The sequence below is a fragment of the Podarcis tiliguerta genome (assembly GCF_965153285.1).
Source record: "Podarcis tiliguerta genome assembly, chromosome: 2".
Taxonomy (NCBI): Eukaryota; Metazoa; Chordata; class Lepidosauria; order Squamata; family Lacertidae; genus Podarcis; species Podarcis tiliguerta.
In genome coordinates this window covers 118,687,076-118,829,787 of record NC_139535.1, presented here as the reverse complement: position 1 = coordinate 118,829,787, position 142,712 = coordinate 118,687,076, and the positions used below count along the sequence as shown (strand labels likewise).

Here is a 142,712-nt window from a genome sequence, read left to right as displayed (position 1 = left end):
CTTCCAAAAGTCAGTGGATTATTAGACTGGCCACCTGGCTAGGGAATTTGTTATTGCTGCTGCTGCTGCTGCCTTCAGGAGGTACTATAAGTGTTCACAGTGCACAGTATTTACTGGGGCTAGATGTGGAGGAATGGACTGAGGAAGCTGCTTTTCAGGTCAGACCATTGGTCCATCTTGCCCAGGATTGTCTACACTCATGGGCAGAGGCTCTCTAGGGTTAAACACAGTGGTCTTGCCCAACCCTACCTGAAGGTGCAGGAGATTGAAACTGGGACCTTCTTCATTTTTTTTTTTTAAATAATATTTTATTTTCCACATTCAATAAACAACCAGAAAACAAATCGACAAACACATCAAAAAGAAAATAGCAAAAACAAAACAATACATACATTATACAGAAAGAAAAAAAAATGAAAAAGATAAGAATAAAAAAAAAATTAAAAACAAATATTATGTCATTGTATTCTTCAGCATTAACTTAAGTCTGCGACTTCCCCATGCCTTCCCACTCTGTATTCTAGATCTTATATTCTGGTAGTAAACTCTTTCCCTCTGGCGTATCTTTGGTTCAGATTAATGTTATTGTCTTATTTATCCTTACATTTCCCTATGTCTTACTAAATATACTTTCTGTAACATTGTCATTTTTATAATAACATTCTTGTACCTTCAATCTGATACCTCAAACGTTCGTAATTTTATAATGTTTCTGTAAATAATCTTTAAATTTCCTCCAGTCTTCCTTCACCATCTCTTCTCCCTGGTCTCTGATTCTGCCAGTCATTTCTGCAAGTTCCATATAGTCAATGAGCTTCATTTGCCATTCTTCCAGCGTGGGTAAATCCTGCGTCTTCCAGTATTGCACGATGAGTATTCTTGCTGCTGTTGTAGCATACATAAAAAGAGTTCTATCCTTCACTTGAACCTGTTGGTTTACCATACCCAGGAGAAAGGCTTCTGGGGTCTTTCTAAATGTATATTTAAATATATTTTTTCAATTCATTATAAATCATTTCCCAGAAAACCTTGATCCTTGGGCACGTCCACCAAAGGTGAAAGAAGGTACCTTCTGCTTCTTTACATTTCCAGCATTTATTATCAGGCATATAATACATTTTTGCAAGCTTGACTGGTGTCATTTACCACCTATATATCATTTTCATTATATTCTCTCTTAAGGCATTACATGCCGTAAACTTTATTCCAGTGGTCCACAACCTTTCCCAGTCAGCAAACATTATGTTATGACCGACGTCTTGAGCCCATTTAATCATAGCCGATTTCACTTCCTCATCCTGTGTGTTCCATTTCAGCAGCAAATTATACATTCTAGACAATATTTTTGTTTTAGGTTCTAATAGTTCTGTTTCCAATTTTGATTTTTCCACCTGGAAGCCAATTTTTCTGTCCATTTTAAATACCTCCATTATTTGATAATAATGAAGCCAGTCTCGGACTTTACTTTTTAGTTTGTCAAAACTCTGCAATTTCAGTTTGTCACCATCCTGTTCTAAGATCTCCCAATACTTCGGCCAATTTGCCTCCATATTGAGTCTCTTTACTGCCTTAGCTTCCATTGGAGACAACCACCTTGGGGTTTTGTTTTCCAAAAGATCTTTGTATCTGATCCAGACATTGAACAGTGCTTTTCTAACAATGTGAATTTTGAACATTCTATGCACTTTAACTTTATCATACCATAGATATGCATGCCAGCCAAATGCATTATTAAACCCTTCTAAGTCCAGTATGTCTGTGTTTTCAAGAAGTAGCCATTCCTTCAACCAGCAGAAAGCTGCTGCTTCATAATAGAGTTTTAGGTCTGGCAGGGCAAAGCCCCCTCTTTCTTTAACGTCTGTTAATATTTTAAATTTTATCCTTGGCTTTTTGCCCTGCCAGACAAATTTAGATAGATCTTTTTGCCACTTCTTGAAACAATCAGTTTTATCAATAATCTGCAGTGTCTGAAACAAAAATAGCATTCTTGGCAATACATTCATCTTAATTACAGCAATACGCCCAAGTAGTGAGAGTTTCAAGCTAGACCACGTATCTAGATCCTTTTTTATCTCCGTCCAGCATTTCTCATAGTTGTCTTTAAATAAGTTCCCATTTTTTGCTGTCATAGTTATTCCCAAATATTTAACTTTCTTCACTACTGTTAAACCTGTTTCTTTCTGAAACCTTTCATTTTCAATTTCTGTCAGATTTTTTGTCAAAACCTTAGTTTTTGTTTTATTTAATTTAAAACCTGCCAATTGGCCAAATTCTTGAATCAGTTCTAAAACTTTTTTTCCACTAGATTCTGGCTCCTGCAACGTCAAAACCAGGTCGTCTGCAAAGGCTCTTAATTTATATTGTTTGGCTCCGACCTGTATCCCTTTAACCAATTGGTCCTTTCTGATCATATTCAGCAACACCTCCAGGACCGATATAAAAAGTAGTGGGGAAATTGGGCACCCTTGTCGTGTTCCTTTTTCTGTTCTGAACTCTTCTGTCAAAACATTATTTACAATTAATTTAGCTTTTTGTTCAGAATAGATTGCCCCTATACCATTTTCAAATTCTTGGCCTACCCCCATGCCTTGGAGATTCTTCTTCATAAAACTCCAAGAGATATTGTCAAAGGCTTTCTCCGCATCCACAAATATCAACGCCGCTTTTGTGTTTATATTTTCCTGTAAAAGTTCCAAAATGTCAATTATATTTCTTACGTTCTCTGATAGATGTCTTCCTGGGAGAAAGCCTGCTTGATCTTTATGAATCTCCTCTATTAATACCTTCTTCAATCTTCTCGCCAAGATATCTGCAAATATTTTGTAATCCACATTTAACAATGATATAGGCCGGTAATTCCTAAGTTGATGTTTTTCAACGTCTGTCTTTGGTATAAGAGTCACAAAAGCTTCTTTCCACGATTCTGGAGCCTTTTCCCCCTGAAATATTTCATTACATATTTCTTTTAAGGGTTGAGTTAGCCAGTCTTTCAATGATTTATAGTATCTTGCAGTCAGCCCATCAGGTCCCGGAGCTTTGCCTAGTTGCATATTTTGGATGGCACTCTCTACCTCTTGTTCTGTTATCCTGCTGCTCAGTTTAAGTTTGTTTTCTTGCGATATTTTTGGTAGCCCATTCACTTTCAAAAATTCTTCTATCTCTGTTTCTTTCTGTGGTTGTTGAGAGTAGAGCTTTTTAAAATATTTTTGAAAAGCACTCCTGATCTCGTTGGGATATTGCAACATTCTTCCTTCAACTTCCAAATTTGTAATAGTGTTCATTTTTTGTCTCTTCTTTATTTGCCATGCCAATAACTTTCCACACTTATTTGCCGAATCAAATGTTCTTTGTCTCATCTGTTTGATTTTCCATTCAATCTCTTGGTTTATTAGTTGCATGTACTGTACTTGATACAACTTTATCTCTCTTAATATTTCCTGTGATTTTGGGTTTGTTCTCAATCTCTTTTCACCTTCCTTGATCTTGTCCAAAATCTTTTCTCTTTTTTCCTGTTGTAATCTTCTCTTGAGTGCATTTTGTTGGATCAAAAAGCCTCTCATAACCGCCTTACTTGCGTCCCATATAATTCTTTTCTCCACCGTAGTGTTCAAATTTATTTCAAAATAATCTTTCAGAGTTTTCTGGGCTTTCTTTACAAATTCCGCATCTCTAAAAAGAGAGTCATTCATCCTCCATCTGAAGGATCCAGTTGGTTGTAAGTTCATTACCATCTTAACAGCGTTATGGTCGGAGCAAGTCTTTGGGCAGATTTCCACCTTATGGGAAATCTTTGGGGCCAGTTCTCTAGTGGTCCAAATTTGGTCAATTCTAGTCCAAGTCTTTTGGGCTTCAGAAAAGAAGGTTCCCTCTCTTTCCAAGGGATGTTTCGTTCTCCAAATGTCAATCAAGTCCAGGTTATCAGTCATTTCCAAAAAGGTTTTCGGTAGTCTCCCATCTTTGGTAACTACCTGTCTTTGTGCCTTATCCATATTCGTTGAGACTACTCCGTTCAAATCTCCCATTAGAATCACATTGTACTCCATATAATCCAACAATGTCTCATGCAATCTTTTAAAGAATTCTGATTTTCCTTCATTGGGCGCATATACGCCCACCATCAAATATTTCTGTCCATGATACTGTATTTCAATAGCCAAATATCTTCCTTGCTCATCTTTAAAAACAAATTTTGGTGCCAGGCCTTCTTTAACATAAATTACAACTCCTCTTTTTTTGACTTTGTCCGATGAGATAAATTCTTGTCCCAACTTTTTGTTAATTAAAATTTTTCTGTGAAGCCTGGTCACATGTGTTTCTTGCAAGCAAATCAAGTCCACATGTTCTTTTTTTAATATGTGAAAAATGGATTTCCTCCTCTGAGGAATGTTCAAACCATTACAATTCCAACTCAAAAGCTGCAGAGACATGTTGTATTATTGTTATTCTGTTCCTCCCGTTGCTTCTGGTAACTTGTCTTCTTCTGCTCCTGGTGGAGTCTTTCCATCCAAATTTAGATTCAATATTGCCTCTGCTGTCTTCTTTCTTCTTTCCTCTAGTAGGTCTACTGTCCCTTTCTGTAGGTCCTCCCCGCAGGCCTCCAAAAAACTGTCTCTGTCTTCCACTGACTTTATTTTAATCTTTCGTCCTTTGAAACTAAAGGAGAGTCCTTCTGGGAATTCCCACCTGAAGATGATACTATTTCTTCTCAGCAAGGTCACCAAGTCTTTATATCTGGCTCTGAGATCGAGCAAAAGTTTGGGGATGTCTTTAAAAATTTCAGCTCTCGATTGAGAAATTTCCAAAGGTTTGTGAAAATGCAGTCCTAGGATCTTATCCCTCTCCTCCTTGGATCTTAATATGATCAGACAATCTCTGGTTTTGATCTTTTTACTTGCTCTTCCCAGTCGGAAGGCACTCAAAATTTTTATTTCTTCCTTTTCCGGATCTAATTCCCAAAATTTCACAAACTCTTGTGACAGGTAGTCCCGCAGGCTCTCCTTCTCAATTTCAGGCAAGCCTCTAATCCTAAGATTTGCCTCTCGTTCTTTCAAGTCAATTAGAGAAAACTTAACCTTATAGTCCTCCAACTGTCTGGTCATCGATGGTAATTTCTCCTCCGTAGCTGCTGCAACCTGTCGAGCTTCTTGAAACTGGGACCTTCTTCATGCCAAGCAGATGACGTACCTCTGAGCTATGAACGCTCCTTTTGTTCTGAAGCTGTAGACTGGAGACAAGCAATAGGTGTCTGTCTGGAGGCATTTTGAAAGACAGAGCGGTTTATGCTATCTATTTTATTTAGCTGTATTGATTTATTTCAGCATTTATATACACACAATTAAGCCTATCCCCTGGACAGCTCACCAAGTGAAAACAATAAAATACAAATACGATCAATTAACAGCGAAAACAATCAAAGCAAAAGCAGCACCAGCACAAAATTAGCACAACGCCAATATAAAAACAATATTAAGCAGTAGAACACCAATAGAAATAACACCAATCCAACAAGAGGGAAACCAAAACAAATATAAGAAGGTGGAGGTTATACACATTTTAAAATTAAAAACACAAAATTTCAGAAGCCTAGAATGTCTTCCCCCTGGCACCAAAAAACTCCCAATCTGAGTGCCAGTTGGGCCTGTCTGGTGAGAGAATACCAGAGCTGGGTGTCCATAGTGACAAAATTTGGGGCAGGTTCAACTTACTCCAACTCGGGCATCATTCTTGGGAACTGTTGGAGTCTGGCACATGGAGACAATGCATTCCTTTCCCCAACACACATACTATACCCCCCCGCCAATCAGCCTAAATCCATCCCCCAGAGGGTGGCAAATTGGGAGAGGGCATTTCTGCTCAGCTCCAAATTGGCTACATGAGATGTCATGGAGGGTCCAGGGTTTAAAGCTGGCACTCTTCTGCATGCCAGGTCTCCCACCAATCTCCCACCCTTCTAGTGCTGCGCATTGTACAGGAACAGGATAACTGATTGTGGTGTGTATATTCATCCCACAATTGCCTCTGGACCGTAAACAGGTTCTGCAGGTTTCTGTGTTGCTTCAAAAAAACTTACCAATCCTGCTAATCCAGAGGCAACAAGGGGGCAAAAGAATAATAATTGCTGGTTCTTTGTACATCATAGGAAGTGGAGTCTCTCTCAAACCACTTTCAACTCTCTTAAAAACTACTGCTGGTTTCCAGGCACAAAGCAGCAACTCTGCTTTGATTCTGTTTTCTAGAATGGATGCCAACCCTACCTGTTGAACAAAGCAGTAAATAGGGAGAGCAAGTGTGGAGCAAGAAGACTCTTACCTTGAACTAATTCCAGGAAAATGATTCCACTTACCCTTACTATGTCATCATGCCCTAAATATAGGGCAGTCAGCACAAGCATGGGGGCACTCCATATATGGCAGTTAACTACTAACCCGTGTGTGTGTGTGTGCGTGCGTGTGCACATGCATATAACAATTTAATTCAAGATTCCTAACCTTCAGAAACAGGCATCATAAAATCGTATTTTTAAAAGTGTACATATCACACCATTCTGTCTCCTGGGGGCACTTGAGATAGCCCAGAACAGCAATAAAAATCATAAATAAAATCAAGTCAAGAACTGGCACACTAATAACCTAATAAAAACGGAGTGGATGCTGGTGGACTCCAGCCCCCACCAGCCCCATGGCTGGGAATTTTAAGAGGTGAAGTGCAACAACGTTGGCCATCCCTGCATTAGCTGGTAATGCTCAGCGCTATGTTGCTGCAACAAACTTCACCCATTGATTCTAGTTTCTTTTCTTTTAAAAAATATTTTTTATTAATTTTCCAATATTAACACAGTTTCGCCAGTTATACAGATTCCAATTAATATCAAAATAATTCCAATTAATTCCAAAGTCATACAATTTAATCAAAGTGGTTTCCCACGCTCGTTGATCAATGTTTTTTGTCCAGTTCTTATATTGCTGTGGTTTATTAACATCTAATTACATTTTAGTTGGTATTTTAATCATTAAGATAATAGCTGCATTTTTAGCGATTACTATTTGTATCTTATCTAACTCTCCATAGGATTTCAAATGAGGTGCTCTAATTATTTTCCTTTTCTCTGCGTGTGCCAGTCTGATTATGCCCAGATATAAAGTCCTCGGCCTTTGTCTGCTGTCCAGTTCTTGAAATTCCTCCAATTGCTGTTGTCTCTCAGTGCAACTGGGATGGGGCTATAATCCTGGAGAATTCTCAAAATATCTCATCAATTCCCTCCCATCGTGCTCTCATCTTGCTCGGTGTTTCCAGACAACTTCATACTCCAACATCCCACTCTTTCTCACTACTCATTCAACATCTAGAAATTTCCACTGTCCAAGAAAGAGGGATCCAGCTTCTGCCACAGGAGGTCTTGGAGTATTTCATTTTCATTAATCAGCATCGACGTCTCCATGCCTCCCTGGTCCATGGCTCCAAATTCCTTTCATCTTTACAACTGCATTTTGGCCAAAGTCCACTTAATTTGTATCTCTTCTCTGTTGTTTTTAAGGGGGGTAGAGATGGTACCTGCTCTAATTTTCCAAGATAATCCATTCCAGCATTAGGGCTCTCCCCCCATCTCTTTAAACCACACGCAGCTAACTGTTCTTTTATTCTCAAGTTATATTCCATACTGAAAGCCAACCTCATTTTGTATCTTGGAAATTTTGCATCTGGAGAGGGTTGCCAAATCATTAATAAAGAAACTCAAAGTAAACAGGAAACCGGAGGTTCCCCTCTCCGCCATCCGCCGCCCACACCAAATAAAATATTTTCTCAGTTCGAAACCTCAGATCAATGCAGCTGGGCAATTCCGCAGTTCTGATCACAACATCTTCTCTCAGAGAATGCCTGACTTTAAAGCCAATTAAAAATCCAATTAACAGGAGAACCTCTGCTTCTTAATAGCGGCATAGGAGGGTTTTTGCTAGGCAAAGTGCTTTTACACTCAGCACGTCCCTGCCCCCCACATTCCATGCTGAAGTGACAGCCAGGTACCGAGACGGACTGTGTGTGAAGCCAGTTCAGCCCTTCTGTGGTAGGAATTTCCAAGAATGATTTACCCTCTATTATTCTTGTTTTTCTTTGCCTTTGATCCCCGTGGTGTCGTGGGGGCTGCCTCCATTAAGGCAGATAGGAACCGGAAACCCCATTGATTCTAGTTTCTGCAGACCAGGTTGATATTAATGGAAGAGGAACAAACTAGGGCTGTTCACCAGCCCTAAAAAGGTAAAGGTAAAGGTACCCCTGCCTGTACGGCCCAGTCTTGCCAGACTCTAGGGTTGTGCGCTCATCTCACTCTATAGGCCGGGAGCCAGCGCTGTCCGAAGACACTTCCGGGTCACGTGGCCAGCATGACAAGCTGCATCTGGCGAGCCAGCGCAGCACACGGAACGCCGTTCACCTTCCCGCTGGTAAGCGGTCCCTATTTATCTACTTGCACCCGGGGGTGCTTTCGAACTGCTAGGTTGGCAGGCGGTGGGACCGAACGACGGGAGCGCACCCCGCCGCCGGGATTCAAACTGCTGACCATGCGATCGGCAAGTCCTAGGCACTGAGTTTTTACCCACAGCGCCACCCGCGTCCCTTTGTTCAACAGCCCTACAGTAAGCCAAATGCTTGTTCAGTCATACCGCTTTTCTCAGACCTCAGGTGGGCTGCCAACCTCCCTTTGGCACTTGAGAGATTTGGGTGGGAGATGTCAGCCAGATGCCATCACATTCGAAAAGGTTCCCTCCCACCTCCCTGTAACTTGTGCTTTTTGGAAAGCAGACTCTATAAATACAACACCTGAAATCAATCAATCAGTTCCTCTATTTCTGCCATTCAGGGAGTACTACTGCTTCTGTAAACAAACAAAAAGAAACAAACAAACAGGATCACACATGTGCAAGAGGGAGGGAGCAGCTGTCTTGGGGAGCCCTGAGGTTTGCAGAAGCACAAAACGACACTAGAAAGGAAAACCTGCTCCTGACCAAAGCCTCACGGAGAGCATGCAGAGACAGTCAACCTGGAAGCAAAATACAGTACCTCTTTCTTCAGGAAACAGCTACACATGATGATTCCCACCCCCCCCACTCCCCCCACCAAAATCAACATATGTAGGCTCATCTCAGGAGCAGCTGAACCCAGGTAAAGACAACTTATACACAAGTACAAGCAAATGTGTGAGCACCCCTTAAAAAAACAACCTCTGAAGGGGGAAACCTCCACACTGCCCAATGAGGAGAATGCTCAGATGACAAGGGATGCTGACTGACTGGGGAAGAAGACTGGAAACTTCACACTGCAACATTTTGTTGCAGGTTCCATTTGGATTCAGTAAATTGGTGCACAACTAGCTTTTCCATATTAAAAATGAAACACTTTTAAAAGCTGCCGAATGTTCTCCCTCTCCCACCCCACCACATTCAGAGCTCAACCCAGATTTTTTTTTTTTGGGGGGGGGTTACCATTAGCAGTGAGGTTGCTGCCAAACTGACCCCCCCCCCCAAATGGTACATTTGTCTTCACCCTAACAGACAAAGCACTTACTCTTTCATTGTGTGTACAGTTTGTACCTAATACTGGGGTTTACTTGGCAAACTGAGCTTACTTTGGCAGGCAAGTGCTCCTTGACTGGAAGGAGCAGGGCGGGGGTTTGTACAATCTGGCTAAAGCTGAAATTTGGAAGTGTTTAATATTTTGGGACGGAGATGTGTCATGTGACTGTAAAAACTTACAAATTGATTATATTGAAATGCAGGATGGTGCATTTAGAGTTGAAGGAGCATGTGCATTTCAACGTTACTATTTCATCAGAAAAGAAAAACCACCCCACAAAGCCTTTGGCAGGACAGACTCCGCAGAAGTCTAGGTTCACTCATTTGGCTCTCTCACCGTCACACTGTGAATCGCTTGTTCGCTTAATGCAAAACAAGTGTTATTTTCCACTATAAAGTATCAACGGAGGAAGAGTGGCTCAGGGTAGCAGGGAGAGTGTAGAGGGCAGCTGGATTGTGAACTCGAAAGTCAAGAGTTAAAACTCATTCAGCAGGAAGCCTTTCAGTGACCTGAGGCAAGACACTTTCTCCAGTCCTCAATCTCCTTTCCTCTGCCTAAAGCCCGGCTAGGAAACCTGTGACTCTTCAGGTGTTGCTGGACTCCAGCATAATGTTTTATATTACAAATGTTTGAGTTAACTCATGATCCATTTTTGTTACACTACAGCCCCCTCCAGACAGCAATAATGTGGTAGCAATGGGGCAGCATCACAGAACAAATGAAAGCAGAATCAGTCCACCCCAATAGCACTTTTATTGCATCAAGAACATGTTGCAGAATACACCCTTCAGTTATTATTTCTTTTCAGTGCTTGGAAAGGGCCACATCAAATAAAGGAGGCAGGCTGTGTGTGTATGAGGGGTGGGGTGGGGGGTGGGGTGGAGCTTTCAGGGCAGAGGCAGAAGAAGGGAGGAAGCAGGCAATCAGGTTCACTGAGGCGAACTGGCCATCGCCCTGCCATCCTCCTCTGCCTGCCTTCTTGCTTATAACCAAACTGGGGCGGCTTTGCCAGTCCTTTGCTCAGGCTCCACCTACTGTTGGCTTTCCTGCCTCTTGCCCTACCAGTCCCAGTGCTGAGCATCTTGGGATGAAGCACATCTCACTGAGAATCTGATGCGAGGGTGCAGATCTGCTGCCCGGCAGGAATGCACATGCTGCTTATCTCCACAGATACTCCGCTTGCATATTTGTAAATGAACCCCAACTTACACAAACTCTGCACGTCTCAAAAGAAGCCAAACCCTTGCGGCACTGCCCCTCAAAGCTCCCCGAAAAAAGTGGAGATCTTGTAGCAGTGTTCTCAGTCCATCATTAGATACCGTGAGATGAGAACTTTGCCCTTTCCTTACTCTAACTCCAAATGTGTGGGACTAGTTCTGAATGGCATTCCGTATGTTTTCAAAGGGGCTTGTTGTTGTTGTTGTTGTTGTTGTTGTTGTTATTGCATGATTTGTAAAACTGAAAGAAGTTCCTGGGACTTCCAGAAGGAGCTTGATTTCAAGGCCTGGTAAGCCCTTCCTGCTCTGGGCATTTTATGCACATTCAGAGCCCATTAAAGCATGTTGCTTCCTGCAAAGCACCCTGGGAGCCATAATTTGTTAAGGAAGCTGGAAACTGCTACTCTGTCAGGGGGAACTACAATTCCCAGTCTTCTTTGGGGAAGCTGTGTGCTTTAATGTGCCTTGAATCTACGATGTAGATCTTTCCACTAGAAAAAAGTCTGATCTGATGGCATAGTCCTCAAAAGTGCGAAAGGATAATTCTAAGGAGTTCTACTGAGCATATGCCGAGTGTTTTCCCTCTCATAGTCACAACAAACTTCCACATACTTCTTGGGATCTGGGGGAAACTCTTTCCATACCAGGTTTGATTTCCAGGCAGGCTTGAGCCCAGGGCCTTGTAAAGAAGTTACAAATTGCAATAAAGCCTAAGGTTTGTTTTCACAAGTGATGCTTAAATCAGTGTTCCGCAGTCCTTGCATCTGTAATTCAAACATTAAGCTTAAATTGGCTAGAGTGTACATCCAGTTTAAACATGGCCCTCTTCCAGTGTCTATAATTCATTACCAACAATTCCCCAAGTAAATTCTTGATGAGGCCTTTGTGCTTGTTCCAGAGCAATGCTAACTGTGTGCCGGTGATGGTTAAACACACCAGCCCTGATCTCTGCAAAGCCTTGGCAATCCTTACACACAGGATAGTGCCCAGGAGTTTCCACCCACCAATATCCTCCCTATTGCTCATTCCTGAGGATCTGTGCTGATGCTAGCAGGAAGCTCGTATCTGGTCCTGCTTTCAGTACTGTTTGTGCGTACAGAAGTTTTGGGGTGGTGACATTGCTTCCTTTCCAGCCGGTGCAAATTCCACATCTTTCCAACAAGAAAGAAAAGTGGGAGGCATCTAAGGAAACCGGTGTGGCAGCATAAGGAGCTTACAGACGAACTGAGAGTTAAGAAGGACATGTATAAGAAATGGAAGAAAGGGGGAATCACAAAGGAGGAGCAGACACAAATAGCTAACAGTTGCAGGGGGGGAAGTCAGGCTGCCTAAAGCTCAGAATGAGCCCAGGCTTGCAAGGGAGGTTAGAAATAATAAATGTTTCTTTGGCTATGTCTGAAGTAAGAGGAAGAACAAGCAAGCAGTAGGTCCTCTGTGTGGAGAAGGTGGAGAAATGCTATTGGGTGACAGAGAAAAGGTGGAACTACTCAAGAGTAGGTGGAGCCAAAGCCAATTACAACTGGAGGCAACAAATTCTCCTTTGGCCTCTCCCTCCTCCTTGCTGAGTTCTGTAACAGCTAACTTGTGCAAGACCCAAAAGTGGGACATTTCGGTATCCAATCAGAAGTTGGGGTGGCTTCTGTAATTCCTGGATGTCCCACTCAAATTGGGAGTGTTGCTGGCATGCCACCCCCTGGATTGGCTGTAAGCAAGAAGGGAGGTGGCTTGGCAGAATCAAGATTGTGGCTGGGGGGGGGGCACGGCCCCCTTTCTCCTAATGGACCAGCCTCCACTGAATGGCCACACTGAGGTCTCACGTAAGGGTGGTGGGTGGAGCCAGGAGTTTCCTATTGCCCATTCTGCCCTTTCAAGCACAGTCAAGTTCTTGCACAGCTTCCTAAGCAGTGTGTCCTCAGGCAGTGTTCTTCAACCTTGAGCTCCCAGATGTTCTTGGACTACAACTCAGGGTTGCTGAGTATTGTAAACCAACAACATCTGGGAGCCCAAGGATGAAGTGCACTGCTATGAGCCTTCCATGACAATCTTACCCCAATAACATATTAGTCCCCTCCTCCCGTGGATGAAGTGGAATAATCCTGTGACTTAATGCTGGGAAGTTGGGTGGTGGGGACCTAGTGCATTCCCAGGGGCTTGTGATCTCCCACCTTTGTCTTAATTAGAGATGGGGCAACCCCAAAGGCTGACCTTCTCTTGACTTTATCTTCAGTTCCATAAATTTCCAGTTATCTTTTGTACAAATGAAACCAAAACCAAGAACCTTCTCCTGGGAACTTCTCCCCTCTTGGGGATGTGGAAATCCCATAACAAAAAGTTTGAGCATGCTCAAAGAGTGGTCTCTGAATATTTATCGTTCACTGGAACTTGAGTATTCTCTGAATAATTACCCTTCACAGGAAGGAAATGGTTTGCAGGGTCAGGAATTGCATTTGCTAGTGTCGCGAAATGGCTAAACTATGGCTCCATCTGCATATTTGAGCCCTTAGTACACCCATTTAAATAGCCATGGAGAATCCTGGGAAGCGTAGTTTTTTAAGGATAGAGAGTTGTTAGGAGGTCCCTGTTCCCGACAGAGCTACAATTTCCAGAGTTCCCTGGGAAGAATGAGTGACAGAGTTAAACCACTCTATGAATTGCAGCTCTAGGAGGAAAATAGGGATCTCCTAACACCTCTCAGCACCCTTATCAAGCCATACTTCCCAGGATTTTTGGAGTGACTGTTTACAGCGGCATGATACTGTCTTCAGTGTATGGCATGGGTGGGTGTGACCACCCAAGTGTGCTCTGTGACTCCTTGGGTGCCAGGATGGAGTGAAGATGACCTCACGCTAGGAACAGTCCCGAACTCTTTGCACGGTGATAAGGGGCCAGAACAACAAATCCCTCATGAGAAATGCCAGCATCTGCACAGCCTTCCTCATCCTTGCCTTGTTTAGCAAGGGAAACCCTAGATCTCCCCTGCCTGAGCAAGAACAGCACAGGGAAATGGCATTTCCACGCACACACACTATTTGCCCTTTCAGAGGAACAGGCAGCGTTGCAGCCACAAGACTTTGAGTAATAAATTCCCTTCTTGGAAACAGGGCCGTTGAAGGCTCCAGTTTTCTGTCTGTCTCTCTGACTAAGGAGCGATGGGGGAGCTTCACATTCCTTTACTTGTATGGTAAACGGCTGCCTGGATCCCCAGGGCTGGGGGAGCCGCCACCACCCACTCCTGGGATTCTGAACAACAAATGATGTGTCGTGCCAAAGGGCTCAGCAGGCCAACAGAAATGCCCCAGGATGCGCCAGAGCCTTGAGTGTCATGCTGTGGAAAGTGTGTGCCGGGACTTTGGAGATGGGGGCAGGCACCTACATGTTTCCCCGACATGTGTTAGCCCGTGCTTCTCCCGCATGCCATGAGCACCCCAGTGATCGGAGCTGATTCTCACTTCTTCTTTTCTAAGCAGTGAGATGTGATGCTGCGTCACACAGCTCACAGAAACCCCAAGAAAGGCTGACTCAGGGAAATCAGTTGTGCTGCCCCCCACCAAAGCATCAGACACACTGACTCATATGACCTTGATTACCTACTGAACCTCAGTCTTTAAGCTATGCATCACCGGTGGCAGCCTGGGACAAGCCAGGATTCATCCTCCCACAGGAATAGACTTTCAGATTCACAGGTCAGCTGGGGGTGGTTCCATGGGGGGCGTTTACTCCAGAACTGACAGCCTTTCTTTAGGGGTCACCTGGGTGACATGGTCATCATCTTGGTTTTTGCCAGCATTTCCCCTCTGCCACTTCTTTTCCTTTAAGAAGCAACCAAAATCCAACTTTTTAAAAGGACCCTTTCATTTGAAACAATTATTTTTACCGTAGGGGTGGGGATTCTCAGGCTAAGGTAGCGAATGTGGCCCTTTGGGCCTTTCCACCTGGCCCTTGGGACTCTCTCTAATCCATGTCCACTTTGAGTGCCTTTGCCTGCCTGACTTGCAAAGATGCCTCTTACTTGCCTGGAGGCGGGGGGGGGGGGGGTCTGTAGAAATCTCTGTTTGTGTGGCTTAAGTTCTAGTCTAGTCTACTACAGTAGACTAGAAGGTCAGAGTCACACCCGTTGCTCTACTCATTTCCTCTGTTGTCCTTGCTCACCATTGGTGCCACCCCCCAGGTGCCCACAAGGGAATGCAGGCCTTGGCCAGCAGGAAATGGTTCCCCATTCCTGATTTTCACAATTGATCAATGATAACAAAACAAAAAAAGGATTAGTGCAAATGTTAAAACTATTTTTTAATAAAATAAAATAAAAACCCAGTGCTAGAGTAGTGTGCTTTAAGCACATTGTTCCTCCCCTGCCCACATGGCTGGGTTACAGCCTCTAGTGCGTGGGTAGGCAAACTGAGGCCCGGGGGCCGAATGCGGCCCAATCGCCTTCTCAATCCGGCCCGTGGACACTCCGGGAATCAGCATGTTTTTACATGAGTAGAATGTGTCTTTTTGTTTGAAATGCATCTCCGGGTTATTTGTGGGGCATAGGAATTCGTTCATTTCCCCCAAAAAAATATAGTCCGGCCCCACAAAAGGTCTGAGGGACAGTGGACCGGCCCCTTGCTGAAAAAGTTTGCTGACCCTGCTTTAGTCTAGTGCAAGTGGAATATAGTGAGCTGTACTGGCACAAACACAGCACTCTACCTCTCTACCTGTGAAAATTTAGCTTCTGTTTTACAGCACTAGTGCATGATTCTGCTTTTGTTTCTGCAGATACTTCCCCCTTGGTCATGGGAACCATAACCATCTGTGCAAGATAGCTTTTTTGCTTTTAGGAGCCCCTAGTCTGGAAACACCCCAAGGCTGATCCCTCCCCAATCAAAGTATTTCTTTATTTCTCAGCACAGCAGTTATCTGGGAACTGGGTGGGATCAAAGTGATCTGGTTGGGAACTGGATGAAGCCGGACACTCACTAACAGAGCATGGAGGGCTGCTCCACTTATTGTGCAGCAGCAAAGCCAGGCTTGCCATAAAATGTCTGCTTCCCAGGGAGTCATCTCTAATGCCAGTTTTCTGGAGACTGTCCCAAAATGATATACCTGCTTCCAGGCACCTGCTTGTTGCATTCACATGTAGATCAATAAAATATATGAGATGTACACACACCCTCCCTTTTAAATCAAGTCATGTCAGAAGCAGAGAGAATTGGGGTAAGGATAAGATTATGATGAAAGCAACGTGAAGCCTGTTGTGACGTGGGGTTTGTGATTTCAGCTCTCTTGACATAATCTGCTGGAGACAGTTCTCTAGTAACACTTCTTTATTACAGCAAACAAGACTGAAGACTGAGGAGGGGAAAGCTACATTTATAGGGACAGGGGACTAGCTAGAAAGGATACATTTTGGAGGGAACAATATCAGGCAATCACAGTCCTGCCTTTTGGAGGAAACCAATAAGACAGAGGATCCAAATACAGCAGTTTAAATGAACCAATAGTAGCTGTACCCCCTGAAACCAAAAGGCAGTTACTTTACCCTAATGCAAATATAGACAATAATAATACAGATATAAAATCCTTTGACTCAATACACAACACCCCTCCCCCCCTAGTGAGCACAGCAGACGTAATCTCTCAGGTACTGTGGGGTCCTACAACTTCTACTTGATCTCCTGACAACAGGCGTTGCCGGTTCTGGATTGGGTGTTACCTGTGGTAGAGGGGCTGCTATAGGGGTTTCCTCAGGAACAGATGGAGTCCCAGACATCTCAGGGTTCCCTACCTGTACCTCGTCATCATGAGGACTAGCAGACCCTGGTTCATTTGCTGAAGCCCCTGGTGACTGCACCTCTGGGCCATTTTCACTCTGGTCTTGCAGCTCTGCGTCGTTAGCCAGGGATGAATTATCTGACTCCTCCCTGCTGAGCGCCCGGCGCCTCAGCTGATCTATATGTCTCTTCCAAACTTGCCCATTTTCCAAGGTTACATAATAGGACACAGGTCCACTAGCCCGGGTGACCACACCAGCCACCCACCGCGAACCTCGTGAATAGTTCCTCACCCAGACCAGATCTTCAGGGGCGAGATACCTTGTTGTGTCAGTCTCAGCCTGGGGGGTTGCTCTTGAATTATGGTTTGGCATTTTATCCGGGTGGACATAATCCAGCACCGTTACCAGTCTTCTACCCAAGAGCAGCTCAGCTGGCGACTTGCCCGTCGCAGTACACGGCGTCGCATGCTGCAAAAATAACATTCGCGCGATGCGAGCTGACCAGTTACCCTCCATTAAGCGCGCAATGGATTCTTTGGCTGTTCTTACCATGCGCTCAGCCTGCCCATTGGAGGATGGGTGAAAGGGCGCGGATGTGACCCCTCTTATGAAGTTATCAGCCAAGAATGCCCTGAATTCTTGGGATACAAAAGCTGCCCCATTATCTGATACAATGGTCTCAGGTAACCCGTGGGTTGCAAACAGCTGCCTCAACACCTTGATTACGGCAGCTGATGCCATGCTAGGGACCATCGCCACTTCTAACCATTTGGAATATGCATCGACGACAACCAAAAAGACCTTCCCCTGGAATGGCCCAGCAAAATCTAAGTGCAGCCGGCTCCAGGGAGATCTGGACTGCTCCCACCAGTGAACTGGTGCTCTGGCCACTTCTGGCCGCACCTCTTGGCATGCCTTACATGTTCGTACCCATTGTTCTATGTTCTGGTCCATTCCAGGCCACCACACATAACATCGGGCTAGCGACTTCATCCTGACCATTCCCGGGTGTCCCATGTGAAGCGTCTCAAGCACCCTGTTTCTCAGTGGTGCTGGGATGATCACCCTATCTCCCCACAGGAGACAACCCTTATGCATGGACAACTCGTGCTGCCTTGTCGCATAAGGCCTGAATTTGTCTTCATGCGGACCACCTGGCCACCCCCTCCCCACCCAAGTGAGCACACGGGAGAGAACAGCATCTTTCCTCGTTTTCTCAGCTATATCAGTAGCCGTTACAGGAGCCCCCGGAAGTGTTTCCAGCATCATTATGTGCTCCGCTGGAGCGGGATCCTCATTGCTCCCGCCAGGAAGGGGCAATCGACTCAGCGCATCAGCGTGGCACAACCGTTTCCCCGGCACATGGGTCAAGGTGTACTGGAACCCGTTCAGGAATATAGACCAACGCAACATTCTGGGGGAGAGAATTTGTGGCGTTTGTTTGTTCGGGTTGAACAACCCTAACAGTGGTTTGTGGTCCGTTTCAATGGAGAAATGGCGACCGTACACATAATCATGGAACTTTTTGATTCCTGCCACAATTGCAAGCGCCTCTTTGTCAATTTGAGCATAGTTGCGCTCCGTGGGCGACAACGTACGGGAATAGAAAGAGATGGGCTTTTCCGACCCATCCAGTTCCCTATGACTCAGCACCGCCCCCAGGCCGTATTGAGAGGCATCACATGCCAGGACCAGCGGCTTTGACTCATCATAATGAGCAAGGACGCTCCCGCTACTCAGCATTCTTCGCAAGGAGTCAAAAGCCTTCTGCTGCCCCTGCCCCCATCGCCACACATTCTTTTTCTGCAACAGTCTATGTAATGGTTCAGCTACCGAAGCTTTATGGGGTAAGAACGAATGATAAAAGTTAATAAGTCCCAGGAATGACTGCAACTCCGTCTTGTTCTGTGGTCGTGGTGCCTCGATGATGGCCTTAATCTTAGCATCTGTGGGGTGGATGCCTGATGCATCAATTTTAAACCCCAAGAAATCCACAGCTGGCACCCCAAAACTGCATTTTTCCTTTTTCAGTTGCAACCCCACCTCCTTGAACTTGAGCAACACTGCACGGACACGCGCAACCAGTTCCTGTGGGTCTTTTCCAGCAATCAAAACGTCATCAAAAAATGGCAAGACCCCCGGCAGACCTCTTAACAGGCGTTCCATGAGCCCTTGAAAAATCCCTGGGGCCACACAAACTCCAAATTGTAATCTGTTAACTCTGAACGCCCCTTTATGTGTGACAATAGTCTGTGCTTCCGCTGATTGTGGGGTTACTGGCAGCTGTTGGTAGGCTTGTGCCAGGTCAATTTTGGCAAACACCTTGCCCCCAGCCAGTTTAGCCAACAGATGTGATACGACTGGAATGGGGTATGAGTTTCCCCTGAGTGCCTTATTGATAGTACATTTGTAATCTGCACAGATCCTGACTTCCCCATTTGCTTTAAGGGGCGTGACGATTGGAGTCTCCCACTTAGCAGAGTCCACGGGTGAGAGAACTCCCTGCTTGACCAATTTATCCAGCTCTGCTTCGATCTTGGGTTGCAGTGCAAATGGCACTCGCCTTGGTTTGAGTCGGATTGGGGCCACCCCAGGGTCCAACTCGAAGTCAACTGGGGGCCCTTTATAACAACCCAGTTTTCCATTAAAGAGACCAGCAAACTCTTTGCATAATGCCTCGCTCATCTCAGGGCAGGTTTGGATTGAATTAAGCCCTGATATACTCAGTCCCAGGGCGGGGAACCAGTCAGTGCCCAGGAGACTGGGGCGACTGCCCTTCGCAATCACCAGTTTGAGTACAGCCTGTTTGTCCCGGAACTGAACTCTCACGGCACACATTCCCATAACATGGATGCGGCCCGCTGAGTATGACTGCAAGGTTGCCGGGAAGGGCTCCAGAGGGGGCAACTTACCCCTGGGGAAGAATGTCCTCGCGGTCTGGTCCGACACGATAGTGAATCCAGATCCGGAGTCCACCTCCATGTCGCACTGCTGACCCTCAATCTTCACCTTGACGTGTGCCTTGCCTTGCGCTGGGAACTGCACGACCCTCCCGTTGATCTCCGTTACATAGTGGCAGTCCTTTAGAAAATGGGTTGCTGTGGGCGGTCTGCGATGCTCCAGTCTAGGTGTTCCTGTCGCTCCCAACGCCGCCGATCTACAGACCCTGGCGATGTGACCTGTCTTTCCGCACGTCCGGCACATAGCATCCCGGAAACGACAACTCTTCCGCTCATGGTTTCCGCCACAACCTGGACACCTGCCTCGGTGATCTTTGTGCACTGTGCAGGCCTGACGCACTGACTCGACCCCACGGACTGGGCTCTGGCTCGGAGTAGCCTCTAGCTCGTCCATGGCATGCGCAACTTCTATCTGTGGCTTAGGGGCCTTGCGACTGGCATCAAGCTCCTCTCTTTCATAATTCTCCGTGGCGGTGGCCTCCTTCAAGGCTGAAGCAAGGGTAACCTCTTCTTTAGCCACGATGCGTCTTCTGGCTTTCTTGCTGCTCAGACCACCGATAAACCGATCCAGGAGAGTCTCTTCCAGATTTTGGAAGTCGCAGTGCTGAGCGAGCTTCCGCAGTTCAGCTAGAAATGCAGATACAGACTCCCCAGCACGCTGCTGCCTCTCATGAAACTCCATCCGCCGGGCCATCTTGGTCTCAGTAGGCGCCAAATGGCTTGTTAGGCAGGCAAGAATATCTTTGAGAGATGTCTCACTTAGCTTCGCTGGAGCAAGCAATGCCTTGGCCAGCTTGAAGGTCTCAGGCCCACAGTAGCTCAGGAATGTGGCCCTTCTTTTGCTGGCATCGGTGATCCCTTGAGCCACTGCGAAGAACTCGAAGCGTTCGACGTAGTCTTCCCACGTGTGGGGCTCTGATGGCTGGAAGGGCTCCAATACCCTTGGACTCTCCATTGTCCTGTGGCAGGGTCGTCTTCTCAGCTGGCCAGTGAGTCTTGTTCTTAGCTGCAATCCGGACTCTGAGGCAGGGCTGCGTTTAACCGCTCCTCAGCATTCCGGATCCCACCTTCGTCGCCAGTTGTTGTGACGTGGGGTTTGTGATTTCAGCTCTCTTGACATAATCTGCTGGAGACAGTTCTCTAGTAACACTTCTTTATTACAGCAAACAAGACTGAAGACTGAGGAGGGGAAAGCTACATTTATAGGGACAGGGGACTAGCTAGAAAGGATACATTTTGGAGGGAACAATATCAGGCAATCACAGTCCTGCCTTTTGGAGGAAACCAATAAGACAGAGGATCCAAATACAGCAGTTTAAATGAACCAATAGTAGCTGTACCCCCCTGAAACCAAAAGGCAGTTACTTTACCCTAATGCAAATATAGACAATAATAATACAGATATAAAATCCTTTGACTCAATACACAACAAAGCCCAGCGAGCCTGGTATCGCCCCATGTGAACTGAGGATGCACCCTTGAATCTGGCATCCCAGAATCCTCTGCAACACACACAGATATTCCATGGCAGACAAGTGGAAAGAATTGTCTGAAGACTGTGATTTATTGACATGCCAGCGTATTCAGGTTGTTTAATGAACCCCCAACTTGAAAAGAATGTGCTTTCTGCACTAAGTAAAGTGATAGAGAAATGCCCTGGAAAGCACGAGATAAGTACTTGCTTTTACACCAGATTGCCCACCCTCCCCACAAACAAATGAGAATCAACATCCTCTAATCACCCAGCAAACATACCAGGATAAAGGCTCAATTCACTGGCCACCTGGAAGCACCCCCAGTCCACCAGGTGAGCTTGGTGAAAGTGCAAACTAGATTTAACCCTACTGCTGGGCCAGAATTTAGGCACCATAAAATTATATAGGACAGCTACGTGAGAGCTGCTGTGATATAGCACTGAGTGTTGGACAGTCCCCCCCGCAGCCCCAGCCATAAAGCTCACTCAGTGGACTTGGGCCAGCTATTCTCTCTCTCCGCCCAGCCTACATCACAGCCTCTCTACCACCAGTAGGGATGCTGGTAGTGGCAGTAGCTGCTTGGGCAGGCACAGTGGTATACTCCTCATGGGGGGGGGGGAACTGGACTTCCCCACCACTGGATCTCCCCCAGCAGAGGAGGATGACAGAGGCTACATTCTCACTACACATTTACAGCACTATGACCCCGCTTTAAGCAGCTGTGGTTTCTCCCAAAGAATTCTGGGAGCTGTAGTTTGTTAAAGGTGCTGAGAGTTGTTAGGAGGCCCCCACCCCCCTCACGGAGCTACAGTTCTCACAGTGGCTCAGCAGTCAACTCATCTTCACAGGGAATTCTGGGAACTGTAGTTCTGTGAGGGAAATAAGGCTCCCCTGACAACTCTCAGTACCCTTAACAAACTGCAGCTCCCAGCATTCTTTGGGGGAAGGCACGGCTGCTTAAAGTGACATGGCGCTGCTTTAAATGATGGTGTGAACATGGCCAGAGCCGGACTGGGCTGGGCAGATGCTCCCTATCAACCAGTGCTAAACAGATTTCCTGCCTGGGACTTCCCTAGGGGCCCCAAGGTCAGCCACTGTGAGGCCAGGATGCTGTACTAGAGAAGGAAGTGACCACTCAGATGAGCCTGGCCTGTAGTTCAGTCTTAGGATTGCCCACTTCCTTCTTCCAGTGCAATCCTGTGCATGGATACCTGGAAGTAAGTTCCATTGCTTCCCAAGGGACGTATTCCCTGGGAACTGTGCACAGGATTGCGCACTCCTCCCTGGCAGTGCTGAGCAGGGAGCAGGCTTGGCTCCACTCTCTGCATCTGGCCAATATCAGAAATCAGCCACCTGACCTAACCCCCCTGATCTCTGGCTTCCACCCTGCTCAGGAGCATCCTGCTGCCTCCCGGACACCGTGCGGCTGAGGGAGAGGGCGGCCAGAGGACTCACATCCCACTTTGCGGGCAAGCCGGGCTCCGCTCTGCCTGCCATGGCTATATAGGGTCTGCACGTGGCGTGATCTGCTGCCTGGAGAAAGACTGCATCAGGCCTGGCTCCCTGCAGCTCAGAGCTGACAAGTAACGACTCAGAGGAAACTCGCTGTAAACACAGGCCCCAGGATGACTATCACCATAATTAGCCAGGTGGTGGGAACAGTTTGACATCCCCCCCCCAAAAGCGCACACACACCACAGAACGAGACCTTTTCAAGGGCCCCTTTCCTTGGCTTCATGCTTTATCACTCTCTGCACTTCCACTGCAGCCTCACGTCACTCACAGTCACAGCTCAGCCTCACGCTCTCCATTAGATTATGGCTTATCTGAGTCGTGCTGTGCAGAGAGCTCCAAGCCTAATGATTAAGACGCTCCACCATTTTCACAAATGGAAAGCGAGGATACATTTGTGTACCTACGACCGCAATCCTGCAAGCACTTGATTTTGTTCTAAGCAAACACGCGCTGGATCAGAGGGCAAATTTCGGGTGTCTGGGTTTTTCTCTTTAACACTCTGGTCAGTTTTACTAGTTACACACCCTGCTTCTGAAGCCAGTGTGAAACCAGGGCTCCGGCTGAGTAAACTAACAGAGCTGGCAGAGTAATGCCTACAGCTGCACGCAAATAAATTGGGAGAAGTTGCAGGAACTAGTACTCAATGTGTTTAGGATTAGGGATGTTGCAAGAACACAGCCAGGTTGCTGGCTTTGCCCGTGAACTATTGGAGGGCCTGAATTTGTTCAGAATACACGGGAATGACACCCTTGACCTGTGCTGCAGCAGAGACTCCTTCTTGCAGGTTTATTTGGCAGCATGTTCTTGTGTAATAAACAAAAATCTGCCCTTATTCCCTTAAGGGGAACACAAGAGCCCTTATAGAGTCCTTTGCAGGTTCTCCATCGGTCAGAGAAAATAACAGAGGCCAACCAGAGAATATTGAGAAGCAAAGCAGCTCATAAGCCTGATCTTTATTGAACTGTTGCAACAGGGTGCTCCCCTCACACGCAGGAAAGGAGGAGGACCCAGGACAAAGGTGTGCCCGCCCTTATATAGACATTTTAAATTGCCCTCCCTGGAGTTCAAGACCACCCCCCAGAAACATCATACATACATCACAGAAGGGGTGTAGCTCAATGCCGCCGCCCCCCCATACATTATACCTACATCACAGAAAGAGCTGTCTACAACAGAAATCTGAATGCGTTGTTTATCCCATCAGAAGGCGGAACAGGGAGCTCCATGCCAGAGAAGTGATCCTGGTGTCACTCCATGAGCAAAGGGCAGAAGAGCTGTTTGGCTGGTCAGAGGGAGACCTCCATCCCATCCAGCCCCCTCCTCCCTGCCCAGTGGGGTGGATCTAGGATGGCAGCCTTCGTAAGGTAGATGAGTATTTGCCTCTCTTACCCAGTATTGTTTGCCATAATTCTCCAGATCTCAGCCAGTGGTTTTTTCACATCATCTTTCTTTTAACTGGAGATCCCAGAGATTGAATCTGGGATCTTCTTCTACATCCAAAGGCATGTGTTCCCCCACATTTGTGTGCCTCCCTGTGTTGGAAGGGTCGGCTTTCACTGAAGGCTGATGTGCGTGCATGGGAAAGAGTAGACAAAGAGAGGAACCTCCAGGCTTCCTAGAGGGTCCTCCTGATTTAACCTGTGCTGACCTTCACTCAGATGTTAGACTGATAGGGTTGCTGACCTCATTTCCTACTTCCTTCTTCAGCCTGACCTTGCGAGAGGAGACTCTCCTGCTGCGATGCAAGAGCATGCATTTCCTGTTATAACCAGGGCTGTTTTCCGGGGGGGGGGGAGGACACACAATGAATTTCAATTTTTGTAGGGGTGCAGCTTGATTCTCAAGAGGAAACAGCTGCAGCTCCAATACTGGGGGGTCCTCCCTCCCCAAAGTGGCAGCACCAGGCGGCTGCCTCTCTGGTCACTGTTAGAATGCTGCCATTCCAAGTTTCCCACAATGCTTTGGAGCACCTGACAATGCACTGCTGAGATGGCACTGAGGAATTGTGGGAAATTCAAATGGGAGCTGCCATTTTATGCCCACGAATGATACATATGACAGGCATTCCAGAACCTTGTGACGATGTTTTAGGGGTGGCTCGTAGCCAATGGCCCTCTTAGGGCAGGAGAACCCAGCAGCTGCCCATGGATCCTGGATGCAGACCTCAGCTTTGCACAGGACCAGCACTCTCCAAGGCTGGCAGTGTGTTGGGTTGCCTAAACTGTGCTGTAAAGAAATAATTCTCCTTTTCATCCTCAGGAGAAGCAGATCAGCTCCTTCTAACGCTCCCTAATTCTTCCAATTTTGATCTGGCAACCTCAGCCACAGAGGATCAAACATGCTTATTGGATCAGGCCTTAAATTGAGAGCATGTGTTCATAAACAGCTTGGACTTGGGAAGGGAGGAGGAGGAGGGGTTTGGGGTGGGAGGGAAGGTGATTGGCAGCAGTTCCTGAGCTGTGTGGCCACCTGCCATGCCCAGAGGGCTGCACTCCACACGTAAGGGTGGCCAGCTCCTGGGAAGGAGCCAGAAGGAGAGAGAAGAGGGCTTTGCGGGAAGAGACTGGGGTCGGTGGAAGTCTTCAGAAGACCTGGGAGGAGCTGTGGGTTGGGATGAAGGGAGTGGAGGGTTGTGTGGGCAGGAGATAGAGAAGGGCCTCTGCAGAGCTGAGTGAGTTGCAAGGGAAGCGCCGTCTCCAGAGGTTTCTTCAAGCAAACATGTCCTCTCATCTGGTTCCACGATTCATAACCACATGCAAAGGCTGTAAGCTGTTGGCATTGGCAGCCTTATGATGTGTCCCCATCCCACCCTTTTATTATCTTCCCCCCAAAATGTCCTCCACCCCTCTCCATCCCCCATGGTCACTGAGAGCAAACTACAAGTCCTAGCTGCTGCCTGCTTAACAGAATTAAGGTATTAGGTAGAGCAAGATGTCTACTGTGCTGATTTTGCAGGGAGTGTCTGAATCCAATGGGAGAATGAGAACAGAACCTCTTTCTCAATGATGGACTGACCACAGAAAACCAAAAGCTCAAGCAATTGTCTCCCATTATCCTCTTCCCCATGCAGTTGCTTTTCTCTAACACATTAGTGAGCACCAGCAAAACTGACACTCTTTGAAATGTATTTGTATCGCTTGTTGCCAACTGATGACTATTTACGTTTTTTTTTAAAAAAAATCACACCTGTTATGCATTTCAGTTCACTTTAGGGATGTTCATTTAACACTCATAGACTCCAATCATTCAGTGGTGTTTGGCTAATGTTCATGGCTCTTCAAAAGACAGGCAAGATCACAGATGCATAGAGATGCAAAGGGCCTTATAAGCCATCTAGTCCTAGCCTTTGCTCAGGGCTGGGAATCCTAGAGCCAGCACGCCTTCAGCAGACAGTCCCCAGCCTCTGCCTGAAGACGCCCCTGATGAAAATCTAGAGGGCAGACTGATGAGATAAGTGGGAGATGGGTAGTTGCAGACAGACAGGGAAGCATGTTGTCATTTTGCCTCTTCTGTATGTATGGTTTCAAAAGGAAGAAGGAATAAGATCAGATGTTTAAACATTTCCTCCCCATAGTTTCAACTGCCATCAGTGGGAGAAAGTCACTGCAGCTGGAAGCATGGGTCACACAAATGTGAAGCTTGGCAACATTTCAGAAGTCAAATTTGCCATGTCAAAATGTTTTGAGACGCTTTTAAAAACTAAGCAAAACGCGTAAATATTGTTTATTCATCCGAGGCAATCCTGCTAAGCACCACCTGCCAAATTCAGTAGTGCAATTCCATTTTCCCAGTGTGTCTTTGCAAAAACACAATAGGCTGCAAACCTATGAACAGGGTCGCCAGCTGACCAGAACAAAACGAAACCAGGCCTGATCTTGTGCCTTTAACAGATGCAGTGGCGTAGCGTGGGGGGTGCAGGGGGGGCCGGCTGCACCGGGCGCAACATCTGGGGGTTAGGGTTAGGGGGCGCAAATCCACGGGTTAGGGGGCGCAAATCCAAGGGTTAGGGGGTGCAAATTACTTGCCTTGCCCTGGGTGCTGACAACCCACGCTACGCCACTGAACAGATGGCATAGAAGTAAGGGTTATCATCTGCTAATGTCTGCTGTTTAAAGTACAAGAACATGGATTGATTAAAAAAAAAACCCAATGGCAAACCAGGATTCACTGAGGACAACAGACAACTGAGAGTATCCAGGGAAGGTTCTAGGCGTGGTCCCCCCTCAGCAGCTGAGTGAGCCATCCACACAAACACACCGCTCACTTTCACATCCCCTTTTTCATGGTGGTTGGTTGGTTGCTGGGGAATTTGTTTGCAAACATGTTTGCCTGCTGTTTCCTGCCAGGCCCAAGATTTGCCATGGCTGCCACCAGCACAAATAGTCCCAACACTTTTGCTCGTAGGAGATACCCAGCATGCTGGTGGCAATGAGGGTGTGGCAGGGTAGCTCAGAGAGGGACTGACGGAATCCTGACAATAGCAAAGAACCAGACACACCGAGAACACTGGAGTAGAAACATAGGTGAGGATGACCACCAGCTTAGGCCGCTTTAAACAGGGTGGCCAGACGCAAAAGGCAAGAGGGCTCCCGGAATGGCATCTTCCACCTGCTGAAAGTCTCTTCTATGCAACGATCGCAGGTGCCGGAGCCCCCTGCCCTCTTGTGCATTGAGCTACCTCAGCTTTCAAAGGGGGACTAGGCAGTGATTTAAAGCAAGGGCAGGGAACCTTTTTAGGTCAAGGGCCAGAAACGCATTGTCTGGGGGCCACATGCTGGCAGAGGAAAAAGTGGACAGAGCACCAAATGTGGATTTTACCTTCTGTTTCTTCACACTCACCCCACTGCCCCCCCGGCTACGACCATGCCCCCTGATGTTGATGAAGGACAGTTTGCACAATGGCGGAGCATATGCTACCTTTCGGGGGGGGGGTGCGCAGGGGGCAGGGAGTGGAAGTAGCCCACTGCACCAGCCCTCACCACTGCTTCATGGGCACCCGAACACCTCGCTGGCAGCCCTGTGTGGCTGAGGTTGCAGTGTCCAATCCACTGACCACTGTGGTCCATGCACCGGTCATATTGAGGCTGGATTACTGCAGTGTGGTCCATGTGGGGCTGCCCTTGGACCTGGTTCAGAAGCTCCAACTGGTGCTTCAACTGGTGCTGATGGTGGCATCTGGATGAGAACGTGGGACGCCATTGTTAAAACCACCGTACTGGAAGCTCCAACTACTACAGAGTCAGGTTCAATGTCCTTGTATTAATTTACAAAGCCCTGGTCTGCCCTGTGAACTTCGGGTGAAAGGTCATATGGTCTTTCTTCTATCGTTTTATGCAGTGCCTTTTCTTCTAAAAAAAATGTTTAGGGGTATTCTCATTTTGACTCAAGAAAATCACCATTTTATAGTTCAAATCGGGAAAATAAATACAGTAAATGGACAAAAGTACAAAGATTCACAAAATGTTTAGGGGTTGAGCCCCAACCCCAGAGTCGTCCGCGACTGGACCTAGTGGTCAGGGATGCCTTTACCTTTACCTTTTATGTGTCCCCCCGGAAAAAAGCACTGGTTTTATGAATGGTGGTTTTAAATCGCTATGATATTTGTTATGAAAAGAGGGATATAAATGTTTTCATAAATGAATGTCAGGATCCATGGGCTGGAAATGATCTTCTCTGCCTCATTTCCCCCTGGGGGTCCTGGTCTGTACCCAGCCATCAACACCCCCACAGAGCCCTAATCATATATTTTTGTGAGCTTAATTGTGAGCACTTTCAGGAGTCAATCTTGACAGAAGAGTGGTGTATGAATAAAATAAAGATGCTCCCTCCCTCCACAAGAGAATGCTCCTTGTGGTCTTCCATCTTTAAAGAACAGCCAGCCTCTGCCCTCTCAATACTTCTATGGGAGACTCTCTGCAAACACCTGTAAGACCCTAAAAGGAGCCCTGCCAGGTCAGGCCAATGGCCCATCCAGCCCAGCATCCTGTCCTCCCAGGGGCCAAGCAGGAGAGGCAAACCTGGAGCGTGTCTGGCCACAGGGGCCATGTGAGCTCAGGGTTTGTAGCAGGAAGGTCAGTGAGCCAGCTGCTCGGACAAGAGGGGGGAACCATTGGCTCCCCAAATGCTGTGGAACTACGACTCCCGCCATCCCAAGCTATTTGCCATCCTTGCTAGGACTGAAGGGAGTTATACAAGTATTGTTATGGCTTCAGCTACACAAATAAATAACAACAACAACAACAACAGCAACAACAGCAACAACAACAACAACGATGGGAGTTGTAGTGCAGCAACATCCGAAGGACATCTCCTTCTCCTGGGCTGTGGCATCAAAATCAGGGCTCCAATCTTGCTCCCTCTCAGCTGCCGAGAGATAACATTGCAAACGGCACCCGGCAGACGTTTTGTGCCCTGAAGTTACATTATCTCATACTTTGGACTTGGCTGGGGGTTCCCTTGCCAAAAAAGCTGGCCATTTATTGCCATATAAGCTGCTGTGAACTTCCTGAAGGAAGAGGCGATATATGTGTGATAAATAAATAAGTCATAACTTCCTGGCAGGCTCCAGGCCTGGCTTGTCTTTTGCATTCTGTAAACTTTGGAGCCTGCATCTGTCTGGTACAGAAGCCTCATCCCAAGGGCACTGAAGCTCTTTGAAGCAACCATGGTGGGCATCCCACTGCAGAGGTGTGAGAAATGGCCGCTGTATGTGAGACAAGAGTTGAAGTATAATTGGGAGGGGCTATATTTGGCCTTGTTCCAGAATGGAGAACTTGTGGCCCTCCAGATATGGTTGGACTGCAACTCCCATCACTCCCCTGACCATTGGCCATGTTCACTGGGGCTGATGGGAGTTGGAGTCCTTCAACATCTGGAAGGCCACAGATTCCCCACTGCAGGCCTACTTCTTTCTGAGTTGGTAAAAATGTTTTCTGGGGGGGGGGGGCGTGTACCACTTCTGACTACCACTGAGGGCTCACATGCTTGATCCTCCTTGCAAAAAAACCTTCCTGTTGACCATGGTCACATCCACACTATCCATTTAAAGCACATTTAAACTACTTCAGCAGTCACGGCTTCCTGTAAAGCAGATGTGGGGAATCTTTGGCCCTCCAGATGTTGCTGGACTACCACTCCCATGAGCCTCAGCAAGTATAGATATTGGTCAGGGATGACAGGAGTTATAGTTCAGTTGCATCTGGAGAGCCAAGGCACCTGCCCTAAAGGGGACTGTAGTTTACCCCTGACAGAGCTACAATTCCCAGTACCCTTAGCAAACTGCAGTTCCCAGGATTCCTTGGGAGAAGCCATGGGCTTCAATTGGGCAGTGGCAATGTGATCCTGGAATAAACAGAAATTCAGCAGCAGAGGGGGTGGCACTTGTAAAGTCTGGCAACTGGGGAGTGGCGTCTAACACCTTTGCTGCTCCCTCTCTCCACTTTCCACAGAGCCAGAGGTTGTGAGAGGCAGGAGCTGTGGCCCTCGAGGGACTTACTTCTTCTGCAGCCGTGGCCAGGCCAGGAAACTTAGCTGCAGAGTGACAGGCAAATGCATCCGAACTCAGAGCATTGGGAAACTGCATCAGTCGCGGCATGTCAAATGGCTCACTGCTCCTGCGCCACCTCCTGCCTGTGGGGGCATTGACATGCACTAGGTCTGGAATGGGGCAGGACAGGGCGGTGGGGTTATACAAAAATTGGGGGTTGGCTTTTACAGCCCAGCTCCCCCAAGGGACACATTATCCCCTAAGTCCATTATTGGTAAGAGAAGAATGGGTGGAGGCAGGAATCAGCAGAAGAAAAGCAAAGAAGATCCTTATTTCCCATTGCAACAGAGTTCCCGCCCCCCAGTAGTGGTGAGGGCATGTGAGCATCAGATCCACGGCAGTATCTGCCCCCCCCCCCCCACTGCTGGGAAGGGCTGTGGCTCAGGGGCAGAACATCATCTTTCATGCAGAAGTCGCAGGTTCAATCCCTGGCATCTCCAGGCTGCGGTGGGACAGAAACCCTGGAGAGCCGCTGCCAGTCAGAGTGGTACCTCGGGTTAAGTACTTAATTCGTTCCGGAGCTCCATACTTAACCTGAAACTGTTCTTAACCTGAAGCACCACTTTAGCTAATGGGGCCTCCCGCTGCCACCGTGCTGCTGGAGCTCAATTTCTGTTCTCATCCTGAAGCAAAATTCTTAACCTGAAGCACTATTTCTGGGTTAGCGGAGTCTGTAACCTGAAGCGTATGTAACCTGAAGCATAGGTAACCCAAGGTACCACTGTACTTAGCCAGATGGACCAATGGTCTGACTCAAGCTGTGTCTGCATGGCATTTTATTCTAGAATCAATGGGGACTGAATGCTTTCTTATCTACTGTTGTAAACAAAATATGCCCAAATTCCCTTATGGGGGACACAAGAGCCCTTATAGAGTCCTTTGTAGGTTCTCCATCGGTCAGAGAAAATAACAGAGGCCAACCAGAGAATATTGAGAAGCAAAGCAGCTCGTAAGCCTGATCTTTATTAAAGCTGTTGCAACTGGGTGCTCCCCTGACACGCAGGAAAGGAGGAGGACCCTGAACAAAGGTGTGCCTGCCCTTATATGGACTTTTTAAATTGCCCGCCCTCAAACTACAGACCGCTCCCAGAAACATCATACATACATCACAGAAGGGCTGTAGCCCAGGACCACCTCCCCAATACATCATACATACATCACAGGGGGTGGACTACAACAGAATCCTGAGTGTGTTGTTTATCTCCTGTCTGGCAAGTTACCTGATTGCATTATCTGGGTTTGGGCCACTATTTATCTTTTTAATTTTTCATCATTTTAATAAATAACATTATGTTTCACAGTGGAATGAATGAGCATGTAAGTTAAGTGAGTTAGTTCTTGCGGACACAAGAGTCCTGAAAGCACTGCAGTTCTGGTAAGCATGCTGGGAGAAGGCTGTCTTCAGCTCTTCACAGGAGTAGGAGTTGGTTTCATGGCTTTTTAAAGATGGTGATGGTTTGGCAGGATTTCCATTAGGAAGTCCAGCTGCAATGTTTGTGGCTGAGGCCGCTCAGTCTGCACTCGCCGAAGACAGTCAGCTCCATAGATGACCATGTTTTCAGGGATGACTTTGTAGGTGTTGACATTGCAGCAGACTCCAGTGATGCAGCTGCTCATCAAAATCACGTTCCTACCCACAAATGCTTTGGACTCAGTTACATTGTTGTCACCTATTTTAATTGCTTGTGAATAGCAGCCAACTTCAAAGACATTGTTGGTGCCAATGATCATTGGTTTGGCTCCAACCTCCTCTGTATCAAGAGTAATGTTTTCAGGATAGTCATTTATGATCATTGCCTGTTCTTCTATGAGGTTGCCTTCCCCAATTACTTATTGATCCAGCTTCTGCAATGATCCGTGCTTTGGGGTGAATCACGGTCCTAGGCCCAATTGTCACATCACCCTTGATTTCACTTTCGACACAGACAGCAGCTCCAGCAGCAATCTTTACACTCTTCTGCGCCTTCTCTGCCATCTTGTCCGCCCTCTCCTTTTGGCCACTCTTTTGTTACTATAACTACTTAATTCCTTAATCTAGGTCACAGTTCACAGGCTCACCCTATTCACACCTTAAATGTGCCCTTAAGGCAGGATTTGTGGGCACAGAGACAATGGGGAGGGTTTTTTTAATTTCTTCCCTCCTTGCATTTGGTCAGTTTGGGAGAGTCAAAATGGTTTCAGGACTGTACTGTTTCAGATATGTGGTTTATGGATTTATGTACATGTTTGCCTTGTACATTTAATTTATATATTTGAGACCTTAAATTCTTATAACACTACACAGGCAACACACAGGCAAGTCCTACTGCATATTTCCGCCTGCCCTGAAAAGCGCTTCTTGAGAAAGCAGCTTTCTTCCAAAAATAAAAGCTCATCGCAGATTGATTCTGCACTCCCGCCCCCCCAGCACGTTCATTTGGAAACAGACGTAGGCACCTGTGGTGACTGTGGGTGCATCTGCGCTGGTCCAATGATCTTGTGGGCGTGTGAGCGCCTTGTATTCAAGTAACAGCAATTGTACCAGCTTTCCAAAGCAAATGAATCCTAACTCAGATTCTGGTTCATAGATAAAGACGTCTGTTTGCAGCTTACAGCTTCTTTCTCTTTGGTTTCCCAGGATGCCAGAGCAAGATTAGGTCTTCATGCTGCCTCTGAGTAGCTCAGTGAAATGCCATCTACCACACCCTGAGCCCCCAAAGGAAATGGGGGGTGAGGTGTGAAAGTCAACACGCTTGCAGCGCCAAGTGAAGCTGACCCCTAGTGGCCACGTTTGGAATGACGCGTGTTTATTGCAGCCGCCCAGAACCATTCTAGAGAGGACACTCAGCGATGGGAGGAGAAGACAGTTGGAGTAACAAAAACCAGAACCTTTGGACTCAATTAAGGAGGGCTGGCGAGATGGAAAATGAAGCCATCCACAGCCGAAGCGGATGTGAGGGGACGTTAAGCAGTGTGCGCAGCTGAAGAGAGAGAGGGTTTGCTGCTACTGTGTGCCTCCAGAGGAATGGCTTCCGAGTACAAAGCCTGGTGGGGAGTGGTCCATCTTCCAGAATGAGGGGGGAATTGCGCCTATGATGGGAAACTCACAAAATAGCTAAAATGCTGCCCTGTGGTTGTGTGTGGGAGCCAGCTTCATTTAATGTAGGGGTATACATACAAGCTTTTGAGTTACCTGTCGTTCTTTATTAGTAAGCATGGAAATGCAGTAGCGAGAGCAAGAGGCCAAGGGCTGCATTAGTTGCAACTATGTTTAGTCACTTCAGTTGACTAAACATAGATAGCAAGTTTAACACATACTCTCTCACATGGTATACAATAATAATAATCATAATCATAATCATAATAATTTTGCTATATGTTACAACCGAGCAGCTGCCCTCAGCCCACATTCTGTAGCACCAAGATATTGAATGGTGCATGTCTGGTGATGAGATTGTAATGCAGGAAGCCTCTTCTGTTTTGTTTTTTTGGAGTCCAAGGTAGGCATGGGGTGGGGTCGCTGAGCCCCCGCCTGAAGGACGCAGCTGGTGTCCCGCTTGGCAGGTCAGAAATTGTGCTGACTAGTGTGTTCATGGTCGGACTCTGGTTCACCTCCCTGGGACAAACACCTTGCAGCGGGATGATCAGGCACCTCACTTATCAATGAAACATGCATGCGTCTTGCAAAGAAAAGTGCCAGGGATGTTGATGGCTCAGTATCAATAAATAATAAGACAAATGAAATCACTTCTCCTAAATGTCAACAGACACACTCCAAGTGGGCTGCCAGAGCATTTTTCAGAGCTATGGAGGCCATTCCAGTAACAATCAGAGGCAGGGCAGAGACTTGGAGCCAGAATTCCCGGCTTTGGTATTAGTATCTGGAAAGGGAATGGGGAGGGTGGAGTTTCTGCCTGATTCAAAAGGTGGTGTGGGGTGTTTGTTTCTCTTGTTTCAGCAGCCCCCTCTTTGTGCTCTTCACTTTAAATTAACATTATTAACCACTGAAGGGGACTGCAGATTAATCTGTAGTTCCAAGGGGAGGGAGAGCAAGCTGCTGTCACTTCTTTTACCAGACAAGGGCTCTTTGCAGCAGTTGAAAATTCAACAGGTGAAGCACTCTTCTCCATGACAGGAAATGGAAAGAAGCAGAAGTCCTAGAAAAGGAAGAATGGATACAAAAACTTATGGAAGATGCAGAAATGGCGAAACTTACCAGAAGAATAAGAAATCAAAATAACAAACTCTTTATAAAAGAATGGAAACAGATAAATTGTAAACACATAAAAACATGAGCAGGATTATTGTAATAACCTGCAGTTTTATAAGAGTATATATTTACAGTAGATAATTAAACGAGTAAATTGAATGAATTTGGATATGCAGAAGATATGAAAAGAATTAAGGAACTACAGAAAGGGGGAAGGAAGTCAGATTTTGAAATGTTAAACGGATTGTAAAATTAATGAAATGTATAAATTTGAAAAGTATAAATAAAAAAGGGAAAAAGGAAAAGATTTTCTGTTGTATTTTGCCTACCACCCAGATACTATAGGATCCATGATAGGAAAATATGAGTAATGACCCCAATTGTTTAGATTTTCAGTAGAGAAAGGAGCGCCCTGTGTTTAGTTTTGAAAAAGTTTTCCTTAAAACCACACAGGGCAGCCTCGACGCAACCCTAGGTCCAGAAGTGAGGAGATTGCCACGGGTCACTTCGTACTGGGAGAAAGAGTGTCGTGCTCACATGGGGGCATTTTCTTTATTATTATTTCTCATGGAGGACTAAAAAAAGAGAAGAAAACTTGGCAGAATGCTGCAGAAATGGATGGTTGCCCAGATCTCCCCAAACGGGGACTGAGCTAGTGCTATAAAAGTAAAGGTGAGAAAGTCGCCAGCCCAGCAGGCCGGGATGCTCCTCTCAAGTTCTCCAAGCTCCAGCAGGCGAGGCTTGGTCTGCTTGTCCATCCTTTCCCAGTCAAGCCCCAGGGCGGGGTGTCAGCAGGCAGGATTCTGCATTTGACTCTGGCTAACTGAGATCATGGAAAATAATAACAGCAACACACCCACCCTTCCAAATGTTGCAAAACATTTGCTTAGGCAAAAGCCTCGGGGAACATTGTGAGGCTGCCTGGTGGGTATGAGAATCTATTCCCAGAGCCTGCAGATTGTGTGGCCCAAACACAGGTGCCATGGATCCCCACCCCAGACTCAGATGCAAAGCAGCATGGGAAAACATTGCTGCCTTCTGATGCCCTATCACCCCACATCCTGTCTTAGATCAGATCAGACTATTCAGGCACCTACCTCAGAATGGTCTGCACTGGCTGTGAATGTCTCTGCAGGGTTTGAGGCAAGGGACATTCCCAGCCCTGCCAGGAGACGGCAGGGACCGAACCCGAGAGCTTCTGCATGCGAAGCAGAATCTCTACCGCTGAGCTATGGCTCTTCTTCTGCTTTGAATGCCTGTGCACAGCGTCATTCAGGAAGGAAGGAAGGAAGGAAGGAAGGAAGGAAGGAAGGGGCATACTCCTGCATGCGTGCAGAGTGCCTTTCTCAAAAACTTGGAATACACTGGGTTTTCAGTCATAACGTTTGGCATTGAGATAGTTCATTCCAAAAGTGCTGAAGACTCAGCAGAACATGATTCCAGCAGAGTAGCCTCACCAGAACAGTCCTGTAGGGCAGAGCATTATTATCCCCATATTTCAGGTACAAGGTCAGGAGAACGGGGGTTAGTTGCCTCCGGGCTCCCTCACACTTCCTTTCGTGCTGTCTTTCTAGACACGGTTCTGGGTTTAAAAGCTCCATTCTATGATTCTGTGCCCAAGTGGTGTGTGTTTTTTGTCCTGACACTTTCCCTGGGAAAACCTGCATTTTACCGCTCAGTGTAGCCGATTGTCTCATGCAGTGGTAAAATGTGGGTGTTCCTGGGGAAACAAAAGCAAAACAAGTCAGAGAGCTTTAAAATGCAGACCTGTGCCTGGAAAGCATAGTTAAAAGGATGTGGGAAGGAGCCTTTCATCTACCTAATGCTACCTAGTGGCTCACCTGTGGCTCACTGGATGTTGCTGACTCCAGCTCCCATCATCCCTGATCATTGGCCATGCTAGTTGGGGCTAATGGGAGCTGGAGTCCAACGACACCTTGGGAGTCACAGGTTCCTCACTCACTGAGCAGTGGCGTGCGGTCAGTGGACTAGGGGGACTAGGCTACTCCTCTAAATGTTCCTGGTAAATTAGAATATTAAAGTATTAAAGCCTGACACCTCCTTCCCAAAGCCCAGGAAGCTTCTGCCCAGCTTAGGGAGGGAGGTGCAGTGGTCATGTGCACGACATCGCCCCCATTGCCCCTACAAGCCTCTGGCCCTAACTGTTCCTCTATGAAAAATGTCACTGCATGCCACTGCCACTGAGCTAGTGAGGTCATAGGTATAAACACTGTCTAAAAACAGGAGCTGGGGATGTTCAGTGCACTAGACAAGGGGCTGCACATCCTCTGCCTCTCCTCTGTAATTCAAGCAGTACCCTTCATCGCTGACCTCACCTTACTTAAACAGGGCACCTGCACCTCTTCAGGACTATACAGAACTTGCACCCTGCCAACCCAGCTGCCTAGATGTAGAATTGAGAAGCAGGAGAAGAGATGTCTCATTAGTTACTGGTTTAACCAACTCCAATTCTGCCTAGATAAGAGGTAAATTCCTGAATCCGAAGGTAAACAAGGGTTTTCCAACCTGACCAAACTTCCTTCCTTATGCTGAATACAGTAAAACTTAATTGGAACAAAGGGACTCAGTCCTGGAGTATGCAAAACTGAGTGCCCCAAAGCATGTCCAGAGTACCATTGTCACTTCCCTCATAACAAGGCTATAGATGTAATGATGTGTGTGATGAAGCATAAGAAAAAGCCTCACTTCTTTTTTAAAGTTTTAAACCAAGGAGACCTCTTAGGAAGCTAGTGTGTTGCTTTTATTTTATTGTTCTTTTTTATAAATAAATAATATTCCCAAATCTCAATTTTAAACAGATCACAATCTGACAGCACTATATGTCTACTCAGAACCTCATTCAAGAGAGATCATACCCAGAAAAAGTGTGCATAGGATTTTAACCTGGGAGCTGTTAACCATCTCTGCCTCTCAGATGTGGTTGGGACTCCCATTCCCACGAGCCCCACTTGCTGCTGCTGTTGTTGTTTAGTCGTTTAGTCGTGTCCGACTCTTCGTGACACCATGGACCAGAGCACTCCAGGCACTCCTGTCTTCCACTGCCTCCCGCAGTTTGGTCAAACTCATGCTGGTAGCTTCCAGAACACTGTCTAACCATCTCATCCTCACGAGCCCCACTAGGCATGGCCAAAGGTCAGAGATGATGGGAACTGTAGTCCAATGACATCTGAAGGGCTATGCAGGTTTCGTATCCTTGCACTGATTAAAGGAGAGGGGACCTAGCTCAGTGAGCTATGGCTTCTCCAAATAGAAGGGTTTGGATGCCTTGGGCTGTGTGCACACTGTACTTTTAAAGCACACATGTTCACTCAGAGAATCCTGGGCACTGTAGTTTGTGAAGGTCTGGTGGGGATTGTAACTCTGCAAGGGATAATCTCAGGGCTTTATATCAGCTGGAACTCACCGGACTCAGTTCTGGCCCCTCTCAGGTGGGCGCCATTGTTGTTATAAGAGAACAAGGGAGGCATTCGTGGTGATAAAATACAGTGGTACCTCGGGTTACCTACGCTTCAGGTTACATATGCTTCAGGTTACAGACTCCACTAACCCAGAAATATTACCTTGGGTTAAGAACTTTGCTTCAGGATGAGAACAGAAATTGGGCTCCGGCGGTGCGGCAGCAGCAGGAGGACCAATTAGCTAAAGTGGAGCTTCAGGTTAAGAACAGTTTCAGGTTAAGAATGGACCTCCGGAACGAATTAAGTACTTAACCCGAGTTACCACTGTACTGGATAAACTACAGTGCCCAGAATTCTTTGGGGGGGGTGCTTCACGTGCTCTTTCAAGCTGAGCACAGTGTGAATGCAGCCTTGCCTCCGGAATCCAGCAACACTTGAAGGGTATCAGGAAGTGAGATGACCTGTGAACAGAGCCACTGGGGGCTGACTGATCATTCAAATGCGTTTAAGTCAGCGAATGTATCATTGGGAGGGGAAACTTGGTGCACACGGAGTGGGCAGGGTTGTCCAAATCTGGTTATTAGACACATGCGTTTAATACAGTGATCAGATTGTCTAGAACCCCATCGTCATGCAAATGGCACTCTCCTCTATGCGAGCTCCTGGTTATCCGAACACTTTAGGATTTGGGGGCATCCCCCTGCTCCATCAACATACCCCCCCCCTAAAAAAAACCCCTGTCCAATTCAAACACAGCCCTCTAGATTTTTATTTGAGGGGCGGGGAGTTAAAACCTGACTCGGTTTATTAAATTTCGTTTCACTCGGTTGACTCTTAACTGCGTTTTCATGGTAACGCAGGGCAACCAATCACAACCAAACCCTTTCGACCCAAAAAAATTGGCACAGAGTGCTCGCTTTCCTTCAAGCAAGGAAAACCCCAATGTGACATCATCAATTCTTGCAAAACTGGAGAACTTTACCACCGCATGCAAAACGGAGCAGTTAATTTTTTGGGGGGAGAACTCGCTTTGTGTGCGCGCGCGCGTGGCTGTTGTTGTGTGTGTTTTTAGGTGTGCGTGGGAGTTTAAAGCCAAATCTAGAACTCAAAACTTTTTCCAAATATTCATCAGAGCTGTTCCTGGCTCCCCTCCCAAATTCGCAGCGCTGGCAGTTTAATGAGATCCATCCTGCCCACCCCCTGTCCCGTCGAGGTGGGGGCGGGCGGGAGGGAGGGAGGGAGACTCCTCCTTTTTGTGAGTCATTCTCGGGCAAGGGAGGGAGGGAGGGGAGGCGGCGAGCCTCCGGAGCACTCACGTTCCGGGCGGGTTGGAGAAAGAAGACTTGGGCGAGCGACCATCCCGAGCGCCGGCTGGGATTTTGCTCCGGCCTCTCAGCCCATCCACCGAGACCCCTTCTCTCCACCCGGCACCCCCAGGCCCAGCTATGTTGCCCCGGGCCCTGCTCTTCCTCTTCGGCGTGCCCTGCGCTTGGGGCTTCAACCTGGACGCCGAGGCGCCGGCGCTTTTCCGCGGCCCCCCCGGCAGCTCCTTCGGCTTCTCGGTGGACTTTTACCTCCCGGACGCGCAGAGGTAAGGCGAGGCGAGGGCCGGGGGGCACACTTGGCGTGTGCATATTTTTTGCGGAGGGGCAGAGTGGGACAACTTCCACTCTCTTCACATACACCCCCGCATTAATCCGGGTCTCGGATTGTCTGTGAAAATGGGAGTGGAGGTGGGGATACTTGATCGAGGGACGTGCGCGCACACCATCCAAGGTGCAGGAGATTTAGCAACGCTTGGATAACAAGTTAGAAGGGGAAACGAAATGGAATTGGCTCCGATTGAATTGGCTTCGGAAAGTGTATTCTCTCTCTCCACTCCCCCCCCCCGCCCCGCACGACTCCACAAATCACGCCCCCCTCCCCTCGGCTGGCCCGCCGCCCGTTCCCTCTTCCCAGCCCCACTAAGTGGTTGCAGACCCACCGTGCCCCGCCTGGTGCGTTTCCTCCCAGCCCGCTCCCGTTACTCGGGATCTCCGCCCCGCGCACTCCCCTTGCTGCTGTTCCGCGGGAGAGACGCGCGCTGGCCCAGCCCGCCGCAGGCGAGACGGGAGGATTTTCCGTGCGCGCCCCCCTCGCCTCGCCGCTCTCCGCGCGCCCCCAACAGGCTCCCAACGAAGCATTTCCTGTAATCGGAGCTCCGTCCCGCCGCTCTTGTTCCAGAGATTGGGGGGGGGGGGAGAAAAGAAGAGGGGGGTCGGCTTGGGGTTGAATGAGCTGGAGTTGGGGGTGGAGAGAGAGACAGAGAGAGACGCACAGTCGGTACCAAACCTTTTGTCGGGACCAGGACTAGGGCAGTGGGTCTCTAGCCTGGGACAAAGCGGAGAAGGAGGGTGGGAGTCTGATTGTTTCTCTTCTCTCTCTCCCTCTCTCTCACTCACACGCACACACACACAAAGGTGTGCTTAGTGAAGTAGCAAAGTTACTGTACTTACTTTCCTCGCTCCACTCAGTCTTTTCCTGTGGTGTTTTGGGGAAATGGGCAGGTGGGTGGGGAGGAATTTGGCAAGGCAAAATGCTGAAGACCTTGCTCTGGATCTCCTCTCCCACATTTGAGAGAGGGGCCTTATTTGCATCTGCTTTGGACGCAGCAGGTCCCAGGTGTTCGTTCTTTAGCATCCTCAGTGGGGCTGGGAAAGACTGCTTCTCTGAAAACCCCAGGGGAGCTGCTGCCGGTCAGTGTAGACAGTACTGAGCTAGATGGATAGATGGACCAGTGGTCCGACTCAGTATAAAGCAGTTTATGTGGTGGATGATGAGCAGAGCATCCAGCTAATCCACCCTGGACTTTACGGCCAGACTTGCCCGTGCTGATGGCGTCTAGCAGAAGAAAGCATGCTCAGACCTCCTTCCTCTCTGGCCAGGATGTTCAAGGCATCTGGAGGGTCGGGTGTCGAGGACACATCCGCATCCTGGTATGGTAATCGGAAAAGCAAGGATGCTGCTTGAGACAGTGGGAATATTGTGACTGAATATCTCTCCGTCTGTGACAAGGAGAGGCAAGCTGAGTAGGGCAGCTCCTCCTGCTTCTGCACACACCAGAAGTCTGAAAGTCTTGCGCAAGTCAGAGGTGGGGTGGGTCATGTGGCACAAAGGGGAGTACAGGTGGGGGCACATGTGCACCTAAGAGACTCCTTCCACCTCCCAACTGAGCTGCTGCTGCTGGGCAAGTGGGTGGGATGTTCCAGTGGTGCCATTAGACAGAGGTGTCAAGCCCCCCCCCCAAAAAAAATTCAATGAAAGGGCCAGCCCCCCCCCCCCCGTTGGTGGGCATTGCCATTCCAATGTTGTGTGTGTGCCATGACATGTGATTGATGATGTGGGACCAGGGCCGGCTTACCCATAGGCACTAGGGGTGCGGGGCACCCGGGCGTCGGGCTCTTAGGGGCGCCAGGCCCAGAGTCTGGGTCTGAGATTTGGAGTCCGGGGATTGAAGAGCCAGGCCAGCCGACAGCCGCTGCCAAGCAGAGCAGAGCCCGTTGGAGTGCTGCAGGCTTTTCTGCTGTGGGTGCTGAGGCAGCCGGCTGGCTCTGTCCTCCTGCTCACGAGGCGTGCAGCTTCCCTCCCAAGCCTCTGTGGGAAATGCTCTGTGAGAAGTGCCCCCCAACTCAACAACTTTGGCCTGCCCCCCCAAAAAGAATTTGGGGTGCTGGGCAGTTTTTTGCACCCGGCGCCGCATGTGCTTAAGACAGCCCTGTGTGGGACAGGGCTTACCTGCCCCGCCAATATTTTTTTCAAGTTGGCACCCCTGCCATTAGATAATTGAAATGTTTAATTAAGGGCTTCCCCATTACAACTAATAAATCTGTGGTCTAAAATTACTGTATTTTTCCATGTATAACTCGACCCCATGTATAAGATGACCCCTATTTTTGGGAGCCCTCAACAGTTGTTGAGCTTCTTTTGTAAGTTCACTGAGCTGTTGAGCAGCTTTTCAATGAGCCCCCAGTAATACACCGCATAGTGGCACTCACCAAATACTCTTTCTAAGCCGGGAAGAGCGGGTAAGCAGCCTCCTCTCTACATTTCCCTGCTACCGCCTCAGCACTGGCCCTCGCTTACTTAACATATTAACCCGTGTATAAGAGGGCCCTCAATTCATCACAAAAAAATTCAGAAAAAAGGTCGTCTTATACATGGAAAAATATGGTACCTAACTTCACTTAGGTGTTCAACTAGTGCCACCAACAGTACACATTCAAATATATCATTTCTTAAATTTTATATACTGTCCTTCCACCCAAAGGAGCCCACTAGCTATGTAGTGGGTTTAGTCCCAAATATCTCCTTTTGGCCCAGCTTTCCAGAAGGACCTTTAAATGCTGGTGCAATACAGTGTGCAGTGGCTTGGAATAAGTTCCATTTAATTCACTGGGACATCCTCCCAAGTAAACATGCATACAATCAGCTTGAAAATCTCTGAACTTGTATACATGCCTAGGTTTGCACTCTCTTCTAATTGACACACAGAATATATGCTGTATACCCTGAAATGAGAGCTGCCACTCGCTCACAAAACTGCACCAGAGGAGAGTTGGGAAGGAAAAACTCCACCCTTCCAAGTTTCTTTCAACATCCCCTGATTGTGTAGACGAAAGAATGGTTTCTGAGTATTAAAAGAAAGAAAGAAAGCGGTAACTAATCTGCCATGAGCGGTACTTGGGACACGCCCTTATAATGTGGCAAATGGTGCTGATGCTTCAGAAGAGCCAGCGTAGTTCAGTGATGAGAGTGTTGGCTTTAAGAGAGCTAAGAAACCCAGGCTCAAAGTCCCCACCCTATAAAGCTTGCAAGCCCAGGTTCCACCTAATGTAGTGAGCCAGAAGGTCACTGGAGGAAAGGAGGCCCTTGCACAATTCTGTGTAGTTTGTGCTGGAAATTGTATAAAGAATGGCCTCCCTCTGAGGTCAGGGATAGGGAACCTGTAGCCCTCCAGATGTTGGGCTTCAGCTCCCATCAGCCCTAGCCAGCATGGCCAGTGGTTAGAGAGGTGGTGGTAGGTATAGTCGAGCAACATCTGGAAGGGTCATTCCTGTTCCAGGTGCACCAGTCACTGCTTTTGGCCTGGCTGAGATTGCCTTGGTGATCCATCCCACATCTTTTGCTGAGTGCTGCAATCTTTGCTATATATTTATTCTGCTTTTCCAAGAAACTTGGGGCACCGTGCATGGTCCCATCCCCGAAGATTATCCTCACAACAACACTTTGAGGCAGGTTTGCCTAAGAGAAGGGGACCACACCCGAGATAACCAAGTGAGCATTTGTAAAAATTAAGCCCACGTTTTCCCCAGTGTAAGCCCATCACTCTACCCACCTCATTACATCGCACAAGGTGGTGGGGGTGGGCCTCTCACTTACTGGCATCTGGTTCCATACAGCCAGAGCTGGCTCCAGGTTTGAAAGGGCTCTGAGAATGCCAAGCAGTGCTGAGCAGCCTGGGTGTGGACGCTCTTTTCATTTCCCACAATGCTCCGCAGCCAACACTATCCTCCAGATGTCGGACTCTGCGGCTCCTCTTATTGCTGATGATTGGCCACTCTGGTTGCTGTTGATGGAAGGAGGAGTCCAGCAACATCTGGAAGGTAGCAGTTTGGTTACCCAGAGTGATGCTAGGTTGGGGACTTTGCAGGAAATTGGCCTGGTGACTAGATCCAGCTGATGGGTGTGCTGATACAGAAAAATAACAAGTAAGGGAGGCATCACTTTGGGCCCTGCCAAGGTTTTTTGGGCCCTGGCAGCTGCCCCAGCATGCCAGGTGCTGACACCAATCCCATCATTCCCTCAGGACTTGCCTATCTGCATTCTCTTTGTCAATGAGTTGTTGTTTTTTGTGGGAAGGGGAAATTAGCTCCACCCAGACTGGTAAAACTCCCCATGCCCTCCCATTTCCCCCATTTAATCCATACCATCCCAGTAGCACTGTCACACAAGCAGAAGCAAATGAGGCACCCGCAGCCGAGGGGCAGAAATGGAACTTAATGTGACATCATGCAGATTCCAGATATGAATTGGTGGCTGTTCCTTTTCAGGCAGTTCCCAGTAGTGCTTGCACTTGTCTGGAGAAGTTCTCATTGGGCTCTGCCCTCTGTGAGCTTGCAAGAAGCAAATGCAGCATCCTTCCCAACATTACGCTGCTCAGAAAGAACCCAGTCGTCCTGGGCATCTGGCAGGCTGCCTTGCTTGGTGTCGAGCCCTGGCTCTGAGCCAGACACTGAAACCGCCAGGCCCTCTCCTCTCCCCAAGAGACAGAGATAGATCCCAGGAGTCCTGGCCCTTCGTGCCTCAGCAGGGATGGGCTGGCATGTGCAGCAACTTGATTCTTCGGGCTCCCACTTTCTAGGAAGGCTGCCTGAATGCCAAAGCACGGTGCTGTGTGTGATGTGTTTTCTCCGCCACCGCCACTGTGGCCTGGTGCAGGCTTCTCCATAGGAAACAAGATTGTCATTGGAGTACTAGCAGGGTGTTTTGAGATCCAAAGCAGACTTTGGAGTGAGGATCTTACATCTGTGCTTAGCAAGCACAGTGGCTGGCTCAAATGCGATAACATTCCTATATACGGGATGCATTTGCATGCAGGAAATAAGATGCAGCCCTGCTTGTGGATCTTTATGTGTGATGTTTGCACATAGGCTGCAATGTGCATGCAGACTGGAAAGCCACAGGCTGCTTACAGGGGTGGGTGGGACAGCCTCCAGTAGCACATTGCACATATACCAGCCATAATGTGTGCACTGGTTGCATGTTATTTACCCCACACGTGGGGTTCTCTTTTTGTCACATTTGTAGTGACTCTTGATAATGAGTGGATAGGACAGTTCTGTGGTCCAGTTTGCTTTATCTTTCATCAGGATGCTTGTTTGGTTCTCTTCATGCCAGTAGTCAAGAAGAGAGTGCAATGAGTTCTCTCGCTCACACCTCCTTGAGGATGCTGGTGTTACCAAGATACCAAGCAGCTTCTCTATGAAGGAATAGAGTAGGGATACGGAACATGTGATTCTCCAGAAGTTGTTAGACTTCATCTCCCCCCCCCCCCCCCCGGTGACTGGCCATGCTGGATGGGGCTGATGGGAGTTAGATTACAAAAATATCCAAAGAGCCGTAAGTTTCCCACCCCGAGATATATTTGTATGGTGATAGTGGTGCTGTTGTGATCCACCTTAGATCAGGCCAGGACTGCATCTGAACTGCCACAAGTTCCCCAGCTCTGGAATAGAATAGGGATCTGAGTTAATAATATCTGTCTGTCAGGTGTGGAATGGGGACAGTCTGACAGTAGCTTAGGATCAGGCCTGTGAAGATAAAATGAGGCCGTGGCAGAGAGAGCATGGGTGCTATTTTGAGGCCCCTGGAGTTGTTGGCATCCATCTGTCTTGAGAGACAATGGAGGGAGGGAGCTTCCAGGGATGAAATTAAACTGCTGTGTTAGCAGCACTGAAGTGCCCCCCCCCCCAGGGTGCAAGCCTGGACAGTGTGTGTGGAGGTCCTGGCCTGCCCAGATGATGTTCCCCCTTTCGGCCTTGCTGATGTGGTTCAAAGGAAAGCAGTACAATTGGCACCAGCTGGGCTGCAGGAGTTGCTGGAAGGAGGTGTGCAAGGCACCATCCAATCGCCTTAGGGATTCCAATCTGGAAAACCTAGCCTTTTATTCTGAAGATATCCCACAAGGCAGCAGAGGTTTAGGATCAGCATTTCTTTCTGCTTGGTGAGCCAGATTCCCAGGCTGACAAGCCCCACCTGCCCCTCACTTTGCATGCAGGGCAAATTCCTAACTCACTGAGGGTTTGAGACCCATCAGCTACCCTCACCTGGCTTAGCCGGCCAGTCGAAGCCATTCCTGGGGTGTGGCTGCTGTCGCATCCTGGCAGCTTCTAGGAGCCACAGGGGAGCTGAGTGCAGGGTGGGGACCAAAAGTGGGCAGACCACCCCAGAAGGAGTACAATGTGCCCCCCACCAGAAACCCTATACACCCCTGTCCCTGGGAAAACCTGGTGCCCTCCAGACTATTGTTGGACTACAACTCCCATGATCCCCTGCCATTGGCCATGTTGGCTTGGGCTGATGGGAATTGACTCCAGCAGGTTCTGTGTCTCTGAGCAATCACTTGGTCTTGCACTGACACCACACATTTGAGCTTCCAGACAGCCTTTGCTCCTTGATTGCTTCCAGGGCTCTTAGGCAAGGACCTGCAAATTCAACTGCAATGCCCAACAGCCCTCTCTTTTCTGCTGATCTTTCCCTTCCCCTCTTCTCTGTTTCCATACTGCACTTGAGGGGCCCGAAGCTGCAGAAAATCAAGGCTGAGACAAAGAAGTGTCTGCCTAAGCAGCTGGAGCAGGTGTGCAGTGACCACAAACCCACCATGGTTGGCTCCCTAGAAACAATCCAACCAGCAAGATGGTCCTAACTGCTGCATATTGCAGAGCTCAGTGGGGGTCTCCTGGTCAGGCAGCCCATTTCATAGCATTTTATAATTCTGAGCACAAGACACAAGGTTTGAACAGATCAACATTGGGCCATGAAGATGATTCCTCTGCTAAGTCATTGCTAAGAAGTGGCAACCTTTCCAGGTACTGCACAAGTTCACAATGGCTGGCTTGGCATCTGAGTAGCAGTCACTAATTAATTACGTAAAGTGAAAGGGACAAAGAACATTCCATGCATGTCTTTGTCCAGGCTGTTGCTTGAAATTCTTGGCAAAAGATTTTGGTCTAGGATCTAGATTTGGACAGGAGACAGGAGGGACGTGCATTGAACCCTAAAGAGTTGGCAGTTGGCCCACTAGGATCCCTCAGAGATGTTTAATATCTCTGGTTCAGGGTATTAGTAAAGATGTAGTTATGCTCATTCCGTCTGGGTCAAGGGCAGTTCAGAATTAGCAGAGGATTGTCCCCTCAAAAGGCCCCTCCAAATGTTATTTTCCTCATGGTGATTATCGGGGAGGTTTTAGGCAATTCCTCCTTCAATACTGTTTCAAGGTGGAGAAACTGCTTCATTTTCAATCAGTGCGTGATCCTGTAAGTTTCTGCTGGCCTAATGTAAATGTACTAGAAATTTTGCTGGTGGTGATGTTCTGTGTTGCTTTAGTGCAGGAGTACTTTTCCTGACAGCCATAATGTGCATTGTTGCACCAAAAGATGTTGCAGAATATGCCTCAAAAAGCCCACCTACAGCAGCCTGCAGAGGCTCAAAATCACTCTTCTCAAGCTCCCACTCTACATGTGTGTCGTGGTCTCAGCTGTGTACAGTTGTAGGGAAACAAATTCAGCCTCTTAGATGTAGGCTTTCTTAACAGCTTAAGAGGCAAGCCCTAAAAAGTAATTTGTTTGCTCCCCCCAACCCCTGCTTCTTTCAAAATATTTGTTTTTCAGTTTGTGTGTTCTAAATGGATGAGTCCTTTGTAATGTCCTGATGTTGTGGTTATGGTGATCTTTCCATGCTTTGAGTGGGGTCTCATTGGCTGTCCTGAATGGCATGGCTTGATTTCCTTGAAATGCAGTAATGTCAGGCATTGCTACATAATGGCAACCCATTTTCTCAATGGTACTAGATCTTCTGTGTAGACACACACGATGCTCTCCACAGAGGTTGTCCCCTTGCTACAGAAGTCCTCTATAGAAAAAAGAGGACCAAGCCCATGATTCTCCCCCAGCTCAGTGAAAAGGGTACTTTTCCAGTAAAAGGTCCAAATGTTTCTTGTGCTCCCCCCACCCCCACTCCCTGCAAACACTGGTGGATCTTTGTTCACAACCATTGTAACATAGGATGAAATGTCGGAATGAAACAGAGACTCAGGGCAAGATGTGATAAGCCCTCCAAGACTCTGGAGACAATTGGGAATAGGTTCTTATCAACTACAGACAACAAACATAAATACATATAAAAAGCTGCTTTACAGGGTCTAGCCCAGTGTTATTTACTCTTGACTGGCAGCATCTCTCCCAATATCTCCAGCAGAGGTGTTTGCTCAGCTCTGCTCCCTGAGGTCTCTTAAACTGCAGGGGTCTGGATCTGGGACTTATACCTGGCAAGCATATATTCTTCCACTGAGCCATAGCTTAAAAAAAAAGAAAAAAGTGCAGAATTCTCTGCAGCTCTTGCAAATGTGACCTTTTTATGGATTGCCAAAACAAAGTTCCTTGCCGAGATTCCAGGGCGGAAAGTGACAGCATTAGCTTTTTTATTGCAGGAAGGGTTGGTTGGTGCAAGGGGTGAGTTCTGTACAGAGCATTCACTTCCTGGCAGGCTAAGCAAGCCTGGTGCTTCAGCGCCAACTGTCCCTGTTTTATGGTTCCTGTCCCTGCTAAATCACTGTCCTCCTTTTGTCTCTCGGAAAAACACCGAGTATACATTGCAATACACACACAATAGATCTTGCCCCGCCCAGGGGAAGTTAAGTCTCTGCTTTTGGGAGGAGGATGTGTGCATGTTGAAGTTGGTGCGCGTGCATGTAAATGTATGTGCATGGACACACAAATCTAGTTTATTGCTTCCTTTCCTTCCTTCTCCTCTTCTGTGCCTATCCAGATAGTAAATGTGTCTGAATGTGGCAGCTATTCCAATAATAAGTACAACCAGATCCACTGAAAGACGTTGTATTAAGTTTTTATTTAAGCTGGGGGTGGGGGAACTATGGCAATTTTACAAAGAAACTGCTTCCAAACCAGAGCAAGGCAGCTGCTGCTGAGTATACAAATGCACTGTATAGCTTCAGGCTCCACTGGGTCTGGTAGTTCAGTGGGTAGGGTAGGGGCATGTTGCTGTTAAAACCACAAGGCTGTGGGTTCTAGGCCCATGGGGTAGAGGGACGGCTGTAGCTCAGTAGTAGAGCAATTGTTTTGCCAGCAGAAGGTGCCAGGTTAGGGTGGCAAGACATAAAAGTGAACAGGGCTCCTGCATTTTTGTGGAAGGAGGAATTTCAGAGGCTTTAGTTTGCCCGGGAAGCTCCAACTTTTGAAATTCCCTCTTCTGGGCAACAGCTGAAGGTGCGGGAGCTGCTGTCTTTTGTATTTGAATATTCAGTTCTAAGTTTGATCTCTGGCACCTCCAGGTAGAGCCTGAAAAGACTCCTGGTCTGAAACCCCGCAGAGCTGCTGCGAATCGATGTAGACAATCCTGAGGTATTTTATGGTAGGTGCAGTGTTAGAAACTCAGATATATAAGCTAGGCACCCAATGGCACCTTCAACCAAGGTTATGTTCACCAAAACGGAACATCTAGTTGCCATTTTGGGGCAAGAGGGCTATAAAGTTTTATTTTTCAAAGGGTGGAGTGATGGTGATTGATTATCAGTAAACATCTGGCTTGTTCAGATGACAACCTTGAGCTCAGTTAAGAGCTTTGAGAACTTAAAGAAGAAAAATCACTTGATCCAGGGGCCGTCCACGTATATATTGTTCTATTCCTAGTTTTTATAAAAAAAAAAAATTGTGTTACAAAACAAACAGAAAAGAGAAGGTACAACAGTTGTCTCCACTTTCGATTTGTGGTTTTTTCAGAGTTGGTTCACACTTTTGCCATAGACATCTTGCATTTGGGGGAAGGAGACATGGGGTATTGTTCTTTTGTTCTATTGCATATTATTAGTGTAGGGCGGTTGTGTCAGCTAAACATTGGTAGGTCCTTTATGTATTTATTTATTTGTATTGATAATGCGAGAGGTTAGGGGGCCCTGAGCTTGGCTGGCTACGTTCAGTTGATTGCAGTGTGTCTTGTTTGCAGGGGGAAGGTTGTTGCCGACCTCTTTTTCTTAAAGGCGACTGCTCCTGATCAGGCTGCACAGAAAAAGCATTTTGGTTCCAGAAATTCATTCCAATTGTGCAGATAAAATATAACTGATAGAGTTCTACAGGGTGGGGCATTAGTGTGTGAAAACAGTGCAGATCCAATGATCCCCAGATAGTGGAGATGTCAGGTGCCATCCTGGCACCCAGGCATCTTCACTTGGTCGCAAGTGGTCAAAAGCCAGGTGCAAAATGCTTGGCTAATATCAAACACTGGCCAGGGTTAGAAACTGGGATACAAAAGCTAGGAGCCATATGGCTCCTGGGACCTGGATTGCGGGTGCTAAAACAGAATGTTTAGTTACCGTTTATGTTTGTATTTCTTTTTTAAAGACAGATAGCAGTATTTTTATTTATTTTTTGCTGCTGGATGATTCAGGGGGTCTGCAGGGTAGCACAGCAGCAAAAGATTCATCTTTTACTACTGCGCTACCCCCCAAAACAGCTGATTTGAGTGGCAGTGCAGCAGCAGCAAAAAACAAAGACTTGTCTTTTGCTGCTGCGCTACGGGTGAATCAGCTGTTTTGTGGGGTAGCACAGTAGCAAAAGATGTGTCTTGAATCACCTGCCCAGGCAGGTGGAGATGCTAGGTGCCAGCCAGTCGCAAAATGCAACTACCGCTCGGCTAATTTTGAATGCTGATTATTGCCACCCAGAGGGGCTACAGTGCATCAACTTAAAACCCAGACCATTTGTTATATGAAAATTCAGCAGTAGGGTGCACAGATTGGAAATTAAATGTGTCCTGAAACCTTTGCAAGCACAGTATTGAAAGCAGGTCCGTGTGGTCAACCCAATATAGCACTGTGGACACAAAGCATCATGAATGTGCAATAAAAAGGATTTCCAGAGGAGACCTTTGTCCTGCACAATTACGGTTAAGTTATTGAGTGTCAAAAGCCCTTAGCAACTTGGGACCACTTTACCTACGGGATCGCCTTGCCTTACATGGACCCATTTGACCACTTCTGGCACTATGACAGGTGCTACATAATCCCCATTCCACATTTGTAAGAACTCAATTCTTTACCGTGGCAGCGCCTGCATTTTGGAGCTCCCTGTCTATTGAGACCAAGCAAGCGCCTTCAGTGTCCTCTGTTTGGCACCTATGCTTAGGAAATTGGGGCAATTTTAATTTGTTGTAGTATTTTAACTTTTGTATGTTTTAAAGTGTGGTTGTACATTTTCCTTGATTTTACTATTTTACCTTTTGTAAAATGTTTTGAGGGGGTTTTCTTTGCAATCAAGCAGTGTATTTATGAAATAAATTAATTGCAAAGCACTGTGCACGACATTGATGAGACTTGTTTCTGAGATACTATACTCCATCTTAAGAAGAGCAAGACACGGATGGGGTTGTTTGGAGTAGATTTTGGGGGTTGCCCAAGAGCAGATGGGATGGGACTAGGGAAGTCCAGTGGTACCAAAGGTGCAGTAAAGAGCGGTGGCTGAAGCAGAGGGGTCTTTTGCAGGGCAGTTTAAAGTAACAGAGAGGAGACGTGACTGTCCCATTGGTGTTGGTGGCATCCAGCCCCACTGCAGAAAGTCTGGCTAATGTGGTTGAGTGACTCCTTCCCTCTGATTCAAGGGGGAGAACCCTTCAGAGTTGGCAGGGGGTGGAGAGAAGAGAGCTTTGATGGCTTTCTGTCTGCTCCTGGTTTAGTCTAGAGCCAGCTTTCCTCTTTGCTCATCAGCCAGGGGTGTGCCCCTCCCTCCCTTGCTCAGCTGGCAGGACCCCAGACGGCACCAGGCCAGAGGCAGCTCTGAGCCCCCCCCCCTCTCTCATGTGTTGAGAGACCAGGAAGGGTAGTGACACTTACAGTAAGGTTTTTAAGTCCTGTGCAGATCACCTTTACTAAGTGTGGGTGGGTGTTATTGAAAGTTTCATGGACATTTTGGAAGAGGTACAGCAGCTCGGATGAAACAGTTCTCACTGACTCTGCTTCTTCAACACATTGCTGGAAAGGAAATAAGGAGAAGGTTTATAGTTTTAGATGTTGCCATCAAAGCAGGGACATTAATCAGTGTCCATTTCCAGGAAAGGCTGCCGTAATGGAATGAAAATGGTCTAGGCTGCTGCTCCAATTCTATCACAGAAATGTAGGAAGCTTCCTTGTACTGTCCCATCTCGCTCAATACTGTTTACTCTGACTGGCAGTGGCTCTCCACACTTTCAGGTATGGGGCATTCCCAGTGCTGACCGGCGTTGCTGGGGATCCATCCTGGGACCTTCGGCATGCTAAGCAGATACTGTACTGCAGAACTATGGCCCGATGTATCCTTGATGCTTCTTGCCTGCCTGCCACGTGCTCACACTCTGGCAGGACTTGTGCAGAGGCAGTATCTCTTCTGCCTCTCAAGAGACTCCTCAGCTGTGGCCGAAGGTCAGCCTGCATGGGAGGTCAGGAAAGGACCTCTTCCTGACCCCTCTCCATTGGCTGACCTCTCCCACTTCAGCCCCTGACCTCTGCCACCCATTCTCATCTTCTTGGTTGAAATGCAAGCCCTCTGGCTCGGCCCTGTGACAGCTTCTGTATTTTTTCCGGTGCCAAATGTCTGTGGCTGTTTGCTTCATCTAGGCTCACCAGCCCCAACTGACTTCTTTGGATGACTTGGCAATGGCTGGGCTCACAATGCTAATCATGCCAGTGAGATTTCAGTTGTTCTGGAATCAGACCCCTTCTGTTGTCTCTTACAAGGGTTCTCCATGGCAAACCCAGCTTGACTTGCTCAGTGTCTGGATTGGCTGCAAGGGGTTTAGGTCCATGCTTGGATGCCATCGTCTCTGGGGTCCATGCGGACAGCAGCACCCCATATCTATTTATTTATTTATTTATTTATTTATTTATTTATTTACTTACTTACCCAGCGCTTGACAAACTCAAGCAAAAAGGCAGATCTCTTCCCCTTAAGGAGCTTACATTCTGATTCATAGGATTGTCAAGTTGGAGGGGATCCCAAGGGCCAACCCCCTGCAATGCAGGAATCTCAGCTAAAGCAACCATGGCATATGGCCATCCAATCTCGGCTTAAAAACCTCCCAATGACGGGGAGTCCACCACCTTCCGAGGAAGACTTTTCCATTCTTGAAAAAGTTCTTACTGTCAGACAGTTCTTTCCAATGATTAGTCGGAAGCTCCTTTCTTTCAACTTGAAGCCACTGGTGCAAGTCCTACCCTCCAGGGAAGGAGAAAACAAGCTTGCTCCATCTTCCATGGAACAGCCATTGAGATATTTGAAGATGGCAATCATCTCTCCTCTCAATCTCCCCTTTTCCAGCTCCCTCACCATTCTTCACCCTTGATCATCTTGGCTGCCCTCCTGCACACAGTTCAGCTTGTCAATATCCTTCTTAAATTGCGGCACCCACAACTGGACACAGCATTCCAGATGTGGTTGACCAAAGCAGAACAGAGCAGGGCAAGGGTGAGGAAGTTGGGGCCCTCCAGACTACAGCTCCCATCACCCACGACCACTGGCTTGCTTGCTGGGGCTGATGGGTGTTGGAAGCTGGGCAGCCCTTTCCGTTACAGTGAACAAGTTCTTCCTTGGGTGACGGATGCTGGTTTCCTCCATTCCTCTGTAACTGCCTGCACAGGCTCTGTTGAACAGTGGCAAGCAGGGCAGACCAAGATCAGGAGGAAAAGGAGGTGGTGGGCAGCAGAGCTGTGGAGAGATGCACATCTGTGAAAGACCCAACTTTGTGGCCACAGGGTAATAATATATGTGCCAGTACAAGCTGACCCTTATTAGCTTCATCTCCTCAGATTTGTGCATATACACAGGCCAGCTCACTGAGGAATTCTCCTTTAGGAACAGACGATGCCAGTCTTCTACAAAATCAGACCATTGGCCACCCTGATTCCTGCCAAGCTGTGCATAGGATTCCATGGGTCATGGCTCTCAACCAGGGCCTGCGCTCCTTTGGAAAATTGAAGATGTGATGAAGACTGTCATAGCTCTAAGCTATATCTAGCACAGTACTGTCTACAACAGCCTTTCCCAACCCTACCAGGAGATGCTGGGGATAAAATTTGCCGATGAATCAAACCTTTGCACTCTTCCCACTGAGCGGTGTCCCTGCATCTTCCTTTTTACAGCTCCAGCCTAGCATAATCCACATTCCTTTTCCCAGGGAGACGGATGTGGAATACCAGCTTGGGTTGCTGCCTCCATTATCATCATCAAAGGCCTCAGAGCGGGACCAGCTGCCTCTCCAGCAGGTTGCAGATTAACCAGCCCTGCTTATTGTTGGCTATTGATTCACCCACCTGAAAATAGAGGCTGCCTTCAGAGGTCTAGGGAATGGCCATGGCCTGAGGGCTGGTGCAGCCCCAGACTGTCAGATTTGTTTGGACTCCTGGCATTTGACCAAATGGTCCCCAGCAGGAACATGCAGCAGGAAAGGAAGGCAGAGCCGCTGTCAGATTTATTTCCCTCTTCAGCTGGCTGCCTACTTATGCTTCTTGACCCTCCTTTAATAGTGAATCCTGCATATAGGAAGCCACTAGAATCCTATCTACCTGCACAAACCTGGCAGCGTGTGTTGCGTACGTTGCTAGAAGGTTGTCTTTTTGCCTTCTGGTTTATTAAGAGGCAGGAGCAAAGGACTCTGTGCCTTTAATGACCAAGGCCAGTGTGGTTCTTTCTCCAGCAGCTGGCCCATGGGTCATTGCCCCTGCACCCCATTGTCTCTGCAGCCAGGCTGCAGCCGGCCCACCTGTGGCTCACTGCACCTGTAGCTCTGAGACGAGATCTCCAGATATGCAGTCCTTATCTAGGTTTGAGCCCTTCAGCCATCATGCCTCACCTGTGCAGTAGCCTTGAAAGCATGTTGCAACAAAACTCACCCACAGCACTGAGTCAGCAGGGTGAGGAACAGATTCATTGTTTTTCCTCTGTTGACAGCAATCTGTGTGTTGCACAGGGATAGAGGGGAAATGGGGGTGGGTGGGATGGGAAAATGTTGCAATGCAAGGGGTGCAATCTCTCTCTCACACACACACCACTCTATATTTCAGAAACTTGTTTGTTTGCAGTGCGTTTGGATACCACTTGAGCTACTGTAACCAACTTTTGCATTGCAGTTCCCAAGAGCAAGAAACAGGTTGTCAACTGCATCTGGATACAGCTGGACACCATTTTGAATGAAGATAAGGGACTGAACCTTTAGAAGATGCCACTGATTTAAAAACTGGCCTGACTTCTTTGGTTTCTTAGAATTCTTAGACCATGCTGGGCACAAGGTGCTACATTTGTGTGGTGGAGAGAGTGAGAGAGATTTCTATGCCAAGCTCAGATGCTTACATGTTGAGCACAGTGGTAATCCACCACAGCAGTAGTCAGCTAGGAAGGTTTCTGCTATTGCCAATTCTGCTTTTGTGTGTTGCTGCTGGACATTTCAGACAATGTGTCTTGCATTTCATGGCCTTTTGGCTTCACCATTTATCAGTTTTGCTCTCTTCCATTCTCACACATATATGTCCCTGCCAGTTGAGAGTAATACCTTATGCATTTAATGACACATGGTCCACAAAAGCTCATGCCACAGTCAATCTGTTAAGTCTTTGAAGGTTGCTGCAAGATGGCTTTGCATGTTGGCTGGGGCTGATGAAAGTTGGGAGTCCGACAATATGTGGAGAGCCACAGGTTTCATATCCCAGAAGCCTCTGCAATGTGCAGAAGATCCTTGATAGATGTTCAGAGGTTTCATGCCCCATGTGTTTCCTCTTGAGGCTGTGTTGTTGTTGTTGTTGTTGTTGTTGTTGTTGTTGTTGTTGTTAACACCTGCAACATCACAGTTTCCTCTTCCTCTTGAATCAAGATATTTTGACTGAGCTGGAAGTTTGAAGGCAAAGAGAATGAGGGACTTGATTTGGGCCTGAAAAAAGTTAAATCTACCAGGACAGTGGTGAAGCTAGGATGCCGGCGGGGGGGGGGGCTGTATTGCTTCCTGGAGGGCAGAAGGTTACCCCATCAGGCCAGAAATGGTTAGCCACCCCAGCTCTGGGTCTTGCTCCTCTAGGTTATGTCTGAGCCACAAGGCACTTTGCTTGCTTCCTGTTGACTGTAGCTGCGTGCCTCTCTAGATGTTGCTGGACTACAACTCCCATCTGCCCTGGCTATTGGTCATGCTTTCTGGGACTGCTGGGAGTTGTACTTCAGCAACACCTGGAAGGCCAAAGGTTCTCCACACTTGGTAGAAAGGCTTTGTAAGTAGAGCTCACTGGGGAAAAGAGACAGTTTCAGCTGAAAGTCTCAAATGTTCTGCCTGGGACCTGGCATGTCTGCAGTGGAAGGAAATTCCATAGCAAGGGGGCTGCCAGTGAGTGTGATGCTCATGCAAGCTGTTTTGGGCCCAGGTGTGGTACAAAATGCATGTGCTAAAGGTCATTGTTGCAAGTGTGTGTGTGTGTTGATTCAGCCAACACCAATCTTGTTTGAGCTATTCTTCAAGTGTGTGTGTCTGTACATGCACACACATACACACCCCTTAGACTGGATTATGTGGTCAGAAAGGCGGCATTGCTCTGCAACATATAAGGGAGAGAGTAGTCTCTCAGGAATGTGAGACCTGAGCCTTTCAGTGGCTTTATAAATCTACAAACAGCACCTTGAATTGTGTCAAGAAGGCAGTCTGGGAACTTATGTGGATGTTGCAGCAGTGTTGCCAGTGCGTTGCCGGATCTCTTTGTAAGCAAACTGCTTTTCCGTGGGTGGCTCCTTGTGCCCTGCTAACACGCAATATGAAATGTCCTGCTTCTGAATACCAGTTGCTGAAAACTGCAGGATGGAACCTTTCGCCCCCCCCCCCTGCAGATTGCCACATAGATCAGGTAACACAGAGAGCAGGGGTAGCCCATATTCTGGCCATTCAGATGTTGTTGGACAACAGTTCCCCCAACCCTGGCTGGGGCTTAAGGAAGTTTGAGCACAACATGTTGGCTATTCCAGATGTAGTCCATCCATTACCTGCCCAGCCTGTCTGGAGGGCCACAGATTCCCAATCCCTAAAGAAAGAAGTACCTGATCACTCAATGCAGCCTGATATTCCCAGCACTGCAAAATATTTACAGGCAGCTGCAGGGCCTGTGAGATCGGAGAGCAGGTGGCTTGTGAGCAGTAGAGTGCTGAGGGAAACAAACAGGGCTATGTCTTATGCCCCCCCCCCACTCTCTGGCTTCCTGAGGATGTGACAGGGTGACAGCCCCCAAAGGGTATTGTTGTGTCATTTGTTGGGAGGGCATGTTTTGTGTTTGTGTGTAGCAGACCAAACTGGTTCACACATGCAGCTACTTTGTTATCTTACCACTTGACAACACAATGACTTGCAACTGATGGGAATAAACAATGCTGTGCCTTTTGAAATCTCTCTTTCCACCTGCTAAGAAGCTAAGAACTCAAGAAAAGCCCAGCTGGATCAAGCCCAGTGCCCATCTGGTCCAGTGTCTTGCTCCCGCGATGGCCAACTAGATGCCTATGAGAAGCCTACAAGTTGGGACTGTTCAGTGCAACAGTCCTCTCCTCCCTTGTGATTCCCAGCTTCAAATAATGAAGGCAGGAGGTAGCTAAACCCGTCCTCGGAGCTGTCCTGGATGTTTGCCCTCTGCCAGCTGAGGAGTAGCTTACTCCCAATGCCTGTGACACCTCTGGACCCTGTTTTGTATGATCGATTCCCCACTCCCAGAGAAAGGATGGACTAACACAGGGGTCAGCAAACTTTTTCAGGAGGGGGGCGGTCCACTGTCCCTCAGACCTTGTGGGGGGCTGAACCCACCGCCTCCCGAAAGGCCCCCCCCCCGCCTATGCCACTCATGCTGCAGCCACCGACGCTGCCTTGTTTTTGGCAGCTTTGGCGTCCACACCACTGGCCTGGACGGCCGAGGCAGCCTCCACGCTTGACCACCTTAGCGGGAAGGAAGGGGCAGCACCCAGAGGCATCCACAGCTTCTGATTGATTGGCTGCAGTAGCTTCCTGCAGCCAATCAGAAGCCATGCCGCGTCATGGAAGTCGGTATCCGCGCGGTGAGGCCTCTGCGCTGTGCCTGATAGGTGCGGGGACTGACCAAGGGGGCAGCAGGGTCCGCAAGGTTTGCGGGCCGGATTAACGAGCCTGGTGGGCTGTATCCGGCCTGTGGGCCTTAGATTGACGACCTCTGGACTAACATATCCCATTGCTTATTTTGTTGCTGAGAGGATAAAAAGGAGCAGGTTCTGCAAACAGAGATTAGATAAAGGCCTTCCTACCTACCTGTGAAAATATCATCAGAGAGACTAGTTGAGGAAGGGAAGAATCAAGTGTGTCCCTAGCCATTATCCTCTGGTTCCCTGCTGCTTATGGGACTGCAACTTCATGTCAGGGGCAGATATTTCAAAAGGCATGTTTGTGTTGTAAATGCAGCCCCCTTTAAAGGCCATCCTGCTCCAAAAGAATCCTGGCGACTATGTAAACTAGTGATCTGCAATACTTATCAACAGGATTATGGGTCATTACTCCCAGATGAATTAATCTGAAATAGCTAATACTCCTGGGGTCTGTACTCACAGACCCTACAGGCAAATCCCTGATAGAATTTGGGGTGAAATTATTGGATTTTGTGGGGCGTGGTTGAACAAATATGCAAATGAACCAAGATAGACTTGAGAGAAAAAGTTCTGGAGTTGTTGGGACTGAAGCAGTTTTATTACCCAGAGAAACTAAGTTGACAGTTGAAGACTGTGAAGCTCCTCAGTCATGATCTTTTTCCATATTTTTTTTGTAATTTCCCTCCTCCAAAATCCACAGGAATTAGGGCCCATGACTACACCCTCCTGATGTAATGAGCTCCAGTCTCTTTCTTATGCATTCCATGAAAAAAAATACCTTCCTTAGTTTGACTTACCATTAGCTTTCTTTTGCTGATGTGTTGGGAGATTGAATTTTGACGTTCTTTATATTTTTCCTGCAAAAATTGCCCTCACTGAAAACATATCCCTGGATGCAGAACACAGGTGGCTTGTTCAAATGTTACACTGAATGCAGGTACAAGCTGTCTCTGCACAAGTGTTTGTGTGGAAGGGCGCACACTTCCTGATTTGTACAGCTCAGCTATTTGTGTAAATAGCACACTTGTTGAATGTTACATGTGAATAACTACAGCCATACAACTCAACTATTGTGCACATAGATTGTACACTCGTTGAATGCAATGTGAGAATAGCCCTAGTTTTTGGTGCCTTTCAGTAGAGGTCTTCGCTCCCAGTGGGGTTGGTTTTCCTTTAGTAAAGAGAAGCCCCACACAGTGCATTCGTGTTTTCATCAAAACTCTGCAGACGTTCCCATTCAGTTTATCATCTCCAGGTCTCACGAGCTTATTGGCCAAGCCCCAACAACAGGGCAAACCCACACTCCATGTTAGAAATCAGGGGTAGGCAACCTAAGGCTCGTGTGCCGGATGCTGCCCAATTGCCTTCTCAATCCGGCCCGCAGACAGTCCAGGAATCAGTGTGTTTTTACATGAGTAGAATGTGTCCTTTTATTTAAAATGCCTCTCTGGGTTATTTGTGGGTCCTGCCTGGTGTTTTTACATGAGTAGAATATGTCCTTTTATTTAAAATGCATCTCTGGGTTATTTGTGGGGCATAGGAATTCATTCATTTTTTTCCTCCAAAATATAGTCCAGTCCACCACGTGGTCTGAGGGCCGGTGGGCCGGCCCATGGCTGGAAAAGGTTGCTGACCCCTATTAGAAATCTCTATTAGAATTAGAGATGCCTTCCCACCCAAGTTTCTTTGGGTTTCCCCTCTTTCACAGCCATGGTGGAACTTGAGCTGGGCAGATTCTCTTGTTAGGTTTCTCCATGGACATTTGGTTTGTCCTGTGGCGGCAGTTTGGCTTCTCCCTGCATGGACGCCTGCCAGGGAGAATGCTCAGCTGATTTTGTGGGGGTGGTTTGGGGGTAGATGTGCCCCCGCCGTCTCTCCTTCCCTTTCATTCCACCTTTGGTTCTCGAGGCAGAAGTGGGTGTGTTTTTTTAAAATCATTCTGCTGGTTCTCACTGGTGTGAGTTTCTCCAACAGACTTTGAAGTTGGGCTGGGAATCCTGGCAGGCTTCTCTTTATCCCAGTTACTTTGGTCTGGGCTACGAATCAGCAGTCGGCTCCCTGCAGAGATTTGAAAGGGGGGAGGTGGTTTTGGGTTCCCACCGCTTCCCTCCTAGCAGTCGGATGAGTCTGGCAGGTTTGCAGCGCTGCGGATGTTCTCCTTGCTCTGTGCCACCCGCCCCCTCTGTTCCGATATTGTGGGGCTCTTGCTGCCACTGCTGGGTATCTTAAGCTCTTTCCCAGGCCTCTTTCTGGGCCTCAGGAGGGGTTGCTTCACTGCCTGCTTGCAGCTGCTGAATTGTACACCTGGCTGCCTACACAAGGGCCCTTTGTCCTGCACCAGGGAGCTCTGAAGAGTGGGTGGGGGGTGGGGTAGGGGAAAGGGAGACTAGGGAGGCTGCCAGGAGTTGGGGAACAGAATGGGAGAGAGGAACCTGGCATGGATATCGTTCCAGGCTAAACAAGCCGGAAGCAATAATTTGAACCTGCAGGTAAAACTAACAGACCTGCTAGTGGGCTGGGGGCTCTCAGGAAGACCACTGAGATGCATCATTACAGAACACAAGGGGAAAAGCTACTAAGGAGTGGATTTCTCCTATCAGAACTGCCAGCAGATCACAGTATTTCTTTACTGCAAGCCCACATTGTTCTGGACTCCAAAAACTTATCATTCCATCTATTCCCAGTGCTCATGTTGAGGTGTGAGTGCCAGGTGTGAGTGTAGCCAAAATGACACTGTCCTCCCAGGAGAGTGTTACAGGAATTTATGTAAAGGTTGCGGGGGGGGTTGCCCCTCCAGCAGACATCATACACACACACCCCATCTACCAAACTCAACACAACCACTCCTGCAAATGTCCTCGCAAAACACTTCATCACAGTTTTTTCCTATCTCTATTCAAAGGGTCTCTGCTGCACATTAGCAAATCCAACAATTCACTGATAAACGTGTCTATGTACTGGCTCACTGGTAAAACTTTAGAAAGTCATATAAAGTCGCTCCAGTATGGATTTGCGCCATTCCAACTTTGTTCTGTTCAGGAAACGAATGGCTACCAAGGGGGGAGTCTGGGATGTGAGCAGCCATAATCCCTCAAGCCTGAGACCACATACTCAGCAGCCTCTTGCACAAGAGATCATCACTGGCATCCTGGCAGATGGGTGTCAGACAGGCAGTCATCCCCTGGACAATGGCAAACCACCCAGGAATGGATTAGGAGTGTGATAACCTGACCAGAAAACCAGGAACTTGTAAATATTCCTACTGTATCACTTGATGGGTGTGTGGTGGTGGGTAAGGGAGGTTGGGGGCAAACCCGATGAACCGGTTTCTACCAGAAAACCCCTCACTGTTTGTGACATATTTATGATGTATCTGTGATGTATGCATGATGCTTCACCTGAGTGTTCATGAGAAAAAGGGAAAACTTATAAGGAAACAGTGACAGCTGGAAGGGATTTTGCAGGGGCAAAAAGCAAGTTGTGGGGCTCCAATTTATGGGAGGGGAAAGTGGGCCCCAATGAGCCTGAGGCAATCTGTCGGTAGCCCCTTCAGGAACAGGAGTTTAAGGGTAGGAGGAGCTTTGCCAGGCTCCAGGCGCATCTGGCTTAGACTCATCCTTTTGCTTCCTGGTCCCTTCCTTTCCGCAGTGCCAGTGTCCTCGTGGGAGCACCCAAGGCCAACACAAGCCAGGTGGACGTTACGGAGGGGGGTGCTGTCTACTACTGTCCCTGGCCCCTTGGCAAGAGCAGCTGTATACCCATTGAATTTGACAGCAGCAAAGGTAAGCGGGATGTGTGGGGTTGGGAGGTGCCAATGGTAAGGGCTGGCTGGCTACTTGCCCATCCTCACCCACCTCCAATTTTTACTCTGATTATCAGTCATAATAATAAGAATAATAATTTATTATTTGTACCCCGCCCATCTGGCTGGGCTTCTCCAGCCACTCTGGCCAGCTTCCAACAAAGATTTAAAAGGTAAAGGTACCCCTGCCCGTACGGGCCAGTCTTGACAGACTCTAGGGTTGTGCACTCATCTCACTCAAGAGGCCGGGGGCCAGCGCTGTCCGGAGACACTTCCGGGTCACGTGGCCAGCATGACATCGCTGCTCTGGCGAGCCAGAGCCGCACACGGAAACGCCGTTTACCTTCCCGCTAGTAAGCGGTCCCTATTTATCTACTTGCACCCAGGGGTGCTTTCGAACTGCTTAGGTTGGCAGGCGCTGGGACCGAACAACGGGAGCGCACCCCGCCGCAGGGATTCGAACCGCCGACCTTTCGATCGGCAAGCCCTAGGTGCTGAGGCTTTTACCCACAGCGCCACCCACGTCCAACAAAGATTAAAAATACATTAAAACGTCACACGTTAAAAACTTCCCTGAACAGGGCTGCCTTCAGATGTCTTCTAAATGCCAGGTAGTTGTTTATCTCTTTGACATCTGATGGGAGGGCATTCCACATTGAGAGTGCCACCACCAAAAAGGCCTTCTGCCTGGTTCCCTGTAGCTTTGCTTCTCGCAGTGAGGGAACCGCCAGAAGGCCATCGGCGCTGGATCTCAGTGTCTGGGCAGAACGGCTACTCCAGATTCCCTGAATTCCCACTTCTTCTTTCTTCCCTACTTAATTCAGAAAGTAAAGGCAACTGTGTCAGTCTATAAGAGCAATTACAAAATCCGTAGTAGGACAAAGCCTCTATTAGGCCAACCAGAATTGCATGCAAGCTTTTGAGTTCCCCAGAACGCTTCATTGGTTTGGATGGTGAACAGGGGAATGCAGCTGGCTTCTGTTTATGGTCACGGTCTTAAGAGGTTTGTTAGACTGTGATCAGAGGTGCCTGCCCAAATTCCCCTTGTCAAAAACACCAAAGCCCAGCTCCATACTCCAAACTGCAGGGGCAGGGGAGTCTTTAGCATATGTGCTGCCGGGGTGCAAAGATCCGCCCAGCACCCCACAAGCGCTGCCATTGTGATCTTTGGTAAATGAGTGCATAAAGTCCTTTAGTGAAATAAGTAGGTATACATTTCACTAATACCTACGTATATATGTATTTGTTTTTCTAGCTCAATCAAAATTATTTATTATTTCATAACAGTTAGATAGTTAAGACTTAGGCTGCTTCAGCGGTGGGTGCCTGGCAACCACCCCGGTGCCTGCACCCCTTGCACCCCCGGGTAAAGGCGGCCCTGTGCAGGGATTCTTAATGAATTTATTTGCGAGTGTGTTGTCAGGGACCTGTGTACTCCTGACACATAGAGCTTATGAGTGTGAGAGTGCAGTCCCGGATTAAAGGCATAGGAGCCAAATCCTAGGGACTAAGGTCCCTTTGCCCCCCCCCCATTAAATATTTGAGGTTGATGGGCATTGCCATTCAAATGGTGTGTGTGCACCGTGACATGTGATCAGGACAGGCCTCACCTGCCTGCCCCCCCCCCCGAATATTTTATTCAAGTCACAGGGTAGAAGAGTCATGCAGTCCCTAGAGAGCTGGGGTGATGTTGTGGTTAGGAGAGCCAGACATTTGCAAATTAAAGCAACTGTGGTGAGCACCACACACACCTTGTAGCTAAGCACACACTGCAGCCTCTTTGACTGACTACAACAGGAGCAGCAGGGAGAAAGGGTGAATGCCTCTGTGGCAGCATGGGCATCCACGGGGGTCAACCCCTGGATTAAAGTGTTGGACCCAAGTTCTGATGAGACCCAAGTTCTAAGTTCCCCTGCAGCCATGAAGGCAAATGTGGATGAGCAAATGAAGTTGCCTTACACCAAGTCAGACCAGCGCTCCATCTAGCTTCAGTATTCTCTATATCAGGGTTTCTCCAGTTGTTTTTTTGGACTACAATTCCCATGATCCCTGACCACTGCTCCTGATAGCTAGAGATGATGGGACTTGTAGTCCAACAACAGGAGACCTAGGTTTGGGAAACTCTGATCTACACCGATTCTCTAGGTTTCTGGGTAGGGCTGTTTCCCAGCTCAACTTGGAGGCACTAGGGATGGAGCCTAAGACCTTTTGCATTGAGAGCATGTGCGCTACCTTCGAACGACATCCCTTCCGCACAGCTGGGTAAGCTGGGCTGATGATAGGCTGGTCACTGTCTCTCGACCCATCCCACCTCACAGGGTTATTGTGGGCAGGGGGGAGAATGGTGTACTGTGAACTTCTGCAGGAAGGTTGGAGTGAAAATACAACAAAAACACAGAACTAATCTTGAATAAAGAGATCAAAAGCCGCCCACAGGCAGAGTAAAGTGCAACTGTTGACAGTCTCCCTTTAGGTTCAAAGGCATTCTGTGTTGTGGGAGAAGGAAAGGGTCCAAACCAGGGGTCAGCAAACTTTTTCAGCAGGGGGCCAGTCCACTGACCCTCAGACCTTGTGGGGAGCCGGACTATATTTTTTTTTGGGGGGGGGGGGGAATGAACAAATTCCTATGCCCCACAAATAACCCAGAGATGCATTTTAAATAAAAGGACTCATTCTACTCATGTAAAAACATGCTGATTCCTGGACCGTCCGCCAGCCGGATTTAGGCGGCGATTGGGCCAGATCCGGCCCCTGGGCCTTAGTTTTCCTACCCATGGTCTAAACTGCCCCCACCCCTGTAACTTTGTGGCTCAGAAAGGCCTGGACTTCAGTTGGCCTGGTCTGGCCTGGGGCTTTCCTGTCTGGCCGCATGGCTCTGTGTTGACTTGGCTGGTCCCCAGTGGCCGTGGGCCAGAGAGAGTTTCCTTGGCTCAGCTGAGAACAAGAGATCAGATTCCAGCCAGAGAGCCAAACAGGCCATTGCTCAGGGAGCCCCTACTTCCGCCTAGGCCTGAATCTGGGGAACTACTCTCCAGGTGGCTGGTAAAATCGTGGGTGCTGGTGTGCTGAGAGCAAGAGAGAACAATACTTTTCTTCTTTAATCCTTCCAAAAGTGAACATTTTATTTCCACAGAGGTTTCTTTTTTTTAGGCAGAATTGCTGAAAGCAAAAAAAATGAGTCATTACAAGGATACTAATTTCTGGAGCTTTTGAATTGAATACTTCCTCCCTCCCCAGAAACTACAAATATGGCAATGTAAAAAAAATGAGCTGGAAAATCTACAGCTGAGCTGGGGAACATGTGCCCCCTCCAGATGTTGTTGGACTCCAACTCCCATCAGCCCCTGTCAGCACGGCCAGCCGTCAAGGATGCTGGGAACTGCAGTCCAGCAACTTCTGGAAGCCACAGGTCCACCAGCCCTTGTCTAGGGCAACTGATTGGTAAGGCCTTTTGTTTTCCTACACAGTCTTCTCAGAAGTAAATCTCAGTGAGGTAAATGAAGCCTATGTTCAAGTACCTGAGTATGCAGGATAGCTCTTAATGAGACTTTTAATCTCAGGGTCATGGGTTTGAGCCCCACGTTGAGCAAAGAGATTCCCTCATTGCAGGGGGTTGGACAAGATGACCCTGGTGGTCCTTTCCCAACTCTACGATTCTGTGGTTCTGGTGAACTTTGTTAACTGAATAAGCAAAATGGACTGAATGTCTTATAAGAAAGAGTAAGGGTTGCAGGTTCGGTGACAAAAACACAGGCCAAATTCTTATATATATACAGTATGTCATGGCATTTTGAGATATGTGTTCCTGGGTTTGATCTCATGCCCATTTGGGATGAGGGAGGGCTGTGCTGCCGAGCCTGTTTTGTTTTCAACTGCATTCACAAATGAAACAAAAGGATCACAGCAGCTGTCAAAGTAGCGCTGGAAAGATTCCTGTTCTAGGGACTCCTTGTTTCATGTTTTGCTTAGTACCTTTTTATTCCCTGCCTCTTTCCTCTGTGAAGCAGAAGCACAGTGCCGTCCCCCCACCCCAGATCTTTGCAACAGTCCTGCGAGAGGCCATAGTTAGCTCATGGTCAGCCATGGGCAGGTAGGGATTTGAGTCCGGGCTTCCTCAGACCTGATCCATTGCACACCAGCAACACGAAATGCTTCACCACCTTGGCTTACTGTGAGCGGGAGGGTGACAGCTGAGGGGCAGAGCCAAGGTCCCCGGTTCAGTCCCTAATATCTCCAGGCAGGAGTAGCCCTGGAGAATCACTGCCTGTCAGTGTAGGCACTACAGTCATACCTCGGGTTGAAGGAGCTTCAGGTTGAGCGTTTCCGGGTTGTGCTCCGTGGCGACCCGGAAGTAACGGAACATGTTACTTCTGGGTTTCGCCTCTCACGCATGCGCAGAGGCTCAAAATGACGTCACGTGCATGCACGGAAGCATGCGCAGACGCAGGTTACATTCGCTTCTGGATGTGAACAGGGCTCCGGAACGGATCCCGTTTGCATCCAGAGGTACCACTGTACTGAGCTAGGTAGACCCAACGGTCTGACACAGTCTATGGTAGCTTCCCATGTCCCTATGTTGTGGCTTCTTCATGTGTCTATGGAGTACAACAGATTTTTGAAAACTTACTTTCTTGAGGGAATCCTTTCCACATCTGTTTCCCAGCTGAGGACTCCTTGCACATTGCAAAGGCTTGTGGGGAATGGTCTGGGGCTCTGTCTTAGGAGCACTGGTCAGCCTCTTCTCTCTCATCGCGGGCCCTGCTTCCTTTGGGCTGTGAGTTGTAAGAAGATCAAGCATGGCAAGGAAGCGCGCCTGCCATTGCCAATCATCTTCTCACTGCGGAAACCTTGAGAGGCATCCAAGGCACCTCAGAGTTTCCTGGAGTGGAGTTTGAAGAACCACTGGAGTAGAGATCGCACCGTTAGGGAGGGTTGTGGGGCCTAAGTGGTTTTTGATTAACAAGAACCTCCTCCCTCCTCCCTGGTCCTGCCCTCCTCCTCCTCTTCCAGTCTCCTCTTCCCCACCAGATGAGAACAATGGGGAATCTTGAAGGGGGAAATGGGCAGCAGTGCTATGTTATGAAATATTTTCTCTTTCTGAATAAACAGGGGAGGAATTTCTGGAGTATTGTTCACAGTGGCGGTGTGGGATTTTTGAAATTGCAAACTGCAGGGATTGTTGATTTTTCAGGCAGTGATGTGAATTAAAGAAGGGTGGAGGGGCGGGCTGGGAATGCCCACGTGGAACCAAATTGTATTTTTGGCAGTTCCTTTAGTTTAGAGTAAATTGAGAGAGAGGGAGAGAATTGGAAATGCCCTTAATGGACCAGAAGTAGCTTGTGAGACTTGGCATTTGCTTTATACCTGGTCTTCTGGGGTCACTGCCTGACAGTTTCTTTTGCAAGAAAGGGATTAAGTGGTGCTCGTTCCTGCAAGATCTGAGGGTATTATCACTACATCCCATTGGATTGATATGAAGGGCCTTGTAGGAACCAGAGCCAGTGGGCTGGGGGTGCCTCTTCTGATCTGGATCAAAACCAAAGGCAACAACTGCTGGGGGAATAACAAGCTCACAGCCTCAGATCAGGCTGTTTCCCACAAGCTCCATCCCACCCCCTAAATGAAAACGGGAAGCCCTCTTCCCTCTTAGCACTCCACATGGATTTAGCACATCTTCTGCATAAGCTGCTGATCTGGACCTGATAGGAAAAAAGTGGAGAAACATTCAGGGTTGCAGGGGACAACCTTTCTGTGGGTGGGCAATTCTCTGCAGCAGGAGTGATGGCAGGATCCTGTCGCACCTGAGGCTGAGATGGGGCAGAATTTCTAGAATTTCCTAGGCCCCCTCGGAGGCCGGAGCCATGACTAGTGTGGGGTGTATGGGCTGCCACATCTGAGGGTGAATACATTTGGCCCACAAATCACCTTCATTTAGTTAGTTTCTGGCAGTTGCCGTGTGAAAGACAGTATTTGTTGTATCCTCCCAGTACTGCCCAGTAAATATAAAAATACAATACAATATGCAAACAACATACATATTCCAATATGTTGGTTATTCTTATGCTTTATTTATGTATTTCAATTTTTTATATTAAGTTTTTATTTAGTTGATATCATGACCTATAAAACACAGAACCATTAACACTGATTTTCACGATTTAAATAAAAAGTAGTGTGTCCTGCCATGCAGTTTGGGAATTAACCAAACGGGACAATGATCACATCTTAGCAAAACAGTGAAAAGTGGAGATTTTGGAAGTATTGGTGGTGGTGGGATGGAGCCAGAGAAGGCAACAAGTCAAGCAGATGGGGAAGATATAGGAGGAGCTGAGGCTGAAGAGACCCGGAGCTGCAGGGCAGAAGGTCCCAGGTTCATATCCCAGCATCTCCAGGTAGGTCTGGGAAAGATTCCTTCCTTGTCTGAATTCCTGGATGGCCACTACCAGTCTGAGGACAATATCAGGGTAACAAGAGTGCTTAGTGTTCAAAGTGCTTTGCATTACCTTGAAATCTTTACAACATCCCTGTAAGGCCAGCATTGTTATTCCCAAAATTATAGAAAAGGGACAGGCTTCCAAGACTGAGAGACAGCAGTTCACCAACAGCCAACCAGCAAATTCACAGATCAGCTTAGAGTTGAACTGCTCATAGCTCATGTTCTGAACCATTATGTTCAAGTGCAGACTTGTGGGGAGTGATTGAAAATGCAGTGCAGAACCACCGTGGAATGCGGCGCTTCCTGGGCCTGCTTGCCTTCCTCACTGGTCGAAGAACCAATGCTGACTTGGTATAAGGTGCCTTCCTATTTACTCTCCACCAAGAGGCCAGGAATTCTCAAACCATATGCTGTCCTCTGAGAGGAGCTGAGTTGTGCCTCGGTGGGGAAGGGGAAGCTGTTTTTAAATGAGTCCATCACTCTAGGCTTCTTGTTCTCCCTCTCTTTCTCTGCCAATACAGTGGTACCTCCGGTTGCGGATGGGATCCGTTCTGGAGCACCAGTTGGCTCCTGAGGTTTCTGCAACCAAAGGGACTGCTTCTGCACATGCGCATGTGGCAAAACCCCAGAAATATACTTCCGGGTTTGCCGCGTATGTATCCCAAAGTTTACATAAGCGGAGGTACGACTGTATGTGAGTAGTGGCATCAACCCCTGGAAGGGAATAAAAGGCACAACTCAGCCTCCTCATACTGCTTTGCACCTGATGGATGCCGGGGATTCCCAGAAACATCCCCCTTGCCCCCAAGAATGGTCCAGTCCCAGAATCCTGATGTGCCAGAATCCTGATGTGCAAAGGGGAGGTCAGGATACCTGGGGCCAATGGTCCTTGGGTTATCCCATAGAAAACACAGGAAAGCAGCATAGCAACATGGAAAACTACCTTGTACTGAGTCAGATCGTTAATCCATCAAGCTCAGTGTTGCTTACACTGATTGGCAGCAGCACTTCAGGGTTTCAGACAGGAGTCTTTTGCACCTAGGACTTTCTGCATGCAGGGCAGATGCTCTTGCCACCAAGCTACAATCCTTGTTCTAGGGGCTGACTGAAATGATAGTGTATATGATTTACATCATCTGTCTCTGCCTATCCACCTTCTTTCAACAGTGAGAGTAAAATTTTAATCCAGAATGCTGGAAGGAAGCTGTGTCCCGGGTATCTGAAAGCCTTGGGGGAGCACTGATCCAGACCCCTTTGTGTTCTCTGTCCAGCAGGATCCCGCATGGAGGACTTTAATGGGATGGTGGAGCAAATGGAGTTCAAATCGCTGCAGTGGTTTGGAGCCACAGTGCGGTCACATGGCAGCTCCATCCTGGTAAGAGCGGAGTCGTGGCATGAATTTGGGAAAGCGCATAACAATTGGTTGACCGGGGGAACCCAGAGCATCTCCAGAGGGTCACAATTTTGCAGGAAAGATTTAAGCACATACCAGAACTCTAGGTCTGCACATTGGAAATGGATTGAAGTGCTCTGTCACCCTGGCACAACAAATTTGGTTTTGGGAACGTTTTGCAGTTTGGGTCATGACAGAAAAGTGTGTTGAAAAATGTGTGATAAATGAATAAATAATGGGAAGATGTTTAAAAGACCCCACAAGAAGATCGAGATGAATGCTCATTGCCCTATAACCTCGCTGCAAACAAACCAGCATGAAGGCTCAATAAAGACCGGATATAATTTAGCCTTTGCATAAATGTTGTGGAAACACATCAGGATGAATGAGCAAATAGCGTGTTGCCAGGGTGGGGGTGGGGCTCAGTAACAACATCCCACAGCGGGTCAAGTTTTGTCTTTAGCGGCTTCTTCCTTCCCATCACAGGACCCCTCTGCAGAATGGGAGCTGTGAGAGCTCCTGCCTTAGTGGCTTCTGGAGCTGCCATAGCTAAGTTCTAGGCACTCCTGGCTTGTGTGCTACACAGATGTGATCTATGTGCCTTCCGTGGCCCAAAGTCGCATGTTTCTTGAATATTTGATAAGCAGGGCTAACGGTGCCTCTGTATTGGCACTGGTGAAACCAGACTCCCTCTGAACTGGAGAGCGAAAACTGCCACTTTCCCAATTTTTTGCTGGGTTCTTTTAAGGCTGCCATTCTATGCACCCTTACCCAGAAGGAAGCCCTGCTGGTGTTGTAAACAAAAATTGCCCTTTTCCCTTACAGGGTATCCAAGAGCCCATATAGAGTCCTTACATAGGTTCACTATTGGTAGGAGAGAATAACAGAGGCCAACCAGAGAATATTGAGAAGCAAAGCAGCTAGTAAGCTTGATCTTTATTGATCTGTTGCAACAGGGTGCTCCCCTCGCCCACAGGAGAGAGGAGGAACCCCGAAAAATGGCACTCAAAAGACCTTTGAAATTGCCACCCTGTAGATCAAGACCACCCCCAGAAACATCATGCATACATCACAGAAGGGGTGTAACCTAAGACCACCCCTCAAATACATCACACCTACACACCTACAGAAAAGGGGGTCTAAACAGAAATTTGAATGTTTTTCTCCTGTCGTTGTTTATCTCCTGTCTGGCAGTTACTTGATTGGATTCCCTGGGTGGCCTGGCCAGTCTTTTGTAATGATAAATACTTAGTTCCTGGGCCAGGTCACAGGCTCACACCCTATTCAAACACAGACATACCTTAACATCCTTAAAACATCCTTAAGACAGGATTTGTGAAGGAAAAGACAATGGGGAGGCTTTTCCACTTTGACCTTGCAGAGAAAACATTTACTCAGATTAGGAATCAAAATGGTTCCAGTTCGGTCTTTCTGTGCTGATCTATGTATGTGCTTGGTTGGCAACTTATGAACATTACCATATATCTAAGACCTCAAAATTCCTATCACACTGGTCACAGTGGGCGACTGGGCTGAGCCACTGGGCTGGAAACCACAGGAGGCGAGAAGGCTCATGTGCTCAGGTCATGGATGCAGATTTCTCAGAGCAGGCCACTGGTTGGCCACTGTGAGAACAAGATGCTGTTACACTGTTGAGTAAACATTCACAGGATTGCACTGTAAGAAACCCAGGTATCTCCAATGCTGCAACGCCGTTTCTTCCCTTCTAGATTCCTTGCATATCTAGGTCTACCCACCCACACAAACACATAGAGGCCAGGTATTCCCAGGGTCGGAAACCCCTGTTTTGGCTACTGTTGGCAATGCTGTGTCCTGTTGCGTTGATAAAGTTTGTGACAAACTGATGTAGACTTGAAGAAAGATTTCATACAATAATGCTGATCTTCCTCTGTCTAAAGAGGCTGTCTGGCTCCTCTAAAAAGAGATGGGTGAGCAGGGGGAACTTGATCTCCTTATTAATCCCCTCCCAACCAAGTTTTATTTTCTTTCTTCTTTAAAAATGTCCTTTTTGAAATGCACACCCCAATCTCCCCAGGACTAAGAGTGTCAGATGCTCATTTCCAGGTGTTGCTTTAGGGTTGCCAGAGGTTTTTTTGGGGGGGGTTGCTTCCCTGCAGTTTATTAGTTACCTTGCTGAACTTCAAACTGTGCTTTGAACTCCTCAACTTTCCAAAATCTGTCATATGGGGGCAGGGCAGGAAGGATGCAGCTAGTAAGAACTACAGGAAATGCAAAGTGTGGGGGGGGGGAGCGGGCAGGTGGGTGTTGGCCGTTGCTCAAGCAACCCTGTGGCCTCACTAGGACACCCTGGTTTTCTCTTTGGTTTCCCCCAAGATGCTCCCTGTAGTCCTTTCCAACTAGCCTGCTGCAGGGCAGGGCTTCCTCCAGTCTTTTGACATCTAGGACATACCTTGTTGCTTTCTTTCTAAATTAAAATGAGAGGCACACTTCACTCCAACCTTACTTTATTTTGCTTGAAACCTTTTTTTTTTAAAGCCACCCTTCATCCTATTTGAATACAAGGTTAGTTTACAGAACAAAATCAATTAAAGTACAAAATGCAAACAGTGCATATGTGACAGGAAAATAGACAGCTTCCCCCACTGCACTGTCTACACCAGCTGGCAGCAGCTCTGCAGGATTTCCCTGTCCCTCCTGGAGATGCTGGTGTAGAGAACCTGGGATCTTCTACATGCCAAGTAAATGATCTACCAGTGACCTATGGCCCTTCTCCAAATGGTGGGTGGATATCTTGGGTCCCAGGACAGCAGGAAGGCATCCTCCTTGCAACTCAGGAGAACCTGGGTCAACAATGCCTCCTGGCCTGGAGCACCCCTCCTCTTTCCCTACTTAGAGATGGGACTCTGCTTTTTGTCCAGTGTTGGGGCTTCTAGGATTCTGTTATGCTGGTTAACTACAGCAGAGGCTGCCTTAGGAAATTCTAATGCATCCTGGATTCTTTCCCTTGGGACAATGCCAATGCTTGTGTTGGTGCAGAGAGTGACGGGGGAATGTATCAAATAGTGTGCCTTAAATCACCAAGGAATTCTTTCACCTTTTTCATGGCTCTGACACAGTTTGGGACTCTTTGCTGTAGACTCTACAATGTAGAGCAATGTCCTGATCTGGCCACATGTGGATAGAGATGCTGGAAAGGGTGGCGGCCGCAAGATAGGCCTGGATGTTGCAGGGCAGTCATCTGCAGAAGGTGGCACATCTCTACAGAGGTCGTTGGCATTGCTGAAGTTGCAGTGTTTGACCCTTGAATTGTACAGGGCTAGTCTGACTCCAGCTGTGAGAGCTTTGGCCACAAGTCAGAAGACCATCTCGCTCCCAGCTTCTGTACATTAAAACTGAAAGCTCGTGGTTGTAAGAGCTTTGTAACATTAAGAATCCGTGCATGAGGTTGCTTGTTTTCATCTTCCCTCCCCACCCCTTTTCCTTTTTGTGCCATAGGCCAGAGTGCTGGGTTATTTATATTGATTTGTAAGCAGCCCTGGGAGTTTTTTTTTCCATCAGAAGTGTGGGGGTAGAAATGCTTTGCATGAATGAAGACTGTGGAGCCTTTCCATTTGCTTACCAGGCTCATCTTCTTCCTCTAGGCCTGCGCCCCCCTGTACAGTTGGCGAACCTACAATGACGAGCCTGAGCAGGAGGTTGTGGGCACCTGCTTCTTGTCCATCAACAACTTCACCAAGTTTGTGGAATACGCACCTTGCCGCTCAGGTAACAAGGGGCTCTGGAGAGGGTGCCTGCCTGGCAGGGGTTCAGCACTTGCACAGGACCTCAGCCTTTCTTTCTTTCTAAGAAAACTGTATTGAATTTGTGTAGAAGTACATTAGAAGATTCCACTGGACACCACAAAAAATACATATAAAACCATAACAACCAACCAGCACATCTGCTGAATAAAATAAATGGTTGGTAAACATAAGGGGGACCATGAGGTTTATTGATACAGTTGGCAACCCTTTCATGCAGAGGTTCCATTCCTGGCCCCTGGGCACATCGACCGAGTGCATGGAAGTCCACCCCTTCTATGACTTTTTGTGACATTTTCAGTCACTTCCAAGTTTGGTGCTGTGTGTGATTACATGTCTTTCTGACATGTGCTAATTGGTCATCGCCTGTATAACTAATGGAACATTATCTTTAAGGTAACTTATTGAATGTGCCCAAAAGGTTGCATAAAGGAGGGGCTGACCACATTCTCTCCCCTTGTTCATCTTTAAACTGGATGTCTAATTCAGTTCCCTATGATTTCCTCAGTCTTTGAGAAAGAAGGAAGGGGACACAGTAGTGTCTTTGCTGTGTTGGTTCTGGGTTCCCTGATCTGTAGCTATTCCTCCATGGAGGTGCATCTGTGTGCTGTTAGGCTTTTTTTTTTTTTACCTTGCCTTAGCTGTGTGCCACTGTGCAGCTGACTTGCGCCTGGTGATGGGCAATGAAGGTATGGGAGCTGCATGTGGTGGAAAGGTTTGCCATCCACTGGACTAGGGAGCTGGAAGAAGTATGAGTGACTATAGAGGTCCCTTCCTTGTCCCTTGTACTAACCCCTTTTAATGAGCCGTCCCTCCTGCTGAAAGAACACGGCAGATGAACCGAAGGGCCGGCCAGCCAGCTGCTTCCTAAACATAATCTGGAGCAGTAGGAAGTGGGTGTGGGAAAAGCTGGGAGCCTTTCCCTGGGGACACCCATACAGTGATCACCAGAAGGCTGCTGTGCCACCAGCAGAGCGCCCCCCCCCATAAGAAAAGCCCTGTTGGATCAGGCCAAAGACTTAGTCTAGCATCCTGTTCTCACAGTGGCCACTCCAGTCTCTAGAGAGCCAGAAGAAGCAGCTCTTGCTGAGTTTACTGCATAGCTTGAGGTCAGCTCTGGAAGAGGGACTTCCGGCAAAAGCATTCCTGGTCCCCCACAGATGCACACAAGCAAGAGCTGTCCTTCGGAGCTCTGAGGGAAGTCATATTGCTGAACTGAAATGAAGAGGAGGAGGATTACGAAGATGAGTTCAGTTTATATTCTGCCCTTTATCAAAAGATCCCAAGACAGTGTGCAACATAACACATTACAGAGCACCAATAATAAAAACAATAACAGATAGCATAGTAATAGAATACAGCCAATTTGCCCCTTGCTGTGTTGTATCTTCCACCGCCTCACCCACCAAATTATTGATGCTGAAGGTTTGCTATTGTGAAGCAGAGGGAGAATAACAGGGCAGGGTGGGCACAGCAGCCTGGGTTCTCTTATTGTTGTCATATTCCCCCTGGGGCCAAGCTGTTCTCTTAAGATGAGAATCCTTTCCCAAGGAATTGTTATTATTATTATTATTATTATTATTATTATTATTATTATTATTATTTGCTGTGGCCTCTTGATAATTAGCATAATTAGGCTAGGGGGTGCCTGCCTGAAAGGAGAAGCACCTGTGGCGGAAAGAGAATGCTGAACGCGCAGCTTCAAGCCCCAGACCCCCACTTTGCCAAAGGAAAAGACTCCAGAGACCATACTTGGTGGATAATTCACATGTCATCAGAAGACGTACCCCACCCTCTGATTGGGTCGCCCCGTCCACTCTGGGTGGCTTCCAACAGAATATAAAAAAACACAACAAAAATCAGACATTAAAAATGGAAAGTCATTGTTGTTTATCTCTTTGCCAGCTGATGGAGAGTGAATAATAAAAATGGGGATTCCTCTTCCCTGCTCAGGGCTGGGATTCCCTGCTGGACCTCTGGTGCTTCATCACAGCTGTAGTACTCCTTCTAAAGTATATGCCTGAAAGTCTGGCTGTGATCAGGCAAATGACACTTTGCCCATGCTCTAATGCTGTCTTGGTTGCCCATATTTTGTGAGGGTATTTTGGAGGTGAAAGGCTGGATCATTTATTTTATTGTAACAGTTCTGTCGTTAGAAGCTAGTCACAACCTGAGGCATATTGGCTTCCTGTTCATGTGTTGTCTGACAGAACAGTTTATTTAGGGAGGAATCCGCATCACACACTCGCAATCATTCTGTCAGTGCAAGCATTTCAGCCCCTTCTCTCTCTCCTCCAAGTGCACTGATCTGGTGGTTCTCCAAGAATTCATCTGTAAGCCTGTGGACAGGACCACCTTCTGATGGACTGGGATATTTTCAATAGCATATTTATTGTTTGGTGATTTCTGGCTCCAATTAAAGGGTGGCTTCAGTTTGGTGGGAGAGGGGACTAGGACCCTGTATTTAGAAAGGATCATTTTGAATGCTGGTTGCAGTAGGCCCTCCACCCCACCATGCGTCACACATTTATTAGTCATGCAAATATGAATAAACATTTGCAACAGGCAAATCTGAAGCTTACCAGAACATATTCAAAAACTCAGAATGCCAATGCATAATTCAACTGCAAAAGGCATGATCCTCTCTTGTATCCTCAAGCTTCTATACTTGTAACTTTTTCCAGCACCTCTGAATTTCCATTTCCACCCCCCCACCCCTTTTGTCTTTCCTTCTCCTGCCAGAAAAGAGCGGACTCAGATTTCAAGGCTACTGCCAAAGTGGCTTTAGTGCTGAATTCACAAAGGTGAGTTTCCATCCCTGCCAAGAACATGGGGCAGGTTCCTGTATTTGGGGGTTGGGACAGAGATAGTCTCCTTGGCATGAGGGTGGCTGGCTGTGGATACACAACAGGCACTGTAGACGCATCCACATGGCAGCTGTCTGCAGCCCCAGTTGTAATGCTAATCTGGAAAACAGTATGGCCTGTGAAGCCCACAGGAGGGTGAATTGTATGAGTTGTATGGGTAAATGCTCCTGTGCTTAGGTCAGCCTTCCCCAATCTGCTGCCCTCCATAGGTTTCTGGAGTACAACTCCCACCTTCCTTAGCCATGCCGGCTGGGGCTGATGGGAATTGGAGTCCGATAACATCTGAAGCTCCCTGGTGGTCTAGTGGTTAGGATTCGGTGCTCTCACCGCCGTGGCCCGGGTTCGATTCCTGGTCAGGGAAGTTGTGTTTTTGACACGGGTGGCACTGTGAGTTAAACCACAGAGCTAGGGCTTGCCGATCAGAAGGTCGGCGGTTCGAATCCCCGTGACGGAGTGAGCTCCCATTGCTCAGTCCCTGCTCCTGCCAACCTAGCAGTTCGAAAGCACGTCAAAGTGCAAGTAGATAAATAGGTACCACTCCAGCGGGAAGGTAAACGGCGTTTCCGTGCACTGCTCTGGTTCACCAGAAGCGGCTTACTCATGCTGGCCGCATGACCCAGAAAAACTGTCTGCAGACAAATGTTGGCTCCCTTGGCCAATAAAGCGAGATGAGCGCCGCAACCCCAGAGTCGGCAACGACTGGACCTAATGATCAGGGGTCCCTTTACCTTTACCTTTTAACATCTGACGGGCAGGGCAGAAGGCCAATTATTTCCCCTCTCTGTCAACCCAACTCTATGGGACACCTGGCTGCCATTTTCCTTGCTAGTAATGCTCTGGTTATATAGAACAGGGGAAAGATGTGCTGAGAGTTTGCGGGGCTCTGCTTGGGAATTTCTTCCCTATCAAGCCTGTGTACATACATGCATCACCTGTAGCCATCTGGATATTCTGCATCAGCCTTGTACTTGACAGCTCCCCTGGTCACCCTAGGCAACCCAGGACTCCATGCAGGCGAGTGAGAGGGCTTGTAAAAGGCTAGTAACTTCTGATCTACAAAGCAGATCTAATGTTACCTAAAATATTGTTTTCTAAGACAATTTCAAAAATGCTTTTGAGTATTGCTGCCAGTCTTACAGCTCCTCACCTATGTTCAGCTGAGGCTTGCCAACACGTACCTCCTGAGACTGGTCCAGTGCCTAAAGCCCCTGCTTTTAGGTGTCTTCTGATTGCATCATTGATGGCTCCTGTGTGACCTTTGTGAGTCACAGCCTGGTTGCTAAGAGAGAGGGTGCTGAGCTGAGGGTGGTCCAATGTGACCGGGGTGATCTCTGAAGTGATGGGGATGTCAGTGGGTGGGTGTCAAGAGGGAGTGTGATGTAGCAGGTACGGGAAGTGGAGTCGTTCAAATCCCCTGAAGAGCCACAAAGCTGGCTGGGTGATTGTGGGTCAGCTACCACCTCTTGGCCCAGCAAACCTCACAGGGCGCTTGTGAAGATACAAGGGGAAAACTCAAGGCAAAGGTCAGGTGAACTGGCTCAGATACCTCTGAGGAAAACTAATGTTTTTCGTTGTCTTGGCAGGCTGGACGTGTCCTCCTTGGTGGCCCCGGAAGCTATTACTGGCAAGGTGACCCCCTCCCGGCTTCTTCGTTACTATTATGAAAAATATTACTATTTTGGCAATATTTATTTGATCCTTATTTCATTGGTCCAGCTGATTGAGATTTATATATGTATTTAGCTGATCTAGTGCCTCCTTTTCAAATGCACCTTCTTAACCATAAGGGCTAGCAACATACTCTTTTCTGTTCTTTTTTCTTTTAAGGAAAAGAAAATGAAAGCTTGAGATTCCCAGGAAGAGCAATTTTTCTGTGTTCCTGTGGAATCACAGCATATCCATAAACCTGGTCACTGCCTCAGATTCCTTGCATGTGGGGATATTGACACCCCCATTTCTCCCCCCATCTCCCACCTTCCTGTCCCCCAAATTCAGGATAACTTCATTCATTCATCCATTTAATGTTTATCTGGCCTCTCCTCCAAGGAGCAAGAGGTGGCACACAGAATAACTTCCTGTTATATTGTTATTATTATTGTAGTTTTATTGTCAGTGTTTATTATATAGTATGTTCTTTAAAAAATGTCCTTGTATGTAAACAGTCCTGAGATCTCTTTTGATGAAGGACTGTTTAGAAATTATTTGGCTAGGTTTTACTCACAGTACGTCCCCTGAAATTAATGGAAGGGACTGAGCTGTATGTTTGCAAAGCTTTTTGGAATGCCACCCTATATAAATGAATTTATCCTCACACCAACCCTGTGAGGTAAGTTAGGCTGAGATGTAGCCGACTTGCCCAAAGTCACCCAGTGAGCTTCCTGAGGGAGTGGGGGATCTGACCCTTGGCCTTCTCAGTCCTAGTCCAACCCTCTAACTGCCACCCCCCTTTCCCTTCAGGCCAGGTGCTTTCAGCAGCACAGGATGCCATTGTGGAGGTATATGACCCAAATTATTTAGTCCTGGAGGCTCGAGGTCAACTCAAGACGGGTCAGGCTAACTTCAAGGCTGATGACAGCTACCTTGGTGAGTGCTGGATGGAAGGAAAGGGTTGGAGAAAGAGAATATCGTTGTCTTAGGACAGTGCTGGAGGTGGGGTCCTGAAACCCTGTCATTCATTACCATTGGCTGTGCTGCCTGGGAGTGATGGAGGAGTTGGATGGAGACAGACAGACAGACAGATAGATATTGAATTTTACAAATTCTTTTAAAATACAATCAGCACATATCTCTCTTATCAGTTGACCTGCCATCCTTTGTGCTCCTCCCTTTCCCACAATAAGAGCAACGATCAGGAGAGGCTGTTGATTGATCTTGCAACAGCCCAGAAGTCCAGCCAGTGCAGGTTAAGGAGGAGATGAACACCTAGAAGGCTGCTGGTTCTCTAATCCTTGCCTTGGGTAGCATTTTCTTCCTGGGAGCTGGTTGCCTTTGCCCATTCTGTGCTTCATGGTTGGCTGAGCAGGTGGTTCTGGCGCTTCAGCACTTGCTCAGTTCAGAATCTGGGCCCTGTTAGAAAGGGGTGACCTCTGATCAAGCCTTTGTCAATGGGCAGTGGATCAGAGGTTTCCCTGAACTTCAGAGTCAGCAGATCTCTGCAAGATCCAGGGTACTTGAGTTCACCCCTTGTTTCATCCATGAGGTGGGGGTGAGTAGTGTTCATGGGAAGTGTTGATATTATTCACAAATAATAAGCAGAATGATGCGTAAGCATCTCTTCAGGGTCAGCAAAGACATCCTGGGATACCCCAAATGCTCTGGAATTAATCTTACTTAACAGATAGATGTTGTTACATCAGCATAACCACACTATGATGGTGAAATTTGTCACTCCGTGTCCTTTATTTCAACCCAGTCACGGAATTTTTTCACCTCCTGCTGATGCTTAGGAACATAGGAAGCTGCCTTTTACTGAGTCAGACTATTGGCACACTTTTCTCGGCACCAAGTGGCAGCTGTGCTCCCAGATTTCGGGGGGGGGGCTCTTTCCCAGTCTTACCTGGAGATGCGGCGGATTGAACCTGGGGCCTTCTGAATGCAGAGCAGAGGCTCTGCCACTGAGCCCACAACCTGTCCTTTTCCATTTCCCTGCAAAAATGACCACATGCACTTACCTTTAGAGAAACCCAGAAGGGGCCTTATCCCATCTCCTCCAAAGGGAAGGATTTTGCCTCCTAGCGATGTTCAGCCTGGGGCCAGATTGCTGACTAACTAGTTGGCATTATGGGAACTATGGCAACCTGTGGTACCACATGGCATGCTGAGAAATGGCAGTAGCGTTTCCTGATGGCCCTGGTAGGTGTAGAATGGCATCCCCCCCCTTAATCATGTTGTTTCTCCTTTCCCTCTCCCTAGGCTACTCTGTGGCGGTCGGTGAATTTAGCGGAGATGCCACTGAAGGTACCAATGGGAAGATACTTTCAGCATGGGTGGTAGGGCTGGTTTGGAGAGCAAAGAATCTAGAATTGTAGAGGTCCTCTAGTCCACCCCCCTGCAATGCAGGAATCTCATCCACGAGAGACTGCCATCCAAAATCTCCTAAAAACCCTTCAAGGAAGGAGAGTCCACAACCTCCTGAGGGAGACCATTCCACTGTCATACAGCTCTTACTTTCAGAATGTTCTTCCTGATATTTAGTCGGAATCTCCTTTCTTGTAACTTGAATCCGTTGGTACAAGTCCTACCCTCCAGAGCAGGAGAAATCAAGCATGCTCCATCTTCCATGTGACAGTCAGGTGTATGTGTACCTTGTGCCAAAAATATTTACCTCCATTGCATTCTGAGTAAATAACACACGCCAAGATTTCAAATTGTTGTATAATTCTACCCCTCCCCCAAGACAATAAATAGGTTTTCAAATAAATTATAATAACCTTATTTCTATTTTTTGTTAGAAATTGTGGAGGGAATATTGGAATGCAAAATAAGAGTGCAATTATGAGGGCAGTAGGAGAGAGATTGGGGGTCATATTATTATTATTATCATTATTATTACTATTAATTTATAACCCGCCTTTTCCCATGACAGGGACTCATAATAAGGGCTTGGGATTAGTAAATAGCGCACTGCATTATTATCTGGTTTCTTAAAGGTCATACTGTATGCATGTATTTTCCTCCTCTCCCATGAGGGCTCTTCCAGAGTCTATGATCTGTGCCATATTCTGCTGTTCACAGTGTGCTTGCAGCAGTTCGGACTCCTGCGGCCACTGATTGCGTTGTGTTCCTTTGCTCTCTTGCAGACTTTGTGGCTGGCGTTCCTAAAGGAAACCTGACTTATGGATATGTAAGAGCCAAACCTCCTTTCTCCCCACTTCTCTGTGTGTGCTGTAACTCTCAGTCTTCCTGGCAACCTTTGCATCATCTGGCTGAGTGTCCCTGTTCCCCTGCCTGCTTTGTAGAGCTGGAACATTGGCCATACAGACAGTAATTCCCTTGGAAATGTGCTCTCGGGGCTAGCGCAGAATTTGGCAGCAGACCTTTTGTGGATGGTGGGTGGGTTGTCAGGAACTTCTGTAAAAGTGCTCCAGATGCTCCTCACCACCGTCCGCACCAGGGGCACAAGATGCTGCCTCAGGTTCTTCCAGCTGCAAGCTAATCTACAAGAGTGTTTATTTAAAAAACTACTATACAGCTTGGACCTTAAAAGAACAACTTCCTTAGATCTCCACTTCTGCTCAGAACGAGGAACTAACCCAGTGCTCTTCAACCTTGGGTCCCCAGATTGTGTTGGACTACAACTCCCATGATCCCCAGCCAGTTTAGCCAGGCTAGGGGTGATGGGAGTTGTAGTCTAACAGCATCTGAGGCCCCAAGGCTGAAGTACACTGGCCTAAACCAACGGGGTAACCTCTGGGATGTAGCTTGACTACAATCCCATAATCCCTGAAGACGCTGGCTTTGACCGATGGAAGGTGGAGTCCAACAGTCTCTGGAGGTTTTGCAACCAGGTTGCCGAAGGCTGCCTGAGAAATACTCTTTATCTCCTTTATCTCCGTTCTACTTGGGTTACTAATGGATAGATAGGGGACAAGACCCAGAGGGTGAAATTCAAAGTAGCATTCAGGAAACTGCTCTGTTGGCGCAGCCTGATAGAACCATCTCCTTTTCTGGGGGTTATCCCAACCCCCCACCCCAAGCCGACTGGGGGGTGGGCACTGGGGAAGGGAAGCGAACCGTGTTGTGCTAGCAGGACTCTCTGAATCCAACCCATAAAGTAGTTCTGGTAGCATTATTTATGTTTTTATATTTTTAATTTTTAAAGTTGTTCAAAAGCCATTTGAAATCTCAATACATTCTTCATTTTTCTTTGCAATGCAGCAAGCAGTCAGTTGCTTCTGAGTCAAGGCTGGTCTATTAGGACACTGCCCCACCAACCTCCCTTTCCCCCCAGTCAGGGGCATCATGTGTGTAGGGGGCGCAGCCGGGGTGAAGGCTTGCCACATTTTTCTCGGGGGGGGGGTGCATTTGGCTCCTCACACTACCCTGCCATCCCTGAGCTGCTTTGCGAGGCTGGGATAGTGCAAGGGCTGTGCCACCCAGCTGAGCTCCACCCTGCGCGGGCAGGCAGGTGGCACAGCATGGCCCTTCTTGACTTCGGTGGGGGATCACTCCAGCAGCAAGGGCTGGGCTGGTGCGGCAGGCTCCATTCATCCTCTACCCACCCAACCCCCAGCGTGCACGCACGCATGCCCCGGGCACTGGCAAACCATGCTATGGCTCTGCCCCTAGCCAGTCCCCCACCTGCTTATAACCAGTCCTGGGGGTGGCAATGGGCCAGCGGATTCTTTTCTCCTTAGTCTCAGTGTCGCCTTTGTAGAACTCAGGAGAGAGGTGGATGGAGACAGAACCAGAATTGTGGTGGCTCTGCCAGCCTTGTGCTCTGGCTCCAACCCCTGTTGGCCTGCTAGCCTTCTGCCCTACCCGTCCCAGTGGGCACCGGCCTCCACTGCTCCTTCCCAGAAGTTCTGTGAGAGGCATGTCTGGCCACATCCGGGCTGAAGAGTCCTGTGCTGGTGCTTTGTGGTGCCATGGCATCAGCCGGTGTGCTTTTGGGTGTAGCCCCTTCGCATTTCCCCTTCCTGTGTGGTTAGTGGAGGGCCCCACTCACAGGAAGGTGCAAGTGAAAAGTGGGTGTCATCCCACCTGCAGACGCTGGTGTGTTCTTTGGCTCCCGTGATCCCTTGCCATTGTGACTTTTCCCTGACACGGGACACACGAGTTCGCGGTGAGCTCAGTGAGACGCTGCCTCACACATGACACGCCAGCCTGTCTCTCCTGATTCGGCACCACTCATCTGCATGTTTGTTGTTGACCCTGTGGGTTGCTATGGTAACAGGTGCATTTCTAAAGATGAGGGAAATGTAGAGGCCCGAAACCAAACAAATCTGATTTCCCTGCGGCCGTTTGGCTGCGGCCAAGAACCAGCCCCATGATGTTGTTGCAGAGGTTACTTTGGGCTGCGATTCTCTTCGCCTCTAACATGTGACGTGGCCTTCCTTCCTCCTGGCGCTGCCTTTCTCTCGGTGTCCTTGCTGTGACACTTAGTCGCCCACAGAGAGTCTGAGAGGAACCTCAGTCCCACTTCTTGAGCAGAAGTGGTGCTGAGGGCACCTCCTCCCAAAGCTCCCGCAATACGGCCAACTCATTTTCCGCCACACTGTGGGATCCTTTGGGTGAGGTTGACTTCTGCATTCTAAGTTTGGGGCTGTAGTGCAGGAGGCATCCAGACTCAAAACAGATATATTTACCTCAGGGCTGTTCTCTCTCTCTCCCTGCTGGCATCCCCCACAGTATAGCATTTCCATACTGCCCTCTCATAAAATATCAAGGCAGTGTACAGCAATACAGTACACAATACAATACAATACAATACAATACAAAACACGCAATCATTAAACTGACTGACGACTCAAGAAAATTCTAATCATTCACACATATATAACATAAACATCATGCACACACATATATGAGTATTACCAGTGTTGTGAAAAACTGCCTATGTGGATGAAGGAAGGGAAAATGTCCTAGTGATAAGAGCAATTAATTACAGTGATTTGAATAAATTATTAGTATTATTTAAAGAAAAGGTTTCTATTTTGGTAGCCAGGACTCCCCAGCTGTGGAAGGAGAATGCGTAGATGGCCAGAAGGGAGACCCCAAGTCTTGGGAGCAAAGACTCCTCGTTTCCCTTTTCATCCCTGTCAGGAGACGTTGGGTTGGCTCCTTTTCCACAACAAGCCTTTCCCAGCTGAGTCCCTTGAGTCCTGATGAACTATGACTCCCTTTATCCCTGGCCATTGGTTGTCCTGCCTGGGGATTGTGGGAATTGTAATCCAGCAGTGCCTTAGTGGAGGATTCTGGCTGGATCACTTTGGACCAGTCTAATGAGACTGAAGACCTCTTATTTTCTCTTCCTTTCTTCTTTCCTTCTTTCCAGGTCACAATTCTAAATGGAAGTGACATTCGGCCCCTGTACAACTTTTCTGGAGAGCAGGTAAATAGCTGCACTGTTCACACTGAAGCCAGGAAGGAGGGTCTTGATGCTGCAGCTGGGCTATGCCCAACCTCTGACAGAGGCCCCAGAGCCCTCATGCCAGGCTCCATTGCCATCCCTTAGGGTGCCATTCGGGTTGACACCTGCAGGCCACACCTGCGTTGAGGTCTGAGGTTCATTCCAGGAAAGGACAGGAGCAAGAAAGAAGAAGCATAGGATGGTTCCTAAGATCCACTGTGTTTACTAATCCTATTTCCTCCCCACTCAACCCACCCCCCCCCCCCAGAGTTCAGGCTGCCTGGGGCCTTAGACAGGACTTGGTCTATGCTGTGATTCAGTGTATCAAAAGTACAGGATTTGGATTGATTGGGTGCAGGGTGTTAAATTTGGTTTTTCGTCCAGAGTATATACCCTGTATGTGCTTATCTGCCTGAACAGAAGTGTTGTTGCACAGCTGGTAGTCAGGGACGATGGGAGTTGTAGTCTGACAGCAACTGGAGGGCTCCCAGTGGGAGAAGGCTGCCCTGGAGAACCCCAGAAATTTTAGGAACTATCCTGTCTTGGAGGTGTGAAGGTACCATGATGGGTTGGGGGCCCCACCTGCCCAATGCATTTAAAGCAGAATTATGCCCCTTTGAACGGTGTAGTTTACGCTGCAAGTTGTCAGGAGATCTCAGTTCCCCTCATAGGGCTACAATCCCCAGAGTTCCATTGTGAGAATTGTTGCTCTGGGAGAGAACAGGGGTTTCCTAGCAATTCTTGGCCTGCTTAACAAACACACCTCCCAGGATTCTTTGGGGGAAGCGGCCATGAAGATGCTTTCAGTGTACAATGCAGATGTGGCCTGGGTTTGAGGGGTCTCTGTGGGGAGTCAAGAGTCCCGCCCTGAGCAGACAGTCTGTGACGATTGCAGGATCCTTCATCCTTCAGCCTCACCAAGCTGCCTGTCATTTCCCTCAACAGATGGCTGCCTATTTTGGCTATGCTGTGGCTGCCACTGATCTCAACGGTGACAGGTGAGTGTTGAGGAAGGGTGACCGCAATCACTAGTTTTGTCTGTGTGTGTGTGTGTGAGAGAGAGAGAGAGACAGAGAGAGAGAGAGACAGAGAGACAGAGAGAGAGAGAGAGAGAGGCTTTTCTCCACACTAGAAGAAGCTGTGAGAATGTTTAACTATGTTTGAGTTTGGGAGGTTTTGGGTGGGCTCTGTCTAGGAAGAGAGTTGCCATGGATAGCAGAGGGAAGGGGCAGTGCAGACCCCATGGAGATACTCTGGCCATGGTTGAGGAGGGGGCTTTTGTGCCTCTAGACCCTGCTGCTCTCCCACTTCCACTAGTGCTTCTCTGAACCCTGACAGTGAGCTCTTTGTACCTTTTGGATCCAGAGTTGGTGATTTTAAGGCTCTTGCTCTTTCTCCTCCCACCCCACCATGCAGCCTAGATGACCTACTGATTGGTGCCCCCTTATACATGGAAAAAACAGAAGATGGTCGTGTGCAGGAGGTGGGCAGAGTCTACATCTTCCTGCAACAGCTGTACGGCATGGAGCCAGTGGCGTCGGCCGCACTTACTGGTCACCAAGAATTTGGTCGCTTTGGCAGTGCTATTGCTCCCCTGGGAGACCTTGACCAGGACGGCTACAATGGTAGGGATCTTTGACAAGGAGATGCAGGGGTGGGCTGCCCCGGATATTTGCATCCCACCTTTCGTCAAAAGTTACCAAGTTCCTAACAATTTTCTTGCAAAATGTGAGCATCCATGAGGACATTTTCATTTTATTGCTGTTGCTAAATGTCTGCCCTTTCTTGAACTTTTTCACTTTGACAGCAGGATTAACCAACAGCTTGTTAGTTCTAGCCTCCCTTTATTTCACAATGCCACACAGGCGTTGATGCCAGATCCCTGTTCCACTCTAAGCAGTTCTTCCGCCCTTCCCAGATTCTTCATAGCTGAGGTTAAGGTACTCTGGTTGATTTTGGGTTTGTTTTTTTTATGAGTTAAAATTGGAAGCACACCCCAATCAATGCCTGCTCACTCCCAAACTGCATCTGCATGTTGTTCAGGGCATGCTTCCTGAATGGAAGGAGGCCAGTGGAGAGTAGCAGTTCGCACAGAGATGCAACAGGCAGCCCCCTTGAAAATGGCTGAGCCTTTCCAAGGAGTGGGACTGGACAATCGCATCTCACCTGATGCAGCAGCACAGTAGCATTGTGGTCCAACTGCATCTGAAGAGCCACAGCTTTCATTTGTTTGCTTTCTTGCAGCCCACTAGCAAACCCTGGGATGTGGGTTTGAATCTGCAGAGTCCTGATCTCATGAGCCATTATATAACTAAAAGTACAGAAGGGTCAAGCCCATCATTTCGACATTTGAGCTCATGTACCTTTAACAGTTGTGTAGATGGGATAATTTGGGCAAGAGCAGCTGTTCAAAGCAGTGTGCACTTACTGAATTCCCCTTTTCTCTACTCAGCTGTTATAGGTGCTGGACCCTTGGTGATCGACTCCCCCTGCAACACAGGGGAACCCTCTTGAACCAGCCAGACAAGTGTCCCACAAAATAACAAAGATCAAGTTTAATGTGGTACATTGAAAGAGGAGGCAGCAATCTGTTCAGCAGAAAATGTGTGTCTGATTTGGTTCCCCGCCCTAGACATAGTGTGCATACTCAAGATAGCATACAGTAGATTAGTTTTCCTTTAATGTCATAGGCAAATCAGAGGGGCTCCAAAATCATTAAAGAGCAATGATTCCTCCTGCCCTTTCAGAATACATTTATGAGCAAGGTCTGGGTTCTGATCACAGCCAGATGCAACCCAGGACAAAAGTTTTATAGGTTTTTGTGACCCATATTTGTGTATGTAGCCGAATAGGAAAACCCTACATGTGATTTGGCTGCCATCTGCTGGATGAGGTTCATACTGCACATTTGCATCGTGCAATGTATGTCTGGGCACACCTTGAAGCAGGTACTGAAATTCCTGGTTTCTGCACAAGAGAGCTGGCTAAGGCCTGATGCTTTTCTTCTTCTCCATTGTTTTAATTTATTGTGTTAAAATATTTCCTTTTGTCTCACCTTTTAACTCAGAAGTTTCTAAAGCAGCTAAGAGAGAAAAGGCAGCAAAAATTAAAACTAATTGGAGCGGAGTTTGCATTCTTGTGTACAAATCCTGCGAAACCATTTCTGAGCCCCTGTACTGGGGTTCCCTGGGCACAGGAGTTAGGGGGATGAGGGTGTGGAGTGAGAAGAGGTTACTATGTGCTTTTATTACATTATTCCCCACCTTTCCTCCAAGGAGCATAAGGTGGCATATCTGGTTCCCCCCTCCTCTTCCTATCCTCACAACAACCCTGTAAGGTGGGTCAGGCGGAGAGACAGTGTCAGGCCCAGCAAGCTTCATGGCTGAGTTGCAGTTTGAACCCTGGTCTTCCAGTCCCTGGTCTGACACACCAATCACTATACCATATTGGTTCTCAGTGTGGTTTTTGGTTAGAGTACTAATGGAGGCAGCCTGGGGAATTTGGGGGACAACTCAGCAGAGTGAGAAGGAGGGTCCCTTAATCCAGTTGGGCTCCTTTTTGAAAGAAGTGGAGTAACACACTTCACCGTTTAAAGTGGGGAGGGATGGGGGGCTCTGTAGGACCAAGACCAGCAACTCAATTTATCTAACTGTACCACTGCCAAGAAAGGCTCCGGCGGAATGAGTGGGCAAGACCAAGAGTGGGTCCAACGGTCAAGAAAAGAGTTTCTGCATGTGCTGTTGAGGGAAGTGAGGGGCGGGTGGGGCTTGTCCACCTGGGAAGGGAGTCCATCTAGGGGAAGGAAAACTCTGATCCTAAATCTCTGCTGCTTTGTGTGGCATCTTCAAGAGAAGAAAGACTAAGCATTAAAACCTACACAAATCTGGAGTGGAGTCTCCTGCAGCCCAACTGGTGCCAAACTTATTGCTCTGCTTTTGTTTGGACTGCATCAGTGAGGCTGAGAGTGGGGTTGTGTATGGGCAGCCCAGGACCTCCATACATATACACTGCCCAGGCATGCTCCCCAGGGAGGTCATTTCAGTGCTGCTAATGCAGTAGTTTGACTTCACCCCTGGAGGTGCACTCCATTGTCTCTTGAGCCAGACAGATGCCAGCAATATTAACGGCTTCCAGTTCTGGAGGTTATAACCCAGTGTGCCCTCCTCTCTCTCAGCCTTTCTGGCCTTCCCCTCAGCTCAGCTCACAGCTCAGCAGTGGTGATGGCAGTTCCCCTCTGGCTGCCTAACTACCACCCCTCTCTCCCTCACCCTCCAACTTGCGCACAGCCAAGAGTTGTCAGTCACAGCTGGCTGTGCATGCGCTCAAGGGCGCTAGCATGACAACAGTCTCAGGCAAACGGGAAGAACTGGTGCCTTATTGATGGTGGTTAGTCTGTCCTTTTTTCTTTATTTCAATTGTCACTGCATTGCTTTTTTTAACCCCTGCTAAAAATTCTTTTCTTTAATCAAGCCTGTCCAGATGTGCATTTGACATGTTGTTTTTAACAGGTAATTGTGCTTTGTTATTTCTTTTTTTAAAAACTGCTGGTTTTACTTCTGTTTTGAAATGCTTTAGGCCAACTTGCTTTCAACACATGGGCATTTCTTTAAGTGAGTGTTTTGCTTAATGTCAAGGGTGGGGAACCTTTGGCCCTCCCGTGGTTGCTGGACTCCCTACTCCCATCATCCTGACCCTTGGCCATGTTTGCTGGGGCAGCTGAAAGTTCAACTCCCAAGAGCAGGGGAGGCAACCTAAGGCCCAGGGGCTTCTCAATCTGGCCCGTGGACAGTCCAGGAATCAGTGTGTTTTTACATGAGTAGAATGTGTCCTTTTATTTAAAATGCATCTCTGGGTTATTTGTGGGTCATAGGAATTCGTTCATTTCCCCCCAAAAAATATAGTCCAACCCACCACATGGTCTGAGGGATGGTGGACCGGCCCACGGCTGAAAAAGGTTGCTGACCTCTGTCCAAGAGCATCTGGAGGGCCAAAGTTCACCTGCACCTGTTTCATGCCAGCCACCTAAGAGGTGTTTGTAGATCGAGTGGCATCTACGCCTTGTGAAATACCTGAATGAATGCTGACGCTGGAATTTGTTCCTGCAGATGTGGCCATTGGGGCCCCGTTTGGTGGCAAGGAGCAGCAAGGCATGGTCTATGTGTACAATGGCCGGCCTGGCGGACTGAACCCCAAGCCTTCTCAGGTGTTACAGGGCCACTGGCCGGCTGGCCAGACTCCAGACTTCTTTGGCTTCTCCATGCGTGGGGCTAAGGACCTGGATGGAAACGGCTACCCAGGTAAGGACTGAGTGTGAAACCACAAGAAAGGCTGCAATGGGGCATCTGAAGCATCAAAGAGCCATAGGTTATCTTTGGTAGCTTTGCATGGATGAGGTCCCAGGTTCGGTCCCAGCTCTCTCTGGCTAAAGGCAGACATCCAAAGGGGGCCCAGCAAACTCTTTATCCTATAGAGCAGGTTTAGCCAAGTTGTTGGACTCCCAAGTCCCCACCAGCCCCAGCCAGTGTCGCCCACTGGCCAGGGATGATGGGACTGATCGTCCAGCAATATCTGGAGGGCACTCTGTGGCCTGACCCCGATACGGAGGCAATATGGTTCTCTGTGCAATTGAGTAACAGCTTAAGGAAGTCCAAATAATATTCACTAGTGGGATCTGCAAGAAAACGTTTCCACATGGAGTGCTCCTGTTCACTGTATCAGCCAGCCAGCCAGGCTCTCTAGGCAGTTCCTCCCACCCGGGTTCCCATTCCACCCCCTTCAGCATTCTGTGGCCATCAAGCACTCTCAGTCCTCACTGAACTGTCTGAGGTTTCTTACAGCTTTAGTGGTTTTTATTTTAACATCTCTGTGCTCCTGATACCTCCCTTGTGCATGTATGGCGCCATTTTGGCTCTGTAAGCAGCGGCACTCAAACCCTGCATGTTGGAAATAGAGGGAATTATTATATTCCTGATGATTGATCAGATAATCCAACAGCCGGTTTGGGCATCTTGTATCCTAAGGAGCATGTTAACATCTGGCATAAATATAGGTCTTCAGGGAGGCAACCCTCAGAATGCTCTCAGAGTGAAAGCAAGAAAGTGTCCCAGTGGTATTGTAAAAGCCCTCTGCAATGGCATTTATAAACACCCACTTTATAATGAGCATTTAATACCAGGTCTCCAAAGAGACTCTCACTTGAAGGGCAGCAGTCATGCAAGGAGGCTACCACCCTTGTCTATGTTCAAGTGGTCCATTGATACTTATCTTCGCAAAACTTGGGCATAAGAGCATTATCTGCCCCTAACCATGCAGCTGTTGATTTGCCCTTATCTCAGAGGACTTTGCAAGGAAGAGCAATAAAGGAGGCTTCCTCTGAGCATGTGCTAAGTGGTTTTCCCCATAACCACTGAGAAACAATAGGCAATGTGACACATAAGCAGCTTTGAGTTAAGTTTCTCTTTTGAAACCAACCCCTGGAAAATGGTATCAAAATCTGCAACAAGATAGAGCTCATTGCCTGTCCGCTACTTTCTCTCCCTTCAGATCTGATTGTGGGAGCCTTTGGAATGGACACAGCCCTGGTTTACAGGTAGGCACTGTGCCAGTGTGAGCCAGTGTGGTGTAGTGGTTAAGAGCGGTAGTCTCGTAATCTGGGGAACCAGGTTCGCGTCTCTGCTCCTCCACATGCAGCTGCTGGGTGACCTTGGGCCAGTCACACTTCTCTGAAGTCTCTCAGCCCCACTCACCTCACAGAGTGTTTGTTGTGGGGGAGGAAGGGAAAGGAGAATGTTAGTCGCTTCGAGACTCCTTAAAGGGAGTGAAAGGCGGGGTATCAAATCCAAACTCTTCTTCTTCTCTTCTTCATAAGGACTGTGGATGGGGATGCAGACAAATGCATCTCCCCACCCCTTGATTTGGGAGAGAAGAGTTTGAAAGGTTCAGAAAGACAGGTGAAATGGTAAACACATCACAGTTCTTTCTCTCCCTCCCTCTCTTGCCTACCATCACAGGGGCCGCCCCATTGTTCATGCAAGCGCCACTCTCAGCATCTTCCCCACCATGTTTAACCCTGAGGAGAGAGCTTGCACCCTAGAGGGCACTGGAACCCCCGTTGCTTGGTGAGTGATGTTGGAAGGAAACCACAGTGGAAGGTACAGTCCTGATGGTCCCCAAGTGACGGTGGCAACTGTAGCTCTGTTGGCCTTATTCTGAGCTACAATTCCCAGTCTTCTGGGGTAAGCCATAGGGAAGGACCATAGCTCAGTGGCAGAGCACATGCTCTGCACACCAAAGGTCCCATGGTCAACCCCCAGTATCTCCTGGTAGGACTGGGAAAGAGCCCTGTGCGAAACTCTGAAATAGGCTCCTGCTGGTCAGTGTAGACCACACTGCGAGGGGGTGTGGCCTGATTTGGTGTCAGGTAGCTTCCTGTGTTCCTGTGGCAGGTGAGCCATTTCAAAAGCAGTGTCTTTCCACACTGTAAAGGAGTATCACGAGCAAAAGCTCCCCACCTCTCACCAGGACGCTTTCTGGTGTTTACCTGATGGGAGAAAGGGAAGAGTCCCATGTGGACAAGCCCTAAGAGAGCTGTGACTGTGAGACCCATCTGAGATCAATGCCGGGGCTTATCTCTCAGTAAGGGAGTCTTAGGACAGGAGGCCTTTTACTATTAAACCTGCACTAGCATGTGCATCCTGGTGTCTGCATTTTTTGTGTGTGTTTTTTTAATGGTATGCTACTGTAGGAGTGTTAAAAAAAACCCAACAGTTTGTAAAATTCCAGAAACACTTAAAATGTGGGGGGCTGTCCTTTTCAAAAACAATGTCCATGGATCTACATATTAGTCGGCAACAGTGCTGGGAGCTGGAAGGAAGCCCCCCTGTGGGTGCTTGTAGCAGCTGTCATAACCAAAGAGCTTCTACTGTTACCTAGAGGCTTCTCACCACATGGAACCTCATTCGCAGGCTCCTGCATGAAGAAACCCCTAGGAGCCCTTACCTCCGTGCTTGCACTAACTCATTCACTCCAGGCAAAGCAGAACCAGGAAGCAAATAGTCTTGTGATATTTTACGGTAGAGGTGAAATAAGCTGTCACAATGGAGATCGGTTTCATGTGGTCTCCATGTGACAAAAATAGCATGTGCCTTCCAGATTTGCTCCAGCTAAGAAGGGGCTGTATTGATCCTCTAGCCATGAAAGGGGCCTGGGGGGGATATTTATGAACTGAGTTTTTCAGTTGCTCAGCAACTGGAGAGAAGTGGGGGTTGCCCTGGCCACCTGCCCAACTTGACTATGAATGGGTGATTGTAATAGGCTGGTGACCCGGCTGGGAGGAGAGGCTGAGTCATCCAGACAGGAACACACCCCAACCACCACCACCCCACCATCACATGTCAGCCGCTCTCCCCCCACCCCAACTCTTGCATCAAGAGAATGAGCTTCCCTTTCTACACCTAGAACAGTTGGCCTCAGGCCAGGTGCATTTTGTGGCCCTCTTCTCTGCATTTCAGTTTGTTCTGCCTTGGAACACCTGGGAACAAAGCCCAGATTCCCTTTGCTGCCCCATCCCATTTCCTTCCTGGCAGAACTGGCAGAACGTGGCACATCTTTCCTATCCCCGTAGCCATTCCTTTTTTAAATAGGTGGCATTCCTGCGTGCCACTGGATCTCCTCTATCTCCCTCCCCCCGAAGTTCTGTTTCAACTCCAGCTGCATCAGAAGGCACCCTGTCCAGAGCACCAGCCTCCTTTCCTGGCAGCGATTTCCATTTTTATAGCACCATGGTGCTTTACAGTGATTAAAGCAAGCAATCCTTTGAAGTAGGCCCTTAACAAGGAATAACCAAGGTTTCAGGACTACAACTCCCATCAGCCAATTGGCCATTCCAGCTGGGACTGATGGGATTTGGAAGGCACCATGTTGACTATTCCTGCCCTTAAATAATGTCATTCTACTGTAGTGGAGATGTAGGTGAGCCCCTGACTGAGCAAGGATCTGAACCCAGGGCATTCACATTCCAATTTGACCCTCCCTAGACTGCACTGCCTTTCACTCATTTCTTACAATGACTCATTGCTCCCCCCTTTCTCCCATGTCAACAGCATCAACCTGAGCTTTTGTCTGAATGCATCTGGGAAACATGTGCCCGACTCCATTGGTGAGTAATATGGGGAAGGGATGGCATCTGTGCCACTGACAAGTGCTGGCATCAAGAAGTTGTCTCAGAGTCTAGCATAGCTGGTCCACAGGCATCTGGTTGACCAGTGTGGTGTAGTGGTTAAGAGCAGTAGATTCATAATCTGGGGAACCGGGTTCGCGTCTCCGCTCCTCCACATGCAGCTGCTGGGTGACCTTGGGCCAGTCACACTTCTCTGAAGTCTCTCAGCCCCACTCACCTCACAGAGTGTTTGTTGTGGGGGAGGAAGGGAAAGGAGAATGTTAGCCGCTTTGAGACTCCTTCGGATAGTGATAAAGGGGGATATCAAATCCAAACTACTACTCTTCTTCTTCTTCTTCTTCTTCTTCTTCTTCTTCTTCTTCACCACTGGGAGAACTGCATGTTGGGCTAGAGGAGGCCTTTGGCCTGATCCAAAGGGCTTCTCTTATGTTCCTATGAACCTTCAGCGTTGAGGAGGCCTTGGAGTTAGGCCAAGATCAGCTGGAGGTCAAGCCAAGTTTTCAGATTCTGGAACCCAGAAGCTGGGACAGAAAGCATGGCAAAAGCAGAAGTCTACACAGCAAGGATGGGGAACCTTGGCCCTTCAGATGTTGCTGGACTCCACCTCCCATCACCCCCAGGCAGAATGGCCAATGCTCAGGAATTATGGGAGATTGAGTCCAGCAACATTGAGAGAGGCACTGGAGGCCAACAATAAAGCGAGATGAGCGTCGCAACCCCAGAGTCGTCCGCAACTGGACCTAATGGTCAGGGGTCCCTTTACCTTTAAATTGACGTGTAACAAATCTGAAAATAGTATTCTCATCGTAAATTTCTTTCAGTTGTAATGAAAATGGGCAGGAAGAGCATCTGCCACACTTGTAGTGACCCATAGGCCCCAAATTACCAATGGTCCGAGTACAGTGCAAGAGTGTCCCTTCCAGATGCCAAAAATGCTGTAACTCTGAGGAAGCATCGCAGAACAATTAATAAAGCTGAATGATGTTTGGGTGGTCTGGTAGAAATCCACCTCTATTATTGCATAAGCAATGAAATGTTGCAGAATATGCCTGCAAACAACCAAACCATCAATCTGAGCCCTCCCTGATTTTGCTAAGAAACCAAGAGTTATATCTTGTGGGTGATCAGTACTTCTTCTGGGACTGATGTGGGAGCCCCTCTTGGGCTGCGTTCTGGGGCATAGGGCTATCACAGCTCAGTTGACCCCCTCTTCTTCTCTCCTGCATGCGTAGGGTTCAATGTGGAGCTGCACCTCGACCACCTCAAACAGAAAGGGGCAGTGAAGAGAGCACTCTTCCTGCGTTCCCGCCAGCCCCACCTAGTCGAGACCCTCCAAATCCGCAACGGTGCCAACTCTGAGTGCCGCGAGATGAAGATCTACCTCAGGGTGAGTCTCAGTCTGTGCCCACAAGCTCTGCCTTCTTCTCTGGGTATTTCTGCACTTCATTGCAAGGAAAGTTACGGCTTTGTGTAGGGGTGGGTAACCTGTGGGTTTGCCAGATGTGCTGGACTCTGCTTCCCAGCACCCATATCCAGGGATCTAAAATGGGTTCCCACAGTGGCTGGCATGTGACTGCACCTGCAACTCCACTGCAGCCCCCGCAGTTTGGCTGAAGAGTCAGAGAAGCACCCGTCACCCCATGGCGCAGCAAGCATTTCTCTGCAGCATGGGATCCATGCCCTCTGTGCCTTATCCCCCCTCTGTCTCTTTCCCCAGAACGAGACTGAATTCCGCGACAAGCTCTCCCCCATCCACCTGTCCCTCAACTTCTCGCTGGATCCAGAGGCCCCGCAGGATGCACATGGTCTGCAGCCCATCCTCAACTACCTCATGCACAACCACATTGAACAGAAGGTACTCTCAGGTTGGAGGATTGCTCAGCAGTTGCTCCCAGCATTCCATGAACACATGTTTGGTGCTATGGGATACAGAAAGGGCTGCTCTCCTCCCTGGCAGGGTAGACTGCAGTGCAGCGTCAGCCTTTCTCGAAAGATAATAACCCAAAAGCATGTAAGGTCTACAAGACAGGGAAACCTAATGCCCTTTGTCTAGAATATGTCCCTATTCGTTTCAAGAAGAACTGCAGGCTATCCAACGGTTAATGGTCACTTTCAAAACACGACAGCACAGAAGTAGTGGCTCAGTCTTGGACACAACAAGAAGCCAGAATTCTTGGACTCGGCAAGAAAATGCTGCCAGCATCTTTTCCCTGCCTGCACGGGAGGAGATGGGAAGCATGCAAGCCCAAGACTCACTGCAGTTTATGAACATAGTTCTACGCCATGGTTTAGCTGTTCAACCAAATACAGCTTTTGTAGTTTTGTAGCTTATGTTATGTCAGCATAGTAATAGGTTAACGTGATCCTTTTAGTGTTGGCAAACAGACAAAGAGGTGTTTTTGTCTTTTTTTGCCTACCAGGCCCAGATCCAGCTGGACTGTGGTGAAGACAATGTCTGTGTCCCTGACCTTCAGCTTGACGTTTTTGGGTAAGGCTCTCTCTTGCCTCGCTCTGTGGCATCACAAACATGGAAGAAGCCAAGCAGTTTGGGTGCTGTTTGCATTCTGTTGCTTTATCCATCACCCAGAATATTTAGGCAGATCCCCACTCCCCCTTGCATCCTTGTTACACATGGTGAACCCTTTGCTTTTGTGGATTCAGGAAGGGATTGTAGCTCTTGGCACCCTCTGCAGAAAGAAGTCCTGATCTCCCTCATTTCTTCCAGGGGTCTGCTCTCTTGCTAATCAGATATTCCCTCTTACCAACGCATCTGCTCCAGCACGGCCATGTGGGAACACCAGAACATACAATACATACACACCTTTGGCATTGGGGGGCTGGGGAGCAGTGATTTCCCTCAGAAGGGTTCACCTTCAGCAGTTTGGCTCCCTCTGCTGTTGTAAAACGGAAGTGCAATTGGATGGGATAAAAAGATGGCCAAAACGATGCTCTTATTACCCACAGCAACAGATCCTGCTTCTCTGCTGTTAGCTGATCTTGTGCCTTTCCCATCTAATAGCACATGGACATAGATTATATCACTTCTTGTGTTGTGTCAGCAGCATCTTGCACACTGCTTGCCCATGTTTTAAAAAGTAAGCTTTCTAATAATAGAGTAATGTAAAAGAGTAAGAATTGCAAAAGGCGTCATATAAACAGAAGCAAGCTATGAATTAAGGGGAGGGCACGTGTTCATCCAGCACCAACAACCCCTTCCTATCTGAATCTGTCTGCAATCAATGGGGTGGGCTGTAGCTCCATGGAAGAACATCTACTTTGCATTATGCTTCTGAATCCCAGTTGGGAATTCGGGGGGGGGGGGAGTGTAGTTGCACCCGCGTCCTCCTTGCAGGCTTCCCACAGGCATCTGGTTGGTCACGGTGAGAACAGGGTGCTGAATTAGATGAGTCGTTGGGCTGATCCGGCAGGACTCTTCTTACGTTCTTCTGCATGCAGAAGGTCCAGGCAAGGCTGGGAGAAACTCCCAGAAGAGCTGCTTCCAATCAGTATAGACGTTGCTGACCTGGGCCAGTCACCTGACTTTGCAGAAGGTCGTTTCCTACCTTCCTAGGGATCCTGCTGAACACATTCAGTCCCCTTCTCCTACCTTGGGTGCATTCAAGGAATGCTCTTGGAAGCCTTTGTGTGTGTGTATGTATATATATATGGCACTAGTATTAAGGACAAAATAGGTACTCCTTTTTACGCAGAGAGATCTGTGCCTGGCATGCACACTGAACATACAGGCCCATTTTCATTTATAATCCTGTGTATAATGCGAGCTGTCCAGAGGGGTGGGGGCATAGCTGGATAGCTCAGTCAGTAGAGCATGCAACTCTTAATCTCAGGGTTGTGGGTTCAGTCCCCATGTTGGGTGGAAGATTCCTGCATTGCAGGGGGTTGGACTAGATGGCCCTCGTGGTCCCTTCCAACTCTGCAGTTCCATGAATGTACCTGAGGCACTTCTGGGACTCTCTTTGTCCCATATGTCAGTCCAAAATGAAGGGTGGAGGAGAAACTGAATACAGTTTTTGCCATTGTTTTTTAAGTTCAAAGTGATATAAGCTTCATGTGTGAAAACAACCAGAGTTGCATGGCCTGAAATGGCTGCTCTCTATATTGTTCCTCCTAAAAATGGGCATCCTGGATCTTTGCTGATATGTGTGTGCTCTCCTTCTCCTTCTTCTCTGGGTCTGTTGCAGGGACCACACTGTTGTCTACCTGGGAGACAAGAATGCACTGAACCTCACCTTCCATGCCCAGAACCGCGGTGAGGGTGGTGCTTATGAGGCTGAGCTCCACGTTACCATCCCACCAGAAGCAGACTACATGGGGGTTCTGCGGAATCATGGGGTACGTGCCTCCGCTGGGGGGACCTCATCCTTCTGCAGGCAAATCGCCTTGCAACCCCTCCTGGCCAGGGGGGAGTGAACTTAAGGAAGAGGCTGTCCTTTCCCAAAGCTTGGAACTGAGATACAAGCACAATTCTCAATTTTTGGGAAAGCAGATATATGATGGTGGGTTCCTGAGTATGATCATTTTTAAAGGGGGGGGGAGAAGAAGAGGAAGAGGAAGAAGAAGAAGAAAGAAGAGGCAGCAAGTTTATCCTTTGTGGGTTTTTAAAATAACATAGGAAGTGCTTTTGCAAAAAGGTCTAGTCCTCATGGGGTAGAAGGTCTGTGGATATATCTATGCTAGAAATTGATAATAGGTTTTGCAGCTGCAACTATCATGGCCCCCTCTTGAGGGATCCAGAGAATGCGGTTCTGGTGAGACTGCAATGCTTGATTGCTTAGATTGGTATATTAAAATGCTCTCAAATTTCTTTAAAAAAATAATAATAATAATGTCCCTGATTTCCTCAGAGAGCAGACTTTCTGAGTCAACCTGTGGGTGGGGCTGGGAAGATGACTCCACCCACCATCCCAGTCTCTGCCCACCGGATGTCCTCCAGAGTACACCTCCCAGCGGTCCCAGCTAGTGTGGTCCCTTGCGCCCTTGGCAAGGAGGTGCATCAACGCCATGCTCTGGGGGAAAAACACACTTTACTGCAATAGCCACATGAGAAATTGCTACATTTGATGCGACCCAAATACTTTAAGCATCTGTCGTGAGGGTGAGGCAGTGCACCAACCCCTGAGCTCAGGCATAGGCAAGTCCACCCTCCTCTTCTCACACTTGTTTCCTTCTGTCTTCTAGAACCTTTCCAGCCTGAGCTGCCACTATGACACGGTGAATGACACCAACATGGTTTTCTGTGACCTCGGCAACCCAATGAAGGCCGGCACCAGCGTGAGTGTCTGCACTCCATGGCAAGGGGGTCTTGTTAGGGGCAGGTGGTTGGAGGGCTTTTTGAGCCGCTTCCCTGGCGCTTGGGGTGTGCTGGGAGAGCCTGGGATACCATAAGATGAGAAGTCAACTGTGGTGAAGGGATATATGGTTATGGTGCGAAGGGGCCGCTCATTGGAGCAAGGCAAAACTGGCAAGCTGGGATCAAAGCCACTTTAATCTATTTGTGATAGGGGACCCAATGACAAAGTACGAGAGAGCTTCTGTGTCCTTTGGGAAGCTGCAAGCAGGGAGAGTGATGGCACTCATAATAATGGGGGGAGCGTATATATGGGGCACAGTGCCTTTTCCTTCAAGTGGGAGCTATTTGTTGGGGGGCATTCATCCCACCCGTGTGTGAGGATTAACCAGTTAGGGTAGGGCTAGCTAAGCTCACCCAGAATAGGAAGGTTGGCTCTACCATAAGGCAGAGTGAGGCCGCTCCCTCAGGTGACACACAGCCATTGACAGTGGGGGGGGGGACACACAGATGCTGACTCTTCTCTTTTCCGTATCTCGCCTAGCTCTGGGGTGGCCTACGCTTTACTGTGCCTCACCTTGATGCGAAGAAATCCATCCAATTTGACTTTCAGATTCACAGGTAAAAATGAGCCAGAGAATTTCCCCAAATTCTCCCCATAGCTGCCCCTGTTACCTTCCCCAGGACGGCGCATTGCAAGGAAGGACCAGGGCTAAATGGGTGAGCTGATTTTGGGGGAGGCTTTTCTACCATTGCTGACAGAGCAGGGATTGGCAGCCTGTTTCTGGACTCCCATCATCCCTGTCCGTTGGCCATGATGGGAGCTGGGAGCCAAATGACACCTGGAGGGCTGCAGGTTCCCCATCCCTGTGACAGAGGAACCAAAGTGCAGAACATGATCCTCTTGTGCAAAGGAATCCCCCCCTCTCTTCCCCCTGAGCCTCTTTAATCCTTTCCGGGGAACGGGGGCTTTTTGCCCAACTGGAACGTGTCCTCGCACTCTGGTCATGCCTCTTCCTTCCCTGTGCATGTGTCTGTGTGAAAACTACAGAGGTACAATTTCCACCCATTGCTCTGCCCACTTTTGTCTCTGGCCCCACCTGCCTCGAGCATGTGGCCCCCAGAAGTGAATGCGGCCCTTGGGGCTGAATAAAGGTCCACAACCCCTTTCCTAGCTGCTTCTTGTGCATTCTTCTTCTGTGCAGTGCCAGTCCTACATACAGTCACATATAACTATGTCTCTTTCACTACAGCAAGAACGCAAACAACTCCCACAGTGAGGTGGCTTCGTTCCCCTTGCGTGTCGAGGCTGCCGTTCATCTCAAAGCCCAGGGGTGAGTGAGACGCCAGAAGCAAAGTGTTTGGCATGGTCATTAATTGTTTTAATAAGAAGGTGTGAGGCCCCCACATCTCCTCTTCAGTCCCCAGAGGGTAAATTATAGCTCTTCCCTGGGGAAGCCCCCTCTCTCTTTGGGGGGGGGGATATACACTCATGAAGTGAGGTCTGCTCGTTCAGTGAGACTTTCCCCTCTGCCTCCCTCTTGGCTCCCTCTAAAAATGTTGTGGGGGTTCCCTCAACCCTCTAGCTCATATTTGTGGGCAGTGTGGGGAGAGGAGAGGGGGAAAGCCCTGGTTGAGCTAGAAGAAGCCGTTGCATTGGCTTCTGCGCTCAGGACTAGTTAGCTGAATCTCACCCGATGCTCAGGTCCTTTGTAGCAGCCCCCAGAAGCAGGTCTAGGAATCCTGTCTCTGAATTAGCACTACGACAAGGCTCCAGACGCTTCGGTTTAGCTGGTTCACACTCAATCTGTTTTCCCCACGGGAGGCTGGGCTAGTCAGAGGATATCTGATCGAGGGGGAGCATAAGAGAGCAGGTGGTCCTTTAGGAACTTTGGACTTTGTGAATTAATACAAGAACCTTGAAGCTGCCCTGCAGTGAATTGGCAACCAGCACAGCTCTCTCAGCAGCAGAGAGTCGTGCTGCCAGTAATTCTTATTTACTTCATTTAATCTGCTCCTGTGAGCCACACGAGCTGTAGCTTCTGCATCAGAAACTCTTTTGTTTCAGTAAGTGGACAATCCAAATACACATAAAGCATATTAACAAAAATGTTTGATGTTTTATAGTATTTTTAATATTTTGTTGGGAGCCACCTAGAGGGGCTGGGCAACCCAGTCAGATGGGCAGCATGTTGTTGTTGTTGTTCTTGTTAATTTACTATTTTTTCCTCTTGGATGTTATGATCACCTTTTTGAAGAATCTAGGTTAGCTGCCTGGAACAATTTATGGAGCAATAAAAATATTTCAATAAATAAATGATACCAGTGCCAGAGATCTTACAATTTGATATTGCTGAGGAAAAGTGGGCTAGGAAAAGGATCTTCATTTTGAAATTACCAAAGAGAGATTTTTTAAAAGTTGCAATAAAATCCGCTGTTACACCAGAATACGATACAAGGCAACTGATGAGGGCTTTGGCCTTCAGATTTGCAACACTAGTTTTATTGCAATTCTGTAAAGTTTCGTAATTTTGCATTTTTTGCCATTTTGAATAGCCTAAATAATTCATAAGGATTTTGCTCTGGCCTGTTTAAAATCGCTTTTTCTTCTGCACGTCTGAGTGCCTTCCTTTCCCCTTCTATAGAGCATCCATGCCAGAGACAGTGTCCCTTCCAGGGACTGGCTTGCTCCCAAGTCGAGCGCTGCAACGAGAACAAGACGTGGGCCCCGGTGTGTGCCATGTCTATGAGGTGGGTGTTGTCCGCTGAGGACAAGAGTGCAAGGGTGGTGGCAGTTCATGCATGGGCAGGATCACTCTTGCTTTTGGAACCATACCTTTGCTTAACAAGCAAGGAGGAAAAAAGGTGAAATTCTGAATCCTGTGCCCAGTGCTGTATTCTGTGTTTCTTCTGTGTTCCTGAAGAATTATGGCATGCACACTATCTCATATTCTTAGCTATCAAGGTTTCACAAGGGAGAAATCTGTTGGCAGCACTGATAGCAAAATGGAACCTCCAGCATTAGGGACAGTGTATTGTTGGATAATGGGTGCTAAAGGGCAAACTGCAGGAGAGAGTGTTTGCTTCATTCCTGGAAGCACCTGGCTTGCCACTATTTAAAACAGTACCAGTCTGTCTATCCTCCTTTCTCTGTGACCACTGGGCCTGTCCACCATGTTTAGATCATTATGCTTTTCCCCCACCCCCATCCCTGCTGCCGCCTCTTTGGGGGAGGATCCTGTAGCTCAGTGCTGGACTATCTGCTTTGCCTGCAGGTGATGAGAAAGCTTCTCAGTCCTTGCAACCCCCAGAGAGCCATTTCCAGCCATAACCGACCACACCAAACCAGATGGGCTCATAATCTGACTTGGTGACGTAATGCAGCTTCCGATGTCCCTGCAATTTGTTTTCTTCCCATTTGTCCTGCAGTTTTTGAATGACGGGCCAAGCGCCATCAGTGAGGGGATCCTGGACATCAGCTGCCCGCTCCGGACTCAAGGGCGAGCTGTGCTGTACATGACACGCTACGTGGCGCAAGCCAACTGCACCTCCAGCCACCTCCTCAACCCGTCCCGCCTGCAGGTAATGGTTGGTCAGCGGGCGGGAAAAGAAGCGCCTCTGCAGAGGACTGGCCTGGGATGTGAGTTTGGGGACTGGAGCTCAGCCTCTGCAACCAGGGACAGTGCAATTTTTAGGTGGGTGGGGGAACTCAGCGTTCACACTGCAGAATGGCAGCCTCTCCTCCAGACAAGCCTATTTATTAAGCATTCATCCTGATTTGGCTGCATAAAGCCTACAGAGAAGTTAGATTATGTGTATCCTTTATTGGGCGCTCATTTTAATTTGTTTGTAGGGAGGTTCTATGACATTGAGCATTCATCCTAATTTGCCTTTGGGGTGTTTCTACATCTTTCTGTTAGTCATTTGTTCATCTTAACACTTTTCAATGCATTTCCTCATTACTTTCCAAACTGCAAAAATCCAGTTTCTGGGGTTTTTAAGTGGATTTGTTGCCATAGAGACAGGTCGCCTTGATCCACTTTAATTATTCAAGCTTCTTGGTATTTTCTTGATTCCTTCCTGAAAACTCTGACAATCTGATGGCCCTCCAAGTTCTGAACCTTCTTCGTAACTCATCCCCATCCTGTTCTGTGCCAGGAACCCTAATGCTTTGCCCCTTCCCCAACATTTCTCCAATAGCTTCTCTTGCCCCCTGGCATATATTTGGCCTTTGTAACCTACCTCCATTGGTCGGCTGGAAAAGCAAAAACCGTTAAGCACGGTGTCTCCATGAGATACTGCATGCCTGCTTCTTGACACAGACAGACCCAGGAGCTGGGTTTCTTTTGAACAATGGGATGGGGAGGGTTTTTTGTTTTAAATAAGAGAGGCTTGACTACCAGAGAAGGAGACTGCTAAACCTCAATGAAAGAATCAGCTGTTTTTTTATAAATTCTGTGCATCTCCTGTTGCACTCCTGCTCAGTCTGATTCAGCAGAACTTGTGGACATGCAAAGAAGCGGAATGTTCGTTCAAGGATGGAACTCGGTGATGGCCACCAGCAAGGAAGGCTTTAAAGAGGGATTGGACAAATTGGTGGAGGGTACCGGTGGCTCCTAGCCCCGGTGGCTGTGCTAAGGCTATGCCTCCGTCATCTGAGGCAGAAGGAGTTGTTGCAGGGGACGCTTAATGTGGGGGGAATGGCAGTGGGGTCGGTGAGCGGAGTGAGCAGAGGTGCAGCATCTAGAGTATATACTATGTCAGCTGTATCACTGGGTCACAGCTAACTATAGAAAAGCTTGTACAATTGGCTCGTGACTATTGATAACTTATTTAGAAAGGTGCCTTCTTTCTCTCATAGCTGGAGCAGAGCTCAGCAGCTTCACCTTGGCCAGAGCAGCACTATGTGCAGAAACAAGATGGAGTTTTGAACACTCTGGTAAGCCTTGTAGCTTCTTCAGCTGGGAAAAAAATCACCCAGAGTGACCTACAGCAATCAGTTAGCTGCCCTCAGACTTTCAGTCTAAAATACATAACATGTAGGAAGAAAAATGTAAACTTGAGCACTTGCTCTTATCTACAGAGCGCTTACAATGATCACCTGGAATGCGAGAGGAGAAGCCAAAGGTTGCTGGTCCAGCTGGGCTGATGGAGTGGTCCTGCTTCCCTTCTCTTCCTCCTGCTGCTGCTGCAGCAGCAGCCTGACAAAGCCCCTAATGCAGTGCTTCTCAGCCCTGGGTCCCCAGATGTTGTTGAACTACAACTCCCATCATCCCTGAGTTCTGGCCTTGCTAGCTAGGGATGATGGGAGTTGTAGTTCAACAACATCTGGGGACCCAAGGTTGAGAAACGCTGCCCTAATGCATCCCTTCCTCATGCTCTTCCGCAGCCTTTGCTCACGTAATGTTTTCATGGGATTCTAAGATCTCCGTCGGTATGAAATGTTGTGTACAGCCCTTATCATTTCCCTTCCCAGCTATAGCTTTAGAGCAGGGTTCCCAAAGTGTGGAAGCAGCAAGGAGAGGAGGCTCTGCTGCCCTCAGAGGAGGAAGAAAACTGCAGCTGGGCCAAGATGGGGAGAAGAGACCGACAAGGCACTTGAAAGGAGTGGAAAGTCAGTACAGGGGAAGGAAGGAAGCCATGAGAAAGGGGGGGAAAGGCTGAGAGACAGCACATGCACAGCACATTGCAGTTCCTAAGCAACAGGAAGAAAAATCATTAAGTGGTCTGCCAAGACCCTCAACAATTTTCAAAGGGTCAGGGAGAAAGTTTGTGAATCACTTAGACATGATGACTTTCCCCAGGAGTTACGCTTTAGTTGTTAGAAGCACTGTTGCTGCATCCGATCGCTGCCTGTGGCCCTCGTGGCCTAACTGGGTTTCTGGGGGTGTTTTCAGCCTCAGGCTCTCTTCTGACTATGGTTCCTTCTTGTCTTGTAGAAATGCAATGACGAGGAGTGCTTCCAGCTCCGCTGCCACATGGGGGCGGTGCAGAGACAGAAAAGTGTCAGCTTGCGCCTCTACTTCCGCATCTGGTCCAAGAGCTTCCAGCTGGTAAGCACAGCACCTGCCGGGAGCCTCTTCCAGGCCTCACTTTACAGCTGCAGATTTGATTTCAGGGTTAAGAATCGACTTGAGAGAGAGGGAGATTGCTGGGTGCTGGCTGGCTTTCACAGCATCTGGTGTATTGTGCTGAATCCCCTGCCAGCTCTTCCACCTTTCCCAGACCCTCTTGCCTCCACTGGAAGGACACACCACACTTCTTGACTTGGCTCAGCGGATCCACATGAGATCTATCTATTTATGATAAAGGCTTATATCCCGCTTTTCAAGCAAACAAGCCCCAGAATGACTTGCAACTGATGATAAGAATCAAAGCACTTATTTCTTGGTGGTGGAGCAATGAAGAGAGGCATGCAGCTGGTGTCTGTCTGTCTGAGCCTCTCTTCCACATGGAAATGTTGTTTGCCTAAATAAAATAGTCACTGCAGGAAGCTAATGGCATTCCCTTCCCCATACATTTACTTTTGCAGGCTCATCCCTTGGGAAGAGGGTATGTTTGACTCCACACTAGATCTCTTCAGAGTCAGCTGACCACATACTAGCCCAGTGCATCGCAGGGTCTGGCCCTCACTTTCATTTTATCCCCTTTACACATTTGCAGAAAGAGAATAATCCCTACACCATACAGTGCGAAGCTGTCTACTACGTGCAGAAAGTGCCCTACAAAATCCAGCCTCTAGAGAAACCCACCGCTTACCTCAAGGTCAGTATTCATTACCATTAACTATTGTTGATGTTTATTGTTATAAATCCTTGGTGGCGGTGACGATGCAGATCTTTCCAAGGTAACTTACAAATAGCATTAGAATCACAAAAGCCTAGCATGTCTTCAGGACCCTCACCACAGAACAGTTGGAGATAGATGGAGAGGGGGACGGGACAGTTTAGCTGGAATACATTTTGTTGCTTTTCAAACAAGTAAAAATTAGGCTGCAGTCCTGGATCTGACAGACTGGCCGGATCATTATGACAACAGCGGGGGGGGGGGGCTTCCCACTTGTCAGTCACTTGATGTCACAATGACACTGGGTGACTCATTCTTCCATAGTGCTGTGCTGCAGAAGCCCCAGTGATCAGCTGGTGGTCAATGCTTGCAAAGCACTGTGCAGGGAGCTTTGCAGGTGCTGATGGTTAGCTGATCTATGGTGCCTGCAACCTCCCTTTGGGCCAGTTACGCCTTTGCCTGCCCAACATCTGCCATCATATATGACACCAGGGGACATGATTTGCAGGCTACCTGGGGGGCTGGGGACCCAGTTAGGCCCACCAGCCAGGGCTGCTGCACACATGTACTTGGGAATAGGTCCCATAGAACTCAACTGGGCCTTCTTTCAACAAGCTGTTGAATCATGCTGTTGATCAAAGAGAGTGTTTTGCAGATCTTTCTAGATTGGATCAGGGTCCATCCATGGAATTCTGGTTCCAATAGGAGGCAGCCAGATACCTCTAGATAGAAGCTCACAACCAAGGAATGGCCGCCTTTGGTGTTCGTTCCCTGTGCCTGATACTGAGGAGACTGTTCCTGTACATGAGGGTTCCACTTAACTTGAATGGTTGGCAGCCTCTGGATGCAAGACAGGTGATAACCTTATTCCTCCTTCCTTTCTGCTTCCTTTCTGCTGACAGGTGCAAACATCACTGCACTGGCCCAAGGCAGAGACCAGCCAGGGGGTTCCTCTCTGGATCATCATCTTAGCCATTCTGATTGGATTGCTGCTCTTGGCGCTGCTCATCTATGTTCTATACAAGGTGGGATAACTGAGTTGGGAGAAAGTGGGGGGGGGGCAAGGTTCAGAGTTGGGGATAAGGTGATAGAATCTCTGACACACCAGCTGCAAGTAGGACTGGAATGACTAAATTCATCAGCTTAGGATGCTCCACGTTTTTATGCTAGACTGCTAAAAAGCTTTGCTTTCAAATGCTTTTTAACAGCAGTTTCTTGGCCTTACAGTTGCAGAGAGGAATATGAACAAATAATAATAAAATTCCAAATGCCAGATGAACACTGTGCAGGATTTCAAGTGGTAATAATGGGGTGTGGCTTCAGCACTATGGACAGCTCCTAGCCCCTCCTTTCTCTGTTATTTCTAGTCCCTGTAATACCCACCCTGCACCCCCATAGACACTTTGAGTTATTTTTGCACATTGCACAGAGCTAAATTCAGGTTTGCCATTGCCTGCATGCTCAACTGAGAGTTGCAGCTACACTGCAGTTACCTGGCTAAAGCACCTCCAACAGTTGCAAATGTGTGTTTTCTGCTTTCTGTGCAACTAAAAGTGTCATGTGTGATGTCATGTATGATGCAGGCAGCAAGGAGCAATGCAGTTCTGCCCTTCACATGTAGCTGCCGCCGCAAGGAATCTGGAGCAGCTGTAATGTGTGAGCCTCCCCCTCAGTCCCTAACGTTCCTAATTCTTGAATTGTGGAAATGAAAGACTTAGTGCAAACAACAACAAGAAGGAAAAAAGCATGGCACATGTAAATCCATCTTTGGTCGCTTGATGATTACAACATGCAGTCACAGTCACAATTTGCATGTGAGAATGCGCTGCTGCAAGTCCAACTTCTGTGATTGCCCTGCATTTTGATGTAGTCAGTTCACATATTCAACAGAGACTTAGTGATTTGTACACTCGTGTCAAGGAGTCTTAAGTGTGCTTAATTTTCATGATTTATTCTGACTGCAGAGTTTTGGTTTATTTTTATTTCCTGCCTTTTTGCTATTTTGCAAAAAAATCAATAACTTTTGTGTTCGGATCTTCACTTTTTGAAATATGGCAACCCTAATTTCTGTGACCTGTGCAAAAACCTCTCTGCTTTTACCCTATGGGTGTTTCTAGTTTGGAGATCTGTCTGAAAACTTGCAGGCAGGATCTATAAGATGCAGTGGGCTAGAGTAGTGTTACAAGACTCACTGGATAGATTGGTGGCGCAGTCCCGCTCTTGTTTTGTACTGTTATGGGTAAACTATGCTGGGAATGTCTCCTGGGGGAGTTTTCCTTCTTTTGGTTGTCTCCCCATCACGATGAAGGTGAGTATCTAGAGATGTGCACAAGGCATGTTCATTGCAGTGGTGTTTGCCCTGGAGAAGATTCCTGGGTTGTACCTTTTACATTATAAGCCCTGATCTTGTCTCTGTGTTTTCTCCACAGCTGGGCTTTTTCAAGCGCTCACTTCCTTATGGCACGGCTATGGAGAAAGCTCAGCTGAAGCCACAAGCAGCTTCAGAAGCCTAGCAGGCCCAGCCTTGCCCTCCATGTAGGTGTGTTGCCGCTGCTGCCCTGCAAAGAGGCACCAGGATCGTCCGCTGTGAGCACTGAGAAGGGGAGCACAGCCAACACCAGCAGGGCAGGGCCACAGGCACCGGGCCCCACGGACTGCTGCAGAGGCCAGGCACCTCTGCTCCTCACAGAGAAAGAGGCTGCAGGCTCTCAAGGCCCAACGCCCTCCCTCTCCCCCGATTTCCCTGGGGCTTGGATCCTACAAAACCCATCGTGCCCTGACTGGGGGTTGCAGCAAAGGCATTTGCTCCCAGCAAAAAAGGGAATACTTGAAGCCGCTGGAGCGGCCGGTGCTGGTCTGATCTCAGGCCCCCTAGTGTCAAGCTGTCTGTTCCGTCCATATGTGGGGAAGGGCGCAGTGCCCTGGACAGTTTCCAAGCTGCCAGTCTCCTCTGATAATAACCACAGCTTGGCTGAAAGAGAAAAAGAAGCACAATCACCTCCCGAGTCCAGCTCTTTCTCCGCCACAGGCCGGAACGGAGGATCCTGGGCTCTCACTTCCGGTCTTCCCCCCAGCCTGCTTCCTGTGGGGGATGATAAGGGACAGAGACTTAAGCTGGGAAAGCCAGGTGCTCCCACAATGCCAAAGATTTGCCATGTTTGGAAGCCAAGCCATCACCCGGTGTCGGCCCGGACTCGCCGACGGTCTTCGCACTGATCTCCAGAAACCGCTAGAGATTTTATTTTTCAGATGCCACTTTAATTAAAAGAGGATGAAGAAATGAGAATGAAGAAATGAGGAAGCTGCCGCCGCCTCATGGCAGAGACAGGGGTTGCCGAGTTTAATTTAAAATGTTCATGTGCAATAAATGCTTCCATATTTTCCACAATGCCTCTTTCCCCCCCTAATTAAGGATGACGAACTGCAAGGGGTTGAGAATGGGTGAAAATTCCACGGTTCGTTCTTGTAGGTGAGGGTGGGAATTCTGATGGAAAAAAGCCTGAAGAGATGCAGGAAGGGGGTTCAGCGAGAAACACCCCTAGTAAGGGCAATAATAATAAGGGCGGCTCCCAACAGAATACTAAAAACACGATAAAACATTAATGCCTTCAGGTGTTTTCTAAGTCAGTTGTTTAACATCTGATGGAAGGGCATTTCGCAGGGCAGGCGCCACTACAGAGAAGGCCCCTGTTTGGGGGTGGCTGTGGGGGTGTTGCTGCCATTTGTGGCCACTCTGTTGGGGAAGAGTTTATATTTTCCCGTCATTTTAAGATTCCTATCTGGGCTTAGTGATCAGGTTCCAGGTTTGTTTGCAAGTTGTTTGAAAAAATAGCACTCTTATTCTGAGTGCTCCCTCTTCCTTGACTGCTGTGGCAGGAGTCCAAACACATCCCAGAGTAAGTGGCACCTGGGGCACCTGTGACTCCTGCAGACAGGGCCTGCTGGGCCCACTAACGTCTTTGAAGAACACGTACAGTTACAGACGCTTCAGGTTGCGTTTTTTTGGGTTACAGATGCACCAAAACCTTGAAGTACCGGAACGAGTTACTTCTGGGTTTCGGTGGTCATGCATGCGCAGAAGCACCAATTCACAACCCGTGCAGACGCGGCACTGGGGGTTGCGAATGTGCCTCCCATACGGAACACGTTCCCAACATGAGCGTCCACTGTACAGTGTAAGCTCTTAGATTTCAAGTATAAATAACTTGAAATATATATAGGTATAACTTTCATTGTAATGTCTCTAGGGCTGGGCGATATTGACATCGGTTTCATAATTTTCTACCTGGAATCATGTTTGTGCTATGCAAAAATCACAATGTGGGGAAAATCGTGAAGCCATCACGTCATTTAGCTGGCAATATCTGAGACTCAGGTCCTCCACCTGTATGCCACATGTCGTGTCACCTAGGAGTGTCTTGTAAGCTAATAGATGAACAAGGCACCAAGGGCCTTGCTTCCTGATCACCACCTCACACCCTGATCACCACCTACTTTGGTTCTGTGTTTGCATCAGTCAGTTTTCTCCTTAACCAGAACATGCCACAGCTCCCTATTGCCATATGTAGCCATGTAGCCATATCCCTATTGCTACACAAAACAAGTGATTCTTGGGTGCAGAAAATGAATGACAACATAGTTGTGTAATTAATGCTTTTATTAAACAAGGTCTGAGGTGAGAGGTTTGCTGTGCAGAGATACCATTTGAGGGGAGAAAAAACACAAAAGAAATGCAGTCCATCCTCCTGACCCATTTACTCCACAAGTCCCATAGGAATGAAATCAAGACTCTTTTCTGGCAGAGACATCAAGAACAAGCCCCGGCTGCAATCCTATGGGTGCTTACATGGGAATGAGCCCCCCAAGTAATCATGCATATATAGGCCTATGCCTTAGCTCTACAAACTTGGGAGAGTCACTTGGGGCTCACTTTTGCATTAAATGTGGACTATTGGGGTTGTTAAATGCTTAACCAAGTGCCCCGGTCTAGTTTTTTTAACCACCACTTTGGCCCTGCAAAGGGGGTGGGAATTACAAAGCCATCTCCCACATCAAAACCATGCTGGAGGCAACTAAAATGTAATTAAGGTGTGTTTTAAGAATGAAATGCACACATTTCTGCCCTCATCCAGCTAGATTGAGTGATACTGCTGCTCACATTCATTCCCTCTCTTTACTCTTCATTTGGGGGAGTGAATGCACGCAGTACTTTTAAGGCCAGAGTTCCTACCAATGCTTATTTTTATTTTTGTGTGTGTGTTTACTTAAAATATTTTTTAAAAAGCAAGCCCCATTGAATCCAAGAAGAACTTCCTTCCTAGTAAAAATGCACAGGGTTCATTGAGAAGTTCAGCTGTGTCTACTGCAGGAGGAGCAACAGTGGAAGCACCACCACCAGCCTCCTAAAAGAAAGGTTACCTGGTATCATGCAAACCAGCTGGATGGGCGATTCAGCATCAATTTAACTTGTCAGCTGTGGAAGATTTCAACACTTTCTAAGTTTGTGTGTGTCTGCATGCACACAAGCATCTTTGGTAGGACCAACCGAAATCTCCTGTGGGTTCTACAGAGGCTCATCAAGGATTCCACAAAGGGGCAATCCCATCATGGTAAAAGAATCAAGCAAAGACAAAAGTCCTTGCATTGGAAGTTTATGTAGAAAAACATTCCAAGGAGGCAGAGAAAATTACCTTTGGGGCTGTTTCCATGTAGGAGACAGGACATTGCATCAAGCTTCATTACCCCCGGGTATAAGGCACCAAGGCAGCTCTATATTGCCCAAGGTTCTCTCCTTGGCTTACAGCAGGATTGGGAACAAGTAGCCCTCCAGACATTATTGGACTCCCATCACCTGGCTGTTGCCCATGCAGGCTGGGGTTGATGAGAGCTGGCAGTCCAACAACATGGGTTGGCCACAAGCCCTGCCTGCCTGCTCTGTACTATGAGAAGCTTTGCCTGCTGATTTCTACCATTCAACCTGTAGTTGAAGGTATAAGAGCAGTCCTAGCTTCTCTCCCTGCATCCAAAAAGTCACTGATAATAGTTCTTGAGTAAAACAGGAGTGTCTACAGACTTAAAACATAAATCATTTGTGTATATAGTCAGGGTAGGTGGGAGAGGAAGGGATACAAAAAACTATATATGCATAGCCTAAAGAGCACAAAGAAGAGATTTAACAACAGGTTAAGGAGAATCTCAGCTCTTTAGGTAGGGAAACTAGGGGAGAGAAAAAATAGATGGAAAAACGGGGAGATGGCTTGAAATCTGAGTAGGAGCAACCACCCTGCAACATTTTGTTGCAGGTCCCCCTTGTGATATCTGATGCTCCAGCAAAGGTTGAGGAGAAGAAAATTGCCCCACTACCCCTTCTCCTGCCCTTTTCCCTCCCCAATCCTCCCATTGACCTTTTGACCTGGCTAGATAAATGAAGGCTCATTGGATTTAAGGCACTCTAAACTGCTGGAGGTGGTTCTTTTTGGATGCAAACAGCATCTCAGTTGGACAGCACATCTGAGGACTCAGACACCAGCTTCCCATCCCGAGTCTCGATCTTCTTGATGACAATGGCCCTCGACTTGGAGACTGCAGAGCTCTCCAGCGGGGAAGAATTCATGGAGTATCCACCACTTGAGTATGAAGAGCTGTATCCACCCCCATAGCTACTGAAGCCACTGGACAGACCACCTGGGTGGGAACAAAGGAGTTTAATATTAGAGACAGAGTGGTGTTTCCAAACCCTAGACAGGGGAAGAAGCTGCCCCAACATCTATAGCACATAAGAGCAGCCCTCCTAAACCAGGCCAGTGGCCCACCTAGCCCAGCATCCTGTTTGCATGGTAGCCAATTAACAGCAATCACTCCGAAAGTGGAGGCAGAACATAGCCATCATGGCTAGCAGCCATTTACAATGATGAAAACTTAAAAGTATATGCATATGCATTTTGTTAATCGGTTCCCAGAACAATGTGAGTCATCCATGCAACAGTGGGGCAGTCCTGTTAAAGTTTCCTCTGGGCATCCCAGAGTCCCCTTGGTCAGGACTCTGGGACAGAACTGATTTCAGGGCAACGGTGATGCTTCTGGGATCCCCCCCCCCCCGCCCACCATAACACAATTGCATTGGGGAATTATCAGCCTTAATCCCCCCCCCCGGGTGATATTGCTGCTCCTATTATTGGCAGAAACTGGGGGATACATGACACAGGGGGCCTCCCAGCTCCTTCAAGCATAGATGGTGGATACATCCAACATGGTGGCTACATTTTCAAAATTTCCACCTATCAATGGAGGTTGGTTAACTGGGACAAATAGTGCCCTGCCCACTGCTCAACCTGCCAGGCAGCCCCTTTCAGCCATTCCAGGAATTGCACTGGCTGTCAGCTTCCTGCCCAGTTTCCTGCCCAGTAGAACTCAGAGGAGGATGAGGACCAATCTAGGAGGAGTTGGCTTTGCCTCTCACTGGTAGCGCTGCCTATATCTGCTTTTCAACTGGTGTATCACCAGCAAAACATTGTGATATAGAAAAGGGAAATCTAGTTGCCACGACTCTTCCATGCCTCAAAACATAACCCTGTAGATTCATCCTATGCCTCTAGTTCAATGAAATCGCAAAGTCTGCTTACCTGAATAGCCGGTTGTTTTGGTCTGAATGCTCATGTTCTGCATCCCTGACTCCAGCCTGCCAAAGTGGGTGGAGGGGAAGACAAAGCAAAAACAAAATCAGCATGCAGGGACAGAAGAAGCAGGGACAAAAAATGGAACTGCTAAAAGCAAAAGTCTATGTGGAAGTGGAAGCATTTGTCTATGTGCCGGCAATCCCAATTGCTGCACACCCATGCAAGGACAGAGCACCGGAGCATGTGCTGCTGCCAGAATGCACTACTGGTTGTGGGGGGTGGGAGGAGAGGGGGCTCCAGAGAGTTGGGGGTTTTTGCAGGTGTATTCTGCAACATGCCACTGACAAAATAGTGGTGGATGCTTTATGGGTGAATTTCTACTGGACAGTCCAGCCCATTCTGCATTATTGATCGTTTCACTGTTGCTTTCAGGAGGGGCACTCTGGCATTAATAATCAGTGTAATAAAAGGAGGACGAAGAAAAGGCATCCCAGAGGAATTGCAGTATTGCAGAAGAAAGGGAACATGCACCAACTGGAAACAAAGAAGTCCATTAGCCCCAAAATTTTTGCAGGCACAAGCAGTACTGGAAACTAGATCCCATATGACCACCCCAATGCCACCAAGAGCACTTTTCTTTTTTTAGAAGTACAGATGTCAGAGCCCTGTCTTGGCACCCACCTGTTCTCTTCTCCTTCCAGAAGCTTCCTATAGGTGGCGATCTCTATATCCAGAGCCAGCTTGACGTTCATCAGCTCCTGGTATTCCCTCAGCTGGCGGGCCATGTCTTGCTTGGCTCTCTGCAGGGCAGCCTCCAACTCAGACAGTTTGCTGCTGGCATCCTTTACGGCCAACTCCCCACGTTCCTCAGCCTCAGTGATGGCAGCTTCTAGATTAGCACGCTGGGGAGGAGAGGAAAAAAGGAAGAGCCCAATCGTTTTCCCATTTGCAAGAGAGACATTCAGCGCTGCCTGTTAAAATCCCAAAAGCCAGAAGCAGCGGTGCAGTGCTCCAGAGTGCATATGTGTGCATGCCAAAGACACAGTCCTATTTCTGCCTCTGGGTTCTTGTCTCCAGTGTCCTGGAGCTGCCCAGTCTGCATGAAAGAAAGGGGAGTTTTTTCACCACTGAGAATAACACAGTCAGGATTGAAAGGAGGCGAGACAGCCACTGAGGACTGGCTCCTAGGGTCACTCTGGAAAAGAACACTGAGGAGGAGCTGTTCTGTCTGCTCCAAAACCAAGCATTTAGGAGCACTGAAAACACTAGGTGCTTCAGTTTCAAGGGAAATGGTGTGCTGCAAGCTCTGCCAAGAGCAATGGAACTTGAAGGAAAACACAACCAATATGATATTGGAGCAATCAAAATCATTTGCCTATGTACAGGTAGGTGGTTGAATTCCATGAGGTCAGAGGCCTGCCTCTTTGGCTAATGTTATTATATATGGCACTGCATCAATCACAAACATTGCCTCCTGACCTGGCCTTTCAGACCCTCAATTTCTGACTGTATCCGGTTGATGATCCTGTTGAGCTCATTGATTTCATTCTTGGTGTTGCGGAGGTCATCTCCATGCTTGCCCGCCACTGACTGGAGCTCTTCATACTACAGGGAGGAGACAGAAAGAGACAAATGTGACATGTGTTGGGAACAGCTTCCAAAAAGGTGGCTCTCAGTAAAAGGCGAGGGTCAGAGAATCTCAAGAATCCAGCAAGTGAAGACCTTTGCAGACACTCAGATGGAGTGCCCTGTTACTACTGTCATGACAGGCAGATTAAACACTTAAAACACACAGCGCGCACACAAGGGCAACCTCTTAAAACATGGAGATATTTAACCCTCCACAGCTGTGACCCTCCCCCAGTGCCCTAATGCTGCAGTAAAACTGAGGGGGGGGGGTCTTCCACTGGTGAGCAGAGGGGATGCTGCAGGTTGGGTGGGGGGGCCCTTCTCTTCCCCACCAACCAGGGAATAGAGCAACTTTTCTCAGATGTTCTCCAGATGTTCTTGAACTACAACTCCTATCACCCCTGATCCCTGTCCACTTGCTAGGAGTGATGGGAGCTGTAGCCCAACAACATCTAGGGACCAAAGACTGAGAAAGGCCTATTGACCTATTGACATTTCAGAGCAGACATGAGTCTAACATAGCATACACACCACACACACCATACATTTAAAGCACATTTAAAGCACTCCCGCCCCTTTAAAAAAGGAATCCTGGGAACTGTAGATCTGAGAGGGGTAAGCTACAGTTCCCAGCATGTCAGGATGTTTTAAATGTTACAGTGTGTAATGCAGCCCAGGCACAAAACAAATTGAGGGGGTGGCCAAGTCATTGTCTCCTAAGCTACCTAAGACGTCCCATTGGAAGGGCTAAACTAGGATCAGCCCCTGAAGTTCTTGGAGAACAGGTGCAATATGAATGGGGCAGGTCGTCTGCATATGCCTCCTGCAGCTTCCAACTCTTTCAAGAAAACTGGTAGTACAGTGGAGTGGCTAAGAGCATGAGTCACAATGCACAAATACTTCCTAAATCTCACTTCAGCCACAAACTCTCCTCATGTGGCCTTAGGCAAGCTATTATCTCTGAGCCTCACCTGCTTCCGTCTGCAACACAAGGATGATCATAGTAATACAGGGCTGTTGTCACTGAGATAATATATATGTTATGCACATTGCTCACACTTTATGCCAAATTATGATGATTAACGTGATTGATGTCAAAGGGCAACTTTCCACCCACCATTATCTCAAATACTGACACTCACCAGCTTGCGTTTGGCAGCCCCACTCCCCATCACCCACCCCATTTGCAGATTCTAGGATTAAGGCAGTTCACTTCCAATTAAAAAATATAAATCCATCAGACAACACAGAAGCCAGGAGATGCAGCACATGGAATTCAGGGGCATTTCAGAATAGAATACGCCAACCCTTGTCAGAACACCATTCTGCAGGTTATGCCAGTAAATGGCAGTTGTTTTGGCAACCCTACCTTACGCAAAACCTCACAAAATTCAGGATCCTTTCTAACAAATTTCACATGCAAAGTTCGCTAACCTATTGGAAGCACACTAGCCCTTGGTATTCTTGCCAGCAGTCTATACATACATTCCCCCTCCAGATGTTGCAGATTTCATCCGTACTCCGAGTCCAAGCAGATTATTTTGGTAGGATTGTTGCTTTTTAATCTGAAATTATGGGGCAGTGTTTATTAATTTACCATAAAGGTGGTGCAAAACAAGGATGGAAGTATCCTGTTTCAATATAGTCACGCCATTTCAGTTATGTTAGCTGACACTGGCAGTCTTTCACTAAGTAGAACAGATGTAAACTTGTTGGTAATTCAGGGTTTTAGAAGGCAAAGATTTACATCCTTGGCACTGTGGAAGTTTCACTCTCCCTGGCCACATGGCATGAATGTGATGTGAGGACTGTGATAACACAGTCAATAGTTCTCAGAGTACTGGGGGTGAACAAGCCAACCTATTGCAAACATAAATATGAAAATCCTCAAGCTCATTCACATGAAGTTTCTCACCATTTACTGGGGTTTCATGTCTAGCTAGAAATACTAACAAAAAACATGGAGAAACACAGATCAAAAGGTCCCCCCCCCCTCGTAATATGCCAATTTGCACCCTAAAGAGGAAGGATTCCTAGCCCAGCCAGGAGTAAGCAAGGCAGGGGGTCTCACCTTGATCTGGTACATGCTCTCTGCCTCAGCCCGGCTCTTGGCAGCTATTTCTTCATACTGTGCTTTGACCTCAGCAATGATACCATCCAAGTCCAAGCTGCGGTTGTTGTCCATAGACAGGACCACAGAGGTGTCGTTGATCTGAGACTGCATTACACGCAGCTCCTGCATGGAGAGAAAGTTGGAGGCAATTTGGTATTACCATCATTAATCAAGATCAAGAAGCAAACAGCCATGATGAACCAAAAAGGCCTTCAAGTACAGGAAGGGGCATTTTATCGTGCTTGGTGGACATCTTAAAAAAGCTTTAAATAATTGATACAAATACATTAATACAGAAGATTTTGAGGGTTAATATTCAACTGAAGCCAGAACTCTTTCTGCTGGGACTAATGGGATACACAACTAGAAAAAGATTATGGAAGATTATTTCAATATTTGTTCACAGCAGAGATTATGCTATATGCACAAAGATGGAAGGACTTACTATTAACTACTATGGAAAAATGGTTATTAAAATTATTGGATTTGCCAGAGATGGCAGAGTTGACGTGTTTAGAGAAAAATCATTGTTGACATTTATAAATCATTAGGAACCTTTTAGGGACTTTTTACTGTGAAAAGGAAAATGGAACTTGTCTGGATATCTGGGTCTGAAGACTGAAAAAAGGTTGGTTTATGGAAAGTAGAAGAATTAGATGTTATTCTGGAGCAAGTGTTATGCGTAAATCTGTATTAACTTTAACAGCTGATACAGAATCAGTAGTCTTGTCCTTTCCTTTCCTCTTTTTCTTTATTTCCTCTCGGTTTTTATGTTAAAAAATGATTGGTACTTGATGTTAACTTTTGTACATCATCTTTTGTTTTTCAAGCTTTAAATTAAAAAATATATATTATGCAATGAACCAAGAAAGGCCTCCAAGAACATGCTCTGCCACCAAGGCACAGCCCTCTTCTCTGCAAGAGGTTTCAACAGTTAGGGTCAGGGCTAGGGATGTTGGGCTGCCACACCCATCAGATCCAACCAGCATGGCCAGTTGTCAGGAATGATGGGAGCTGGAGTCCAATAACATCCAGAGCGCCCCAAGTTCCCCATCCTGGTTCTACTCCATCACCTGTACTGAGATTTCTTAGGCCATGTTATTAGTGGTTAGAGCAACGTTTCCAAGAGTCCAGCTTCCTGGAAGAAAGCAAAACACTTTGCCCAACAATGCTTTCACATATGCAGCCCAATAAGATAAGCTTTGCTAAACCTGAGCCACTGGAAAGTCAATTTTAACGGTATTGGAAGGAGGAGTTTGTTCATGTCTCAAGACACTAGTAAGAATAGCTAAAACCTTATTAAGACCAGGGCCCAGGAAGCTAAAAAGATTTGCAGCATTAGACATGGAGGTGGAAAAAAAGATTTGCTATGAAGTTTAAAGACCCTGATAGCCTCTTTACACAAGAAATCTGGAGGTGGCAACACAAGAAATCTGGAGGTGGAAAGCTCTCCCCAGGGAGGTTTGCATGCTTATGTATTTTGTGTTTTTATATTGTGATTTTATCCTGTGCACTGCTCAGAGACCTGTGGGTATAGGGCAGTAAAGAGATTTAATAAATACTAGTAATAATTTCCGTCCATGGATATGTCTGGGCTGCCTATTCTTATTTTACAGGTTCCCCCTGATATTTCCAAGCAGAATAGGAGGAAAGCCCATAGGAACCTGCTTTGTCCTGCACCAGACGCTTGGGCCCATCTAGTTAAGTAATGCCCATGCTGACCAGCCACAGGGACACGGCAGGGATTGAACCTGGAAGCCTTGGCACGCTGGCCATTCTGTTTCCTTAAAGGTGATGCCTACCTCATCATACAACTGCCTCAGGAAGTTGATCTCGTCGGTCAGGCATTCCAGACGGGACTCCAGCTCAACCTTGTTCATGTAGGCCTCATCCACATCCTAAGGAGGTAGAGCACAAGCCACCATTATAATTAAAGACCTCTACGAAGTTGTCACAAAGCATAATAATCACTAGCTAGGAAATCACTCACCTTCTTCAAAAGGACAAACTCATTCTCCTTCTCAGTACGATGGTTGATTTCCTCTTCGTACCTAATGGGAAAAGGAACAGGATGGATTAGTTTAGGTGACAAGTGAGCCTAGAATGGCTTCATTTAAACCAAGGCCACATGCTTTTGGTGCAAAGACTGCTTTGGGATGCATGTGTGGAGACACTGTACTTGAGCATGTGCAGAGTGTGCATATGCCTTCTCCTAAGAAACTCTAAATATCCCACATGCAACCCCACATACATTAGGGGTTAAAATCAAAGGACCCCTAAAACAGAGGAAGCAGACATCATAAACTTCCTACCAAGGCTCAGTCCCAACAGCTTTAACTTCACAAAATTAGGTTTTAGCTGGTTCAATTCACAAACCAAAATTAAGGTGACACTCAGCTAGCATCCCATTCAATTAACGAGCGCAGCTGCATCTGGATGACCACATGATCTCCATCCCCTGGTGCACAGGATTGCAGCCTCTGTCTTCAGGAGCAATCCAATCCCAGCTGTGTTCCTCTTTATAAACCGCCCCCTTTTCTCAACATGTTATTCCAGTCTGTTTTCTCTTCCTCTTTTGTGAGGCAAGGTGCATGAGTGGTAGACACCACCACAGACATAATATATGCCAAAAATTCATGGAGACGGAGATCCTAATCCTGTTCTGGAGATTGCTCAGGAGTGGGTTGTGGTCTAATCACCAAAGGCTGCCCGGCTCCTCCTCTGGGTCAGAGATGTCTCCTTGGAGTTCCCAGGTACCACACCCTCCCAGTCCCGGGAAAGCTTGCAACCCTAATGAACAGTATTCCCTCCACTGTCAAGTATGTCTTGAGAGGCAGGCAGGGTGTCCATATGTGTCAGCCTCATTTTGGAAATAGTCAGACACTTGCAAGACTGGTTCGTTCACCCTGGTGGTGGTGCATTGCAGCAGCTGTAGTTGTGCTTGGGACAAGGAAGAAGAACAGCACACTCAGGTAACAGGGTGTCTACGCTTGACTGAAAAGTCAAGGGGGGGGGGTAAAGCTACTATGTGCAGGTTTATGACCTGCACATTTTAAGATTCTGCAAAAATGTCTTCCATCCGTTACTTCCTCTTAAAGGGAACAATTCATTTCAAGTGTAGCATTGTTTAGAGATTGTTTTTGTATGCTTTTTAATTCTCATTCCTCCAGAAGCTTTGAAGCGTCTTAGAAACATAGGTTTGAAGATCTTAAAGCAGTAAAATAGTCAGCATACAATCTGCCCTTCTCATGTTGTAAGTTTCTAGAGCCCCACTCCGCCTTGAGAGTGACCACAGGTGTGTGAAGGGGAATGTGGGGGAAGCAGATGACAAGAGCATTTATGTGCTCCAACGCAGTTGCTCCCTGGAAAGAATTCCTCTCCTCCCATCTTAAAGTTATATTAGCACCAATCAGGTTCCTTCTTCGGCAGCGTTTGCTAACGTTCCTGATTAGAGTGGGGAACCTGGTTAGCATGACTGCAACCCAGAGACTGGGACTATTACATCTGCATTAATCAGACATATGGGCAGCAAAAGGTCATTGTCAGGAAAACAGATCCCAAGCCATCAGACACCACTGCCAACTTTAATATAGGGAGCCATTCACATCATTGGTGTGGACTAAACTTTTATGTTAAAAAGAAGAAATGCAGTAACTTCAGGAAGCCAAATAGTAGAGCTGATTCCAGAGCAACTATGGAATTTTCACAGCCTTGACAACAGGTGAGACTCAGGTTTAGCTTAATGCTGTTTAGTCAGAGGAAGATTAAATAATGAAGGTGGAATAACCCAGCTGCCCCCCACTCACCTAGTCTTGAATTCTTCTACAAGGCCCTGCATGTTGCCCAACTCAGCATCCAGCCTCGCTCTCTCCTGCCCTAAGCCATCCAGCTGCCGGCGCAGGTTGTTGATGTAGGCCTCAAACATGCCATCCATGTTGCTTCGGGTGATTTTCTGGTTTTGCAGGAGACTCCATTTGGTGTCCAGCATCTTATTCTGCTGCTCCAGGAAGCGAACCTGGAGGCAAGGGGGGAGAACAGAAGGGACTCCATCCAGTTAAATACTCAGCACAGAAAGCTCACTTCTGTAGAAGGAATCCTGGAAGTTCACCCCCAACACAGAGCTACCAACCACACTCAATAAATTTCAGATCCCAATATTCTTTTTTGCAGGGGGAAAACTACCAATGGCTACTAGCCGTTGTTGAAACACCAGTGACTGAGAGGATCTTGCTGCTTCTGCAGATTCTTAAAAGGCCTCGGGCCAAATAAAAGACCCATAGACTACCAGCAGGCCTCTGGTTAGGAGCTTGTTTGACAGTTGTTGCCCAGGTTCATCAAACACCATAAACAGATGGACAATAAAAGCAGCCTAATTTCAGCCTAAGATGTGTGTGTGTTAATAAAGGTTGTCCAGGATACAGGAGAAAGCTTTTTAGTTCAGAGTGCCTACTGTTTGCCAGAGGTCTTCCCCTTTTATACATTTGGCCTTGCATTTTTCATTCCTTCTCCCTCATATCCTCCTGCAGGGAAGAGTGCGGGCCCATTATGGAGGAGACCACTTTCAAAGCTCCCTGTGAAAAGTTTTTTTCCACACAGCAAAAGTTCAGCCCACTATCATGGATCAGAGAACTTTATGAAGGCAAACTTTTCAGCAGCACCAACAAACCGGGGGGGGGGGGGATCTGATCAATATTACAAGCTGCAAAGCCACATAGCAACAATTGCCAGAGGAAGCAATTAAAAGCAACTGCCACTTGGCAACCATTTTCATACTCTCCGGCAAAGGAAGCACGGCGAACTTCACATTTGTTTTATACCACTTCCACAAGCCTCGCTTTCTCCCCCCCCCCCCATTAGGGTTTCGTTATTTCAAAAAGTGGAAAATCTGGACACAAAAGTTATTGGGCTTTTTCTGCAAAATCTAAATAAAAAGTTTTCGAGCTATTTTAAAGGAAATTTGCCAAAATCTATACTTCCAACATGGGATGCCATATGTCCAGATTCTCCCGGACATGAAAGCGATTTACGCCCAGGCGCTGTTTCCAACAGCCAAAACCTGGCTACGTTTGGGAAATTCCAGCAGCCCTAACATGCACCAAAGATTCTGGGAGTTGTAGTTTGCTGAGAGTAATCAAATTTGAATTAGAGGTTCATTGCCCCGATGTCAAAGAACTACGGTTCCATGGCTGTTGTGGCAAAATGCTTATTAAAGCCAGATTTAAGCATATGAGATTACCCCTGGTGATGAGACGTACAGGTGAGTTGGCATTGCTGGTGTTTAGGTTGTGTGCTTAATCTGAGGCAGCGCTAACTAAGACTTAGACCTGGAAGCCATTTTTGCAGGCAGGATGCAGAAGCCCAGTCAGATGGCAAGTAACAACAATGGAGTGAGAGTCTTTGCGTATACCTTCTAACCACAAACAGTCCAGCCCTCAGTGGGGAGAGAGTTGTATTTAGGCTCATCCACACTTCCGCTTCAGCCCTTCCTAGAAAACAGGTTCAAGTGGTTTTCCTGCTCCTTTCTCGGGGAAAATCCACTCTTTTGCTCTAAATTACACCAAACTTCAGTCTGGGGAAAATTACCTTTTGCTTTGAGTGCTAAAGAGCTATTTTCCGGGGGGGGGGGAGAGAGCAGTGGGACTAGAGGAAGTGTGGATAAGCCCTCTTGTCTAACCTTATGGAACCCTTCATCTCTGTAGGCTCCAGACATGAGAAGCTGCAGCAGTGTTCGAGCTAAAAAGGTGTGGAGCCAATTGGTGACTCCTGTATTATTTATTATTAACACTAACAATTACCCGAGTCCTGTCTGGCTCCACTCAGGTACCATCTGGTGCACATTCAAACACCACACCTGGTCTCTTAATACACCAGATTTCAAACTCTGCATCTTTTTGTAGGAAACAGAGGCCTGACATGAATTGAATGCAAAGGAATCCAATTAACTGAAAGCATTCCTGGAAATTCGGAGACAATACAAAAATTGGAAGGGCCCCGTCCAGGTGTATCAAGGAGCCTGCCACAGGCTCCATGCAGGAACTTTTGCAGAAAACTATTATAGATGAGGAGGACCTTCCAAATTTTGCAATCCAGTCTCTGATATTCTATACTAAAAACTTGGCATAGCCAGGAATGCACATGGAATTCAAGTTGGTGGTTCTCTCCCTCTTCCCATTTTGCTTTAACATAAGTGGTGCCATACAGAAATAAGGCTTCCACTTTCTAACTCTGCTTATAAGAGTTCAGAAGCTGGCTGCAGATCAAAGTTTGTAAGCTCCCTCTCCTCTCCTCAGCTTCACCTCTCATACCTGCGTATTTCCTCCCTGAGGATAGTTAATGCTAGGGAAAATGCTTTTACTCTTCCTCCTTTGAGGAAGTCTGAAGGCTTCTACCCACTAGTATTCAAAACAGACATTCGGAAACCCAGCTCACAGGAAGGAGTCAGACCCCAGGGCAGGACCAAGGGCAGTAGTCTTCACATTTTCACTTCCAAAAGGAGAAAGAACTACTGGAGGGTAAACAGGAACCCCACTGCCTAGAGTGCATTCTGGGGGCCCCAAGATTGCAAACAGCCAACGAAGAATCCACTGGGGAATGGATGTCTAAAGGGGACCCTTACCACTGGTTAGCAGGCAGCCTTTCAAAGCTTGCTTCTAATGATTAGCCTGCTCAGGGTTAGCCCAGGGTCAGGGTCAGTGAGAATGAAACTTTTGATTGAGGTTGAGAGCACAGAGGGAACTGTGAATGGCAGCAGCGGGAGACAGCCCAATCCTGCAACCACTCCTGACAGATAGACCATAATTAGAGAGTGGAAACATTATGGCAGCACCTGGAAAAATAGCTCCTGAGAAGTAAGCAGCACAGAGTTAAACGGAGCTTACTCCCAGGTGGTTGCATAAAGGTTTGCAGCGTCAAAAGGCACCTTTAGGAAAGCCCCATCTGTTGGCAGACAAAATTGCTCATAACCTTTGACTATGGCCCCTGCAGAAGGGGGCAGCTTACCCTTTCATCCAGGGAGGGCATTCAATGATATATGGTGAGTCATGGGTAGAAAATGTGATTGAGGACCTTACCGTTTCCTCGCTTTCCCTACCCACGTTCTTTTTAACCAGGAAAGTAAACAGAACTTTTTTTGTGTAGGAGGAGCCTTCGCTTGTTCAACTGGTCTGATCACACACCGGACCAGCTCTGATTCCCCCACCACAGGGGTGAGCAAAGTCCAGGAAACTTTCAGCCCATGAATGTGCTCTTTAAAAGCGATCTTTAGCCTCTCGTTTCCAGCACAGATTCCTGCGCACCACCCAGGAGTAGAATCCAGGTTTCACTTTCTTTGCCTCCACGGCAAAGGCCTCTCTTGTGCTTCTCCTTCACTATCAAGACTGCCATTTGCCGAATTCCCTTTCCTCCATCTCACACCTGGGTACACACACCCTCCTTCATTAAGGATAGATCAGCTGACAGAAGAGAGATGCGAACTTTTACAGAGGTTCCCTCACAGGTCGATTCTAACCGACCGCTTGGGCTGCCACCCGACAGCTTCCACCTCCATCCTCCTCCTGCAACCAGGCATGAAGCTCACCATTTAATTTCCCCCATCTTAACTGGGATTGTGTGCTCCTCGGAGCCAGGGACCCCTTTCCCCCGTGTAAGGCGCTGGCGGTGCCGCGTCAATTAACCCCACAATAACACACAGGGCGCTAGTCAACCAAACCGTGGAGTCCTCTAGTCCCCCCCCCCCGGGGAAACCCCTTCTTCCGCGCGCCCCCAGCGGGTCTCTCCCGCCCGAGGCCCCACCTTGTCAATCAAGTTGGCGAACTTGTTGTTGAGGGTCTTGATCTCCTCCTTCTCCTTGGTCCGCACTTGCTGGATGTGGGGGTCGATCTCCAAGTTGAGCGGCGCCAGCAGACTCTGGTTGACGCTGACGGCCGTGATGCCGCCGCCGCCCAAGGACAAGCTGCTTCGGAAGCCCCCGCCGCCGCCGCCGAAGCGGCTTCCCCCGTAGCTGGAGGAGGCATAGGAGGTGCTGACTCGCGAGGCGCCGACGGGGCCCGCCGTGTAGGAGCGGCTGCTGAAGGAGCGCGCGGGGCCCGCGGAGGAGCTGCGGAAGGACGAGGTGGACGTCGTGGTGGTCCTCTTCATGGTGGCGCCTTCGGGGTCGAGCGGAGCGGGAGGAAGGAAGGCTCGGGCGCTGCGAAGGGCGGTTCGGCGGCGGGAGGGCGCGCACCTCCTTATATGCGCTGGCGGGCGAGGGGCGGGCGCGGTCCGGGCCGAGCGCGGACTCGCAGCACCTGAGTGGCTTTTTCGAAAGCAAAGGGGCGGAGCCGGGCCTGCCTCGCCACGGCGGGGGCGGGGGGGGGCGCACCTGTTTTAACCCTTCTCTCGCTGGAAGGTAACCTCGAGCCGAAAAGAGAACCCTCTCCCCCCGCTCGAGGCTTCCCTGCGGCCGAGACGCCCAAAGAGGGCAGCAGTCGCCCAAGTTTGTCCAGGGGAGCCTCCCTTCTCCTTCCTGGGGAATTGCACAAAAAGGGCCTCTGCAGCTGGAGCTCTTTAACGCGGCTTTCCCGGGACATTTCGACACCTGGGAGGAACGTTTTCAGGTGTGGCCCCGCTCTGTTAAGTGGAGACTGGGGGTGTATGTCTGCGCGGACTTGTAAATGGGAGCAAGGCAAGACAGTGAATATTCAACTTCCACTGGGAAGTAAAATAACAACTTAAAAGGAATAAGCTCCTGAACAGCAAAGCAAAACACCTGTTCAAGATAAAAAAGGTATATCTTGCCGGTGTTAATAGCCATACAAGTACAAAAGATCCCGCCCCCCCCCCCCGATAAAGACCATATTAGAAGGAAGGAAGACAATTTTAGTTAAAGCTTTGATATTTGTCTCTGCTTTTATCCTGGTTTTCTCCCCATTCTTGTTCTTCATGGAAATAACTCCTTGTAATCACCATACTTTCTGTATTCCAATACAGTTGACGTTAATAATAATACCCAAAAAAATTACTGAGGGGACAAACACAATTTCAGATCGCCAGCTACTGCCTTTAAAGAGCAAATTAGGGGCTAAAACAGATATGAGGTGGGATTTCTGTATGCAGATCTTCCCCTGTTCTTCAAATTTATTTCAATGCAGAGACAGGCTTGTCTTTTGTGCTACAAACTGTTGGTCCAGAAAGTTCTTTGATGTGCAAATCTAGCTGCTAATTACCAGCTCTGACAAATGAACCTTGTAAGAGCATAGGCAGCATTGCAGATTTACAACACAATCCTTTGCAGATTTACCTGTAAGCAGCATTTGCTTTTTGTAAAAACTGAGGTGCTGATACTAATATTTTGATAAACATGCTGAGGGTGGCAGTACAAAATGGCTGCCGTTGACGACACAAACACAGGTGCCAGAGGTTGGCTGAGTGCCCCTTGCCCCCTTAAGCAACCAGAGATTGGGGCAAACATGGGCTTAGAAACACTGCAGAGCCTCAGTCCCTTTCCGCCGTGGTCACAAGGCATTTGGGCATCTGAGGCAGACCCCCAAACAGCAACCCGCTTCCTGCCAGGGAAGAAAGACCAACCTTGGGATCTGCTGCCCCTGTGGCTCCTGCCACCTGAGGCTGAGGCAGTTGCCTCACCTTGCCTCATGAGTGGGCCAGCCCTGCCAGGGATCACTGTAAAGGGCTGGAAGAAGCTGACGCCTCCCTTCCCTGCTGAAGTCACTGACGGGAGAATTCCCCCTGCAGATTGCATGGGGTCCCCAGGTTGCATGGGGAACCCACTTCACAGAGCAGTCATGAGGATGACTGAGATCACAGTTGCACACACACCATCCACTTAGAGCACATGACTTCCCTTAAAGACTCCTGGAAACTGTAGTTTGCTAAGGGTGCTGGAGGCTGTAGCTCTGTGGGGGGTAAACTACTGTTCTAAGGATTCTTTGGCAGGGGGAGTTATGGACTTTAATTATGCTGTAAATGCATGGCATGTGCAGTATACAGTGGTACCTCGGGTTAAGTACGCTTCAGGTTACAGACTCCGCTAACCCAGAAATAGTACCTCGGGTTAAGAACTTTGCTTCAGGGTGAGAACAGAAATCGTGCAGCAGCAGCGCAGTGACAGTGGGAGGCTAAAGTGGTGCTTCAGGTTAAGAACAGTTTCAGGTTAAGATTGGACCTCCGGAACGAATTACCACTGGTGCCTGTACCGAGGTACCACTGTACAGTCATAGTCTGTGAAGCTGACTTAGTGATCATGTAGCACATTTGATTCTTACAGCTGAAAGCACTGTCCAAATGCTAAAGATTCTTATTTATGGCACAAATTTATAGTTCCTATCAGTGGAGCCATCAGGGCAAGATTTGGGGGGCAGAGACCCAGCAGAGTGAGCAGGGAGTGGGCCAGCTCACCACATTTTGATGTAACACATTACTAGCTAAAGAGCACCCTCCTCCAGTATGGGTTTCAAATCCCAGGCATCTCCAGGTAAGTCTGCGATAGATTCCCTCTCTGGAGCCCCGGAGAAATGCTGGCAGTCAGTACTGAGCTAGGTGGAAAAGTGGTCGGACTCACTATGGGGCAGCTTTGCATCTTACCTAAACTACTAAGTCCAGAGTCTTACTGTACACTGAACATCACTAGTGCGCATCAGAGCCACAGTCCACCGCCAGCTTTGGTGGGCAGATGTTAACAGCAGCAGCAGCAGCTCCCCATAAGTATAGGGCAAGTACACATGTGGGAGCGTGGGTGCTGTCTGCCGGCTAACACCCCTCCCAGCTGCCCCTGAATGGAGTTTGAGTGCAGTGCTTTTTGGATTCCTAGCAGCTATGCAAGATGGCGCAGTCTCATAGTTTCAATTGTTCTGTGCAAATATTACTTATTTTTTGTCAATTTTTTTAATTAATTTTTTTAAAAAAAACACCAAACAGACAAACAAACATACATACATACATACATACATACATCCTGTTTGTAATTAAACCAAACTTGGTAACATTATTAAGTGACTTCCTCAAATCCCCCTGATTGAATTTCATTATATATCATTTTAACGGTTTTCCATTTCTTTGCTATCAAAATTCTAGCAGCAGTTGTGGCATACAAAAATAATTTAACATCTTTCTTGGGAAATTCCAAACCTGTTATTCCAAGAAGAAAGGCCTCTGGTTTCTTAATAAATGTATATTTCAACATTTTTTTCAGTTCATTATAAATGTTCTCCCAGAAGTCTTTCACCTTGGGGCAGGCCCACCACATATGATAAAAAGTACCCTCTTTTTCTTTACATTTCCAACATAAATTATCACTGTTGTGGTATGCCTTTGCTAATTTTACAGGAGTCAAATACCATCTATATAGCAATTTCATTATATTTTCCTTTAACATCATACATGCAGTGAACTTGGCCCCTTTCTTTGTGCAAATATTACTTCTGCCTTCACCATCAGTTTTTAAACTTACCTAGCAAGTGCTAGAGGGAGTACAGAGGAAGGAAGAGGCCCATAGAATTCTATGATTCTATGATTCTATGTTATTTGGGCTCTGTATATAATTATTATTATTATTGCTCTTAAAATTTATATACCACTCTTCATCGGTAGATCTCAGGACAGTTCATAACATAAAAATACAAGATAAAAACAGAATCTTTGCAGCGCTGCCCAACATGGAAGAAATTAGCTGTTTACAAACAAGCGAACGGTGGCTTGGCTCTTCAAGCTGCTGCACCACGAACAGCCTATGAAGTTGCAGCTGCTGCATAGCAGGTCCTTCCAACACGGGCATCTTTGTATCCACACAGGTGGTTTCACCGAAGTGCTGGATGTTGGTGGAACTTCTTCAGCACTGCTTGAGGTTGGCCATGCATTGCGTAATTGCCTTGAGTAAAATGTGCAGGAAGGATGGAAGGATGGAAAATAAAATATGTGCTGAGCAGGACCAGGACAACATTTCAGAGCTTTGAAGGTTGCTAAAATGGTGAGTCATAAAATGGTGAAGATATGTCCCCTGAGCCAGATTTATTGTGAGTTGTGTCCTTGGGCAGGTCCAAGCAAGAGGTTCTGATAGATGTATATTTTAACATTTTTTTCAGTTCATTATGAATGTTCTCCCAGAAGTCTTTCACCTTGGGGCAGGCCCACCACATATGATAAAAAGTACCCTCTTTTTCTTTACATTTCCAACATAAATTATCACTGTTGTGGTATGCCTTTGCTAATTTTACAGGAGTCAAATACCATCTATACAGCATTTTCATTATATTTTCCTTTAACATCATACATGCAGTGAACTTGGCCCCTTTCTTTGTGCAAATATTACTTCTGCCTTCACCATCAGTTTTTAAACTTACCTAGCAAGTGTTAGAGGAAGTACAGAGGAAGGAAGAGGCCCATGTTATTTGGGCTCTGTGTATAATTATTATTATTATTATTGCTCTTAAAATTTATATACCACTCTTCATCGGTAGATCTCAGGACAGTTCATAACATAAAAATACAAGATAAAAACACAAAATACATAATAAAAACAGTAACAAAACAAACCACAAACCCATTAGAGGCTACAAATGCTAATGGTCTGTTTATCTGGTGGCAGCAGGAGGAGGTTAAGCAGTGGCTGAGGCTGGTTACCTCCAGGCATCGCTCCTGGTATGCCTTTTAAATGCAAGCAGTTAACCAGCTGTGTTTGGATCCCTTGTTCTGGAAACCATTTCCTCCAAAACCAGACAAGAAAGCTAATCTGAAAGGAGTAATCTGTTACTTTAAACACATGTAGGCGCCTTGGAATGAAAGGGGATTTTTGCAAATGACCAACATCTAGCCAATTAAGGCATCTAAATATCTAGTTCTCTTTAACTCACTGATCTGTGCTATTTGCATGCAGTCATCTCTCTTTGTATCCCAATGGTATAAGCTAAACAAGGAGCTCCAGTCCCTCAACCCTGAATCTGCATCAGATGCTCTACCTTGAGCAATGTTAAGCAGCAAAATGCAAAGTGATATCTAATATGGTCTTTAGCCAAATGGCATGCAGATAAGTCCTGCTATTATTTGTCCTTTTTTCAATGTGTTGTTCTTGGGGTATACTTGTTCTTTTTAGGGAGACTTGTTTTGTTTTACTTGATGAACTGGGATGCTCCCTATGAGGTTTTGGGAATCAGCTTTGATTCTGTTGGTAGGTGAGGGATAGTGGGAGGGCATTTGCATTGCTCCAGGTGAAAGATGGGGAGGAAATGGTTGGTCTTTTTCTTTTTTCAGCTGTAGGATTTGCCCATGATTTGGGGTTGTTGGCTGTTTTGAGCATTTTGCTGAAGTGAGAATAGAGTGGAGGGGGTGCAGCGCTGTGTGCAATGAGAGTGTGATTCTTGAATGAGTGGGTATGACCATATATTACTTGAATTCCTGATTTCTGTTATTGCATATAATAACAGATGTGCTTGTATATAACAGTCATGTGATGTATATAATGTTGCCAACCACCCCAGTCTCCAAGCAGGGCAAGATTCCAGGGGTTCCAGGGTCCGTGTTTCCTTCGGAATGAGGCACAGCAGAGACTCTGGTGTTTTTATGATATATGGTTTATTTGCACATATATACAACCTGAGCCTATGATGGAGGTGTTCACAGCATCAAAACCCCAAGAGGGTCCTGCTTATCGCATAGCCAAAGCCTTGGATTTCAGCAGAAGGGAAGCATGACGCTCTCTTTGCCTTTCCAGCCTGCCATCCAGCTTCCAGCTCACATAAGTCTCCTTGTTGGCCTTTTGTTCTTTCCAGCTAACAGACAGCCGAGGGAGGGAGGCACAGAGCCACTTCCTTTGTCGCCTTAAGGACATCAACCTCAGTCTGCTCTCAGCCAGCCTGCCACCTGCCTGCATTCATATTTACAACCAGTCCAAGAGGTGGCTTTGCCTGTCATTGGCTCTGACACCACCAACTGTTGGTCTCCCTGCCTTCTGCCCTATCAGCCCCAGCATCAGGTACCAGCCACTTCTGCACCTGAACCACTGATTTGCCTTGTGGCAGAAAATTCCAAAAGTGAGGAATGAGGTTCCCTTAGGACACCCCTCCCTCCTCAGGTTCCCCATTTAAAACAACAGTGATGAAGAAAAAATAAATGGGGTGGGCCTACCACTGGGGGTTCTGCCACTCCACCTTCACTCCTTTGCTGTTTTCTGCCACGCCCAGAACCCCTTGCTATTGGGAACTTGAGCACAGAAGATAGGAATGTGCTTATCTCTTGCCATGACTAGGAAAAGTCTCTGCAAACAGCAAGAAAGATTGTGAGTCCTATGCAGGCTCAGTGTGGGAAAGAATGCAACACACACGCAAAGCTGGGTGCAAAAATGTCTTGTGTCCACACAAACAACAGCTCACTCTGTAAACATTGATGGTTGCAAAGGCTCTAATTGCAACACCTCGGAACAAGGGGTATGTTGTGTTACTGGGGTGGAGGGCTGTTTTCCCCTGTACTCAGATTATTGCATGACAATTAAATGTTTCCTTCTTGCATGTTTGCTATATTAATGCTGCATGCACACTATACCTTAAATTAAAAGCACATTCAAAACCCATTCCCCCCCTCCAAAGACTGTAGTCTTTTAAGGGGTGCTGGGAATTGTAACTGTGAGGGGTAAACTATGGTGCCCAGAATGATCTGCAGGGATAAATAGCTTTGAACACCTATAGTACACAGCCATAGTCTTCAGCCTCAAGCAGCTGTTGCAGAGATGTGTCTACCATTTGTATAGCACAGAGTTGCATCTCAAGGGAAGTAATAGTGCCACTGTATTCTGCTCTGGTCAGACCTCATCTGGAGTACTGTGTCCAGTTCTGGGCACCACAGTTCAAGAAGGACACTGACAAACTGGAACGTGTCCAGAGGAGGGCAACCAAAATGGTCAAAGGCCTGGAAACGATGCCTTATGAGGAACGGCTAAGGGAGCTGGGCATGTTTAGCCTGGAGAAGAGGAGGTTAAGGGGTGATATGATAGCCATGTTCAAATATATAAAAGGATGTCACATAGAGGAGGAAGAAAGGTTGTTTTCTGCTGCTCCAGAGAAGCAGACACGGAGCAATGGATCCAAACTACAAGAAAGAAGATTCCACCTAAACATTAGGAAGAACTTCCTGACAGTAAGAGCTGTTCGACAGTGGAATTTGCTGCCAAGGAGTGTGGTGGAGTCTCCTTCTTTGGAGGTCTTTAAGCAGAGGCTTGACAACCATATGTCAGGAGTGCTCTGATGGTGTTTCCTGCTTGGCAGGGGGTTGGACTCAATGGCCCTTGTGGTCTCTTCCAACTCTATGATTCTATGATTCTATGATTCAACTGGCCACTGTCTTATAGAGCAGCTGGAAGTGAAGAGCACAGATGGGAAACCTTTTTTTCAGCCAGAGACCACTTGGCCAACCCTCATGTCAGTAGGCATGATCAAGTCAAACCATGACACACACTGGTAGACCCTCTGTGCCCAGAATTTTTGAGAGAAACAATGTGTTTTGCAAAGTTATAGTGTGTACACAGCCTAGAAGCTTCCCCAGACTCCAGGGGATGGGTTCTCTGAGACAGGGGTGAGAGACCTCTAGAATACAGTATGGGCATAATCTGACCCACCAGACCCCTGAATTTGGCCCTGCCTCTCTTCCTAATGTGTGTGTGTGTAAGCCCCGCCTACCACCAGTATGTGGCCCATACTACTCCCCTCCCCATAGGGAATTAGGCTTTGTGGGGAAGAAGGAATGCTCCCCGTCCTTGCCCAGGTAAAATGGGCTTCGGGCGGTGGTAGTTCAGTAGATATGGAAGCCCAAAGGCAGCAACTGACTTTTCTGTTCTTTTAATGACTGTTCTGTTCTTTTTAAGGCTCAACCCCTTAGATTTTGTTGGGAGAAGATACGATTATTTAGGGCCAAATTCATCTGGTTGCTATGTGAAAATCTATTTGGGCTTGACTCTGAGCAAGATGCTGGGCTCCAAAGGATGCGCATACACACAGGTGGGAACAATGCACACAGAAGTGGAGTCTTGTGGTTTGGTTTCTTTGCAGCGCTGCCCAACATGGAAGAAATTAGCTGTTTACAAACAAGCGAACGGTGGCTTGGCTCTTCAAGCTGCTGCACCACGAACAGCCTATGAAGTTGCAGCTGCTGCATATGCAGTTCCTTCCAACACGGGCATCTTTGTATCCACACAGATGGTTTCACCGAAGTGCGGGATGTTGGTGGAACTTCTTCAGCACTGCTTGAGGTTGGCCATGCATTGCGTAATTGCCTTGAGTAAAATGTGCAGGAAGGATGGAAGGATGGAAAATAAAATATGTGCTGAGCAGGACCAGGACAACATTTCAGAGCTTTGAAGGTTGCTAAAATGGTGAATCATAAAATGGTGAAGATATGTCCCCTGAGCCAGATTTATTGTGAGTTGTGTCCTTGGGCAGGTCCAAGCAAGAGGTTCTGATAGACTAGATCTGCATTCCAGCCTGCCACAAGCATTATGTATCTGCCCCTTATCAGCTGTGTTGTGTGAATCAGGGGGGTCCTGTAAAGTCTGGGGTGAGGGGAAAAAGATCCTGGGGTGTATTCACTCCAGCTGTTTTTGCAGGATATGTCCCCAGAAAAGCTGCTGCAATTTCATTGCAAACCTACTATAGTGTCAGTGCTGCACTTTTGGTCTTTAATGTGGCAGGTCCTTTTTTAAGGGGGACTCACTGCCCCATGGTATTCTGTGTCAGGCGAGGAACGTCTGCAGGCCTGCAGGCCTCCTACCTGGTCCTTGAGCCTCTCCTTGCCAGGCCACACCCCTCAACAGCCTTGCTTTGCATACTCCTTGAATGCTTTTGCCAGACTGGAATGTCTCCTTAAAACACAAAAAAATACTTTATACTATTGTCTTAAGTTGTATAACCAATATAACTAATATAACCAATTTTTAAAAATTAATAAAGGAGAAAAGATGGTTACAAAAGCTAGAACATAACCAACTAGACAAAACCAGAAACTAAACTACCAAGAGGCATCTATGTGCAGACCCCACACAAAATGCAGAGATTTAAATTAATAAAAAGAGAAAACCTTTCAAAAATCCACTTACTGGAGGACACCCTAGGGATTTCCCTTTGATGCCTGAACTAAGCAATAAATCCTCACCAGTTTCTTGCAAAGGTATCTTTGTGCTCATTTCCTCTAGCAACTCTTAGTTGGCGTGTAACTTTCTCTGCTAGGGCTGCCTGCCAAACCCTTTTATTCTATGCTGTTAAATTAGCTCCATAAAATTCCTCTAAAAGTGGCAATAGCTATATGTGCAGCCAGGATATCAATATGTATCCTATCAGGGGTTTATCTGCCAGGTCCATGTTGTCATCTGTAAACATATTTAATAGCACAAGCTAGCTTGCTTTCTTGAACTCTGACAATACCTTTTGCTTGCCAGGATGGAGAATGGAGAGGTGTGTGTGAATATGTGTAGAAGCCAGCTTGCCACAGAAAGACAAATTCAACCTTTGCTGTTCCACCCACTTGTGGCTCTCCGGATGTTGCTCAGAAGGGAGTGTGACCCTCAGGCCGGAAACTGTTCCTCACACTTGTTCTGTGCAGAATGCAAAAGCAGCAGGACTGGCCCAAGACATTTTGCTGTCTGAATCAAAGGGCAGGATGGTTTGTGCCACCCCATGCCACCTGCCGAAGCTGCCTGGACTGATAGCTGAATCTCCCTTCAACACTGGCACTGTGCCTGGGGCCTCTTCCACTGACCCGGAGGGCATCTGGCTGGCATAGAGGTTGCAAGGCTGGTAGCATGCCTGCAAGTGCCCCGTTTTAAGCGGGATGTCTCCCCTTTCTTTGAAGGCACCCTGGGCTCTGCCTTTGTCTCTGGGCATCCGATTTTGCACAGCCTGCAGAGGGGGGGGGGTCACAGAAGAAGTTCCTGGGGCAGCAGCGGCATTGGTGCCTACCAAGACAGCACCCTTTCTCTTTCCTACATCAGCCCCCAGGAGAGGGGTCTGTGTGCACGTGCAAAGTGGAGGAGCCTCAGCTGCCAATGGCCCAACACAGCTTCCTCCACAAACTACTTGGTGTTAAAGTAGCTCTCACCTGGGGTGGAGGAAGTGGCTTCCTTCTGCCACAACAAGTGCGGCAGCAGCGTGCGTGCAAGTGGACCAAGGTGGCCTGGGCAGGCAGGGGGTGGGCCATGGCAGCAGCATGGTGGGGGGTGTTGTGGGGGAAGATGTCCCAGATTTTGGTCAGAAAAAGTTGGAGGGAGGCATGCACAGCTCTACACCCCTCAGCACCTGCCACCTGAGGTTGCTGCCTCACGCTCTGAAACAGGAGGGTGAGCCCTGAAGAGCAGATATATATAACCAGGAGCCCTGTCCATTTCCAGGTCTGCTAGCTGAGGAGGGCTCCAGATGGCTTCTTGAAGCAGCAATCTGGGGCTACTTCCAAGCTGGCAGGTTTGCCATGTGAAAGAATAAAGTGGGAGATATGGTGTCAGGATAGGGAGCCCTCTGTACTGCCATGATTTTGTGGGAGGGATGCAAACACATGGCAGAACCTGGGGCACCTGTTTCTTTGCGGAGGGGGTCCCTGCTATCTCCAGGCAGGACTAGAAAAGGCTTCCCATTTGAAAACCTGGAGAGCTGTTTGACAGCCAGTGCGGACCAGCCATTTGGACCGCAACATCCATCACCCCTCGCCACCAGTGGCAGATGGTCAGGGGCGGTGGAAATTGTAGCCCAACAATATCCAAGGCACTAGGCTGACTAGCTGTACACAAGTCTTTTCCTATGTTCTTAAGAAAAGAAAGCATTTTAGGCATTGGAATGTGAATTGGCACGTACCCCTAGCGTCTGCAAAGTGACGACGAGAAAGGGAGTACAGCAAGAAAGTCAATGTGACATTCATGCCAAGCCAACAGCAGCGGGTTCATGAAAAGAAACAAACGAAGCAGGTTTCAAGGGTTGGGAGGTCTTTGGTTGGTGGGGGGGGGGGACGACTTGTCTGTTCCACCACAATGTAGATATCAGAATTAGCTGTTGATCTATCACAGGTTGAAAGAATCTGCTTTTAATGCCAGCACTCCGCTGAGTGTGCACAATATGTTCCTTGCTCGGATTGATTTTGAACATTTTTTTTAAAAAGTTCTGTTCTTTTAAAAAAAAGTTTTACAATTGTTCATGTTTGGTAGAGATTGTGACTTTGAGATACTCCAGCAGAAATGTACATTTAACACAGGGCTGGGGAACCTGTGCCCCTCCAGAGGTAGCTGGACTCCAGCTCCCATCATTCCTGACCATGGCCATGCTGGCTGGGTCTGATAGGAGCTGGAGTCCAACAGCAGCCGGAGAGCCACAAGCTCCCCAGCCTTGATCTATGGGTTTCACATGCAGAAAGTTCAGGTAAAATGGAGAATGTCGCTGAGTCCGAAACCCTAGGGATGGAGACAGTTCTGACCGAGATGGAAGAATTGTCTGACTTGGCTTAAGGTAGCATTCTATAGTCCTAGGAAATGCAAATATAAGCAACATTAGAACATAAGGGGAGCCCTGCTGGATGAGGCCCATCTGGTTTAGCATCCTGTTCTCATAGTTGGCCACTCCGATGCCTCTATGAAGCCTGCAAGCAAGACCCTTCACCTCCTACACCAACCATTTTCCCCCTACAACTCACCCCCCCTCCCCACCATGGGCATTCTCACTACCTCCCACCTGGGTCTAAAATGGTCTGCAGATTGAGGACCCACCCAGGCCCACTGATTCTCCCCTGAAAATACTCCTGCCTCTGCATTTCCCTTACAAGGAAAACTCAGGACTGGGAGCTCCCAAAGTTTAGCGCAGTCCTGCGAAAGGCGTTATTTCACCTATGTTCTGTCAGCGTGATCTGTCTGTAGAATTAGAAGAGCTTGCAGGAGGATCACACCCAAGACAAAACACACACACCAGTGGTGGTTGGGACATGTTTTGCAAGTCATGGGCCTGTGCAATGGGGGAGGTCCCTTCTGGCTTTATCTTCATGGATCCCAGGACCCAGATACCAAGTTGCGGGGGGGGGGGGGGAGGGAGGCTTGGAAATGCAGACATGTTGGAGTCTGTCTATTGTCAGGCATCAACCTATGCCTAGTACGGGAGGTTTCCAAGGGGTTAAGGACCTGAGTGAGGGAAAAATGCACCTTAACCTGTGTGCCCCTCTGCATTCCTGAGTTGTGAAGCAACTGTTTGCTGCCCTGTACCATGAAGTTTTTGCTTTGCTTCCCACGCCTCATTTACTTTGAAAGCAGCAGCAAAACACTTTGGAAGCAAGCTGTACCAAATTCTCCTGCTTGCTCTCAACCAAGTGTGCAATATGTCACTTCTGTGTCAGAACTGACAGCAGTGCTTAACTCCTAAGCATGCAAATTATGTTAGCAGAAAGATCCTAAAATCTAATACGTTAGCTTGGAAGGCTGCAAAGCAAAAGGGAGATCTGCCAAGAGCAAATAGGTTGCAAAACCACGCAGACCCTTTTTAAAGGAGCCGCTGCCATTACACCCCTCAGATTTTCAGCTCCAGAGTTGAACTACCTTTGAGCGAAAGGAGGGTGGATTGGGGTCTACAAGTACCATGTTCAAATTTCACTTGCCTTGGGCCAATTACCTATCTGGCAGTTAATGCTCCAGCACCAGGTCACTAACAACCACAAAGCATGTGCACCTGTGGCCCGTGGACATTCAAACTTTCTGTTGTGCCCCATGTGAACTAATGAGAAGGGATGCCTTTATGTCTCTCTCTCTCTCTCTCTCTCTCTCTCTCTCTCTCTCTCTCTCTCTTATCCTTCCTCCTAAAAGAGCCCAGGGTAGCACAGGTAGCAAAATGTCTTGGACTAAAACGTGTTTTAGGGAGTCAAGATTTAGAGGATTCCCCTATCCCTTCAGGATCTAGGATTCCATTGCCGAATCTAAAGCCCTGAGTATAAAGGGTGATGGTTGATAGAACGTTACCATTTCAGCACCTTCCCTCTCCTCAAACACATGAAGACACTATTTGCTGTTTGTTCTCTCTTATCCACTAGCAAAAAGGGGAACTTGATGCCACTAGGAAAAAGAAGAAGTAGAAGGAACTGCAGTCAAATTGAAGTCCACAAGGCCATAAATTAGGTGATGTGTCCTTGTTCTGGCAAGAATCTTTCTGATTAGTCCAGATCAATATTTAAAATGCATCATGCGCCACCATACACAACAAGTACAGTATATTCATAAGCTCAATTCATCAAAGGCACACACACACACACACACACACACACACACTACACTGCATGCATGTAGCAAATAAACAGACACACATATCTTTAAAGCACCTTCACAGCACATGGTCTCCCCCCCCCCCCGGAGTTTGGGAACTGTAACTTACCTCTCATAGAGCTACAATTCCCAGTTCCCTTCACAAACTTTGGTTCCCAGGATTCTTGCGGGGGTGGGGACTGTGCCCTTCAAATGCATGTTGTTGATGTGACCCAAAGTCACTCTGCATCAGTGTACGTAGTAGAGCTCTTCCCCCTGGCTTAGTCTCCTATTAGACTGACTCTGGATACATGACTCCCAACACAAATCTAATTCACAGGACATGGCTTCTGGGCCCAGCACCCCACTTTGGGTACCTTTGTGTCTTCTGCAGCATGGGAGACACTCATGTGGTCCAATCCAATATGACTGTGTGTTGCATGGGAAGGACTTAAGCACATTGGAGGGGGACAGATGGGTAGGGAGCCAATTTGTGAATAGTTGAATTTATATAGCTATCTGGTAACATCCGTTCTCCAGGTGGCTCACAAAACAAATCTAAAACCTAGCAGTGGAATTAAAACCAAATTAGAATGGGAAAGACCCAATGCCTATGTAGTCGAATAATTTACAGGCAGCCTCACAGGCCTTTTGGGAAGCCACTGCTCCTTCCCACTATGGGTGACAGGAGAAATTAATCCCTAGATCTGAACCATTTTTAACTCTATGCTATTCCTGTCCCACATTCAGTTTTAAGGTGTTGCCCGCAGGACTCTTTGTAGATTTGGCTGTAGCAATGGGCTTAACACGGTTACACCTCTGGAATTATGGAGCCAGGTCAGTAACGCTTATAACTAAAGCAACCACAATGCAGAGCTTATGTGATCCATTTTTCCCTTGTAAAACTGAGCAACTGTGCTCAGGGAAGGAGCCAGAGAATGAACGAATGGGGTAATCAAGCTTTTGTGTCACAATAGTTCTCTGGACAAAAGAACCTGGATTGTACCCAGCCTGTCCAGGTCCATGACTTGGCTGGCCATGCAGTGCAGTGCAAGCAGCAGCCTCAATTGCTGGGAGTGAAAGCCCTTCCCAAATCATTAGCTGGATATGCAAGGCTAAGCCTGAAAAAAATGCTAAAATAGTCTAGCCTACACTGTGATTGTAAAGAGAGGTTGGAGAAACTACTGTACAAGAACAGAAGGAAATATGTCCTGGGTGGGTATTATCAATAAAGCTGGAATATCTCCAATGTCTTCTGAGAGTATAAACACAACCAATAATCATAGTGGCGATTTCTAATAATACTCCTAAGTACCACAGTGCAGTTTTCATGTACAAAGGTGTATACACATTAGAATGCTATATATGGACAGCCTGTTATCATGTCTGGCGTTAAAGTGGTCCTTTGGCCACTGACTTGGATTTTGCAAGATCTAAATGAAAAAATAGGATCACGCATTTAAAGCACTCATTTATATCACTTTAACAGGCATGGCTTCCCCAAAAGAATCATGGGAACTGTAGTTCGTTAAGGATGCTGGGAATTGTAGCTCGAAGAGGTGGGCTCTCTGGAGAACTCTCAGCGCCCTTTTGAGGGTGCTTCAAATGTATAGTGTGGGTGTGAACTACGTAGGTTTCCATACGGAGATTTCCCTCTCCACAAGTGCAGAAGGCCTTTTGCAGCCTGCCTCCTAACAGGACTCTGTGTGCACAGAGAACCATTTGGTAAGAAGCAAAGGTTTTAGTTGCAAATGAAGGACTGACTGTTGATCACAGACAGATCATAACTGGAGCAGGGTTTACTCCATGAAAACATGCACACACCTTTGCTCTAAATTTACCCCCCAATGGCTGAAATCTGTGACTTACGTAATTGGTGCAAATTTGCATATATCCTTTGACACAATATTTCTTCTGCTAGGCTCTGGAAGGGGTAGGAAAGGAGTTACTGAAAACTCTGGTGTCCCGCCCTTTGAAGTCATGCTGACCCCTCATTCTAAGATTTTCCAAGGGATTGCCTATAAAAGCTGGTCTTTGCACCCTTAAGGGCTAAAATGCGACTGTTTTTTAAATGAAAGCTGAGATTCTGACAATGCTCACTTCTCTGCTCACTACGGTGAAGGACTCTTACTCTTGGAACAAGTCACCCTTGAACGTAATGGATGAAAACCTCTTTTGGGATCCTCCTTAGCTCTCCCTAATTCGTGCCTCAAGGGGCGGGGGAGAAAGTTAAACCTTTGCTGACTTTTCCTAATTCCTATCTCAAAAAGATTTTTTATTTTTTTGCAGTTTGGTGCCTTTGTAGACGGCTTACATCTGTACTTCTGTAAATGAATTAATCACCATTTTATTTGTCTGAATGGAACGAGTCCAGATAAGGTCCGTCTCACCACTTCCAAAGCCAAATTTCTTGCGAAAAGAATCAGTCTGTAATAAAGGCTTTAAAAGGTGACCCCTGCCACACCTGCAACTATGAGCAAACTTACAGGAGGCCATCCAGAGGTGACTAATCTCGCAAGACTGTATTCAGAAGGTGGGAACCAGGGGGGTGAGAGGAAGGAAGATTGACCTCATAGCCACAAAGTTTGAGGCTGCCAATCCTATTCACACTTATATGTGAGTAAACCTCACTGAACACTTGGGTTTAGGAAACATGTGTCAAAGCTAAATTAAAGCTTGCGGGAATTTTAACCTGTAGATCAACCGACTACAGCTTTAGTTGATTCATTGGCAAGCTTCAGTTTTAATCATTGATGGCAAATTGTAAATTGGAGAGCTACATACTCAGCGCCCATTTTTTAAGGAATGTTTTTGTTTCAGATTTTATTTTCTTATTTATTAAGTTTCTAGACCGTCCTTCATCTGGGCATCCCAGATGAAACTCATAATGTTGAGATGAACAAAATGTTACAGTCTAGCAATGAGCCATATAACATTTTAAGCTACATTGGGTTTCATTCAATATCTCAAAAAGGGGCCTCTATTATGATGCTGGTAATGCAATAATTGATTGAAAGTGAACTGATTTTTTAAATCTCTGAAAATACAACCAGTGTCTTCTCAGAAGTAGGTCCTGCCAAGGTCAGTGAAGTTTACTCCAAGGTAAGTGTAGGCAGCCAAGATGGAGAATAGGAACCAGCTAGCAGGTTGGATCCTGAGCTCCCCTGGGGCCATTTTGACAAGTGGGGAGGGCTGCCCCCCTGTCAATCACCTGGTGTCACCATGATGTCAGGTGACACAACAAGTCTGACTTTGAGTTACTAATTTGGGGGGGGGGCATCCTTTATAGATGCTGCTCAAGCTAAGCTTGCAAAGGTAGGTCCTTTATATTGTCAAACTAGCACTTCAAAGGAAGAATCGAGAGCGGACTCTAAGTGTACTTCTGATTATTTGCAGAGTGACAGAAAACAGTGCCAAATTCGGCAAGCACATCTTTTTGATGCAAAGAATCAGGGGCACACAGGCTTCTTCATTTTAGCCACAGCTTGAAATTCCAAGCCAAGTTTCCCATGCTGGACATCAGATATGACATCAGGCAAAGGAAAGGTGGGCATGATTTGCCCAAAACCCACTGACAATGTAATTAGGTTGGGTGGAATCGTCCATCACTTGGCATCCATACTCAGGTATTGTGTTTTGCATATGTGTTCATTGCACTGCAAAATACCATCAGAGGAGCCCTGCTGGATCCTGTTCTCACAGTGACCAACCAGATGCCCCTAGGGGAAGCTCGCAGTCAGGACCTGAGTACAACCACACTCTGCCCCACGTGGGATCCCCAGCCTCTGGCATTCAGAAGCACACTGCCTCTGACAGTGGAGGTGGAGCACAGCCATTGAATTTGCTTCAAGATGCTTCATAGGAAGCAATTCCTAATAAATGAAACAAACAAACAAAGAGCAAGGGGTTGCTTAGAATGGTAGGTTTGAAACTGCACATGACATGCACATCAGAGCACACAGCATTCTCAGGCACACCCTCCCGTTACAAAGAGCAACCGTGAGGTCCGACAGGCCTGGCCCATATTAACTGTGCCTTAAGAGAGGGTTGGACAGATAGGGGATTGGGGTCTACTGGCGCTCTAGGTGATTTGCAAGGCTGGTCGGCAAAGGTGTCTGACTCCCAGTTGTTTAGATTGTTTGTTTTATTATATCGTTTTTTAAAATAGTTTTAAATCCCACCCTTACTCCACAGCATAGAGCAAAGGGTAGCTTTCAACAATAGTAGATAATCCCCACACATACACTGTAAAAAAGAGTATAAGTTTCAGCACCACCCCTCCTCTCCCCCCCCTTCTTCCCCAACCTTAAACTGTACTCAACACTAATGACTCATAACAAATGTAACTGATCTGTAGAAAAGACTTTACAACCTGAAAAAAGAGACAATGCACATACAGTAAACCAAGAAAATCTTTAATAAAAAACATTTTTTTTTAAAAAAAATAATAGTAGAAAATCAGAATAAAAGCAACTGCTTAAGAACAGCAAGAACAAAATGACCTTTCGCACCTAAGTTAGGCTGCTGCAATGAGGAACACTTGCCAGGAGTGGACTTTTGTGTGAAAGGGTGGTGAGCAGTACTCAGTGCACTTCTGGTATTGAAAACAAAACCCTAGGCTCTGAATGTGCTCAGAAGTACCCTGCTCTTTATTTCTAACAGCCCCTCACATGGCTCTGTGGTTGTCCTGATCCACAGGCCCCATGCGAGTGGTTTCGTGCAGGGAAACCAAAGAAGGATGTCAAAAACACCAGAGTGATCAGTTCTAGTGCTTAATTAGAAGAATCATCTTACAACAGAGCCTGCGAAGTCTTGCCGCAGTTACAGACTCAGGGCGAACACCGAAACAGCAAGCAGTTGTCCTGACTTGTCCACACCTGGGAAAGCATTTAGGCATTAAAAAGATAAAGGTAAAGGTACCCCTGCCCGTACGGGCC

The 142,712-nt window shown here is 47.6% G+C and overlaps 2 protein-coding genes, 1 long non-coding RNA gene and 1 pseudogene across 5 annotated transcripts; 1 reads left to right on the top strand and 3 right to left on the bottom strand.

Moving 5' to 3' along the window:
* Positions 1-30,882: 30,882 nt before the first annotated feature.
* On the bottom strand, positions 30,883-32,336 carry LOC310671907 (dynactin subunit 6-like; annotated as a pseudogene). The gene has a single exon. The product of its transcript is annotated as a dynactin subunit 6-like (transcript).
* An 860-nt stretch (positions 32,337-33,196) lies between these two features.
* On the bottom strand, positions 33,197-39,700 carry LOC310671949. The gene is made up of 2 exons (XR_014508308.1): positions 39,628-39,700; positions 33,197-34,171 (listed from the first exon to the last, which is right to left on the bottom strand). It is a non-coding gene; the product is annotated as an uncharacterized lncRNA (long non-coding RNA).
* On the top strand, positions 38,912-108,579 carry ITGA5 (integrin subunit alpha 5). Of its 2 annotated transcripts, none has more exons than XM_083428225.1 (30): positions 38,912-39,234; positions 61,217-61,350; positions 69,081-69,181; positions 72,823-72,946; positions 75,724-75,785; positions 77,432-77,477; positions 78,306-78,431; positions 79,761-79,805; positions 80,648-80,691; positions 83,845-83,901; positions 84,865-84,917; positions 85,336-85,544; positions 89,025-89,216; positions 90,463-90,508; positions 90,930-91,037; positions 93,021-93,076; positions 94,330-94,484; positions 94,815-94,952; positions 95,518-95,585; positions 97,300-97,450; positions 98,297-98,389; positions 98,950-99,026; positions 99,659-99,739; positions 101,051-101,156; positions 101,835-101,987; positions 103,267-103,344; positions 104,345-104,458; positions 105,069-105,170; positions 106,094-106,216; positions 107,621-108,579. In XM_083428225.1, the coding sequence occupies exons 1-30, from the start codon at positions 39,089-39,091 to the stop codon at positions 107,702-107,704; spliced, it is 3,072 nt and encodes a 1,023-aa protein (XP_083284351.1). In that variant the 5' UTR covers positions 38,912-39,088; the 3' UTR covers positions 107,705-108,579. The 2 variants fall into 2 exon arrangements, with proteins under 2 accessions (XP_083284351.1, XP_083284350.1); XM_083428224.1 differs by having other exon boundaries at positions 69,078-69,181.
* Positions 108,580-109,830: 1,251 nt separating this feature from the next.
* On the bottom strand, positions 109,831-124,995 carry LOC310671877 (keratin, type II cytoskeletal 8-like). The gene is made up of 9 exons (XM_083428272.1): positions 124,341-124,995; positions 120,356-120,564; positions 118,540-118,600; positions 118,352-118,447; positions 116,508-116,672; positions 114,287-114,412; positions 113,489-113,709; positions 112,814-112,869; positions 109,831-111,875 (listed from the first exon to the last, which is right to left on the bottom strand). Exons 1-9 carry the CDS (start codon positions 124,683-124,685, stop codon positions 111,685-111,687), a joined length of 1,470 nt encoding a protein of 489 aa, XP_083284398.1. The 5' UTR covers positions 124,686-124,995; the 3' UTR covers positions 109,831-111,684.
* Positions 124,996-142,712: the final 17,717 nt, after the last annotated feature.

What these genes read in the sequence shown, in the direction of transcription:
- ITGA5 (XM_083428224.1), top strand. Translation starts at nt 39,089, where the DNA reads ATGTTGCCCCGGGCCCTGCTCTTCCTCTTCGGCGTGCCCTGCGCTTGG. An exon ending in GGATGGAAACGGCTACCCAG is followed by an intron (nt 89,217 to 90,462) that starts GTAAGGACTGAG and finishes CTCTCCCTTCAG; the next exon opens with ATCTGATTGTGGGAGCCTTT. An exon ending in CAATGAAGGCCGGCACCAGC is followed by an intron (nt 98,390 to 98,949) that starts GTGAGTGTCTGC and finishes TATCTCGCCTAG; the next exon opens with CTCTGGGGTGGCCTACGCTT.
- LOC310671877 (XM_083428272.1), bottom strand. Translation starts at nt 124,685, where the DNA reads ATGAAGAGGACCACCACGACGTCCACCTCGTCCTTCCGCAGCTCCTCC. An exon ending in TGAGGCAGTTGTATGATGAG is followed by an intron (nt 116,673 to 118,351) that starts GTAGGCATCACC and finishes CTCTCCATGCAG; the next exon opens with GAGCTGCGTGTAATGCAGTC. An exon ending in TTGAGGGTCTGAAAGGCCAG is followed by an intron (nt 113,710 to 114,286) that starts GTCAGGAGGCAA and finishes TCTCCTCCCCAG; the next exon opens with CGTGCTAATCTAGAAGCTGC.